The 143,438-nt window shown below is 49.2% G+C and overlaps 5 protein-coding genes across 24 annotated transcripts; 3 read left to right on the forward strand and 2 right to left on the reverse strand.

Annotated features, from left to right (window-relative positions):
- Window positions 1–13,120: 13,120 nt before the first annotated feature.
- LOC122393003 (tubulin beta chain-like) lies at window positions 13,121–43,748 on the forward strand. Of its 2 annotated transcripts, none has more exons than XM_043388462.1 (4): window positions 13,121–13,171; window positions 16,375–16,449; window positions 29,239–29,458; window positions 42,094–43,748. In XM_043388462.1, the coding sequence occupies exons 2-4, from the start codon at window positions 16,393–16,395 to the stop codon at window positions 43,167–43,169; spliced, it is 1,353 nt and encodes a 450-aa protein (XP_043244397.1). In that variant the 5' UTR covers window positions 13,121–13,171; window positions 16,375–16,392; the 3' UTR covers window positions 43,170–43,748. The 2 variants fall into 2 exon arrangements, with proteins under 2 accessions (XP_043244397.1, XP_043244399.1); XM_043388464.1 differs by having other exon boundaries at window positions 13,140–13,185.
- A 14,282-nt stretch (window positions 43,749–58,030) lies between these two features.
- Window positions 58,031–68,967, forward strand: LOC122393004 (tubulin beta chain-like). Its single transcript, XM_043388465.1, has 3 exons — window positions 58,031–58,234; window positions 63,298–63,406; window positions 67,296–68,967. Exons 1-3 carry the CDS (start codon window positions 58,178–58,180, stop codon window positions 68,474–68,476), a joined length of 1,347 nt encoding a protein of 448 aa, XP_043244400.1. The 5' UTR covers window positions 58,031–58,177; the 3' UTR covers window positions 68,477–68,967.
- A 3,419-nt stretch (window positions 68,968–72,386) lies between these two features.
- On the reverse strand, window positions 72,387–113,769 carry LOC122393007 (valacyclovir hydrolase-like). 3 transcript variants are annotated; one of them, XM_043388475.1, is made up of 8 exons: window positions 113,584–113,769; window positions 86,570–86,675; window positions 86,097–86,191; window positions 82,877–83,043; window positions 77,643–77,796; window positions 76,904–77,030; window positions 76,428–76,553; window positions 72,500–72,961 (listed from the first exon to the last, which is right to left on the reverse strand). In XM_043388475.1, the coding sequence occupies exons 2-8, from the start codon at window positions 86,653–86,655 to the stop codon at window positions 72,868–72,870; spliced, it is 849 nt and encodes a 282-aa protein (XP_043244410.1). In that variant the 5' UTR covers window positions 86,656–86,675; window positions 113,584–113,769; the 3' UTR covers window positions 72,500–72,867. The 3 variants fall into 3 exon arrangements, with proteins under 3 accessions (XP_043244412.1, XP_043244410.1, XP_043244411.1); XM_043388476.1 differs by lacking the exons at window positions 72,500–72,961; window positions 76,428–76,553; window positions 76,904–77,030; window positions 77,643–77,796 and adding exons at window positions 80,202–80,766; window positions 81,429–81,554; window positions 81,891–82,017; window positions 82,243–82,396; XM_043388477.1 differs by lacking the exons at window positions 82,877–83,043; window positions 86,097–86,191; window positions 86,570–86,675 and adding exons at window positions 78,064–78,230; window positions 78,551–78,648 and having other exon boundaries at window positions 72,387–72,961.
- On the reverse strand, window positions 101,357–114,445 carry LOC122393005 (transcription initiation factor TFIID subunit 5-like). 9 transcript variants are annotated; one of them, XM_043388471.1, is made up of 2 exons: window positions 114,424–114,445; window positions 101,357–103,515 (listed from the first exon to the last, which is right to left on the reverse strand). In XM_043388471.1, the coding sequence occupies exon 2, from the start codon at window positions 103,505–103,507 to the stop codon at window positions 101,498–101,500; it is 2,010 nt and encodes a 669-aa protein (XP_043244406.1). In that variant the 5' UTR covers window positions 103,508–103,515; window positions 114,424–114,445; the 3' UTR covers window positions 101,357–101,497. The 9 variants fall into 9 exon arrangements, with proteins under 9 accessions (XP_043244406.1, XP_043244409.1, XP_043244408.1 ...); XM_043388474.1 differs by lacking the exon at window positions 114,424–114,445 and adding an exon at window positions 113,539–113,572; XM_043388473.1 differs by lacking the exon at window positions 114,424–114,445 and adding an exon at window positions 113,529–113,557.
- Window positions 114,325–118,972, forward strand: LOC122393008 (transmembrane protein 170A-like). Of its 9 annotated transcripts, none has more exons than XM_043388484.1 (4): window positions 114,325–114,346; window positions 117,272–117,412; window positions 117,607–117,712; window positions 118,384–118,972. In XM_043388484.1, exons 2-4 carry the CDS (start codon window positions 117,325–117,327, stop codon window positions 118,577–118,579), a joined length of 390 nt encoding a protein of 129 aa, XP_043244419.1. In that variant the 5' UTR covers window positions 114,325–114,346; window positions 117,272–117,324; the 3' UTR covers window positions 118,580–118,972. The 9 variants fall into 9 exon arrangements, with proteins under 9 accessions (XP_043244419.1, XP_043244414.1, XP_043244421.1 ...); XM_043388479.1 differs by having other exon boundaries at window positions 114,335–114,355; XM_043388486.1 differs by lacking the exon at window positions 114,325–114,346 and adding an exon at window positions 114,368–114,419.
- Window positions 118,973–143,438: the final 24,466 nt, after the last annotated feature.

Here is a 143,438-nt window from a genome sequence, read left to right on the forward strand (position 1 = left end):
TTGATGGACTTTTTTTTTTGCTATTTTGGTGAATAGTAAAAATTCAAGGGAATACATGCCAGGGAACGAGGACAGAATCAACCAACCCAAAAGAATCAAGTAGTGAGTGAAGTCCAAGTGATTCTCGCAGGTTAATGGTATTACTGGTTAATTCTTGTGTGTGCATGTGCATCACTTTTAGTTGTTTCAGACCGCTGAACCCCAAAGGTTGGAGCTATTGTGCCTCTATAAAAAAGGGAGGAATGTGAGAAAATCACGGTCGCAGTGAGGCGCGACCCGCGCTGCAGAGCCGCACGATCGAGCTGAAAGCGCCCTGCGTCGCCGCCTGGGTGGCGCAAAACGCAGCGGCGGCGCGAGGACCGAGACTAGAAGGCCTTGACCGAGGCCGGTGGCGTGATGAAACCACCCCTCCAGCGCGCACCAGCGAGGCGGCACGGTGTGGTAGTCTACGCACTGGCACAGCCCGACCCGTCGGGACAGAGCGGCGGCGAAACCGGGTCAGCGTGGGACGACACAGCGCGCCGCACCTAAAGCTGCGCCACGCGGCGCGCGCGTGCTCTCTTCCACATTTACATTATGCAGTTGATTGTATTAATTGCACGGCCTTGGATCGGAACAGGTATACTTCGTTGTAGCACTGTATAACATATGATTGTGCGACTTGACGCGCGCGTTTCGTCGACGGTTAGAATATATAGATTATTGTATTTAAGCAGTAAGCACTGCAATGGAGTGTAACAGTTCTTATTCTCTCAAAGTAGCCCTGCATAAGCTAAGACAGAAAATAGGTGCAAACCTGGAACACGGATCGTATTATAATGTTCGATATACCGACTGCAAGATCTATTGCACACATAGGGTGAGATATGCAAGAGACAAAACTGACGTGTGTCACGGAATGTTCGGTACTTTACATGGGTTACTGGTTTCCCAAAGGAAAAGCATATTGCGAGTTACATTATTAGTAATGGTATTAAATGCGTTTCAAAGAAGGCAATGTACCATTATGATAAACAATACGGGCCTTCTGGTACAATAAACAATAATGAGGTACCGGGTCGCATTGTTTATTGTAATGATATTAACTGTTAACAAAAGGTGCGCTCGTCCATCCAGTGTGACATTATTGATATCTGGTATTCTATATGTACCTAAACCTGTCGCGGCTTTAGGATTTTGTGCGTTAGCTCTTCAAATGTCGTTCCAATCGCGGATAAGGAAGGGTTCTTACAACCACCCATGTAGTATATGTATCACATATGTTGGTGCATTATTTGTATATGTTTTACCGCGGTCCTTCGGATTGTGTGAAAGTGCGCGGGTCACATATGTTGGTGCATTATTTGTATATGTTTTACCGCGGTCCTTCGGATTGTGTGAAAGTGCGCGGGTGCTGACGTCACACTGCGTGTGACGGTATAAAAACTCGCGCGCGGCTCAGGGTCGGGGGCTCGCTCACTCTGGGGGACTCTCGCTGGCACTCGCCCGACTCGACTCGGCCGGGGCAGTGCTTTTGCTCGACCTCGCCACGCTGCGATGTGAGTACCGGTGGGACACCGGTCCAGTCAGGACCTGTTGTGCCCGAGTGACGCGAAAGTGTTTTCGTCACTGCGCGTGTAGCGGGTAACATTGCGCCTGTCTGCCTATTGCCTAGTAGCTGTACTTTTGCCGTACGTGAATCTTATCTCATGTCTATAATAGCCTGTAATGTTGAACACCCCCCCCCCCCCCCCCCCCAGCAGGGCGCGGGTTAAGAAACGACAACTGTATTCAGCAGTTAACAGTACACTGCACTGCAACGCAACACTGCACTCGCTGCAACACAACAGCACGGCGCCAACAGAGCAGCAAACTAACACAACCGTAAACACAGCAAGCAAACTAATACAGCCGTAAACACAGCAACCCGAAACGTTGAGCTTTAACGACAGAAGTCGCAAACAAAATCGCGTGGAGTCATTCCGGACACGTGTCCGGTATTACCCCGAGGTCAGCTTTATTTTAAGAAAGCAGGCAGCAGTCAAAGGCATTGCGCCGCAAACGCCTCACATCCAGCAGTCGCCTAAGAAAGGCTTAATTGAAGGTCATTGCAAAGCAGCACTTCTGAAAATGCGTTAACACATTTCACAGTCAGCAAATAGATGCAACAAAAATTAAAAATCAGATACGAAAAACACATTTAACGCTATAAAAATGAAAATAATGGAGCTACCGTGACAAACTTGCACCACGTGCTAGAATGGCGCTCAACTGAAATGTAAACAACATCAGCTGATTAGTGATGGACAAAGGACTCACTAGAGATGGATGGCCGGCATTACCCACCGTCCGCCATTGCCCCACTCTCCCCTATAGGCCGCCAAACATAGGGCTGCAGCGCGAACTCCAGGAATTGCCCGAGGCTATATCTCGGAAACCGTTGTTCGAAGAAAAAAAATCCTTGCCACAGCTGGCTTCCCCGACCATCACAACCCCTTACACCAGTTTTCAACGAATAATAAAATATGAGGGTGCAAATTTAATTTTTTATTTGTCGATTTGTCGTGGAACGCCCCAGCTGTAGATGCGGTCACGTGACGCCCTGGGGCGTCCTGGCGGTCAGTGCAGCGCGGTCGGCTAGCGGGCTCACCACACTTGCGTTCGGAGCGGCCTGGGCCGGCGGGCGAGCCGTGCGAACGTGCGTCAAATCTTGGGCCGAGCGGTCTGTCGCTGTTGGGCCGAATCTCCTTGGGCAGTTCGTTTCTTTTCTTCTCTTTGCATTGGCAGGGAATACGTCCTTGATCACGTGGTGATGTCTTGCACCACTTTCAGGTAATGTGGGAATTAATGCGTGCTAATTCTGAAAAGGGCCACTGTGCAGTGGCGTAGCTAGGGGTCTAAGGGGACACGTACCCCCCCCCCCATCGGGTTCAAAAGGACCCTCGGGTCCGAGGGGCCCTGCGGCGCCATTTGACCGCTGAGGGTGCCATATTTCTACTCAGAAGGGCCCCATGGGGCTCGTTAGAGCACCTCATGGACGCTTAATACAGCCACACTACCACACTAAATGTAGCCACACTACGATCTCCATAAGGGCCCCACGCCGGCTTCTGAGGCCCTCTTGCGGCTTTTAATGACACCTCGGTGGTCTCCAAAGGCCCGTTACTGGCCTCTGAGAGGTTTTACCGACCTAGGGCTAGTTCTAGGGGCATTTCCCGTCTGTGATGGTTCCACACTTATTTTTCTGAGGGCCCCATAACGGCAACTGTGGGGCCCTCGTCGGCGCCTGTGAGGGCCCACACCGGTGTCTCTGAGGGTTTCACACCCCCAACTCTGAGTGCCTACACCAGTGCCTATTAAAGCCCTATATCGGCGGCTCTGAGGACCCAACCAATACGCCCACTGCACTGGTGACTTTTGAGGGCCACACACCGGTGACTCTGAGGGCCCCACCAGCGTCTGACAGTACCATGCCGATCTCTAAGGACCCCACAGGACTTCTTCTGTCGGCCTAAGGACCCCTTGCCGGTCACTGAGACCCCCTGCCGGCTTGTAGAGAGTTCGCGTCAGCAGCTCTAAAGGCCCCACACCCGTCTGTAACGGCTCCACACCAGCGTCTATGAGGGCCCACAGCAACGCCTGTAAGGACCCTCATCGGCGCCTCTGAGAGAATCACACTAGCCCTCTGAGCGCCCACACCGGCACCTGCATGGCGGCCCCACACAGGTGCCTCTAAAGGCCCCTTACCGGCGGCTCTGAGCGCCTTACGCCGGTGATTCTGAGGGTGCTTCCGATAACCGAAGGCACCACACAAGCCCTTAAAGGAAAAGGGCCACCTTCGTGAAATATGAAGATATCGTTGTTTTTCATTTTGACATTATTATTTTTCATTTTCTTTTTAAAACTGGTGCCAGAAGTGCACAATTCGCGAAAAAGTATTTAAAACTATTTAACATATTGGTACTATGTTGATACTCTCTACGGCACCTACTGTATGATGGCATAGCGATGACGTCACACTCAAGCCAATCAGCGTTCAGAAGACAGACTCGTCGGATTGTGTCAGTCGTCAGATAAGCTGATTGGTTAAAGCTGAGCTGATTGGAGCTGATTGGTAAAAAACCAAAGCCTCGCCGCGGGTGGCTGTATTACAGGGTAAGGACGCATTCCTGAGATAAGGACGCATTCCTCTTTTAAAATTGCCGATACCTACGAATGGAAGCCGAAATCGGCCGTAAGGAGATAGACTGGAGGGTTTTCGGACACGGGCTACAAGATGGTTATCTCAGTTTCAATCCCCATGTTAAAGGTGGCCCTTTTCCTTTAATGTCGTTGAGCTTTAATCCCATACCGACCCTCCGAGGGTGCCACGTCAGTGCACTCATTGCCCCACACCCCTCCCTCACACCCGGAGCGGGTAAACTGTGTTACACCTATAGCAACGATTTCACCACCGTTGTTCGTTATATATTTCTCAAAGTTGACTCAAAATGGTCCAGTATAAAATCTGGCCTGCCAAACTTATGGCCAAGGTCAGGCCCAAATCAAAGCGGGATGACAATAGCAGATGTTGTCAAATCGATACTGTATCAGCAGAAACCATTCAGATGGCAAGGAAAATGCCGTGTGTTGATGTTTAGATGTACAAAGGAAACAAGAAGGAAAAAAGTCCGGAAAGGGGAGGAAAGATCTTTTCTCGCTGCCTCAATGTTGAGGGGGCGCCGCCCCCTCGGCTCCCAAGTTGGGGGGGGGCAAGCGCCCCCGCTGCCCCCCCCCCTGTTCCCGGGTCTATGGATTCCCTTGGCCGAAATCGTTCTTCAGCGGCAGGCCATGTAAATGTATCAACTAGTTAACCCTCGCCCTGGCAGGGCATTTTTCATAACACGGCCTGGCAGGGGGGGGGGTCGATGCGACCCCCCCCCTCGCGATTGGCTCCTATGGCACCTAGAAACACCAAATTTGGTAGGTAGGTGGGCCCCCGGGAGTTCTCGCCTCTGTGCAAATTTGGTTGCTCTAGGTCAATATTTAGGGGGGTTTTGGGGGGTATAAATGTAAAAAATTCGCTAAAAACAGGTCAAAAGTTTTTCGCTTATAACTTTCGATCTAATTAAGATAGAGCAAAAATAAAAGCACCAGTGAACTCAGCACGTCAAGGCGCGTCGAATGATATACTTTTTAGCTTGCTTAGATGTACTTAAAGTTTTTTCTTAAATTTTAAGTAAACTTAAATTTATAAATTAAGTTCAAGTTAACCAAATTGCATCATATCGCATATCATTCGATTCGGCTGATCACCAGGAATACAATGATACCATTTTTAAGCTCTAGCGTCATTATGTGCCAAGTTATTGGCTAAAACGTCATTTGACCTCAGTTGACCTCATTTGACCTGACCCATGGATAAGTACACCAAACAAAGAAGCACCAAGTGACCTGCTGTTAAGTACTGTGGTTTCAAAGCACAAAAGTGATAGAACGAAGCGGATATCTCCAGTACTCTCCGAATTTAGTATTTTCCCGTAGGCTTAACATTACGACGTAATGACCTCTAACTGACCTCAGGTCAGTGACCTCAAAAAACCCGAACTATATGTTATACAACTCGGTGAACTTAGCACATCCTGAAAGTTTGAAGGAAATCAGTCCAAAACTGTGAGTTGGACAGGTGCAAAAAGAAAATTGAAATTTGACCATGACCTTGTACCGGTTTTCCTGACCTGGTGACCTGACCCAAGGTCACCCGGACCTGAAATTGTGAGGTCATATGTAAAAAGGTTGCCCCATAGGCTGTGCCAAATTTGGCGGCGCTGCGCGCCGCCGTTTTTACGCTAGCTTCGAAAAACCTTAGGGGGGTCGCATCGACCCCCCCCCCTGCCAGGGCGAGGGTTAAATGGGATTTTCAAGAATTATGAAATTTCTTAATCACACACTATCTTCTTTATTGTAAAGGAAATGTTCACTTGTAGTCTGAATCGCTAGTTACAGTAGGTGCCTTACGCTTACCGAAGGTATGTGTTGATACTTACATATCCATCGCAAAATAAGTACACACCACAGTAATCGACGTTTCAATTCTGATGGGTTGACCGTTTCGGTCTAGCGAGGCGATTATGTAGAAAGCCGGAAGGATCATAGAAATAAGGGAGAGACCGGGACCCTGTTTCACCGGTGATAGCAGCATGCTGCTATCAAATTGCGCGAGCTGACGTAATGTGATGAGGTCACATGACGTTTCGTGTAATTCGTGAGCTTTTTCATAGCTACGTTTGGAACAGATTTGCTGTCTCGTTGAATGCGTTCTGATACATTTGTTTGATCGCACGGCCGTGAAGATGTTAGCAGCAATATTTGATAACATCACGCAGTTTGACGACGCCATGGTTTGTTGATGTTTCCATGGAAACCCAATTTGACACGTGTAATAGCAGCGTGCTGCTATTGCCGGTGAAACAGGGCCCGGGAGACATTGGTCTGTGGTCTCTGCACGGTTATGATGCACCTCCGATGTTGGGCCCATCCAGATGGACTGGCTAGTGGCTATCCAGTTTCGCTATAACAGTCACTCCACCGCACAGATACACAACAAGTATGAGATACACAACATACATACATATACACAAGTATGAGCAGAAGCGTGCTCCGATGGGGGCTACTCAAGTCGGATGGAGGGTGATCGACGACCGTCCAGCCCGCAACACAGGATTCAAGGCATGGTTGGTTTGTGAGTCCTGAGTATAAAGAAGGGGCATAAACTTCTCTGAGGATGAAACAGAGAGATCGGAGGCTAACCTGATCAGTGATAAACCCAGGTCCGTATAGTTATAGCGTGATAACTAGCCACAAGGTGCTGTGCGCCTTGTGCACGTACACTGTGCACTGTGCAGCTATTGCGTCACGGTGACGTTTTCCACATCCAGGGTGTCGCTGTTGCTGCCTGCGCCGGTGCCGGCCAGCCGGAACTGGGCGCCGACGATGATGTAGGTGACGATGGTGGCGCAGATGGTGAGCAGGGTGGCGCGCCGCAGTCGGAACAGGCCCAGGTCGCCGGCCGTGGCCAGGTCCCTGGCCACCAGCCGGCGCAGCAGGCCGGCCTGGGTGGCGCGCGGCCAGCTGCGCCGCTCCAGCCGCAGCAGCAGGTCCCGGGCGCCGCCCAGCCGGCGCAGCAGCCGCTCGCTCTGCTCGCACGGCACCACCAGGGTGACCACGGCGCCGGACATGTACAACAGCAGCGAGACGATGCTGGCCGGACGGGCGCCGCGCTGCACCGTGTCCACCAGCAGCAGCATCAGCTCCAGCAGCACCAGCACCCCGTACAGCGTGGTCAGCGTCAGCTCTGTGGCCATGGTCTCCGTCAGCTCCGACAGACCCTCGGAGACCGCCTCCTGGAGCTGCACCATACTCCGCATGTCGGCATCGACTCCGTCCTCTCCGGTCTGCGCAGACGCGGCAGCGAAACCGGCATGGAGCGTCTCCAAACAGGACTCCAACAGCTGGGACGCGAGTAAAAACTTCACCACCAGCATGTACAGAAGCAGAGACCAGGCAAAGAAGCCAAGCCCCTGCAGAAAAAGATTACCAGAGGCCGGCGTCAGCGTTCCGCAGCAATCCAACGGCAAATGGGTGACGATATGGGAGATCATTGAGCCGGCGGGCAGCAGGCCGACAATCAGCCAGGCCGTGAGGACGGAGGGGGCGGGCGTCTCCCGGCCGCCCCGCCAGCGCCTGGCCAGCGGCCGCTGGTCGGTCGTCAGACGCAGCAGGCGGCCCAGCAGCGCCGTGTAGCGCCGGCGACTCAGCAGCAGCGCGGCCGCCACCGCCAGCCACGGCACCAGCGCGGTCACGCCAAAGAAGCCCGTTCCGACGACCGCCGTCAGCAGGTCCCCGTGCGGAAGTGTCGTCGTGCCGTTATCGATAGCCGTCTTGATGAAATAGACCGAGCAGAAGGTGCAGGCGCTCCAGATGATGACGGCGATGAGCAGCGGGCCATATCCCGCTCCTGAGGTGTAGCCGCAGAAGCTCAGGAGACGGACCAGCCAGGCGATCGGCCGGCCGACTGCCTCCGCCTGCTGGCGCTCCAAGCCCCGCGAACGGTCGGCTGGGCCGGGCTGAACGATGGACGAACGGCTCACCAACGGCATCCCGGCTCTAGACGATCCGAGAGTCTGAAAAACGGCAGGCGGGAATTTCCCAACGAGCGAAACGCGGATATGAAGACCTGGTGGCTCTTGTCAGTGAATATACTCCAGAAGCAGGTACCTGGTAGTAAAGCAGGTTTCACGCCATCCACCTTCGGTAGAAGTTGAAACCTCTTGGACAGACCTTAGCACGGATTTCTGAACGCTTCTTCAGACGAGAGTGAAGCTGCTGCAAATAACCGGACTGTCCTTATGGAGACGAGCCTAAATAAAAGTTCAGTGTTTGAATTGTGCATGGGGCAGGGCACTTGCCACTAACGCCGGCGCACACCTCCAGGGTCCGGCAGCGAGTGTGTCGACCGGGCCACAGTCGCTGCCGCAGCTTCTGCCCGCGCCCCATTCGTCACACTGTTTACAGTACGCGCCTGCGGAACGCTACTGCTTTCAATGAGGCGCGACGCTATTCAATGGACGCCAACTACGTCTGCCACCGTGGTGTAATAATAGAAAGCCGTTATCAACATTCCAAGCACCTTGCGATTATTTATTCGCTTTCCTCTTCAGAGCTGTTAGTATGCCTAATGAGAGCTAGTGGTTCCAATGCCGCCAATCGTGGCTGGCCTTCACGTTCATTACGGGTTGCTATGATGAGCTTGCCTTTGTGATATACGCTACTTGCAGTTCAATAGGTAGTTATGGAATATGGGCCCTTTCATAATGTTTTGCCTCTATATTCATTTGCTGATGGATGGATATTTAATGGGCGCTGTAGTGAGTGCTGCTAATGCGTAAACGTACCTATTGCATACTCGCACATGGTGAGTCATAATATGCAGAAGCACAAAAAGACGCATTATGGAAAAATACAGGGGCGGAGAATTGTCATAATCCCAGGGGGTGCTTTTAGTTTTCCAGCACCTGGCGAATGAAAGCGTCGCATTCAATTGTGTAGAAAAGCACATACCTATAGGTACAGCACATATGTAGGTACGCTTTCCCAACAGCATCCATCACTGTCCTTGCAACTAACGTAAAGCAGTTTGTGTCTCAGACGTAGTTTAAGCAACCACTGGAGCACTATTTATATATGGTGACCTTTGAATTTTAGGGGATGCTCGAGCACCCCAAAACCCCTAATTATCTACCCCTGGAATAGAAATACACCTTACGAGAAGCCGAGACTTAACCCTCGCCCGCACATGCCATTTTCCCATCCTAGAACGCGCATGGAGGGGGGGTTGCCACCCCCCGCGCGCCATTTCGTTCTTGCAGGAGATAGAGCTTCGCTGTAAAGACTTACAGATTCTTTGGAAAGAGGCAAATCCAATGTTACTCAATTTTACCTCATTAGGTTAATCATTGACATTTCAGGTCAGGTCAAACTAAAAATGTTCCTGTTTGGGGTCACCGTTGGAACAACACGTGCTGTGCCTATCATATGTATGTAAACCATACTTCTTAACCCTCGCCCCTGTAGGGGGGGGGGGTGCAACCCCCCCCCCCTGAGGTTTTTCTTAGCTACACGCCGAACCGTTTCAGATAGCCTGCTCAAATTTTTAGTACCCTTTGGGGCATCCTTTGCGCAACTTTTGGTAATTTTTTTTTGTCAAGGTCATGTCAGGTCACGGAGTTATGACGTCATAAAGGGAACAACCTCCGGCCAGATTTACGCTAAATTGGAGATTGCTTCACATTGGTATAAATGCCGACTGACCTGACGCACTGATGGATTGTTTTAGAATCACAACTGGCTGATTTGACATTGGCACAATGTCCGTTGACATTTTGAAGGTCACTAAAGGTCAAGGTAAGGTCAGTGACCTCGGTTGACCTGTAATGACTTCTTGTATGTATGTATGTATGTATTGACGATCAAGAGCAATCCACAATCGGCGTGGCGATTACCACTTGTATGCCTTTTCGGGGTATTTTGATGCCCTGAATTCGAATTTGCTATCCATTTCAGGCATCGTCGGTTGTTTCTTGTAGTTCATTTTGGGTCAGGGTCAGGTCAGTGACGTCACACGCCTGACGTGACCCAATGCACAAATGACCTTGCAGACTTCCGATGCTCCCAACGCATCATTTTTAGAGTTATGACATCGAAATACACACCAAACGATAGAGAATTGATCAAGGATCACGATAGTGAAGGTTTCAAGTCGATATCTCTTACCGTTTTGCCGCAATCGGCGCGGAAATCTGAAACAGTTAGATTTTTTCCGAAAATTTAACCTTTGACCGGTCATAAGTAGGTCAAATGTTGACCTAGGACCAAAAAATATACCACCAATCGCGAGATCTCGTTGAGAGCAATCCGTTGGTCTTTTCCGCTAAGCTCTACGACGCTTCGTTTTCAAACACCAGGGGGGGTCGCACCAACCCCCCCTGCATGGGCGAAGGTGGCAAAACACCGTTTACGGGCGAGGGTTAAAGGGACACTCCCACCTTAACATTAGTTTTGAGTTGAGATAGCCAAATTGGTGGCCATGGCCTGCAAATACCGGTTTGGGCACTCACAACATCGAAAAATGCTTTAATTCGAAGATATGGAATTTCAAACTTGCAGTTTTCGGATTCTAAGGGGCTAATGCATTGAAATGCCCCCTTAGAATTTGTGACGTCAGCGGAGATCTAACGATTTTTAAATCTTAGACTAAAACCAGCGTTAACACGTGGTGGTATACGCTGCTTTGCGCGCAACGTCTGCCGCACTTTAAGGCTGCCAAATTATTGCTTCCAAATAAAGTCGCTAGTAACAGGGGAGATCCCAAAAAGTAAACAAAAGTAAAAGCCTAATATCTTGAAAACCAGTGAATATTTTTCGGTGAAATTCGGTAGATATTCGTTTTCCCTTTTTCTGAACCAAGGGACATCACTTTCATGCCAATTCATTAACTTTTTTGAAGGTGGGAGTGTCCCTTTAAATGCTACGGTGTCACTGTTTTGAGTGTTTACCATTTCTTGCATTTTGACGTAGGCTGGCCGACGTCTTGCATCATTTCACAGTCAATTGACATCAACGGCCTTTTTAATGACGTTCAATCAAGCAAAATGCAGTCACTAGCCCTGAACTTAGTACCTATTAACCCTCGCCGGACCTATTGGTTTTCTACATACGCGCCGGCCGGGGGGGGGGTACGACCCCCCTCGCCGTTTCGCCCATGGTGGGCTAGCGCGTCGAGGGAAAAACGAGCGTGTGCGCCGTTACGAGACGCAGAGATTGGTACCCGATTTTAAGGTCTTAGGTCAACCGGTGACCTCTGAGGTCAGGTCAAGTGCCCCAAGGTACGGTTCAGTTTTTGGTGAATAATTTCGCAACAAATGGCCGCAGAGCCGCGATTTTGGTAGCATCGTATTCGCCTCGCTCAGGCGCGTCGAATGATATACTTTTTGTTCGGGTCAGGTCAACTTAGGGTGATGACCTCAGGTCAAGGTCAGGTCAGCACCTCCAGGTCACGAAGTTCGTCGAAAGAGGTCATGTTGCATATCCTTCGATTCGGCAGGTCTTCCTGAGTCCATTGGTGGCTTTCCCGACTCGCTAGCTCAATTTGATCAAGAGTTATTGACGAAAAACGAATATGACCTTGATGACGTCATAAATGACGTCACGCAAGGTCAACATTGCAAAAGTGACGCATCTAACCTTGCGAGCAGTGCATCAAATCACGATTCTGTGTGCTTGAGATAGTTGGAGATCGTTCCCGGCGCCAGAATAGCAGTTTTCATTTTTCCCCATTGACTGATAATGGTGAGGTCACGAAAATGACCTGACCTCATCTGACCTTTAGGAAAAATCCAAGATATACAAAATGTGAGACTCATAATTGCTACTAGATCCTGCAAGTTTCATTTCCCTGTGACATCTCCTCTGGCAGTGAGGGCGTTGCGAAGTTGCGACATCTGAAGACCGTGCGGAGGTTTACTTATGACGTCATATGTCAGTGACCTGACCTGACCCGAAAATACGGTTGGTGTCAGAAGATCTGGCTTGAATCAAAGGTCAGGTATGCCATGTTTCAGCTCTCTATCTGTAGCATGTTCGGAGCTATCGCGAAAAAAACCTATGGGGGGCGGCACCCCCGCTCGGCCGGCGAGGGTTAAAGTAGGAATATCTTTATTGATTGACAAGGTGTAGGTTAATTTGAAAAAAAAATTGCAATAACGAAGGCTAGTGCGCTAATAACGAGCGCTAGTTTCTGCTGTATCGTTATTACTGCAACGGCAACCGCAAGGCAGCCACGTCCAGTGCGAGCCGCCCCGGTCCGGCATACGGCCATGGGTGCGGCGGCTACTGCCCCGTCGGCTCCACGCATCCGACTGACCGGCCAAGGTCACCGCTCCGTCCGCCGGGAGGGCGGGGTCACGTGCCTGTGATGTCAGGCCTACGTACGGATAGCCTCTACTCCACTGACGGATTTACGGAGCTGATTTTAACATTACGAGGCAACGACAAGTACTCTAACAATTGATATTTTGTTAAGAGACCACATATTAGCGAAAATTGGCGCTTGAACTGAAATGTTTTGTGCGAAAATTTGAAGCCAATTGAATAGATATTCAATAAATTATCGCCGAAAAACAGGGTCTCATGGGGTCTGAAATGCATAGTAGTTCATAAAAATGAATACTTTGTTATAATGTTTGAATTCGAATTTCCTTTCCTTCATGTAGTGCCAAATTGAGAGCAAGTATGGGCCAGTACCTACGTGATACGTCACAAAGAAGACAATGACGCCAACGCGTGACCTATGGTCAGAGTCTGGGTCTGGGGTGACTTTTCTCCGAATAATTTTGCCCTTTTCACGGTGACGTCACGGACAGGGTTTGCGGAATTGGGTGGCGGGGCCGTGTCTCCGTCGTCGCCGACGCGCCGCCCCCTCCCAGACCATGTCGTTCCGTTCAGCAATAATAGAGGAGTCGGCGGCGATTGGTGCGCACTGCTTTGTTGGTGGCCGGTTGCCGTGCCGACAGGCCTGGAGAGGGGTCGAGCGGGCTGGGTGACCGCTGACCAGTGACCGGCGGACGGCTGGCTGACCACCGCGGAGCGACCACAGGTCAGGACACACAGGTCAGGACACAGGACACCTGTCAGAACACAGTGCAGGGCACACAGGTCAGAACACACAGGCTAGGACACACAAGCCATGACACACAGGTCAGGCCCCATAGGTCAGAACGTACAGGTCTCGCGGGTTTTAGAGGTAGGTTTTGTCCCTATGAAATTTAGTAAATTCCCGGGTATATCTTCTTCGTCTTAAGCTTTTAAGGGTTGAATGTGCGATCGATTTATTCATACACATGCCTGCCATGATCCTCTAAAATGGCTTCGTCGTATATCGATTAGTTTCTGAGATATAGCCGAAAATATAAAAAGGCAAAACCTACCGCTTCAACCCGCGAGAGCCGTACATACAGATCAGGACATTAAAGTCAGGACACACAGATCAGTCAACTTACATACAGCACATACATTACATACAGAACATTCAAGTCAGGACACGCAGGTCCCGACACAAACCGAGCGGGACACACGTCAGACGCATAGGTCAGGACACACAGATCAGCGCACACATGTCAGAACACACAGGTCCACACAAGTACCGAGCGATACACAGATCAGACACACAGGTCAGGACACACATGTCAGGACACACATGTCAGGACACACGAGGACACCAAGACAGTTGGCGAACATAGCGGCATCGACTGGCTGCTCTGCGAGCTTTCGGCTGCAACTTCTTTTTTTATACTTTTTTTGCTTTGGAGAGTAGCGACAAATGAAGTCAACCGTCAAAAGTTCAATGTGCTTAACCCTATTCCTGGCGGGCTCCGCCGGGACAAGAAACTGGCGGGGGGGGGGCCGATTCGGCCCCCCCCCCTGAGATCTCGAGAACGAAGCAAGATAGCGACAAGCGGTAAACGGCATCGGATACGCACGGCCAAGATCTACAATTTTTACTAAGGTCATTTTCAGGTCAGGTCAAAGATGACGTCACAGGGGTCGAAAAAGTCAAAATGGCGGCACTAGATATGGAGAGAGTTTTTCTCGAATAACTTTCGAATTAGTCAAGATAGGAACAAACTAAGGGCATCATCGTGATCCTCTCGTCAATCCGCATCGAATGATATATATGTTGACCTCGAAAGGTCAAGGTCAAAGGTTGACCTCAGGTCACGTGACCTCGAGGTCATCATGTATACCATTCGATGCGTCTTGACGAGCTGAACACAATGAGACCATCCACGCGTCTGTATCTTGTTCCTGTACGGAGTTATTGGCCAAAAACCTTTGGTGACCTTTGATGACGTCACATGACCTCACAGCTGCCCAACAGCAAAACAGACCTCAAGGTAGTGAAGGTTGATCGTATATGAAGTCATGTATGGTATATGGGGCCATTCCGACCCGTTTTAGTGGTAAAAACAGGGAGTTGATTTTTCCCCCATTGACTTATAATGGGGAGGTCGCGAAATTGACCTGACCTTAGGTCACCGATATCAAAATTCCGAGATACACAAATTGCACATACTGGTACCCTAACTAAACCCTGAAGAGAAGAAATTGATCGGTCAAAAACTCTAGCTCTGGCGTGATTGCAAACTTTTCTGAGGTAGCGTCACCAAACCGCCTCTGGTGACCTGACCTGAGGTCAGATCAGCTCAAAATTTTCAGACATGTTGCGTAGAAGCCTTTTAGGAAAAGTCAGAAAATTTGAGCTTCCTAGCTCAACGCGTTTGGGAGATATAACCAAAAAACCTCAGGGGGGGGGGCTCCTGAGGCCCCCCCCCGCCAGGAATAGGGTTAAGTCGGCAGCAAAGTCCAATTAGCAATCCGAACTTTAACCCGCGCCCCGCTGGGCTATTCAGCCATACGCGCCCTGCTGGGGGGGGGGCAGATTCTGCCCCCCCCCCCGTCTAACTTCCGAACCGATGGTCGTAGAAAGACGGGGAAAACGGCAATCGAAAGCTCTCAACGAGGCGAATCTTAAGAGCTCATTTTTTTGCTTAAGTAGGTCAGAGGTCAGGTCAAGGTCAGGTCAAGGGTACAAAATGCAAGTTTCTACAGTATCGGCCTTGCACCGTAATTGCCGAAGAATGGACTGAGACTGATTGCCCAGAACGTGTTCTTAGGCTACCAAGACAATATTCGTTGCATACAATATCATTCAAAGGTCAAGGTCAAGGTCAGGTCAGGTAAGGTCAGGTCACCAAAAACAAAATATAGAAAAGGGCATGTGCGACACATGTTTTATGGGTCATTTTATTCATAGAATTCAATAGGCACACTCAATTAGTGATATGGACCACCTCTGGATGAATTTCAGGTCGAGGTCAGGTCAAGGTCAGGTCAAGTGAGGTCAAATTTTGAAGTTGGTTGTTAAGGCCTAAAAAGGTGTCTATCTGATGCAGTTTTTCACGGCCAGTCGAATGGTGCTATTTTTGTTTCCGTAAGAGGTCTAGAAGTTCCAAAAAATTCATTTTTCAAAAATTTTGTGTGTCGTGACGTCATAAAATTTTGAATAACTCCCACATTTTTGAACGGATTCTTCTCAAAATTGGTATGTAGGTGCACATAGACCACTTCTCTGACATATATTCCGGTTTTTCGATACACTCAAAATTTTGGATTTTATAATTATTTTCCGAAAAAAGTCGGTTTTTAGAAAAAAAAAATTGGGACAAAATCCAAAATTTTCAAAAAACCGAGATAGTCATTTGATAGACAAAGTAGAATCACGTATAACCTTTTTTGTTACGTCTTGATTCCTTTAAAAATGAAGATGTTAGCGGCATTTGAAAGTTTGCGATTTTTGAGGCGAAAATGGCGAACATGACGTCACTAAAACGTCATTTTCTCAAAAAAATTTCCGACGGATTTCGCTCACATTTTCAGGAAACGTGTCAAATTGATGCATGATAAGGTACTGAAAGTTTGACGTCGCTGGCGTAACGCGTTTAGAAGTTATTGGCGAAAAACGGGAGGGGGCAGATTCTGCGCCCCCCCCCCCGCCCCCAACGGGGCGCGGGTTAAAAGTGTTCTTGTTAGACTTGGTCATGCACCAATTTTCATTCATGTATCGTTTTGTGATCCCTTTAGCAGAACACTTTGTAACCAGTTTGCTTTGATTTAAACGATATTAGAACTGCATTATCGGCTGATCACCTCTTAGGTGCGACTTCTCATCATTTTTTGGTTCTGTGGATTCATGTTCGCCTTGAGCCAGAAGGTGTTTCTCACAGACATATTTCTACGCAGGTATCTGCAGGCGCCAAGATGCGTGAAATTGTGCACATCCAGGCGGGCCAGTGTGGGAACCAGATCGGCTCAAAGGTACAGCCTGCGGCACCTGCACCGTTTCACCCACTGTCACCCCAGCCGGCGCACAGACCGCATGCTGCATACCGTAAAGTGGGGCTATTTGAAAGGGATTTTACAGTTTTTGGCCTCTCCCTTCAAAGCTGTTGATATTTCCTATAGCATGTAAATTGTAAAAACGTAGTTCTCTGTAACCGCTTTCAGATAGGTCCATTTTTGTTCAGCTAGTAACCATAAATAAACTCATTTTTCTACTTGAAGCCTGTCTCAAATAGCCCCATAGTGTGGGGCTATTTGAGACAGTTTTAGTTGCAAGGAAGTTGAAGAAAATCGGTCAAGCTAAGGATAATTCTTTTAATGCCATGCGATTGGAAATTAAATTTTGATACTTGTGCCAAAAAGTATTTCTTTCAAATACAGTTATGTAACCCTCATATTCAAACTTATCGTTTTTCGTTGGACATAGCATGTCGGTCTGTCAAAAAATTGCATTACTTTATGCTTAGGCTGTCATAATATGATGCGACCCTAAGCTTTAAAAATCACAGGATGATTATATAGGACTATTATTAAGTCAACGACAGTGAAATTTTCAAAATAAGTTGTTGTGTTTGTCTCGGGCGGCGTAAAACATATAGGCCGAAAGTTGGTGGGGCTATTTGAGACAGGCTCGCTAATGCATTTAACACACCGCAATGCATTAAAAAAGGGAAAACAGTTTTCAATATGGTTGAATGAATAGGATGCATGATCGGTTGTTCCATTGCACATCAACCTGTGAAGAAATAACAGAAAAAGGTCAAGCGGTTTTGATTTTATACCGATTTTCCTAGATCACTGCATGTTGTATCGAATGGCCGGTTACCGCACTGCATACGGTACGTATACTGAAGGCTCACCTAACAGTACGTATGTATGATAAATGACCTTCAATGGTGCCTTCTGGTCAACCAGAGTAGATATGGGTCCATTACCGACCACGTCAGTGACTAATGAAGCACATTTTATGCACATATTCACAGAGGTAAGGAATATCGTCACAAACTGGAAGGTCACATTGAGCTACGATGTGTAAACATTGCTTGCTACTAAAAGTATCATGAACCCATGGCCGATTCACCGGTGTTCCTTAGCTCGAACGTTTGATACACTTTAGGCAGATGGCGGTAAGTCTTTTCGGTTGCATCATATCACCTGTTTTGAGGGCCTTGGCATCACAAACATCAGCTGTATTCGGCATACGTTGAGGTTTGACGAGGTGGTTATCATCGGGATTCTGAGACATTGGGTTACACAATCGTCACTACCGTTAACAACATATAATGTCTCCATGAAAAATGTGCTTAGCCCATAAGTAAAACGATAGTTACGATAGATTCGGTTGCAAAGGTTTCAAAACTTCAACCATGTTAAGGTGCAGGTAGGGGTGCTTTTCGTATAACTTAAATTGTGTTTTTTCTGTATTTCTCGTTTAATGCCAAAGCTCTTTCAAAACTTTTCAAAATTTTCAAAAAATCCTATTAATGGAATTCACCGTTAAATTCTATATCACCCTGAGCAAAAATTGATGAAAAATAGCACACGGTTTTAATTTTACAGCAATTTTACCAAGCCAATACCGTACTGTCTCAAATAGCCCCACTGTCTCAAATAGCCCCACTTTACGGTAGTTATCTTTCCAACAATACTGTTACGCGCCCAGCCTACTCACGCACCAGTTTGGGTCGTTACCCGCACTTCCGGTGTGGCACCGGTACGGCAGCGTTTCTGCGAGCCGTTACCGGCTAGGTGGCCGCGCTAGTCGTGGGCTGGCCAGTGGCCGCCCGGCGGCCACTGGCCGCCGTGTCTTCAGTGGCCAGTCTTTGTCCCCAATGTCTGCGCAGAAAGCAACGCACTTGCCCGCGCGGCCACGCACTATGGTTGGAAACGGCCTCACGGATGGCCGGGGGTCAACGCGAAAAAATGTTTTGCCCATAACTTGTTAATGCGTAGACCGACTGCGATGAAACTTTGCATAGGTATACCAGTGACTTTCGTGCATCATACAGTAACTCAGAAATGACGAGGTCACGTCACGTCACGCGATTGTGACGTCATCATTGCAAGTATGTTATAAGTCGCCTATGTCTTTCGTAATGTTATCAATATCGCGAGGCATTTTGAACATGTTTTGAATACTGCTATTACTGAATGGATATTGTTGTTATGCTTTAGGGCGAGAAATATCAACGTAGTGACGCACAGTGTCTTACTTTTGGTCATAAAGGGTCAAAATTTGGAGAAAAGTATTAATGATTTCTTTAGATTGGGCAAAAAAGTAAGAAATAAAATGACGATCAAATGACAAAAAAAGCGTCAGATTAACCCGGCAGTTGCTGGGGTATTTCCCCACCCGCCGTTTCCGGGTGGGGGTGGGGGGGCGTTCAACGCCCCCAGCCGATATCTCGCGAACAAATAGGCGCAGCGAAACGCACGAGGCGGCAAATGAAAGAAGAACGCGACGAGACTATTCACATGAATACTTAAAAGTTGAATTTCGAGGTCACAGGTCGGGTCAAGGTCAGGTCAAACACTTGAAATCGGGCTTTCAGTAGCATGGACTTTAGAACCTCGCAATCGGTGCCTCTTGTCATAAACTCTGTCACAACTGTCACAACCCTTCATATAAGTGCTAAAAGAGTGTCAGATCCATGTAGGGGTCAGTCAAACATAGGCCACTGGCCAGGGTCAAAGTCAGGTCAATCAGGTAAGCACACAACCCCGAAAATTAAAACTGGTACCTATTCGCAGCCCATGACACATGTTTTATGGGTACTTTTGAGCGTAGAACACCATGGTGACATTCATTTTATCATACGAGTACGTGGTTGGTTGAAAAAAGATCAATTTCAGAAATGCATGCATCATGGTCGTGAAGTAGTCACGAGATATTGCCAACATTCAGTTCAAGATTTTGGAAAATGTAGAACGATGATCAAAAACCATAGATAGCCATTGGATTTGCCATGGTATTGGCAGTGTAATGGCGTTTACAGCATGTCTGTATGTCTCTTCTGTCAGTGGATATCCAACTCCATACTCCATACACGTTTACACGATATCCATACTCAAGGTGCAGGGGCGAGCAGTTACTTCTTACGAGGGGTGCGGAGTCGAAGTCAGAGTCGGAGTCAGAGTCGGAGTCGGATTTAGAGTCGCCCAGAGTCGTGGCAACGAGCCAGGAGTCGGAGTCGGAGTCGGGGTCGGTCAGGAGCCCGCAGTGGAAGTCGGAGTCGGTCCGAATCGGAACACCTCCATCACGACTCCGAAACACTGGCAGGGGTCCGGAGTCGGAGACAGAGTCACCCGGAGTCATGGCAACGAGTCAGGAGTCGGAGTCGTAGTCGGAGTCGGATTTGGCGCCACCACGACTCCGCAACCCTGCTTCTTACCATCATTTATTAGGATAAGCGATTGCACGACTGACGAGCCGACCCGGTGCTAACGAAGCGACGGGTAGGTACGCCTCGGGAGATAAAGCTTCACAGAAGATTTTGCGCACAAGTGCGCAGTTTGCTTTTAGGTTCCCCTTACGCAGAATTGAACAGAGATTTATTCTGCCAAAAAGCTCAATGGAGGTCGATGGAGAACTTTTTGTAAGTCCAATGAAACATAAACGTAATTTTGCAAATGTTGCTGTGGTGACACTGCAAACAGAATGCAATGCCGTTCCTGATTTTGAACACGCATGGGAAAAAGAGTCACTCCACTCGATAGCCAACATAACAAGGATTATTTTGATATATGATAATCCAGTTTTACAACGTCATTGAGGTACTCCACATGCTATCACCAGCGCGGTTGTTTAAACCTTTGACGGCGCACCAAAAAAGCCACTATCAGAAACTCCCGATTCCACGTACGATAATGAAGACTAAATGCGCAACTAAATATTTTTTTCTGCCCAATTCAAAACATTTCATCAATTTCAAACCGAATGACACCCCAAATACACATATATTCCGAAATTGCCCATGGCCATCCGTGAGCCCGTTTCCAACCATAGTGCCACGGTGCGATTGGCTTGCTTGGCATGCGTGGCATGCGTCCAAGTAAAACTGATTGTAGGTTAGGTACCGTCACGCTAAATCTGCAGAGTAGACTTCTTTGTATTTGTTAACCCTCGCCGGCACAGGCCATTTTGAGTCCTTCGACGGCACAAGGGGGGGGGGGGTTGGTACGACCCCCCCTCGCGTTTGGCCCCTGATCGAGCTAGAGCTTCGCGGAAAAAACGAGCGTGCTGCCCGTCACGAGACGAAGCCGATGATACCCAATTTTAAGGTCCTAGGTCATCGGGTGACCTTCCAGGTCAGGTCAATGACCCGAAAACCAGGAAAATCGGGACCTGTTAGAAAGTCGTAAATTGTGGCTGCTATGTGGTTTTCCAGGGTGCTGATCACGAATATCGTGTTAGTTTTGATCAGAGATAATGTCTTTAAGCATTTAGACCAGGTCGGGTCAGGTCAGGTCAGGTCAACCGGTAGGGGTTGTGACGGGTATTCGTAATACGTGTCAACCGCCTCTGACAGCTTCGTAACATGTTACGAAGGCACCAAAACTACTTCGTAAATGTTCAAATGGCTGCCAAATTCGAATTCAGCTCCAAAAACTAGCCTAGAAACATGTAAAACTCGAAAAAGTGAACCGAGGTCACCCGAGGTCACCAAAGGTCAATGACCTGACCTGACCTTCAGGTGACCTTGACACCCACCCTTATGCATGGGAGCAACATCAAATCACATGTTTGAACGTTTGAAACCACGAAAAGCTTGCAAACGCGCGGCTAATGCGAGCCGACATGCGCCGAACCGCGATTTCGGCCAAACATGGTCACAGAAAAAGAGGTCACAGGTCAAAGGTCATTGGGGTCAGGGTCATGAAATTTTCAGGGTAGGTGTAAAATTGATCAATGCGAGGGTACTGAAAGTTTCGTCGCGATCGGCCGCTTTTTACGCGAGTTATTCGCGAAAAACCTTAGGGGGGGTGCATCACCCCCCCCCCCTGTGCCGGCGAGGGTTAATTTCAAATAGTAGGTGCAAAGATCATATGGTTTTATAAGGGATTCTTATATTGCCCACTTTCTGTGGTTTACTACTCATTTGTCAGTCTATAACTCAAGGGTCAAATATTTCTTTGCAAATGGTGCGTTGCGTTGATATCGTGACGTTCAACTTCGAGGCCGCTTGTTTCTTTCGTCGCCCTTCGAAGTGCTGCCAATTCGGATGTAAAGGCAGACTGGCCGTGTTTGTTGCGTGAGACCGTTTTTCTTTGTTCCTAAAAGGGCGACCACGCACGACAGAATCTAATTTGTCACACGGAACTCGGCCATTATTGCGTTTAGCCCCCATCACTGAAAGGGTAACAGCTGATGCTCTAGTATTAAAGCAGCGAAGCGAAATTAGGGAGCATTTAGATGTTCAGTGTTCTACTTTCAGACAAGCTTTCAAAAATTATTTATCGGAAACCGTTAACTTTTGCTGCATACAGTGACGCTCCCAAGGGGGGGGGGCACGGGGGCCATGGCCCCCCACCCCTGAGCGCCGAAGGCGCTCAGGGAGCCCCTCAGGCTCCAGGATATTTTTTTTAACACTGGATAAAACGTCTTTTACTCGGAAGCAAAATTGATATAAAAGTTTCATTTATGTGCCATGGTTACCCGAGGGGCCCCTGCAGTCATTCAAGGGCCCCCAGTTTCCTGGGCCCCTGGTCGCCTAGGGGGCCTCTGGTAGCCGGGGGCCTGGTCTCATGGGGGCCCCTGATCGACTGGGGGCCCCTAGTCGCCTAGGGGGCCCTGATAGCCGGGGGCCTGGTCGTATGGGCCCCTGATAGTCTGTGGCCCCTAGTCGCCTAGGGGGCCCTAGTCGCATGAGGGCCTCTGGTCGCATGAGGCCCCTGATCGCCTGGGGTCCCTAGTCGCCCAGGGGGCCCCTGGTAGCCGGGGGCCTGGTCGAATGAGGGCCCCTGGTTGCCTGGGGCCCCGGTCGCCCCTAGTCGCCTAGGGGACCCTGGTCGCCTTGGGCCCCTGGTCGCCTGGGATCCCCTGGTCGCCTGGGGGCCCCTGATCGCCTGAGGGCCGCTGGTCACCTAGAGGGCCCCTGGTAGCCGGGGGCCTGGTCGCATGGGCCCCCTGGTCGCATGGGGGGCCCCTGGTCGCATGGGGGCCCCTGGTCGCCTGGGGGCCCCTGATCGCTTTGGGGGCCTGATCGCATTGGCCCTTGGTCGCCTGGAGGGCCCTGGTCGCCTGGGCCCCTAGTCATCTGGGGGACCTGATCGCCTGGGAGCCCCTGGTCGACTGGGGGGCCCCTGGTCTCCCGGGCCCCCTGGTCGCCTAGGGGGCATGGTCGTCCGGGCTCCCCTGGTCGCCTGGGGCCCCTGGTCGTCTGAAAGAACGCTTATCACCTGATTGATCCCAAATCATCTGAGTGGCTACTGGCTACTGGATATAAGTAGAGACTGGAGTAGGCACTCATCTGAAGGAGCCAATATCTTTCACGGTGCCGGAGATATCACAGAAAAACAAAGAGGCTAAACTAAATATCCCCCAACCTTGGCCCCAAATGCGTCATTGGCTAACACAGGGATGTTGGTCGATTTGCAATCGGATTTCCTCCTAAGTCCTATTCCTCCAATTAATACACGCTGTCCCAGAATTACCCAAGCATTTATTTTCTGGCTAAAAGTACAATTGCGCTCGATTCCTAATGAAACATATAATAGTCGCGTTTACATAGGGCTAGTTGCCAGATAGTGGAATTCCGATCACGAGACATTTATTCCACACTATTATATTATATACCTGTTATCCGGAATTGGAATTTGGAGGATGTTCGGTAATTGAGGCGCTCACTCATAAAATGCTGTGCGTTTCATGCACACTCCTCAAGCAAAAATATTTTTACTTTCCAATTTTCCACATTTTCCCAAGGCTTAGACCGTTACAGAGACCGTTTTAATTGACTTTGATGAAGTTGAACGCGAGAAATCACAACCAAATGCTACATTAGGTTGTAAAGAACTGAATTGCGTTTTCCCACACATGTGGCGTTTTCTCACCCACGTCTGCAGGAGAGACCGGACCCACTATGCCCCCCCCCCCACCATCGAAAGGTTTGTATGACTCCCGGGGGCCCCCGGGTGACCTGGGGGGCCCCTTCGAAAACAGGTGGCCCCCTCCTGGGCGAAATCCTGGGTACGTGCCTGGCTGCATATGTGCACATACGGCAGAAATTGCGTCCATTATTCAATTATGTAAATAAGTTGATTGATTAGCTTACCGATTAGCTTATCGATTGAAATCAATAATATCGCAATTGTATTTATTGAACGGTGTTCCCACACCAGGTACCTGCAGCGATTCGACTATTTTCAAATGGTTTTGTTTGAGTCAATGAATGAAATATAAAGCAAATGGATGACATCTGGACAACAAAAGTAACTTACTGCATTATTAATCGTCTTACCATTAACTTGCTGTACCAGCTTGTCGATACCTCATGACTGCATGGTTCAACTTATTCAACGCAAGCCACATGGCGGTCATCTCAAATGCATTCCAACTCCAACTTCTCTTCGCACTTTTAGCTTCTCACAAAGTGGCAGCATTGCATATATCAACTGATCTGTGAACAAATTCGGAAAGCTATCATGAAAATGGTCACTTTGAACAAGCCCAGCTGTACGGCACAAACTACAATGACAATTAAAAATGACTTAGCCACTGAGGCGAACGAAGCGATATTATTTGTCAACGATGTAGCCCTTCATTGTGACTATGCTCACTTCGCGGAGTGCCTACCTATTGGCTGCGTGGAATGACTATCGGCTATATGGAATGTCGCCGTGAACCTGCGCCTGGCCGCGCTGGGTAGGTCTTTACCATTATGTAGGTCACAATGTAGTGGGTGGCTTATCGCCTCCATTCTCGAAGCTATCAATCATACCTCATCACTGCCTTTACAGCTGACATCGTCAACTGTCAGCAATAGTCTGAGTCAGTTACCATAACCCACAGCACAGCTCAGTCACCTCAGTTCTGTCACTGGCTGGCCACTGGTCACCTTACTCTGCAAACAGCTCAGACTCCCCCCCGCCCCCTCCCCCTCCGCCGCTCTGACCTGGCACGGCACGCGCCGGCGGCAATCATCGATAACGACGTGCCGTGAGTCGCCCGGTGGCCGGCACGGGCGGGACGGGGGGCATCGAGCCGTGGCACGCGGTCAGCGGCGCTGTCACCGCCGCCAGCCGGCCGCCGAGGGGCTGACCAGTGACCACTGACCAGGCAGCAGCTCGGTGGCGCTGACCAGAGCCGACCGGAACTGAACGGCGACCAGTGGCGACTGTTACTCGCCGCCCCAGCAGCATACAATCACCTAATAGCCGCGTAATGTGTGTACAGTGCGTGCGTAAAGGAACTGCCTCCAGTTATACACTGGTTATGTTTTGTGTTCCTTTTAGACATGTCTCGTATAAGCCCTGGGCGGTGTTCTGAGTGCGCCTACGCTGGAATTCGTGTCATGACGTCTGCACCGTTTGGTCTGAGGCCAGGTCAACAGGGTCGTCACGAAACTGCCCGATTCCGGGGAATGGCCGCGTGACGCGCTAGCTGGTTTGGGGTCGATCACATAGTTGCAGGAAATATAGACATACGCTTGCGAGCTTGCCCCTGTTAATTAGTTATCGGTGACATAGACCTCTGTATACATGGGTCATGTCGGTGGCAAAAGGGTTTCCCAGGATGTGAGGATTTCTGAAGTTTGCTTTCTTATAGACACGAAAAATTGGTTCAATGTCGATATACCACCTGCTATGTTTTTAAACATCAGAATATTAGGCCTTTAAACCAGTAAGAGGCCTGTGAAATTTGTTAGAAAACCTCAAAATTGTCGCCTAACACCAGATATTTTATTCCCTCGCGATTGCATTTATACATGTGTCTACGAACTTTCACGAAAACGACTATTTTTAACCCTCTATATCTTTTTATCTGGTAAATATAGAACAAAAATAAAAGCACCAGTGAATTCAGGATGTCCGTGCACATCGAATGATGTACTTTGTTACCAATTTAAGTGAACTTCAAATTTTCTTTTAAAATTAAGTAAACTTAAAGTAATTAACCAAGTTGAACTTAATCAAAATGCATCATGTTGCATATCATTCGAACCGCCTGATCACAAGGAACACAACGACACCATTTTTGAAGCTCTAGCCTCATTGTGTGCCAAGTTATCAGCAAAAAAGTAGTTTGACCTTAGTTGACCTCAGTTGACCCGACTCAAGCGTTCTTGTAGCTTGCAAACACCAAGTAGATGTAAATCAAGGAAGTAAAACACAAAAATGTTAAAAGAAAGCACAACTCTCTTATCTTTACACGTTCGGGCAAATTTCCTTAAAAACTGTCATGACCTCTAGATGACCTCAGGTCAACCGAATTTGAAAATATGAGATGCATATGATGGCACTTGGTGACCTCAGCATATCCTGCAAGTTTGAATCAAAGCGATGAAGAACTCTATAGTTTCCAGGAACGAAATAGTGCATTTTCAGTGCCATTTTGACAATTTACAGGTTTTTGTGACTTTGTGACCCGACCTCAGGTCACTGGAACCTAAAACTCCCTGGTCAAGTGACAAATAGATGCCCCAAGTCGTGCCTGAAATTCGGTAGCGTTACGTGCCATAGCACCCACGCTATCAACGAATAACGCTGTCATTCAGTTGCCGCTAAACTAGTTCAATTTTCCCCTGACCTTGTACCGGTTTTTTTGTGACCTAGTGACCTGACCTGAAAAGAATGGGACTTAAAATTTTCAGGATAGGTGAAAAAAGGCTGCCCCAGAGCCTATGCCAAATTTGGCTGCGCTACACGCCGCCGTTTTTATGTTATTTGCGAAAAATCTTAAATCTTAGGAGGGGGTGTTGCATCAACACCCCCCCCCCCCTCACCGGGCGAGGGTTAAACAGTCATTAACGGATCAAAACAGCCGGAATAGGACAATCCGTTGACATACATTACATAGGTACGTACTTCACAAAAAAACGCATAATACGTCACAAATACATAACGTTCAAATGACCAATTGCTGCACAGTAGTCCCAGCAGGAAAGCTAGTTCCCCTTTCTACACCTCTTACAGGCCAATCGAAACTCCCTGTACCTCATCCATATGAGGTCAGTTAATACATGATCTTATATTTCTAACAGACGTGTATGTTTATTGCTATACAGCGCCCAATCATCATATCATGCTAGTTACCATAGAATTCGAAAGACCTCGACTATTCTGAAGCTGGGCACTGTGCAATGTGCGCAACGTCAGATAAGCTGGTACATTACTAGTATAGCTAGCATTAATATTAGATAGCAAAACAATTATGTGTAATGTAACTGCACATCATTTATATGGCTAGCATTGATATTAAATAGTAAAACAATGATGTGTAATGTAACTGCACATCATTTACTTCAGCCCATTGTACTCGGCTACCATTTGGTGTGCAGGTTGTTTCTTCACTTGGAAGGCCAGGCCGCGGACGGCCATCAGCAGACAGAGGACAGCCGTGGCGCCGGCCAGCCACGAGGTCACCACTGGGAAGCCGAGGTGGTCGGTCACCAGCCCGCCGCCCACCGGACCTAGCAGATTCCCCAGGGAGTAGGCCGTTCCGGAAACCGCCGACACCAGCGCCTGACCTCCCACGTCGCTCTGCAGACCGCGCGCGGCGGACAGCCGCACCATCAGCGGCAGCAGCGGCAGGTAGGCGCCCACCTGGAACACGTCGCGCAGCACCATACCGGCAGCGAGCAGCAGGCGGGACGGCCGCACACCGAGCGGGGCCGGCGGCGCCACCAGCAGCACGCCGAGAGCGGTGGGCGCCAGGCAGCCAGACACCAGCAGGAATGTGTTGTCGACGTAGTCCGAGAGTCGGCCCCACAGCGGACTCGAGAGCGCGTAGCCGGCGAACGAGCCCAGGAAGAAGAGGCTCAGCTCGGCCGGCTGGATGCCAAGGACTTGGTTCACGTACGGTTCGAGGTTGGCGTCCGGGGCGTTCCAGTTGGCACCGATTAGTACCAGCGTGATGAGGATAAGCCAGTTGTCTGCGGAGGAGATCACCGGAACCATCATTGCGCGGTACTTTTGGCGTCGACAGCCACCCTCAGTCTTGTCTGCTGGTCGGTCCGCCAAGGGCGGCATCAGGGCCAGGCTGACGGCGGCTGTGGAGGCCAGTAGGACACCGAGCGTGTAGAACGGCAGCCCATAGCCGCCCAGAGTGTACAGAGCGCCGCCGAGCGCCGGGCCCAGGCACAAACCTCCTCCGTACATGCTCTGCACGACGCTGATGGCCGAGTTCACCCGGCTCGGGAACTGGTGGATGGTGATGGTGCGCTCGGCTGTCTGAGCGGCGGCAGTGCCTATGGCCTCTGCAGCGCGCACCGTCAGACACCAGGCCAGGAACGGCGCCGGCCGATCGAGGTAGGTGAGCAGGCCGAACGCCACCGTGCTTCCCCCGGCCAGCAGCAGGCCGAGCCGGTAGAGCCGCGTCACGCCGAGCCGCGGCGCCAGCCAGCCGGCCGCAGGGAACGCCAGCATCTGCACCAGAGCGAAGCAGCTGTAGACGGAGCCGGAGGAGGCCGTGCTCAGGCCGTGGGAGCGCGCCTCGTGCGTGAAGAACGGCTCCTGCAGGCCGATGCAGCAGCCGATCAGCAGACTGCTGGTGGAGAGACACGCCAGCATTCCCAGCTCGCCTCTACTCAGGGACGGCGGAGCGGCGGCCGAGGGAGGGGAATCACTCAACGAGGAATATGACGTTTTGCAGTGAGTGTTTCGGTGGGGCGAGCCTGCGAGCAGGTTCTGTTGCTCAAAACCTGTCCGCCCGTCGTCGCTCGATGATCCAGGGTCAGCCATGGCCTCTCACTGTAGCGACACGGGTTCACGGATCACAAGGATCGAGGGCAGTGGCGATCGAAGATCCGTCTGGAGAGACTGGGGATATTCTCATACCGCCACGGACTTTGGAGGTCCGGAACAAGTGGCTCGGGCAGCTGTGGAGTGGCATCTATGCAGACATTCACACAAATGTCGTAGAGTTTAAGTAGGTGGAACTGATCGCCACATGTGGTGGACTTTCTACTAATCTTTAATTAACTTGCAACTTCTGAAACTTCGGAGCTCCACAAGCGGCCAGCGGATGCGACACGTTGCAACAATAGGAGTCGAGCATTGCGCAACGCATAACTACAAGCTAAATGAATATGCGTGCACTATAAACTTTAAATCGCAAACGTTTCAAACAAATGGCTTTGAATAACCTTGAATATATTCCAACGCTATTTTGAGACACGTTGTTAAAAAGGAGAACAGTAACCTTACGTAAGTTTTTTACCCTGCGGTACCCAGCATCAGCTCTCTGTTGAGCTGACGATGGCGGTATGCCAGGTCCATCAACTTTTCAAAAAGTTGCTTTGTTTTTATTTTGAATCCTTGTTTAGGAAATACGAGATTTGGGTTATTATTCTTACTGTTTTTGATTTTGAAGAGGCATGAAATGACCAAACAAGTGAATGCCAATTACCAATGCCTCAGATCAACCGACAAGTGTGGTCTAGTTGGAAACATTTTCAAGCTATTACCTAGCAACAGATTCATTTATCAACGAGACCTCGTAGGTATTATTACCTACGAGTATAAACGTATATCAAATTCCGTTTGTGAATTGAACTGTTCTGTAAGTATGGAAGAATACCTGATTACATTTATCTTCTGTTTTAGTTCTGGGAGATCATTTCAAACGAGCACGGCCTGAGCAACGTCGGCCTGTACGAGGGCGACTCGGACCTGCAAATCGAGCGCATCAACGTCTACTTCAACGAGGGCAGCGATGCCAAGTACGTGCCGCGCGCCGTGTTGGTGGACCTGGAGCCGGGCACCATGGACGCCGTCCGAGCCGGGCCCATCGGCAAACTCTTCCGACCAGACAACTTCCTGTTCGGTGAGCACATCTCGTGCACCCGCATGTTACGAGTGAGTGGTGTAATTGTCATAGCGAGATGTGGGCAAGTGCTGGCAATCAGTGTAGTGCAAAGACCTGGCTACACTATGCGTTTTCTGCGTGCGAATTCTTTGCGGGTTTGCGGGTTTAGCGTAATATAGTTCTAGGAAAAAGAACAATATTACGCTTTTGTGATGTTTTTTTTTTACCTTAATTTTAGTTAATATAAGGGTTATATTGGCTTTTGTATATAATTAATGGAAAAGTTATATTATTTTTAACATTTTTCTAGAAAGATGTTACGCAAAAACGCAAACCTGCAAAAACGCACGCAGAAAACGCATAGTGTAGCCACAGCCAGGCCTAATTTAAATCAGGAAATCATTGTAAATCAGGTTATTAAAGTGTATTGATGTCAATTACCCCTCGCACTTAGGTAGGGGGTCCAACGTACCCCATCGGATTTTCGCGAATAACTCGCGAATGTCATCTTAGATATTTGGAGTTTTCAACCACCTCAGCAGTCAGTATGGTATGGTATTTCATGGTATGGGTGATTCGAGTGGGATGGGGATTAGCTGGCACGAATAGTGTTAGGTATGTAAGTACATACCTACGCCAGGCCCGTTGGAACATTTGACAACGATGGGCCGCTCTGCTTACACATGGTGGCCAATGACGTGATAGGCCACGAGTTTGTGGAAGAGGTTTCAGTCGGAGATCAGTCATCACAGACGTCTATCGCCATCCTGTCCAACAAGTCAGGATGTTCATCTCCCTCTCTTTCTCTCTCTCTCTCTCTCTCTCTCTCTCTCTCTCTCTCTCTCTCTCTCTCTCTCTCTCTCTCTCTCTCTCTCTCTCTCTCTCTCTCTCTCTCTCTCTCTCTCTCTCCTCTCCCTCTCCCTCTCCCTCTCCCTCTCCCTCTCCCTCTCCCTCTCCCTCTCCCTCTCCCTCTCCCTCCCTCTCTCTCTCTCTCTCTCTCTCTCTCTCTCTCTCTCTCTCTCTCTCTCTCTCTCTCTCTCTCTCTCTCTCTCTCTCTACAATGGCCTTCATAGTTGCCAGGGGCGGATCCAGGAATTTTCGGGAGGGGGGGGGGGGGCGGCAAGTTGAAATAGGGGCGACCTGGCAATCCGGGGGCGCCAAACCGTCGTCAAAATCGAGAGTTTAAAACCCACGCCGTGCGTTGTCGCCTGTCACGTCCCCCTAGGTTTTTCGCAAATATCTTTAAGACGGCTGCGCGCAGCGCCGCCGTTTTAAAGATATTTGCGCCCAACCTCTGCTTGGATCGCCCAATCCGTCATGGGGAGGCTCACTTTGCTGAAGTCGCCTCATTTCTTCTAAGAACGACCAATTTGCTGTAGGCGTCCCACTTATCTGGGACGCCCATTTTTTTGCTGCAAGTGCCCCTCTTCTTCTTGATGCGTCCCGCTTCTACTGGGAGTGCACCTTTTCTGTCAGGGCACGCCTTTGCTGCTGGGGAGTCCCTTTTTCTACTGTGAATGGAGCGGCCCTTTCCTGTTCGGCGACCCCAAATTCTGCTGGGGGCGCCACATTTCTGCCCAACTTTTGCTGGGGTGCCCCTCTCCTGCAGGGGCACTTATCTTTTGCTAGAGACGCCTCTTCTGGGGGCGCCCTTCCACTGCGGGGGACGTCTCTCTCCTGACAGAGGCATCCCTTTTCTTCTTATGGGGCTCCTCTTTTTGCTTGGGCGGCCCTCTTCTGCTCGGAGCGGGGCACCACTCTCCTTTTACTGGGGCACAGCCCCTCTGCTGGGGTTGCCCTTCCGCTGCCTCAGGGGCGCCCCTCTTGTGCAGAATATACTCCTTTTCTTCTTGTAATGAGGCGCCCCTCTTCTACCGGGGGCGCCCATCTGCTGCTGGGGCGTCTGTCTTCTGCCGGATATTGTCAATGGGGCGCCCCTATCCTGCTTGGCGAGCCCAACCTCTGCTGAAGGCTCCCCATCTCTGATCAACTTTTGCTGTGGCGCCTCTCTTCTGCTGGGGCGCCCCTCTTCTGCTGAGGGCGCCCCTCTCCTGCAGGGGGCTCCTCTCTTCTGCTGGGGCGCCCCCCTTCGCTGGGGCGCCCGTCTCGTGCTGGAGGCTCCTTTCTCCTGCTGGGCCCCCTCCGCTGCCGGGGGCGCCCCTTTTCTGCCAGTGGCACCCATTTTTTATTATGGGGCTTCTCTTTTTCTTTGTTGGGGCGCCTATCTGCGGTTAGGGCGCCCCTCTTCTTCTTGGAATGGGGGCGCCTCTCTACTTTTGCTGGGGCGTCGCTCCTCTTCAGGGGGACACCTCTCCTGCCAGGAGTGCCCCTCTTGAACAGAAGGCATCTTTTTATTCTTGTAATAAGACGCCCCTCTTCTGCTGGGGGCGCCCATCTGCTTCTGGGGCGACTCTGATCTGCTGAGAATGGGCAATTGGGCGTCGCTCTCCTGCTTGGTGAGCCCAACTTCTGCTGGAGGCGCCCTATTTCTGCTCAACCTTTGCTGCGTCGCCTCTGTTTTGCTCGGGGCGCCCTCTCTGCCGCGGGCTATGGGCACCTTTTTCGGATGTCGGGGGGGGGGGGGCGGCCGCCCCCGTCGCCCCCCCTGGATCCGCGCCTGATAGTTGCATATATTACATGGCAGCTATTCTGACTTAGAGGCTAGTCTGAGCACCGGGCTCGCTGTACATTCAGACAAAGTTCGGTAGAGTGTTCATAAACCGCTGCACAATTCCGTCACTCCCAGTATGGTATTGTAGCAAGGTAAATTAGGTGAGAAGAAGAATAGAAAGAGCTGTATCATCGCGGTTGATCAAAACCGCAGTCCTCTGTTGTTCGGCTAGTTTAGCAGAAGAGAGAGATTCGCTGCTGTAATGCTGTCGGTAGTAGAGCTGGTGATACAGGGGAACCTGAGAGTCGTTGAAGAGATCCTGAGATAGCTTTAGGGAGGGATCCAGATAGTGATGAGATCCTGATAGATGAGATCCACCTGACAGAGATGTATGGATCCAGATAGAGATGTAGATTTAGATCCACCTTGCATACAAATACATCTGATGGAAGATGCTTTTTAATTTAGAGGCTTGATGATTCTGTTCATTGTATAGACCATGATGCACGAGATGCTTCTTCACTGCTCGGATTAGGGATAGAGGGGTCCGATCAGCTGGGTTTGCGGCACAGTTGGGTAGGTGAAGGACAGGGCATTCGAAGTCCCGATGACCACTGCCAAACTTATGGGTGGTAATTACATTGATTAATTGAATGTGATCATTCGTTCAGTCACCCATTCCTATATCACTGGCCTCCCCATTACGAAAATTGCCCACTTAATTCGTATTAGCGTTGCTATAGTTTAGTTGCCCTCGAGGGTTGCTAGCTCGACTGCCGTAACCGAATTCTACGCAATTCCTATCGGCCTTATTCTAAGATTCATCCTTCAACATTCTCACACCCTTGCTCGCGTTACATTCACCTTTCATGTATTCACCCAAATTTAATTCGTAGCCCTCGAAATTCCCTCCGATAGTGTTAGGCGTCGGATCAACAACGATCTCCCCGGCGAGATAAATGTCTCTTTCCGAAATCCATATGCATGCTCCGCTAACCGGCGACAAAGATACTTATCGCAGGGCCGTCCAGAATAATTGCACAAATATCCACCCTACTATTATGGGATTCACTACACGTCCGATAGACTTATGGTACACACATACACGATTTATATCCGACTTATCTCTCTACCGGGAGAGATTACCTATGCCCTCTTCCGGTCCGCGTGTAACATTCCCGTTCACGACCCAGGGACCACAGTTCATATCCTGGAACTATCCTTAAACCATGGGATTTACTCTTCAAGGCCTTACGTGTCCTGGAGTACATTCTTCCCTCCCCTGAGGCTGTCCAGTACCGATTAGAGTACTTTTACGAAATAAGTATGAGGACTTATTCGGGACACTACGGCTCGCTTTATCCGCCCTTTGGGTGACTCACCCCTGACCTTCGGCTTCTTACCTTTGGCATAACTTACTCTCCACTGCATACTGTGCCAATCTTCCCCCTCTCCCCTGCCGTAGAAACCTCTCACTGCCTTCTCACCCAGTGTTACCTAAGCGGGAAAATTAACAGTGGCCGGTACCACTGGCGGAAAACGTGCATATGCCCTGCGTACGTGACGGCGTGTCCCTCTTATTATTCCGGTCTGGACGTGGGTTTAGAGAAGTGCATCTGTGTCTCATACGGTCATGCTGGTAAACGTTACGCCATAGGAGACGGGCAAACAAGCCGTCTGTGCCTCACAATGCCCTGTGCCAATATTGGTGGAGTAATTATTGGCGCTAACTCGCAAGAACGCGAAGAACAAAAAACGCATTATTTATCCCAACCAAATCGTAATCTCAAGTCTTAATTGCTGCTGCACGCGTGAACCTAATCATCAGTTCTCGTATACAATCCTAGCAAACCTTGAACCGTTCTTGATTTAATCAGATGATCTAGAACCAATGAGTTCGCACCGATCTGTCGTCTGGTTGTGATCCACCGTATCATAGTGAATTACTGAATGCTCAAACGGAAATGCCTCCTTGAAACTCGTTCGATAACTTCTGATGGGCTACTAGTTACCTAAACAAATTATCTTTATAGAGTGCCAGAATATTGTCATAGGGTCCCTAGCCTTTCATAGGGAATCTAATTTAAATCATCCTATTAGCGGTAAACAATGCGTATCAAACGAAGTGCAGTCCTAAATATCATATAGCATGTCATATTTAACTGTCTACGTTCTTATCCCGTTGCAACTTTCCGCAACTAACCAGGCTCCTATACGTGACCTTCACCTACCGCCCGCGCCCCAATTACGGCTAACCCACTGCCCCTGTTGTGGTTGCTTTTCGCGCCCTCTGGCGGCTCAACGCCCGCGTCGGGAACGACGATTACCACGGCCGCCGGCCGGCGCCGCGTCGACACCGTCAGGCTGGGGGGATCCGTGCTATCGTAAGTTATATCGGACGTGGCTGCAAAACTTCTCTCGGTACGAAACTTCTCTTGATCGGAAGAAAATCGGAGGGATGAAAAAGAAAGAGCGGCAAATCGGAGCTACGTTGTACGTAAGTTGTTTCGCAGCGTTTAAATGCCCGTTTTACTACGATTTAAATGCCAAGCAGATCAGCTGACCTCGTAGTACCATGTCGATAAGGTCGAATTCCCCATACGTCTATAGTGTAAAAGTGACCCCTATTGCAAATGGGCTGTCAGGGACATCTCCTCCTCTGTAAATTTGGAGGGGTGATGTGTCGGCATTCCCACGTTCGTTTCGGAGTCCATCTGTTCCATTTGGAGCCCGTCAGTTGGCGTCAAGAGTTGGCGCAGCGAGCGCCCCGAAGACTGCGTCTGCGCACGAGGCTTCGCGATGTAGGAGTATTTTGACGAAATCGCCCTCGCTGCAGAAGAAATAGAGGGACTTGTTGAGAAAGAGGAGGCCGCAGTGTGCCGACGACTTTAAATTGTACGCCAACGCCAAGACCAAGGCAATCAGGGGGCGCTCAGATGATCGGGAGGTTTCAATTGATCAGGGACCCACCAGGTGACCAGGGAACCCTCTGATAACCAGGGGTCCTTCCAGTAACCAGGGACTCCTTCAATAACCAGGGGCCCCTCAGTAAACGTGGGCCACTCAGGTTACTGCAAGAGACAGGAGTCCCTTATAACCAGGGACCGGCAAGGTCTCTCAGGTCCGTTTTTGACAAAGCTGTTATTGATGTCATATGCGAGCCCTTTGCCACCAGCAGAGGGCCCTTTCAAGCCTTTTTTAGGGCCGTTTAACGTCTCTTGAGTTTCCTTTGAGGCTAAGGGCCTCTTCAGCAGCCGAGGGGTCTTTGAGGCCTTTTTGAGGGCCTCTTAACGTCAGCTGAGGACCGTTGGACGCCATCTGAGGACCGTTTGGGGCCTTCTGATGGCCAGTAGATGCCAACTGAGGGCTCTCTGACACCAGCTGAGGGCACGCTGACACCAACTGGGGGCCTCCTGACACCAGCTAAGGGCGCTTTTATATTTGACACGAGCTCAGGGCCCTTTGACGCCCTTTGAGACCTTCTGAGGTCCGTTTGACGCCAGCAGAGGATCCTTTGGGGTCATATTAGGGCCCTTTGCTGCCTTTTAAGCGGCCTTTGAGGCTTTTTGAGGGCCGCTTGACGCCACCTGAGGACCGTTGCGGTTTGACTCCAGTTACGGACCGTTTGAGGCCTTCTGATGGCCATTTTGCGCCAACTGAGGGCCGGGGGGCCCTCTGACACTAGCTGGGGGCCCTCTGACACCAGATAAGGGCCCTTTAAGGCCTTCTGAAGTCCGGTTAACGCTAGCGGAGGGCCTTTTGAGGCCAAATGAGGGCCCTTTGAGACCTTATAAGGGCTCCTTGAGGCTTTTGAGGGCCGCGTGACGGCATCTGAGGACCGTTGTACTCCAGCTGACGACCGTTTGAGGCCTTCAGATGGACTTTTGGCGCCAGCTGAGGAGGGCTCACTGACACCAGCTGGGGGCCCTCTGACACAAGCTAAGGACTCTTTAAGGCCTTCGGAGGGTCGTTTGACGCGAGCTCAGGGCCCTCTGACGCAGGTTTAGGGCCCTTTGACGCCCTTTAAGGTCTTCTGAGGTAGGTTTAACGTTGGCTGAGAGCCCTTTGAACCCATCTGAGGGCCCTTTGAGGCCATCTTGTGGCCCTTCATTTGGCCATCTGAGGGCCCTTTGACACCAGATGAGGGCCATTTGACGCTAACCGAGGGCCCTTCGAGACCATCTGAGGACCCGGTGACCCCATCTGTGGGCCCTTTGAGGTCTTTTGAGGGCCATTGAAATTTCACCACAATACCCCTGGCTGCGCTACTGGGCATTTATGGACTCGTATGGGCCTGCTGGGGAACGAGATGGGCCCTCCCGGTCTTTTTAATCATCATTTCAGTTCATTTTACATGGTCTTCGGCGGTCTAAAGATTAGGGACCCCAACTCGAATGGGGGGAGGCCCGTGTGCCCTCTCCTGTGTGCGGCCTTGCCGACACTACACCGCTTCCCCTCCCTCCGCCATAAACGCACCGCTGCACTGCTAGGCGCCGACAAATACGGACCGGCGCCGCAACCGGCTCCCCCGCGGCCTGCCTGGCGTTGACATAGCCCTTCCCGAACACCAGTGTAACCCCCACGCGGCCTAGGTATCGCCGCGCCCACCTGTCCGCGGCGCGGCCTCTGATGGCGTATCGGAACATTGATGGTGCGATACATGTTTTGGTCAGATTTTCGCAATTAACGCGAAAAATTGCTTAAAACACTTTTTAAATTTCAAAATTAAAAAAATAATACAAAAAGGACGTGAAAGTGACCGTTTTCAACGTGTAAATTTAAAACGCTCTAGCGCAGCCATTTTTGAAGAAATCGACTTCAAATTTTGCACACGTGTTCATCAACCATATTTGTTTAACATATATTTCGGTTTTGTGAAAATTTTGAAAATTTCTTATATTTTTCTCTTGAGAAAGAGGTAAAGCTTCGCTACGATCGGCCTTCCGATCGACCGAGAAGATTCGTAAAGTTAGTTCGTATCTTCACCATTTGCGATACAACTTGCGTATCTACTTAGCCTACGATGTGATGGATCCCTCCAATATCTGTTCCGATTCAACTTACGTTTGATCGCAACTGCGAGGTGCCTTGCGATTACATGGATCCCCCCAGCTCAGTCAGTCACGCCGCTATGGGCGCGTCACCACTCGCGGTACAGTGCTCGTGCGTGTTGTCTCTTCTGGCCGGGTAGCTTTACCGGATGTGTCAGTGAGTGTGAATCTGGTAAAATATCGCTGCAATATCTCCCCGTTCGACATCTCATCAGCTCCATTTCACGTAAGTTTTTTTTTTTAATTTAATTCCTGTCCCATTTAATCGTTCCCCAACAAAGATGGTCCTTTCTAGTATTTATTCTACAAAAGCACAACGATCGGTACCTATGTTAGTCGCATATTAGTTCTAACCACAAACAATTCTACATCTACCTATTACTCGACATTTCGCAATTTCGATGACGCAAAGTACAAGGACCATCTAAAGTCGCAAAGTGTCAAAACGTCGACCTCAAACCACTACTCTCAACTCTGCACCTAAGTAACAGAAGAAATTCTGCAGTAAGCTCAAGCATTCGTATCTGTCGAAAATCATAACTCATAGCCATATTCATAGATCGATTGCATGAATCAGTCGCCACCTTAAAACATTACATTCCCTTTCAACCGCATTTACCTGTTCAATAATTGATTTCGACTTCGCAATTAATTCCTACAGCAATATTACCAATGATTTCGCAATGCAACTTTTAGTGAGTACAGCATGAATCTACACCCTTAATTTCAAAAACTTCCCAACCTCAAAACGCACCCGCCGGTAATAAATCGAATGAACCAGTTTGACCAAGGACAAAGACATTTCAACGCTGTCACGCATCCTGTCAACAATTTCAGCGTTCGTGACACTGAGCTGCTTATTCAAATTTTAGCATCCCGTTCTCGACCTAATCGTGAACTCGCAACTGACAATAACGGTTTGCTGGCGACTCTGACATGAGTTCGAAATTCAGCTCCTAATATGCTACTAGGGTGTCTGGACCAATAAGTTCAAAGTAATTTAAGTTTTCCAATTCCAATTGAGAGTGCATTTTATGGCAACCGAAAATGTTTGGCAGTCGTCACGGCACGGCAGGCTGGGCAAAAGGGGGGGGGGTCAAGGATTGGGATTGAGCAGACTTTTCAACAACACTCACATTCTGGAGTTCTCTGCGCTTCCGCTTTTCAGTGTGGTCTCAAGCGTCGGCGGTTGTCCTCCGGCTCTGGTCGGTCGAACTGAAGAGGCTTCTCGCGGGTGACCCCGGACCGACGGCGGCCTCCAGATGGCGTCTCCGGCTCCGGCTGCAGACTGTGTCTCCGGGGTGAATCGTGCACCTTTTATAGCTCGAGGGGCTGCCACGCCCTGAGCCGACCTCGGAGTCATTGCACCCAGGGTGTCTTTGTTACTCCCGTGCGTTTTCACTTGGCCGCTCACCATCTTCATATTGGGAGTTTTACCAGTCGGTTCATCGATGTGTAGGATATAAGAACCTTGATAAAAGTGTGAATTAGCTCTGTCGTGCCGTTTCTTTATCCTCAACCACTTTCATTCTTATATCGACTGCGTATCTGCCCGCAGCAGCCTTCTTTTCCTCTGGTTATCCAAATACCTCGTAGCTAAACATCTTATCACATTCCATATAGCTCGTCGTTGTTTGTTTGAATTGGGTTGAATTCCATAACAGCTTTAGTTAGCTTCAACAGCGTTTCTTGTTCCAGCCACTTACAATGTACTTAGGAGACGACACTTCGTATTTTAGCCTTCATCTTAGATTTTGGCGAATCGGTGTATTCCGTATTGCTGTTTCCGATACGACCATTGCGCTGAGCTGGTATAACTGTTTTCCCGACGTCCTCTTGCTTAGTCTCCAGGCTTGGGATTTGCAGACATTGTTCATGGCCGGCTGCTCCATTTTCTTGGTTGTATTTTGCTATTAACCTGACGGTGACTCTAGCCCTTGGAATTCAAGCCTGCATTTGCCACAAGCCCCATATTTGTCAGTCATTTCTCCCGCGGCTACTGTATGGGCTGATTACTTTAGGAGCCGTCCGATCTTCCATCAAAATGGTTTTATCTCCCAGAATCATACATCCTTTGTTGTCAACCTTTCTCGCGTCTGGATAGTGCTGCCCCCTTCGGTTGGCGGTAGCTCTGGCAACTAGTACCTTGGGCGTGTCCCCATCGTCAGCTGGCTAACACCCCCCGCTTCGCTGCTGACCTTTGCCCGCCAGGCCTTGTGGTTGCGGGGTGTGGCCGTAGCGTGCTGCCTCTTCTATTCAGTGGCGAAATCTGGAACTACAGGTCATTGCTTGCTGCTGCTGTGCAGGTCACCTTCAAGGCGTTCTGCCGGGTCACTCACCCTGGGTTGTTGTACCCCGACAAAGGAGGCTGTGTGCTCCAGCCGGCATCCATCCTTTACAGTGCTCCATGATCTGTTGACATATCTTGCTGATCCAGCGTTCCCAGCCGGTATCTGTTCTCGGCATGGGTCCACGAGCTGTTGACAATCTTACTGATCCAGCGTTCCCAGCCGGTATCTGTTCTCGGCATGGGTCCATGAGCTGTTGACAATCTTACTGATCCAGCTGTTACTTGTTTGAGTTCGAATCGTTCATCCTGCGGTAGCTGTCTCCAAAAGCGCGCGTCTTAATGGGAGTTTTACGGCTGCCCATTCTGTGCGGACAGTGATAGATTAGGGAAAAGGGGGGGGATTGGGTGTGGGAAAGCGAGGCTAGGCGTGTGGCCGGTCGGTGAGGGGAACTGCCGAGCCGAGTCGACCCGTGACGGTCTGGCCCGGTGTGTTAAGTCTGAGGTGGAATTTGGAAAAGATGTAGCCTGCTACAGTATGCCGGTACTGACCCATCCAACCGGTAGGGATTGGTGACTGAACCTATACAAGCACACCCACAATATGCATACATGTGCCTGTTCATTAGCCGTGGGTATGGAGCGGCGGCGAAAGGTCACCTGCCGCCGATCTGTACCGCTCCCCCGTGCCGTGTCTGCCGATCTGCTAAATTATGGAGACAGGAAAAGTCCGGTATTGACCCCTTGTACCGCCTGGTCTGTGGACACATGGATAAAGAATGGTGCCACATGGTGCATGATATATGATTTCTGGCTTCTGTCTTGGTTACTGATACTTCTGTCTTGATACTGATCGAAACAGTAGGTATCATGACCACACTGCGAGCAGCTGCCTCATAAGTATGGGTTTTCACATTCGTCAATTCTGTCAACAATAACATGTCTCCTATCATTGACGAGCTGGACAGGTATAACCAGCGATTTCCAATTACGTTAAGCTATGAGCGCGTCGAGTCATATGTCGATAGATAAACCGATATAAAGGTTTATGGTCGAGCATGAAAGATCAAGCCCCTGCTGCCTTGAATAAAAAGTGTATCCTTCTTATGTACAAGATAAAAGTATCATCATTTGAGTAGGCACGAATGGCCAAGAAGTCGAAGTGACTGTTGTGGTTTCACTCGTGGATCTGACGCAAATGATTCTCGGTACACCTTGAGTCGGACGGATACAAAAGCCCTTCTTAATGTCAAAAGCAGCAGAACGTGTTTCTATTGTCGCTCCGTTCCTTACTTTAACAACCCTACTGTTAGCTATCGACAGTCTTAGGCACATGACGAAGACACATGAGTTAATGACTGCGGTTCGCCATCTGTCCCTTCAAGTTAAAAGCAGATGAAATCTTTCTTTTCCGTGGCCTTGGGCAAGGCTATTGTTTAACCCGCGCCCTGCTGGGGGTCCTGGATTTCCACGCCCTGCTGGGGGGGTGTTTGAACACCCCCCCCCCTTCTAACTCGGCTCCTGGGCCACGTAGCGATACGCGGAAGGCGGCGTTCGAAAGAGCGTAAAAAATAATGACGAAATCACTTCGGTCAATTTTTTGGTCAGGTCAAAGGTCAGGTCACCAGAGGTCATTGAAGGCAAAATTTCGCCGATTTCCGGGTCGAATGTCGAAAATTTCCAAGAAGCCAACGCATAACTCGGGAACCAATAGAGCTACAGCGCCGCGGAAAAGTGCATTCGATAGCCCTATTAACGCCCTTTCTGAGTAATTCTCTCAGATTTGACCTAACGTCAACGGTTTTGCCTGCAAGGGGCAAAAACTGCAAAAATAGCCGATTTTTTCGGAAACAGTTTTTCTGCAATAACTTTTGACCCAAGCCTTGTACGAGCTTACTTTCACCGGCATCGTGTTCCTCTCGTCAAGACGCATCGAATGAACTATAACTTGACCTTGAAAGGTCAACTTGAAAATTTGACCTCAGGTCAAGGTCATGACCTGACCGGAAAGGGTCATGTTGCATATCAGTCGATCCGTATCGTCGAGCTGAACACATATAAGGCATTTTCATCGCTCTAGGATGCCTCTATCAAAAGTTATTTGCGAAAAACTGTTAGATACCATTCGTGACCTTAGATGACCTCAGGGCATAAACAAGGGTCACGGACACCATTTTCATGTTCAGTTTGTCTAAACCACTTGAAATTCGGTGTTTGGGAGTGTTTATAATGTCTTTCGTCCAAAAGAGACGCATTTCATTTTTCTCCCATTGACTTATAATGGGGAGGTCGCAAAATTGACCTGACCTTAGGTCATTGATATCAAAATTCTGAGATATACATTTTGTACATGCTATTGCTCTTAGCAATCGCTGAAAGTTTCAAAGCGATCGGTCACTCGGTGTAGCTATGACAGACATTGAAACTTTTTATGAGGTGAGGTCACTTCAAGTGACCTGGTGACCTGACCTTGAATGACCTTGGTCTGAAATTTTTACAACATGTGTAGAATTGATGTATGATAAGGTGTACCAAAAACGGCGGCGCTCCGCGCCGCCGTTTTTGAGATATTCGCGAAAAACCACAAGGGGGGTGTTCAAACACCCCCCCCCCCCAGCAGGGCGCGGGCTAACGTACTGACGTACTGACGTTATTGACGTGGTACGTTATTGACGTACTGACACTTACCTGATCTTTTCCGCAGGTCAGTCCGGCGCCGGCAACAACTGGGCGAAGGGCCACTACACAGAAGGCGCCGAGCTGGTAGACAGCGTCCTCGACGTGGTCCGACGAGAGGCAGAGAACTGCGACTGCCTGCAGGGCTTCCAGCTTGCGCACAGTCTGGGCGGCGGCACCGGCTCCGGCATGGGCACCCTGCTCATCTCCAAGGTGCGCGAGGAGTACCCGGACCGGATCATGACCACTTTCTCGGTCACACCGTCTCCCAAAGTCTCCGACACGGTCGTCGAGCCGTACAACGCCACACTGTCCACGCACCAATTGGTCGAGAACACGGACCAGACCTTCGGCATCGACAACGAGGCGCTCTACGACATTTGCAACAACCAGCTGAAGCTGATGAATCCTACGTACGGTGACCTAAACCACCTGATATGTCTCTGCATGTCGGGTGTCACCACTTGTCTGCGCTTCCCCGGCCAGCTGAACGCCGACCTCAGGAAACTGGCCGTCAACATGGTGCCCTTCCCGCGTCTGCACTTCTTCGTGCCCGGCTTTGTGCCGCTAGTGGCGAGGCCCAGCGAGTCGTACCGAGCACTCACCGTGCCGGAGCTCACCCAGCAGATGTTTGACGGTCGAAACATGATGGCCGCCTGCGACCCCCGGCACGGTCGCTACCTCACTGCGGCCGCCATCTTCAGAGGACGCATGTCCATGAAGGAGGTCGACGAGCAGATGCTCAACATCCAGAAGAAAAACTCCAGCTACTTCGTGGAGTGGATTCCGCACAACGTCAAAACCGCTGTATGCGACATCCCGCCGCGAGGTCTGAAAATGTCAGCCACATTCATCGGTAACACAACTGCCATCCAGGACCTTTTCAAGCGCATCTCTGAACAGTTCACTGCCATGTTCCGGCGCAAGGCTTTCCTCCACTGGTACACCGGCGAGGGCATGGACGAGATGGAGTTCACCGAGGCCGAGAGCAACATGAACGACCTCATCTCCGAGTACCAGCAGTACCAGGAGGCCACTGCCGATGACGTAGAGTATGATGAAGAGGAGGATCTCGAAGGGGAAGGCATGGACATTGGACAATGACCAATACGATGATCAGGAGTAGCTGAGGCACCGTCACGTTCAGACTTTGAAACAACGATCCTGTGGAAGGCGATGAAACCTTTTCCGGCGGGTGCCGGGACGTTCGCACAGCTGTATTCTGAAGGTCACCTTCTTTCGGAAACTTGTCTATCTGCTTACACTTGCCTGTGATTATCTCTGTTATTGTAACAGCATGAAGTTGTATCAGTAATCATGATTTATAAAGGAAAAACAAATGTTTTGGCATTCTTTAAAAGCAATATGTTAAAATATACTCTAGTCACTTTTACTAAAGTTGATTCAGGACATTACGTACATAGGTATTCCTCATTATTGCTTACCTTTTTACATTCATTGTAGGTATGTGTAAACCTTGTTTTGCCTTTTGCAATTCAATATTAAACATCTAATCATTTTACAACGAAAACATCACAATGTCATCGATGCAAACATCAAATGGATGGCTCATTTGTTATACCTAAATGTAAGATATATTCATCATTAGCATACAGCACACCAGTCGTAGCTCATAAACGAAATGGATGCAATGAATACGGCGAGTAAATACATCAAATACGCACACGTTTGTACTGTTTTCCGCCTTTATTTGTAGAGGGTACATTAATTAACCCTCGCCGTTTCGCCCCTGGTGGAGCTAGCGCGTCGCGAAAACAAAACGAGCGTGTGCGCCATTACGAGACATAGAGATTGATAACCGATTTTAAGGTCCTAGGTCAACCGGTGACCTCTGAGGTCAGGTCAAGTGCCCAAATGTACGGTTCAGTTTTTGGTGAATAACTTCGCAAAAAAGGCCGCAGAGCCGCGATGTTGGCAGCATCGTGTTTGCCTCGCTAAGGCACGTCGAATGATATGCTTTTTGTTTGGGTCAGGTCAACTTAGGGTGTTGACCTCAGGTCACGGTCAGGTCAGCGCCCCCAGGTCACGAAGCTGGTCGGAGGAGGTCATTTCGCATATCATTCTATTTGACAGGTCTTCCTGAGTCCACTGGTGGTTTTCCCGACTCGCTAGCTCAATTTGATCGGGAGTTATTGACGAAAAGCGAATATGACCTTGATGACATCACAAATAACGTCACGCAAGGTCAACATTGCAAAAGGGACGCATCTAACTTTACAAGGAGTGCATCAAATCACGATTATGTGTGCTTGAGATAGTTGGAGATCGTTCCCGGCGCCAGAATAGCAGTTTTCATTTTTCCCCATTGACTTATAATGGTGAGGTCACGAAAATGACCTGACCTCATATGACCTTTAGGAAAAATCCGAGATATACAAGTTGTGGGACTCATAATGGATATTAGATCCTGCAAATTTCATTTCCCTATGACATCTCCTCTGGCAGTGAGGGCGTTGCGAAGTTGCGACATCTGAAGACGGTGCAGAGGTTCACTTATGACGTCATAGGTCAGTGACCTGACCTGACCCGAAAATGCGGTTGGTGTCAAAAGATCTAGCTTGAATCAAAGGTCAGGTATGCCAAATTTCTGCTCTCTATCGCCAGCCGCGTGTTCGGAGCTATCGCGAAAAAACCGTGTGGGGGGGGGGGGCGGCACCCCCCTCGGCCGGCGAGGGTTAGATTAAAGTGTTTATTTCAAGTAGCTTGGCGGGCACAATGAATTTGTGTTGTGAGCAAGTCTGTTATTGTGCAAAGGCCACAGCATTGATTTGCTATGGGATGGGATGACTGATAGAGTAAAGAAACTGGACTGAGCACGCACACCACTAAAGGTGGCAAAGAGCGTTCCGGTGAGACGGGAGTGTCCCGTTGGGCAGCCCGTTCTACCATCAAACTGGACACCCCGGCGAGGGTATAGTCTAGCTAAGGACTTCGTTCTTTCATTCCTTTTTGCATTGTTAGGTTAGGCCATTTCAGCCCAGCTAAACAATATGAAACTTGGAAGAATCAAGAATAAGAGTGAAGGGCGGGGGGAGGGGTGGTTATTGGTCTGGCCGACTTATGCTATGCTGCCATGCTATGCCTCCAAGGAGGACCCCATGCCAATCGACCTTGGACAGACCAGCCCGCCAGCACACAGTCATCCCACAGCGCACAGGAACGTGCTCCGAAGGGAGTCAATCAGGACGGTCACGGTTGACTGTGGCCGCTCAGTCCGGAACAAGGTGTTTAACCCTATTAGTGGCAGGCTCCTGGTATACCCCTATTAGTGGCAGGGGGGGCTGTTTACGACCCCCCTTGATATCTCGAGATCTAACGGGCCGATTTTCAAAATTCAAACGGCATTCGATTTCGCTCAACGTGATCTACATTTCTGAAAAATAAAAATTAAAATATGTCAACAGGGGGGGGGGGTAGAGGGGGGTAAAAACGGGCAAATTGCAGATACATTTTAGACTGTTTATCACGGCCAGGTTTCTGAACCAATCCTAACGCAACTTTTGCCGATCGATAGAGAATGAACCAGGAATTCACATGGATCCTAAAAATATGCATTTTCAAAAATCATAGGCGGATACAGATCATTGAGATTGGGGGTACACAAAAAGTATAGTAAATAAGGTTTTTGTTGGTACTGTTTTTAAAAAGGGTGGTAATGGTCTTGTTATGTTACAATTTTCTTATGAGAGAACGACTACTATTGTATTGGTCATACATAGGCGGTGTCAGGGCACCTATGTTGGGAGGTAAAACATAACCCCCCTTTTTGGACGCCTGGATCCGCCTATTATAGCAAAAACGTGTCAAAAGAGGATGCACAATAACTGTATATGTTATCACATGTATACCTTTCATTCACTGTTCGTAAAACTGGTGCAGCATCGTGATCTTCGCCCAAATGACTCGCTTCACGAATAGGACCCCCAATTCCCAGTGCTCTGGAGCCGCCTCTGGTAAAGTTATGAACTTGAAATTTTCAGGGAATAAGCCCAATTTAGTTTTAGGAAAAGTCAGAAAATTTCAGCATCGTAGCTTCAGCGGTTTCGGAGATATTCCCGAAAAACCTGAGGGGTGGATAAAAACAACCCCCCCTGCCACTAATAGGGTTAAAGGATTGATAACTAAGGATTTCTGTGCCCTAGACTTCTTAGTTTAGATCGAAGGGATCGGAAGGGAATTGCCCACATCATCGGTTGTCTAATGGGTGTGAGTGACCGTCAGCCCTGACATTTGATAGGCCTGACAGTGACAGAGCCTGGGGCATTCCACGATAGATCGTACCAGGCCCGTCACCCTCATCTCTCAGATTTTAATGAAAATCCGTCCTAGGGGTAATCATAGGCCCCAAAGACGCCTGACAAAATATCAGACTTCTCAGATCAAAACTTTTTGAGTTATATTGCATTACATTTTTTTAACTTCGGTTTGTAACGGTGAGTTTGATGGCCTATAACTCAAGAACGGGTTAAGCTACCAGCAAACAGTAAGCAACACTAAGCTTGCGATGAATCAAAAATTAATATTACCATTTAAAAATTCCAAAGAAAAAATTTCATTGTTGAGCAAAAACCTTAATCTTTTTTCATTTGCCTCTAATGACCTTTGGGACCAAAACTTTTCACATTTTCATTTTTTCAAAATAAACTTCATGTCATTGCAAATCGGCATGCAAAAAATTAGAAAGGTGTTCTTTCTATAAAATCCTCATTTTCCCGCAAACAAAATGGGTTTCGGAGGGGTTGATACGACCCCAGCACGCCGTTTCGCTTCTAATAGAGCTAGAGCCTCGCGGAAAAAACGAGCGTGTGTGCCGTAACAAGTCGCAGCGATTGGTACCCGATTTTAAGGTCTCAGGTTAACCGGTAGCGTCTGAGGTTAGGTCAAGTGACTGAAGTTCGGGTTCGGTTTTTAGTAAATAACTTCGCAAAAAATGGCCGCAGAGCCGCGATTTTGGCATCATTGTGTTCGCCTAGCTCAGGTGCATCGAATGGTATACTTTTTGCTAGGGTGAGGTCAACTTAAGTAGTTGACCTCGGGTTAAGGTCAGGTCAGAGCCCCTCCGGTCACGAAGCTAGGCAAAGGGTATCATATGGCATATCATTCGATTCGGAAGGTCTTCCCGAGTCCATTGGTGGCTTTCCCGACCCTCTAGCTCCATTTTATCGGGAGTTATTGACGAAAAACTCGTACGACCCTAGTGACGTCATAAATGACGTCACGCAAGGTTACCAAAGCCGAAGAAAAGCATTGGACTTTGCAAGAAGTGCATGAAATCACGATACCATGTACGTGGGATAGTTTTAGATCATTCTCGGCGCCAAAATAACAGTTTTTATATTTCCCCATTGACCCATTGACAGTGATGTCACGTGACCGACCTGACCTCATGTACCTAACCTTAAAAATTCCCAGATATACAAGTTGAGAGACCTCTGGAGGACACCATGTATGCGTCCTGTAACTTTCATCTCGGACAGCTATGGTCGTTGGCGTCCAAAACAATGTCAGAACCAAACAGCCTTTTTCACCCTCGCGCTTATAGGAAAGAGGGTTGGATGAACCCTCTTTTCACTTTTTTTCAGATGACTCAGACTTCAATTGAAATTTCAGTAACACGTGATGTCACTAGGCAGCTTTATCACGCCATTTGTAAGCTCCCCTCCCGAAATCACTATTCGAAACCGTTATCGTGACGTAAAATAAATACATTTATAGAAAGAACACCTTCCCAATTTTTTGCATATTTGTTAACAATGGGCCAAATATTTTTTTTTAAAGAAATAAAAACTCAAAAAAATTTGGTCCCAAAGTCCAAAAAATACAAATGAAAGAAAACTCGATATGTCATATATCAAAAATAGCGTATTTTTCGAAATTTCAAAAATACATATTAATCTCTGTTTCATTGCAAGTTTAATGTTATATAACATTTGGCATTTGAATAATCCGTCTTAGAGTTACAGCCCGCCAAACTTTGCGCTGCAAAGCAAGATCCAAAAAATGCTATACACCATAACTAAAAAAAAATACTTATCTGATAAGCCTGAAATTGTTACAGGTAGATTCAGAGCCCCTGATTACCCCTGAGACCAATTCTCGTCAAATTCCGAGAGATGAGGGTGTCAAATTGGAAAAAAGTGGTACGATCTATCGTGGAATGCCCCAGCTCTGACAGTTTGCGAGAGGGAGGGGATGCGGAGAGAGGGGATGCACCGGTCCTGAGGTAAGTTGGATGACGCATTGGAATAAGCAAAGTAAAAGAAAAGACTGGGTAAAAAAGTTACATAGATGCCAAAGCCAGTGGAATAAAACCGGATGTTTGTGTTTTTTTTGGGGGGGGGGGGTTAGGCTCTTTCGGTCTGACAAGACCATTGCAGAGCCGGAAGGATGATAGGAATTAGGGGGAGACATTGGTCTGGGCAGGCACCCTAGTGAGTCGCCGGGGCTGAGCCCGTCCAGAGGACAGGCCACCCAGCCCCAAGGCACTCACTGCACCCGGCTACGGGGTGCGCTCCCCCCGCCGCAACCCTCCGGAGGGGGGTTGCGGCGTGGAGGAGAAGGATTTCAGTATCCTGAGGATAGAAGCACGGAACGGTGTAAAACCGGATCAGCCACAGCATGTTAAAAGCACTATTACCGACACCGTGGTGCCAGTTCTGCAATCTGCCGAGACAACCAATGCTAACAGCCAACAGTAACTATATTTAGGTCGTTTTGTATGTAACTAAGCAGGTATCTGTGTCCGGAACTCGGAACCGTTCCCGTCGTCCTCCGCTGCTCCTCAGTCCTCAATCCCAGCGCCACGGCTCCTGCCGTCCTCAGCTGCTCCTCAGTCCCAGCGCCACGGCTCCCGTCGTCCTCAGCTGCCCCTCAGACCCAGTGCCCCGGCTCCCCCCCCCCGTCCTCAGCAGCTCCTCAGTCCCAGCGCCACGGCTCCTGCCGTCCTCAGCTGCTCCTCAGTCCCAGCGCCACGGCTCCCGTCGTCCTCAGCTGCCCCTCAGACCCAGTGCCCCGGCTCCCCCCCCCGTCCTCAGCAGCTCCTCAATCCCAGCGCCACGGCTCCTGCCGTCCTCAGCTGCTCCTCAGTCCCAGCGCCACGGCTCCCGTCGTCCTCAGCTGCCCCTCAGACCCAGTGCCCCGGCTCCCCCCCCGTCCTCAGCAGCTCCTCAGTCCCAGCGCCCCGGCTCCCGTCGTCCTCCGGTGCTCCTCAATCCCAGCGCCCCGGCTCATGTCGTCCTCAGCAGCTCCTCAGTCCCAGCGCCCCGGCTCCTGCCGTCCTCAGCAGCTCCTCAATCCCAGCGCCCCGGCTCCTGCCGTCCTCCGCTGCCCCTCCGCCCCGGCTCCCCCCCCCCCGTCCTCAGCTGCTCCTCAGACCCAGCGCCACGGCTCCCCCCCCGTCCTCAGCAGCTCCTCAATCCCAGCGCCCCGGCTCCCCCGTCCTCAGCAGCTCCTCAATCCCAGCGCCCCGGCTCCCGTCGTCCTCAGCTGCCCCTCAGTCCCAGCGCCCCGGCTCCTGCCGTCCTCAGCTGCTCCTCAATCCCAGCGCCCCGGCTCCCGTCGTCCTCAGCTGCTCCTCAGTCCCAGCGCCCCGGCTCCTGCCGTCCTCAGCTGCTCCTCAATCCCAGCGCCCCGGCTCCCGTCGTCCTCAGCTGCTCCTCAGTCCCAGCGCCCCGGCTCCTGCCGTCCTCAGCTGCTCCTCAATCCCAGCGCCCCGGCTCCCGTCGTCCTCAGCTGCCCCTCAGACCCAGCGCCCCGGCTCCCCCCCCCGTCCTCAGCAGCTCCTCAATCCCAGCGCCCCGGCTCCTGCCGTCCTCCGCTGCCCCTCAGTCCCAGCGCCCCGGCTCCTGCCGTCCTCCGCTGCCCCTCAGTCCCAGCGCCCCGGCTCCCCCGTCCTCAACTGCTCCTCAGTCCCAGCGCCCCGGCTCCTGTCGTCCTCAGCAGCTCCTCAGTCCCAGCGCCCCGGCTCCCGTCGTCCTCCGCTGCTCCTCAGTCCCAGCGCCCCGGCTCCCCCCGTCCTCAGCAGCTCCTCAGTCCCAGCGCCCCGGCTCCCCTGTCCTCAGCAGCTCCTCAGTCCCACTCCCAGCGCCCCGGCTCCTGTCGTCCTCAACTGCTCCTCAGTCCCAGCGCCCCCTGGGCCCAGCGTCAGCACAGGACATTGCCACCAGGTGGCGGCTGGCGCAGAGACATCCGGCGGTACCGTCCACGGAGTATCAAGGGTACCGCGGTCTGTCATAGCGGCATAGCGGCCGGTACCGTCTGACACAGGGACACAGCGGCCGGTACCGTCTGACACAGGGACACAGCGGCCAGTACCGTCTGACACAGGGACACAGCGGCCGGTACCGTCTGACACAGGGACACAGCGGCCGGTACCGTCTGTCATAGCGGCCGGTACCGGCTGACAGACACAGCGGCCAGTACCGTCTGACACAGGGACACAGCGGCCGGTACCGTCTGATACGGGGACACAGCGGCCAGTACCACCCCCTGACCGTCGCTCGGGCACTCCGCCTCTCTCGGTCCAATATCAAACGTATTGGGGACCGCAGGAACTGCTTCAGAGCAGATTTATAAGCTTATTGCTCTACTGCACTTTTCTTCATAACAAACCGAGTTGAGTCACAGCGTCAAAGTCCAGCAGAGCTCGTTGCGAACTGGAGCGATGTGGTAGATAAAGCTCTTTCAACACTTGCTCTGTTCTTTTTAACACCATAAACAGTTCCTTCGGTGCCCGTCAGAGCGCTTGCATCAGAGAACGGCGGGAGTTGCTTAGCCGCGCCACCTGTCAGAGGATCTGGGAGCTGTCAGCTGCCCGTCAGAGGACGTCGGGAGCTGTCAGCCGCCTGTCATGGGACGGCCAGAGCTGTCAGGTATCTGTCGAGGACTTTGGAAGCTACCAGATGCCTGTAAAAGTACGTCGGGAGCTGTTACTTCTCTGCCAGAAGAGAAGGCACCAGACTACCTGTCAGAGGACGCCAGGAGCTGTCATGTGTCTGTCACAGGACGCTGGTATCTACCAGCTGCCGTCAGCCACTGTCATGGTGACGAAACGTCTCGGCAAAGCTAACGATTACGTCACCTGGCCCCACCGATGACGTCAGATGGGCGGCTCGCCACCGGTCCCTGCCCGTAGAGATGGTACTGCCCACATTTTCCGCCTACGAGCTGGCCCTGGGACTGGCAGCAGGGCGTGGGTGGCCTCCCCCCCCCCCTACCAAATAAGGCACAGAGAATACAGTGCTTCACCCACGCGGCGCTGAGGACCGCGGCGGCGGCGGCGGCGGCGGTGGCGGTGCGGGTAACCCTGTGGCGGTGGGCGGTGGCGTGGGACGGTCCCGTTGGTCGCCCGGTGTCCTGTACCGTCATGGTGTTATGGTGGCCTGCGAATTACAAATGTGTTTTGGCCATTCAGTCGGAATGATAGCATTTTATACACAACCTTAGGAGAAGAACCGTGCCTTGGCGTTTGGAGCAGAAGACTGCCCAGCTACTTCCCGATTACTCCCCTCTCGTCCCTCCTAAACGCCCCTCTAAATATGTCGACTCTCTGTTTTGTCAAGCATTCTCAAAGACAGCAAAACTGATGACACAGAACACGTCCTCGGGAGCGCGAATCAGCGCTTTAGTTAGTCCGAGAGGGCCGGTAAAGCTCCGTGACGGAGGCCGGGGCCGGTGACTCAGCCTGGACCTTGTGCTGCCGCCTCGCTCCCTCCCTCTCTCCCGAGCGCCGGGGCGCGCCGGTGGGAAGGAGCCGTGTCTCACAGCGGCACGGGGCGGCCGTTCCTGGAACTCGGAGCCCGTCTGCTGACGGGTGTGCCGCGAAGGTGACTCAGACGGCAGCTCACAACAAACACACTGGCCGAGAGCGGTGTTGCAACTCACCAGACAGCATCACAGGGAAGAGACAAGTCCATACAACATAAACGAGCGTCCATCCATGCATCGAAGTCCTCCCGGGCTACCCCAGAGAAGACCACTGAGCACTGCAAGTGTATGTATATCAAAGTACGTACATCCTGTCCTCCTATTCGTTATCCGACGCCCTGGTTTCAAACAAATTGTATGACGAATATAGTGCGTGAAATTTTGAGTTCCAACCGGCACGACAGGCATACGACAGGTGTAGCTGACGGCGCTAAATTAGTACCCGGTGCCGGCAAATCACTCCTCACATGGCTCGAGTGAGCCTACTGCTGTTCGCGGACCGACAGACAAATGCAGTGACGGTAACGTATAAGGGAGGGTGTGGCTCGCTTCTCCTTCACCTAACTTATCACGGATCACAATACAAAGGCAATACAAGGCACGTAGGTATTGAGCAAATAAGATATTTTACGAAGAGCGGCTAGTGCCAAAAGCTTCCTGCACTGTCCGAAGAAGCCATCAAAAGAAATCGGCTACCGTGCAGGAGACGGTCTGATACGCCGGCTACTTATCCGTCACCGGACCGGTCCACCAGCGGCGGGGGAGGCCGGACGGGCGGGTCCACCGGTGTTGGAGGGGAGGTCACATGCCCCACATGACCCCCTGGTCGGAGGTTACCACTGCCGGCGCCAATTCGACCCCGCCGGAGACGATGGCGCCGTCGGCGATACTGCAGGCTGACCTGCTGAGCGGCTACGGACTCCGGCGGCGACAGCTGGCTCCCCGCTCCGGCCGGCGGCGGACCGGACCGGTCTGCACGCCCTCCCCGGCGCGGCGGCCCGCCCGACCGCCCCTGCAGCCGCCGCGGCCCGGCCCGCGGCTCCCCGCCGCCGCGGGACTCCTTTGCATGTGCAGCGGCGCGCAAGCCGGAGCCAGCGCCCTGTCTGACAGGTGCCGTCTGGTTACCGACCGGCGTCCCGAGCGGCCTGGGTACCGGGGCAGCGCCAGCGTAACGCTCTAACGCTGCTCACACACAGAGACAGACAGGTTGATGTCGACTTTTAGTCCCACATATCAAAGAAACTTTGTACAAAAGGCATGTAACCAGTCGTATTTTTACTCACCAGTCACCGCCCCACTAAAAAAGACACTTTGCAAAGCATCACAAGTCACAACTGCCCTAAAAGTAAAAATCACAGCAAGGACGTGTGTCATGTATGCTCTCAGCACTCCAGCCATGTAACTATGGCGGCGTGGATGATGGCCACCTGACCAGCTTTGACCTGACGGCTGACCTTGACCTAAGGTCGACATATAAGTCAATCAATCATCAATCGTCTGAACAGGGACATGGTGGCATGCACCTACTAAAATCGTACCTTTAATATTTTGGAGAGCTATTTACAAAAAAAGAGCCGGACCTTAGGAGCTTGGATCTTGACCTCCATAGGCGTAGGAACAGGGGGGGCCGGGGGGGCCATGGCCCCCCCACTTTCGGAGGTGGGGGGGCCAGCAATGTTAACTGGCCCCCCCCACTTTTTGCTGACTTAAGTGTCTGTCTGTACCTAGGTACCAGTGCTACCACCCGGTAACTTGACAACAATTCAGCTTGCCCTTTAATGAAGATTCCCTTTTGTTTCTACAGCGTTATTGACCGCAATTTCCTTCACTCAATGAAGGAAACCATATCAGAGACAAGACTGTGGGTCCTGGTGACAGCATTTTGTTGAATACGAGGCACGGGACAGCGAGCACTGAAAAGGTATAAGACAATACTAGCACGGTGCAGGAGAATGCGTATACAAACGACCAACGCGTGACCGGATCTGCTTGGGGTCGGCATAGTTTGTCAAAGGCGTACTAGCTGGGGGCCAGGGTGACCATGCCCCCGCCTCGGCTCAAACAGGCTGGGGGCCAGCAATGTCTGTATCTGCCCCTTCCCTTCCACTTTCAGTGCAGTGGCGGTCGCAGAGGGGGGATCAGGGCCATGCCCTTCCCCCCTCCAAAGGCTAATCAGGGGGCCATCATATCATTTGCCCCCCCCCCCCAAACAACCAATGGGCCCCCATGGGCGTATGGGGCTCTGGCCCTTATTCGATTGTCACGAGGCTCAAGAATCCCACGCTAGCTATTAACAGCTCCCAAGCCAGTCTTTGAGGGTCCTACAATGATCTTGCAGGGCACTTCAGTGGCGGTCAAGCGCCGACATTGACCGCTGAGAACCCACATTGACCTCAGTTGAGGGCCCCTAAACCGGCCTCAAGGGCCCAGTCGGCGTCTGAGGGCCTCACACCGGCCTCTGGTGGCCTCATTTCTGTCTCTGGGGTCCCAAGACTAACCTTTAGGTGCCTCTGAGGGTCCTGCACTGAATTCTGATTTCTGAAGACCCGATGCCGGCCTCTAATTGTATTGTATTGTATTGTATTGTATTACCTTCATGGACAATCCACGCGGGGCGTGGCGATTACAGTCCAGAGTCTGAGTCGGGCACAAACAAAAACATGCGGGGACAAGAAACACAGGCATACAGATTCAATCGCTGGACATTCGCTCTCTCTATACCTATACAAACGGACGATTCAAGACAGCACACCGCACACGGATGTCGCACCTCCTTCCTCTGACACGGGTCATCGTCGGGCGGTCGCCATCGCCGGACAGACTGCAGCCTTGGCCGCACGGGCGAATGGGGCGGGGCGCTGTTCGATGACACCGGGAGGCAGACTGTTTAGTAGCGCCGCGGCCCGGTAGCCGAATCGTCGCTTGCCAGTCTCGAGCCGCGAGCGTGGAAGGTGGAAAAGGTGGTCCTGTCGAGTGGACCTCTCTCGCGCGTCACTGTTATTCATGAAGATGGCAGCTAGTGCTTCGGGCTCGCCGTTGCTTATTATTTTCTGCGCAGTTACCATGGTTTTAACATCGGCCATAGCTTTCGGAGGCATCCATCCGAGTGAATCGCGGAGGCCAGAGACGTGATCGAATTTTCGGCGGCCGAATATGACCCGTGCTGCAAAGTTTAGAATTTTTTGAAGTCGGTCGAAGTTTTTCTGGGAGCCATTTCCATATACAGTGAGGCAGTACTGGACGCGCGAGATGACGAGTGCAGTCACGATCGTTTTGAGGATACCGTCTGGGAGGCAGTGTCGTGCGTGGGAGAGGCCGATCAGTACGCCCATGCAGCGACGGCTCAGCTCGGCCACGTGTGCTTCCCAGGTGAGTGCGCCGTCGAATACAACACCCATAGGTCCGCATCATACAACACTCTAAGGTCCGCATCGGCCCCTGAGGGTCCATCTTGGCCTTAGAGGTCCAACGCCGGCCCATGCCGGTCTTTTAGGGCTCCACACTGACCTCTAAGGGCCCATGCTGGCCTGTAAGGACCCGTCATTAGCCTATGAGGGCATTGTACGGGATTCTGAAGACCTGATGCCGGCCTCTGAGGCCCATCTTTGTTTTTGAGGGTCTTCTGCTGGTCTCTGGGGTCCAACACCGGCCCATGCTGGTATTTTAGGGTCCCACATTGACCTCTAAGGGCCCCGCACTGGATTCTGAAGATCCTATGCCGGTCTCTAAGGGTCCGCATCGGCCTCTGAGGGCCCACCTTGGCCTATGAGGGCCTTCCGCTGGTCTCTAGGTTCCAGGTCCCTCCCATGCCGGTCTGTTACGGCCCAACACTGACCTCTAAGGGCCCATGCTGGCCTGTAAGGACCCGCATTAGCCTCTGAGGGCCTTGCACTGGATTCTGAAGACCCGATGCTGGCCTCTGAGGCCCATCTTGGTTTTTGAGGGCCTTCTGCTGGCCTCTGGGGTCCAACACCGGCCCATGCCGGCATTTTAGGGTCCCACACTGACCTCTGAGGGCCCATGCTGGCCTGTAAGGGCCCACATTAGCCTCTGATGGCCCAAGTCGGCATCTAAATGTCTCATCCTGCCCTTTGCAGGCCCTGTACTGGTCTCTGAGGGCCTCAACCCTCACCGGCCGATGGGGGGGGGCGGGTGCCGCCCCTCCGTAGTTTTTTTCGCGATAGCTCCGAACACGCCGGTGATAGAGAGCTGAAGCTTTGCATACCTGACCTTTGAATCAAGCCGGATCTTTTGACACCAACCGCATTTTCGGGTCAGATCAGGTCACTGACCCATGAGGTCATAAGTGAACCTCTGCACGGTCTTCAGATGTCGCAACTTCGCAATGCCCTCACTGTCAGAGGAGATTTCACAGGGAAATGAACCATGGAGGACCGGGAGGACCTAGTATCCATTAGGAGTCTCACAACTTGTACATCTCGGATTTTTCCTAAGGTCATTTTCGTAACCTCACCATTAGGTATAAATCAATGGGGATAAACTGAAAACTTTTTCTGGCGCCGTAAACGATCTTCGACTATCTCAAGCACACTGAATCTTTCATGCACTCCTTGCAAGGTTCGATGCGTCACTTTTGCAATGTTGACCTTGCGCGACGTCATTTATGAAGTTATAAGGGTCATATAAGTTTGTCGTCAATAACTACCGATCAAATTGAGCTAGCGAGTCGGGGAAGCCATCAATGGACTCAGGAAGACCTGCCAAATCGAATGATATGCGACATGACCTCCTTCGACCAATTTCGTGACCTGGGGGCGCTGACCTGACCGTGACCCGTGGTCAACACCCTCAGTTTACCTCACCCAAACAAAAAGTACATCATTCGACGCGCCTGAGAGAGGCGAACACGATGCTGGCAAAATCGCGGCTCTTCGGCCGTTTTTTTTTTTGCGAAGTTATTCACCAAAAACGGAACCGTGCCTTGAGGCACTTGACCTGACCTCAGAGGTCACCGGTTGACCTAGAACCTTAAAATCGGGTATCGATCTCTGCGTCTTGTAACGGCGCACGCGCTCGTTTTTCCGCGACGCGCTAGCTCAACCTGGGGCGCAACGGCGAGGGGGGTCGTACCCGCCCCCCGCCCCCTCGGCCGGCGCGTATGTAGAAAACCTATAGGTCCGGTCCGGCGAGGGTTAAACTGGCCTCTGATGGCCCAGACCGACCTCTAAAAGTCCCACACCGGCCTCTGATAGCCAATCAGCCCAGTTGCAGTGGTCGCTGATATAAAACCTCTTAAAAACGTTATAGGTCTGGCTGAGCCTAGCTGGGCCGTTCATGCTGATTTTTATAGGTATATTGAAAAGACTCGCTTTGCACGTTTCACGCTTGCTCGTAATGAAAAAGTTGCTGGATGCCTCTGGAATTTGCATGGGTGCCAACGGCTGCGGAGGACAGGGGAACGCGTCCATCAGTTTGAGTTTATGGACGGGAGTCTCCCTGAAATTTTAACCAATTTTGTTTTTGTCTCGATCGCAAACATGATCTCTGATCATGTTTGCGAAAACAAAGTGGCCGAAATCCGAGGAGAAATCGGATTTTGGGGGTAGGTTAGGTTTTGGACCTCTGGGACCTTGGCCCCCCCCACTTTCGAAAACGTTCCTACGCCTATGTTGACCTCCGAGGTCACCAGTTGACGTGAGGTCTTGAATTGGATACCAGTCGCTGCATAACCGCGCACACGCTCGTTTTGCACAAAGCTCTAGCTCAATTTTACTGAGGCGAAACAGCGAGGGGAGGGGTCGTATAGGGGCCAAGGGGCGCATTTTTTCCTTCCTTTCTTTTAGAAAACAGGTAGGGCTGGAGAGGATGTAAGCCAAGTAGGTATACCTAAAATTACACTTGCGTGATAAAGTCACTGAAACTCAAGGTGGCCATGAAAATGACCAAAAGAGGCTCAGGTACTAACGCATGATAGGTATTTGGGAGAGACCGCAGATTTGTTGAAGAACTTCCGCCAGTAGCATGTTTTCGGGGAAAACGAAAATATATTCTCTGTCGAAACTTATGGGCCTTATCACGCACAGGTGCGGCTGATGTGTTGGAGCTACCCCCCCCCCTCCCTCCCCACCAGCTGACCGGTTGCACTCTCCCAAGTCCCGCTGACAGGCACGGGAAAGGGTCGCCCGCCAGCTCAGCCCAGCTCGGTGGGCGATCGGCCGCCCGCGCTCCAAGCACCGCTCTCCATATATGGCATACCGCCTGTCCCGACCAATGGCAGCGTGCTCCGGCCAGTGACGTCACCGGCCGGCACCGACCGGCCGGTGTAGTGGTGGCCGGTCGGTCGGCAGCCCCTCCAGACAGCAGGAAGGAGTGCACAGAGACGCTGCACGTTCCCGATTTTGACGCCACACCCCTACTCAGACAATATGCGGGAGATTCTGCACCTCCAGGCCGGCCAGTGCGGTAACCAGATCGGATCAAAGGTACGTTCCCGGCGACATCAAAGGATTTCAGCCGCCTTTTAAATGTCCGATTCATAAACGTCACGTTTGTCTCGATCTTCTTGTTTGCATGCCTCAAATATGCATAAAAAATAAGTTGATTCAAGTAGTGTATGCCTCTTAAATCACGTTTAACGTTTTCATATTCATTTATCATATTCCAGTTTTCTTTTTATATTCGCTAATACTCAGAGCCTTCCCCTGATTGCTAACTAAAAACAAAATGTCAACGGTGATCATAAAGACCATGGATAAGACCCCTTCTCGAGGCCTTGTGAAGTGTGATCTTAAAATGTCAATCGTGTCCGACGGATTGCATAAACATTCAACAAATGTAAAGCATACTATAACTCCAAGGTAATAATTCCTTTTGTGCGGGGTATTTTATCAAATTTCGGTCTTGCTATTCACCGAGTCTGGCGGCCTTTTTAATTTTGGCTGTGCTTGGATTACGTTGGAACTCCTCGGCTGTTGTCGGCTCGCTGGTGCGGCAGTTGCCGGTGCGGACCCCACCGGTTCCAGCGGCCTGCCGCTCTGGCTCCCCGGCGCGTGACTACCGCCGTCTAGACGGCTCTGCTGGAGCGGGTCCCCGCCGCCGCCGCCGCCGCCGCCGCCGCCGCCGCCGCCGCCGCCCCTCGGCCCGCGATGGCCGCTCTTCCAATGGCGGCGCCGCATGCGGTCCACCGTGGCGCAATCACTGCTGCGGCGCCGACCGCGTGGCGTGCACCCCCGACTTCCTGTGCAGTTGGCAGCGGCCCGCTCCCCCTCTGAATCAGGTGGGGGGGGGGGGGGGCGGAGAAACGGGTGTGACTGATCAGCACCTCCCCTCCCCCCGAGACTATAGGCGGACGGGCTCAAAGGACGCCGCCACCCGTCTCACCAGGTGGGGTAAGCTGGCTCTAATCGCTCTGACGGGGCGCCACCCGTGACCTTTTGACCTGAGCCGGATATCACCCTGGGGCGTGGTGACACCGGCCGCCGCGCTGTGTCGATTTTCCACGGCAGTGTCTGCGCCTGGCCGGCGCGGCGGTGCCACCATGGGCGACCGGCCGGCCGGGCGGGAGCGGCTCGGCCGTGAGCGGCGTTCAAGGTCAGCCGTTCAGCGACCCGCCTGGCTACACTGTCTCCTCCCTCCTCCCTCGGTCCGCGACCAGCTCAGCGCAGCTGTCAGCCGGAATCGGTCCTCGCGCCGGCAGAGCCGACAGCCCAGACGCCACACTGAGCGGCCGAAAATACCGCCGTGTCGGCTGAAGGGCGGCGCCCGCTTTCTAATCGGAAAGACCCGTCAGCCGTCAGCAGTTGTGTCGGTGCCGCCCCTCAGTGCAGCGCTGGGTGCCACGCCCCGTCTCCCCCCCCCCCCCGCCAGCCCGCCCCTCCCGTGGCCGCCGGCCGTCTGCACTTCTGCAGCTGTTATAAATTCCAATCGCATGTCGCGGCTGGTCGTCGGTCGGCGCTCCCTTTGTTGGCTCGTGCCTGGTAGACCCCGTCATGGACCACTCGGCGGGTGGGGACGGCTGGTGAGACTGTATGACGAGCTGGGGACGACCACTGAGACTGTATGACGAGCTGGGGTCGACCACTGGGACTGTATGACTAGCTGGGGACGACCACTGGGACTGTATGACGAGTTGGGGACGACCACTGAGACTGTATGACTAGCTGGGGACGACCGCGACTCTTCGCGCTCGGCAGGTTGCCTCAGAAGCTCCCCTCTCGGCCGGTTGCCGCTGCGGTTCTCCGTTCGACTCCCGCTGCGGTTCCCCGTTCGGCTGGTTCCCGGTGCGGTTATCCGTTCGGCGGTTCCCTCTGCGGTTCCCCGTTCCCCAGTTCCCGCTGCGGTTCCCCGCCGGTTCCCGCCGCGGTTCCCCGTTCGGCTCCCGGCGCTCAGCGGAGCGCAGCAGCTGTGATAACATTCCGCTCCGGTAATGGTGCGAGCAGACGGCAGGGGCCGGTGTCAGCCGGTTTGCGCCGGTTCAGCGCCTTCCCTAGCGCACGGCCCCGCCGGCCGCCGGCCGCCAGCCCACTCAGGTGCTCCCACGGGGCGGGCGGGCAGTGGGCAGGGGCGCTCCGCCGCTGTTTTGGGCCGCTGACAGGCCGGGTGGGCCGTCCGCCACTGATGCCTGTATCGTGAGCGGCGCTCATCAGAATTCTTAGATAGCCGGCTTAGAGTTCCGGTTGAGCGCAGCGCTGCAAAATTCATCGTGATTGTATCAATGCTATCGGCCAAATTCGGGGAAGCCAACGATCGTTCACTGTCATGATGCTGCGCGCTCAGCATAGGAATATAGGCATCTCGGGCTTATCGCTGCTGAAGCGTGCCTGAACCGCCAGCATCTGCGCACAATTCTGTGGCCGACCGAGCTAGCTGTGCCCGGCTGTCAGTATTTGAGAGCCGTCCCGCCGGCCACTTCCGCTCCCACGCTGCCGGCTGTTCGGCGCGGCGCCAGCCGACCTCACACTGGCACCTCACCCCTGGCCCGCTACGGGCACTGGCCTCTCGTAAATTGGTTCGGGCCGAGAGTTGACAGCTTAACTGGTGGAGGAAGTCCGATATACAGTTACCGACAGGAACAACCCAGTGGGAGCGGTCACCGGCAGACGGCGAAGCGTGCGACGAACCCATCGAGCCTATTTAGATCCTAGTTCACAGTAACTGCAGGAAGCTGTGGTGCTCTCGCACCCTCATTAGCAGCCCGCTCTGATCCAGCGCCGTCTCTGGCTGGCGTCAGCCGCCGGTGCCGGTCGAACCGGCGTCATTGACCGCCAATCGCTCGATCAGAGGCGCTCGATTATGCTGATGACACCCGGATATTTCCTCATTGTAATAGCAAATTCTGAGAATCCGTCTGATTACCCACTACCTCGTCAATTCTGACGCAAACGGATGATTTGGAGCAGTTAGCTGTGGTAGAACTTCCATTAGCCATCGCTTATCAACCGACGTCAGGCTCACATCAGGTGGTTTAGCAGGTTTCCTAATTCACTGCATTTTATATTTTCCAAGAAGCTCTCTGTGATTTTTGTCCCACTTTTGAAACGTAAGGTTCATCGGCATCCGATCCAATATGCTGTTTGATGTGTCCGATCATATTCGTGAAGTGGACCTGTCGGAAAAAACGCGAAAGAGAGATGTAATGCGTGAGGTAAATGCAACCATAAAACACGCTGTCACAAAAGGGCTTCACACTTCACAGTGTACCAATATTTACGTTGCTACCCGAAGCTGGTGCAGTCCTCGCCGTTTTTACACCTCGGGCTTCAGACGGCGGCAGGTGGCTGCTGACCACCCGACCCGACCGGTCGGCTCCCGACCCTCAGCCGCTGGCGTCTTCCTGGAACCTTCCCTCGCTGCGGAATCCAGTTGGACCGGTCAGCGGGCCGCCGTGCCGCCCCGCACGGACTGCCGTGCCGTGCCGCCCTGCACGGACCGCCGTGCCGCCCCGCTCATTGCACAGCCGAGACAAGCAGATAGCGACAGCGAGAGAGTCGCCTGCGTCTCTCATTCTACCAACGCACATCAGTGTGTGTGCAGAGCTCAGTCTGCTCCGCTGGTGGCCTGGTGGATTGGCGGTACTTTCAGGACGGCCCGCCGCCGGGCGTCGAGCTCGAGACGGCTCCACCGACGCCGCGCGCTGACGTCACTATAGCGGCATTCAAACGGGTCGGAACCGCGCGCCGCTGACGCCGCCGGCGCGGCGCAGAAGGTGCAGCCAGACGCACACGGCGCGACAGCCGTCACGCATCTCATTAGTCGTCCTTGGAAAGGGCTGTATATGACGAGCTCACCGGCTGTGAAGCACCAGGCGGCGAGTCACCGCGGTCCCGTGGCGCTCGGCTACCGCGAATCTGTTAGCTGGGGGGTGCGTGCGTCACCTTGGCCAAGTCACAGCTGAGAGCCGCCGGGTGACGCCAGGTGTGACTCATCACGTCACGCTCGTCACGTGACGGTGCCGTGAGCGGCGGCAGGGCGGTTTTATGTCTGTTCGGGCCGCCGAGCTCACCGGGGCGAACAAGGCACTTATTGTCGCCACTGGGAACGTTGGGGAAGGGTGGGCATTCAATTAAAACACTGAGGTGCCTGTGTGCGGACGCCGAAGGACCGAGTTATCGCCATCTAACCTTGATGGATGTCTCAGTCTGCCGTCATTCCTCAATGGAGGAAATACTCTTGACTTCATTTCCTTCATGATGCTTCACACTTCGCGTCAAGCGTTTGACTGCAAGAATGCATTCGCTGACCTCGACTGTTAACTAAATTATCCAACAGTTTGTGTCAACGCCACTTCCCTAGTTGCGGACCATTGGTCACGGGCGGGGTGCACAGGGCTGGCTCGGCCTGTCTGCCTTGGTATGGTTGTCTGCCTTGGTCTGACCTGTTGCTGTCTGGTCTGCCCTGATGTGGACGGGCGCGGTGGTGCCCAAGGTCACTCAGCCGGCACCCCACCGCCCTGACCTAGATTTAGACCCTTTTTAGCGGTGAGGTGACCCCCACGCGGCGCAGCTGGTAGCAGCAGGGTAGGCACCTGCTCCATTTATGGCTACAGACGGCGCCCGGGTGGGATAAAAAATGGACCGGTTCCACCACAGAATCTTCCGTGCCTGCTCGGGCGGGCTTCTTCTGTATCCTATTTCGGGATTCTGCCGTCATATCTGAAAAGGCCGTAAGAAAAGGCACGCTCAGGGTCTCAACGGCTCGCCTTTCCCCGATTCGTCCATCCTTATCATCTCGTCGATTCTCTAATGCGCTTCAAGACACTGTGTTCAACACCCGGGCACATCGTGGTCCCCGGTGGGCCTCGACAGCGGCCCGGGTGCACCGGAAACTGGCCTTGCTGCCTGTACAGTACCAGTTGGCTTGGATGGCCGCCGCTGTCGCCGCCGTGATTCCTTGTCTGTAAGGATGTTTCCCTGAATGGGTCATCGTGTGAACGCTCACTATTATTCAGGAGTTCAAACGCCTTTCCCCAGCATATTGCGCGCTTTGCTTGTTTCACATTTGTTCATTTTGTGCCTTGTGTTGACTGTGGAACTGCTCTGTTTTTCAGTTCTGGGAGGTGATCTCGGACGAGCATGGCATTGACCCGAACGGCAACTACGTAGGCTCTTCGGAGCTCCAGCTGGAGCGCATCAACGTATACTACAACGAGGCCAGCTGTGAGTACCGCGCGGGACTAGTGATGGGTGATGAATACCGCACACGGCCAGATTATAGTACCGCAACGCTTAAGAGTACCTATCCCAAAGGACCAGCTGTAGGTACCGTATCCCTACGTTCCCTCAGGCGGGTAACCTGGCTGGCGGTGCGCGCCCTCCTCCCCGCAGCGGGAGAAGACTAGCAAAGGCTACATGCCTAATGCCCAAGAGGGACGGCCAATCCTGTGGTGGCCCACCAGGCACATTCAGCTCAGCTGTTTCTGTTTGTTTTTCTAGTTCATTTAGCGCACTGCCGGTTTCAGATGGGTGTATCGATAGCGTCTGCTGATGTAGCTTGATTAGTACGAGGCTGCTGGGCTTTGTGGCCACCGGTACGTGCTTCCTGCCAGTCTGATGTCTTCCGAGTGGCACGCGCCGTCCGCAGTAGCCGGTCGGGCGTTGCAACACCAGTGCTCGCGCGGTCACAAGTCCAACAACAACACCATCCAGCTGTTTCTGGCCAGCCGGGCGCCGGGCGCGCTCAGAAAAAGGTGTTTACTCGGCCGATTGCGTCACTTGGAGCCCGTTTGCTGGATATTGACCCCGCGCTGAGCACGTGAGCCGGCCGGGACTTGTCTCTTGGAAGGCGGCAGAAAGCTGACAGCAGTGGTCCGGAGCGGAAAGGGAGGGGGCGTGAGGAAGCTTCCGGTGGCCAACTTTGGCCTCAACCTCCCGCATCCGGCGCCGGGGGCCCCACTGGCCTTGGGTCTCGGTTTCCACTGTGCTGGGGACAAGCAGAGCTTCTTGTTTTCATCCACAATTATGCACGAGACTCAGCAGGGTACATGATTCTCCGAAGGCTATGAGATAAGTTGCCGTGATGTTTCCCTGCAACGAAGCCGTACCGAATTATCATTACCCAGAAGTTGAGGTAATTTGTCTCCAGAAAACGTGATTTGGATAACCTTGATTGATGTTTTTTATCAGAACGTTGCCAGCTGTCTGTCTTGTTATAGTGTTTTGCATGTCATCGATAGGGTGCTGTCACCTCTCGTAACGAATGTGCAGATATAATTTTTAACCTATCGACGGGCTATGCATTATCATCGTTGTCCAAAGATATCACTTGAACCACTGACGTCTGGATGCTTCGCATTCTTCTGCAATGCATTGATGATACTTTAGAATAATGAGGACACACCGATCCAAAGATGGCCGCTCTGGCCCGCCGACCGACTGGTGTTGCCCGTCACCCACTGCGGGGGTTCGGTCGCCCCGGATGTCGCAATTTAGCACGGGTAGTGTGAAATGATGGTGCTGGAGCGGCCGAACGCCGTGCCGATTTACCCCGCTGTAGCGAAACCGCCCGCCCGGCGACCGTCCGAAGGCGATGACCGGACGCACCTCCGACCTCATCGGTCACGCGGGCGGGCTGTCCGCGACGGTGCCGCCTCCGACGGCGACGAGCCGAACCTCGGCGCCGACCAGTGACGTCCGCTGTGCGGATCGCCGCCGCGCCCGAGCAGGGGCAGCGGTGCTGCTGATGCGGACAGCCGAACACTCAGTCTGCTGACGTCAGCTTCTGCTGAAATATCGGCGCGCCGCTGATGCCGCAGGCGGCCTGCGCTGCGTCGCGATTGTCATGTCATGGAACGGGCGGGGGCGGTGAGAGTTCTCAGTCATTGGATGGTCATGGCCGGTCAGACGCAGGGCCAGAGACGCCTGACGGCTAGCGAGGCCGGCGGACTGACCTCCGACTGATCTCCGACAGCCTCCGAGACAGGCCGAACCGTGCTGACAGAGACGAGTGGCCGGCCGCCCTCCCTGTCACGGTTCTTGGACCGGCCAGGGGCGTGTTTATGCAGCCCGGGACCGTTGCAGTCTGACCGTTGTACCGGAGTCACCTCTGGGGGCGGCGAGGGACCTGGCCGCCGGCGGACAGACAGGCGCCGGCTGGTCCACAGGCGGCCTGTGATGTGCCATAAAACGTGCTCTCCACTTCTGAGGATGGCGCCGTGTGCAGTAAGGGGTGGATGCACCACACAGATTTCGACCTGATTGCAGAACAGCCGCCCCACAACAGCTAGAACAGCCGCTCAGTGAACCGAGTGATGGGCTGTGGTTAAAACCGGCCAGATTGCAAGAACAGCAGGGTCGCCGGTCGGCCCTTTCCAGACCCTGTCTCTTTCCTCGATTCACCACTTCTTGCCCCACTGTGGTCGGTCTGTCCCATTTGGGATTCAGACAGGGTTGAGAAGCTGACAAGAGAAAGGTGTCGGTCGCCCCACTGCCCGGCACCGGGAGCGTGTCTGGCCGTCTGGGGCGGCTGACGTGGCCGCTGGGGCTGGCACGTTCTCTTCCAAACCGTTCCCTCACGCCCGCCGCCCCGGGTCAGCACGTCCCTGACCCGCGGCCGCCGTCAGAGCGCGGCCACGACGCGCTGTTCGCGCTAATCGACTTCATCTCTGTGGCAAATCAAACGCCGATGTCCACATTTGGTCATGGCTTTTACCTGCAGCCTTTGCGGGATACAGGATGGGCAATTTACGACGCAGTGCTAGCGTAACATGATGGAAACCTTCGATGCATCTGGAATATTCAGATTTTGATGGTGTCCGAGCCAAAATCATATGGAGATTGGGAACGGGCCATCTGTAACTTCACTTAGTGGTTGGATCATCAAATACGCGCATTGCGGGCAAGGGCTGATGTCACTCCCTGTGGCAGGACTCGCAGGTCGCCTGGCGCCGAGACAGGTGGCACAGTTGGTGACCTCTGGCCTCGCTGTAGGTTTTACAGCAAGCTCCCCGGTCACTCTCTCTGCCTTTCGAGTTTCGACTTTCCCCTGCTCAGCTGTCTCCCCTTGCCGTCTCCCCGGACGGACTCGTCTGTCCGTTCCTCTTCACTCCCGCTCCGCTCTTCCGTCCGCCGCTACGGCCCACTTTTGCACGCGTTGCTAGTGCCGTTGGTTGGCGGCGGCGACCCGTTAGGTCGTCTGGGACGGCCGGCGGCGCCCGGTCAGCGCCCAGACCGACACCGCTGACCCGCTGTCGGCCGGCCGCAGCCGCGTCGCCCGACGAGCCGCGGAGGCGTTAGCCGGCTATCAACTATGAAGCAGCGTTCTAGGGCAAGTGCAAACGACGTCGTATAGCCGTCCAGAGCGCCGCTGAGCCGACAGCTGGCTGCAACTACCGCTGCACCGGCGGCCGCAGCGGCGACCGGTCACGTGACCTGCTGGCCACGACACGGCCCGGCCGGTCACTCTCTCTCTCTCCTTATATGGCAGTCGGTGTCTCGCCGCCGGCCGGCCGGCCGAATATGGTCCGTTTAAATGCCGGCCTGGTCGCGCAGGCGTCTCGCCGTGTTGGGCCGGCCGGCCGGCTGATCAAGATCTGACTCAGCGCCGGCGAAGAGGGCGACTGGAGGTGACTGGCGGCGCGGCGCGGTAGGCGCGGCACGTGCACAGCCGGCGCAGCGGGGGAGGCCGCTCAGCTGCGGGCGCACGCCACAAAAAGTGGCCCATTTCGGTCGGTGCATAGATGTGACGTGCCGAGGTTGCCAGGTCTTCGGACGACCGGCCGAACGACCGTCGCGCCCCTGGTGGCGTGGGCGACCGTCGCCGCGCCTTTGTGCCGCCAGTGGTCTCGTGAACCAGAACAGCTGGCGTCAGACGCTATCTCCGATCAGTCGACAGCTTAATGCCTGCTGGCCCAGTTGTTTACCCTCTGACCAACTAGCTCAAGCCTTAAAATGGCCAATGGATGAAGCCTATAGTTTTGCGGAAAGCCGTTTGAAGAAGGTTGTCATATGCTGTCACAGTTTCGTATAACATTATTTATTAATGGATCTTCTATGTCACGCCGGTAACGAATGGACTGTGTGGCTAACGCTGTCTCCTTCTCTCTTCCAGCGGGCAACTACGTGCCACGATGCATCCTGGTCGACCTGGAGCCGGGCACCATGGATTCGGTGCGCTCCGGGCCCTTCGGCAAGCTCTTCCGGCCAGACAACTTCGTCTTCGGCCAGTCCGGCGCTGGCAACAACTGGGCCAAGGGCCACTACACAGAGGGCGCCGAGCTGGTGGACAGCGTCCTCGACGTGGTCCGCAAGGAGGCCGAGGGCTGCGACTGCCTGCAGGGCTTCCAGCTCACACACTCGCTTGGAGGCGGCACCGGCTCCGGCATGGGAACTCTCCTGATCTCAAAGATCCGGGAAGAGTACCCGGACAGAATCATGAACACATACTCGGTCATGCCGTCGCCCAAGGTGTCGGACACGGTTGTGGAGCCGTACAATGCCACCCTTTCCGTCCACCAACTGGTGGAGAACACGGACGAGTCTTTCTGTATTGATAACGAGGCGTTGTACGACATCTGTTTCCGCACATTGAAACTGGGTAACCCCACCTACGGTGATCTCAACCATCTCGTCTCCCTCACCATGTCTGGTGTCACCACCTGCCTCCGGTTCCCCGGTCAGCTGAACGCTGACCTCAGGAAACTGGCCGTCAACATGGTGCCGTTCCCCCGTCTTCACTTCTTCATGCCCGGCTTCGCGCCTCTGACGGCGCGTGGTGCCCAGCAGTACAGGGCGCTCACCGTGCCCGAGCTCACCCAGCAGATGTTCGACGCCAAGAACATGATGGCCGCCTGTGATCCCCGGCACGGCCGCTACCTGACGGTGGCCGCCATCTTCCGAGGACGCATGTCCATGAAGGAAGTCGACGAGCAGATGCTGAACGTACAGAACAAGAACAGCAGCTACTTCGTCGAATGGATCCCGAACAACGTCAAGACCGCGGTGTGCGACATCCCGCCCCGTGGCCTGAAGATGGCCGCCACCTTCATTGGTAACAGCACCGCCATCCAGGAGCTGTTCAAGCGTATCTCTGAGCAGTTCACTGCTATGTTCCGGCGCAAGGCTTTCCTCCACTGGTACACCGGCGAGGGCATGGACGAGATGGAGTTCACCGAGGCCGAGAGCAACATGAACGACCTGGTGTCCGAGTACCAGCAGTACCAGGAGGCCACCGCCGACGACGAGGGAGAGTTCGAGGAAGATTACGATGATGACCAGGCTGAGGTAGCCTAAGATGCCCGTCCTTCATAACTCCAGGGGTCCAGAGGTCATTCCGCCATGCCGTACTGGCGCGTCCGAAGGCTGACGCACCATCGTGCGCGCGCGACACTCCTGCCTCGCTGTCTCCAGTGACCCCGCCCCTCCCCCATTCCTCTCCAATCGCCCCGTTCCTTTCTTCCGCCCGGCCACGGCTTCTTCGCACGGAGGCGGCAGGACTGTCCCATCATTCCAGCAAATTGTCCACCTTTCAGCCGGACCAAGTGGCCTTGATGAGGGCTTGTGAGTACTGTTGTTCTGAATATGCCGTTTGCACTCGTGAAATGCTTTACCGCTTGTTACAAACGTTGTGATCAGCCGATTTTTATATTTTTTACTTCAAGGAGTAATTTGTGAGGAATCAAAAGATCTGCGTCGATGAGATGCGTTTGTTTTCGTGTCACTCACGTTGCAGGGAGAGCATGATACTTGGAAAGACAACGTGGAATAAAACAAATCTAACGACATCGCTGTGTGTTGCCCATGGCATAGTACTCCGAAGTGACACCGACTCAGACCAATATTGTGACGCGGTTGTCTTAGCAACGTATAATACTTATAATACTTCGACGTTACTGTAACGTAGAACTGGATTGAAACGCCCTATCCTGCTAAGTGCGAGACGAGCAGTCACTCTAAGAGTCTAGAACTTATTAATTTATCGTTTATTTTTTCATGAACCCCTTTTTGAAGAAATAATTAAAGCAACGACACAGTTATTTGGCTGCCAGGGAACTATTATCTACCGTTGGAATTACCCGATAAGATAAAGCAAGTAATCAGACTTCCAGAAGGCAGCTGGGCTTTATTTATTTATTAGTAGGGTAGACCGGGGCAAGTCGCCCCGCCGAGGTAAAACGCCTCACCGATGTTTCTCGGAACTGGCAAGGTTCTGGGGAAATATCCGCTCTTCTATAAAACGTGCACTATATGATCATTATATGAGCAGACTGGAAAGAAATTGTGATAACTCTTTTTGGAGGTATAGCCAAAAATGTGTTTTTGGAGTGATTTTTATGTTTTGTTGTCAGTTTATGCATCATGGCGTTCTTTTATGGTCCACATCAGGTTACCGACTTTTATGTATTTTGAACAACTATTGTCTAGCGCTTATAATGCCGGGTTGGTTCCTGTTAAATTAAGTCTTGCTGGAGTGCAAGGCGTTGTTCTCTGACCGAAGTACGCGATGGGGTAAAACGCCCCAGTAGGTCGCGGGGCAAAAGCCCCATGGGGCGTTTTACCTCATGTGTTGTTCGGACTACCCACTTCCTAATGTTCGGTAGCTGGCGAACAGCAAGTTTCTATGCATTTATATGTACTTTTCTCAGGAACGTAATGGCAAAGGAAGTATTTTGTTAACATTTGCATTGCAATAATTTATTATTTGGCCTTAGGAGGCAGGTGAAAAACCTGCTCATACAATAGTGTCATAGCTGAACACCTGACAGGATGGAAGGTGCTAACTTCAGTGCCGTGCATCCCAAGGTCTAACGGACCTCTCATAAAAGATTTAGTCAGCTAGCATGTTTAATTTTTAATCTAGAGTATGGGGCTTCTTGCCCCAGGCCGTGGGACGTTTTGCCCTGGGGTTGGGGCAAAATGCCCCATTTGCAGTTGCTTCACAAATCACTTCCTAGCTGGGAGTCCGATCATAAGTGAATGAGTTTGAGGGGTGGAATTTAAAGTAAAATGTCCAAAGAACGCATTGAGCACAAGTTTTGTCCCACATCACCTTCCAGGTGATGTGGGACAAAAGTTATGTAGCAAAATAAATTATCTGGGGCGTCTTGCCCCAGGCTACCCTATTTGTTAACCCTATTAGTGGCAGGCTCCTGGCTACCCCTATTAGTGGCAGGGGGGGCTGTTTACGACCCCCCCCCCCTGATATCTCGAGATCTAACGGGCCGAGTTTCAAAATTCAAACGGCACTCGATTTCTTTCAACGTGATCTACATTTCTAAAAAATAAAAATTAAAAAATGTCAATGGGGGGTAGAGGGGGGTAAAAACGGGCAAATTGCAGATACATTTTAGACTGTTTATCACGGCCAGGTTTCTGAACCAATCTTAACGCAACTTTTGCCGATCGATAGAGAATGAACCAGGAATTCACATGGATCCTAAAAATATGCATTTTCAAAAATCATAGGCGGATACAGATCATTGAGATTGTGGGTACACAAAAAGTATAGTAAATAAGGTTTTTGTTGGTACTGTTTCTAAAAAGGGTGGCAATGGTCTTGTTAAGTGTTACAATTTTCTTATGAGAGAACGACTACAATTGTATTGGTCATGCATAGGCGGTGTCAGGGCACCTATGTTGGGAGGTAAAACATAACCCCCCCCCCCCCTTTTGGACGCCTGGATCCGCCTATTATAGCAAAAACGTGTCAAAAGAGGATGCACAATAACTTTGTATATGTTATCACATGATACCTTTCATTCACTGTTCGTAAAACTGGTGCATACAGTTATAATACATCAGCATCGTGATCTTCGCCCAAATGACTCGCTTCACGAATAGGACCCCCCAATTCCCAGTGCTCTGGAGCCGCCCCTGGTAAAGTTATGAACTTGAAATCTTCAGGGAATGTGCCCAATTTAGTTTTAGGAAAAGTCAGAAAATTTCAGCATCGTGGCTTCAGCGGTTTCGGAGATATTCCCGAAAAACCTGAGGGGTGGATGAAAACACCCCCCCCCCCCCCCGCCACTAATAGGGTTAACCCGCGCCCGGCTGGGGGTCCTGGATTTCCACGCCCTGCTGGGGGGGGGGGGGTGTTTGAACACCCCCCCCCCTTGTAACTCGGCTCCTGGGCTACGTAGCGATACGCGGAAGGCGGCGTTCGAAAGAGCGTCAAAAATAATGACGAATGCACTTCGGTCAATTTTTTGGTCAGGTCAAAGGTCAGGTCACCAGAGGTCATTGAAGGCAAAATTTCGACGATTTCTAGGTCGAATGTCGAAAATTTCCAAGAAGCCAACGCATAACTCGGGAGCCAATAGAGCTACAGCGCTGCGGAAAAGCGCATTCGATAGCCCTATTAACGCCCTTTCTGGATAATTCTCTCAGATTTGACCTGACGTCAACGGTTTTGCCTGCAGGGGGCAAAAACTGCAAAAATAGCCGATTTTTTTTAGAACAGTTTTTCTGCAATAACTTTTGACCCAAGCCTTGTACGAGCTTACTTTAACCGGCATCGTGTTCCTCTCGTCAAGACGCATCGAATGAACTATAACTTGACCTTGAAAGGTCAACTTGAAAATTTGACCTCAGGTCAAGGTCATGACCTGACCGGAAAGGGTCATGTTGCATATCAGTCGATCCGTATCGTCAAGCTGAACACATCTAAGGCGTTTTCATCGCTCTAGCATGCCTCTATCAAAAGTTATTTGCGAAAAACTGTTAGATACCATTCGTGACCTAAGATGACCTCAGGGCATAAACAAGGGTCACGGACACCATTTTCATGTTCAGTGTGTCTAAACTACTTGTAATTCGGTGGTTTAGAGTGTTTATAATGTCTTTCATCCAAAAGACGCGCATTTCAATTTTCTCCCATTGACTTATAATGGGGAGGTCGCAAAATTGACCTGACCTTAGGTCATCGATATCAAAATTCTGAGATAAACATTTTGTACATGCTATTGCTCTTAGCAATCGCTGAAAGTTTCAAAGCGATCGATCACTCGGTGTAGCTATGACAGACATTGAAAGTTTTTATGAGGTGAGGTCACTTCAAGTGACCTGGTGACCTGACCTTGAATGACCTTGGTCTGAAATTTTCACAACATGTGTAGAATTGATTATGATAAGGTGTACCTATTCGCGAAAAACCACAAGGGGGGTGTTCAAACACACACACCCCCCCCCCCCCAGCAGGGCGCGGGTTAAGGAGAGACGTGCATTGAGGTAATTAAGATGCAGGCAAGAGGCTAAATGATGAAAATGAGAACACACTGGTAAGCAATAAAACACAGTACACATACGTCAATGTTTGTTTGCTTTTATTCCAAATACATATGCAAGCGATACAAAAACAAGCAGCATCTCCCTTCTCCATTTCTTTTTTCTTTAGAAAATAGCGGAAAAAGCAGTCACCGTAATCTACCGAAAACCGTCGTCCAGATAATGCTTGGTTTGCCATCGGTTTGACCCACGCTAAGCCCCCGGGTGTTTTTGTACACATACTTGAATGATCCCCAGATCAGTGCAGCTTTCCACTGGCCGAAACTAAGAGGCACGCAGCACGGATGCCTACCATATCGATTGAGGTCGGGCTCGGATCGATAGGGCGGCCAGAGTGGCCCCAGTTCGTCAGACGACCGGCCAGGGGCCCGGAGGACGGCCGGACGAGAGGTGCGGCCAGCTCACCGGCCCGCCAGGAACTCCGACACCACCGCGTTGAACTCGTCAGCGCACTCGATGTGCAGGTTGTGCTTGGCTTCCGGGAACACGTGCAATCTGCGGGCAGAAAGGCGAATCAGTTCGGGAATCATATCCATACAATTAGACACGCAGCACCGAGCGCCGTCAACTCAAAATCAATATTGAGACAATTTTGCTACCAAATAGTTACTGAGCAAATCATCGTTTCTGTCTGAAACTCACGGAATGCATAAGCAACTTTTTAGGAGATAAGGAATTGCATTTTCTACTGGGATATATCTACTAGGAAAAGCACTTACAGGCGGGTTGTGTTGAAAAAGTAAAACAATTTGTAATGCATGTAACATTACCCAACTTCTGCAGCTTTCCGTCATCGAAGTTTTTGATGCTCGTGAATAAAGCATTTAAAATCAAATTATTGGATCCAAGAAATAAAAAACAATGAAAAATGCGAATAATGCGCTTCGCACAGAAAACACTCATACTACCACCTCGTAAGGAACATCACATTAGAGATGTCAATCGGATACCGACTTTTTGGAATACCGATACCAAACCGATACCAACTTGGTATTTGGTATTTCAATCGTAATTTGTTTGGTATTTTGTTGGTATCACGAACTCTCACTAATGTATATATAAGAGGCTAAGAAATCGGTAAAAAGTTGGTATTTCCCTCATGTTCCCAAGTTGGTTTGGTTTCGGTATTTCCTCACGGTTTTGTTTGGTATTTGGTTTGGTATCGGTATTCCGATTTTCCGTAATTGACACCACTACATCACCTTGTGTTTGCATCAGAATATGTTCGGGCGGCTGACACCGCAAAGCAAGCCCGAATGAAAACCAGCATGTCACAACACATTAGCTACCTACCATAAGCATTCCGAGGCAGCTTAATGCTCGTATGCTCATGAAAGGGCGTCAACGATGCTGACAATGCCACTTGTACTGTCTATGCCAGCGGGAACCGTTCATGAAGGACGGCGGCCGCCACCACCACCACCTCTGGGGGCGCGGCTCGAGCCAGCAGCGGTGGCGTGTCCCGGAGCGATCCGGGGCGCCTACCAGACACTGCACCTATATCGGGCTCAGGGGCCGCTATTTGATGTCGCATTTGGCCGTATTTGAGGATCGCTAACGAAGGATTCCGACCGCCCTTCGACTCACGAACGGTGGCCGCGGTCCTGGCGGGCACCGTGCGACGGCCCTGTCCCCCGCCGGGCCCCGCCCCTCTCAGGAGTCGATTGAGCTGCGCTGTTTCATACTGTGTTAGATCGCTGTTCAGGAATCATGTTTGGTGCCTAAAGAAACGAATGCCACCCTTTCATGCATGAAAATAAAGAACCATTATTGGACATTAGCATTTTTGCATTGTTAAATTCGCTTATCTATTTTCTATATTATTTCGCTCGTTATTGATGTAATAAGAACCGTTTAACACTGCTTTAATAGTAGGTCATACCCAAAGCTGACATAACCTGCGTAACTGCATATCGCCGTTCACAGAAGGTAGCGTGCATAGGAAGAAGAAACAAAAAAGTAGTCTACAAACAAACAAATGAATATTATTATCAGTGCAATTGATGAAAAAAACGTCACATTGAAATACGCATTTACGGCTCTTGATTTCAGAACCTGCTTCATGCTTGGCAGTTGGCACGAAGGCCGAAACTGTGGTGCAAGTTCACGTTTGTAGACGATGACGAGCGCTCGAATAGGTCGAGGTTCATACTATGGTCCATAGATGGCACTAGTAGTAGTCCGCCTGAAAATAGACTGACCCGCAAGGCACATGGCAGGCTAGCGGGCGGCGGTGGACGGAGGGACACCGGACAAGGAAAGATTTTCGCCCGCAAACCGGGGGCTGGGTTGATGTTAGCATGGGGCTACTTTGGGAATACACTAAGTGATTGTAATCGAAAACATAACACTTTATCTTGTTACTATTTAATGGATTTGTTACCGCTAACTAAACGTTCCATATTTTGCTAAAACGCAGAGACGCAGTGTGCGTGATGCGAGCTTCGTATTAGCTCGCTTTCCTCCGCGGATCATTTCCAAATGGGGAACGAAACGCAAGGCTACTAACGATTTAGTGCGAGGTTTCTGGAAGAAAGAACTCAATTCACTCTTCCCTGGGATATGATTCTAGGCTCTTAACCCGGACGGGCCCGGGGGGTAATCCCAACCACCGCAGCCCGGGGGGGGCGTTTTTCGCCCCCCCCCCCCCTGTCTAACTCCGTAAATAAGGGAGCAACGGAAACAAAAGCGATACCAAACGAAAGGTCCTTAAGAGACGATTCTAATGCACCTAAAATTTTTTACCTCAGGTCAATTTTCAAGGTCAGAGGTCAAGGTCAAAGGCCAAAACCGGCACTTGTGTAGTGATCTCAAAGTAAGCCTTCTAGAGGACGGCAGGCTGCATCAAACCGGCAAAATTGGGTGTCAAACGAAAGAAGAGAATCTGAGGATTCTGAAAATGTGCTCCAAATCAAAGGTCAAGGTCAAGGTCACGCTCAAAATTGACCTCAAACTTGGCACTTTTTCGCAAATCTTGCGTGCTAGTTTCCAAGATGTTTTGAAATGTTTTGAGGCTTATCAGTTCCCTATTTGTGGTTCATCTTACGATACAAGGCTGCTCAAAGGTCAAGGTCACAGAAGAGTATCCCTGCTAGAGGCTATTTCACTGATTCAAGTTAGTAATAATAAATAAGACAATTTTGCCATCCGGAAGCTCTAAATGAAGGCTTAGAGGAAAATAGCTGTCAGATTCGTGATCAGCGGGTACAAATCCATCATAAACGACCTTCAATGTGTCAAGGTCAACCAGAGGTCATTCGAGGTCACATGAGGTCAACATGAAACTTGACCTTTTCCGAACAAAATATACATCATTCGACGCGGCTTGACAAGGCGAATGCGATGGTACCACTGCCGTAGCTCTAGGACCATTTTTGTCGAAGTTATTTGCGAAAAACTAAAACCACATTTCGGGGTCGTTGACCTGACCTCTGACCTCAGGTCACCAAAACTATTTTTCCATTTTTCTCTAGCTCAAACGCTACACAGCCGTGCTCGTAATTTGTCTTTATCTCTAAAACTCTATTTTTAGCAGCTATTTGAAGTTTGCGTCTGTGACGCCGAAGTTTGCCGTGCAGGGGTCTAGAAAAATGGACCTTGTGACGTCATCAAGGGGGCTAGGTCCAAATTTTTTACTTCAGAAGATGTCAAATTGATGGGAGAAAAGGTACTGAAAGTTTCGCCTTCCTATCCCTAAGCGTTCGGGAGTTATCGCAAATATTCGCCAGGGGGGGGCGAAAAACGCCCCCCCCGGGCCCGCGAGGGTTAAGGACACTAAATGATGACCCGCGTTACAGTTTAACTCGGGAGACTGTATTCCGTGCTACCGTCGATCCCCGTGAGCTTTCCCTTGCCATTGGCCTGTGGCCGATGTGACTTGCCTACAGTAAATAAATACAGGAATTGAAAAGGTCCACAATCACACGTCACCTCATCAGGAGAACGAATTGATAGTACTCACTTGGCGTTGGGGATGTTTTTCACAAAGTACTCCGGATCTTCCATCTCAAAGTATTCGTCCTTTGCACCGTGTACCACTAGCGTGGGACACTGCACTTCACGAGTTTCACGCATGCAGGTTCCATTGCTGCCAGAAGAAGAAAAATGCTTGTAAGAGAAATCGATAGCGTGAAACAATGTATAATCGAATCGTTTCGCGAAAAGAAAAAAAAAAGAAAAAAAAGAGAGCCTGAAATGAACGGTAAGATCAATTTTACATGTCATATTACTATACTTATAGATCGAACAACTGGGTACACAACATCGAAGCTGAGGATGTATGCCGAGAAATGTTTTCTCGGTATAATAGAAATTAAATGGACAGAACCATAGACTTCTGTATTGCATAGAAGTCTATGCTAGAAAGTAATACAAGACAAAACATCAACACATCGTGCAAAATAAGATGTAAGGATGTCAATGCAGTGTCGGTCTCACCTGACGTCTTTGAAGGCGAGCGTCACGTCGACCCACTCGGTCCACATAGAGCGGAAGTAATCCTCTCCGTACAGCTCCAGCATGGGCGCTCGGTCCGCCTCCGACCAGTCCTCAATGTTCCTCATAGCTGCCGGTAACGGAAGAGACAGAACTGTCACCCGACTTTAAGATCCTAGGTCAACCGGTGACCTCTGAGGTCAGGTCAAGCGCCCCAAGGTACGGTTCAGTTTTTGGTGAATAACTTCGCAAAAAACGACCGCAGAGCCGCGATTTTGGCAGCATAGTGTTCGCCTCGCTCAGGCGCGTCGGATGATATACTTTTCGTTTGGGTCAGGTCAACTTAGCTAGCACGTCACAGGTCAGGCGCAGCAGAACACAGAGAAGAGAACACACACTGGGTGTGAGGAGCACACAGGGTTGGCTGTAGTACTGAAAGGAGCGTTTTTAGATTGGTAATGCACGGAAAATGATACACGATACGAATGGCGACCATGCATGAATAAACGGGAAGAGTAGGCATGAATGAATGAATGAATGAATGAATGAATGAAGGAAGGAAGGAAGGAAGGAAGGAAGGAAGGAACGAAGGAAGGAAGGAAGGAAGGAAGGAAGGAAGGAAGGAAGGAAGGAAGGAAGGAAGGAAGGAAGGAAGGAAGGAATGAATGCATGAATGAATGACTGAATGAATGAATGAGCGAAACAAACGAACACGAATGAGCGGGATGACTTTGTTCGCTACCTTTGACGACGTTGCCGAGTTTGTCGGTGTAGTAGGCGTTGGCCCCCCAGATGACGAGTTTGCTGACGCTCTGCGGCCGGAGGGCGGCCAGGATGACGGCCGAGTTGCCGCCGTCACTCCAGCCCAGCACGTGGTAACGCTCGTAGCCCAGCGTCTGAGACACACAATGGGCCATGATAGAGTCGCACAAGCATCTGGTGAAACCCTCCCGAAACCAGTAAATACATAGTGGTATGCTAAGGAACGTACGTACACAACGGTTGACTATAATTGAAGTTTTTGTTATCTTCGTGACTAGAATTACTGCTATGTTGCATTGGAATCATTTAGATCCAGTTGCTGCAACCAGTCACACTCGTGCTGAATATCGAGAGACCCCCGGCTGACTGCGACGGCGGCACCTGTCCGCGGCGACACGCACCTCCATCAGGTCACCGGCCACTCGCGCGTCGTCCGTGTAGAAGTCGGGCCCGAACCGGCGCGGCGGCGGACGGCTCAGGCCGTAGCCGGGCAGGTCAATGGCGACCAGGGTCAGCTCCGGACCGGCCAGAGACTTGAGCTGGTGGCTAAAGTCGCTCAACGCCGAGCCTGAGAGTAAAGTGCGTGAGGTCTTGTGGCACTCAGGCTACACAGTATAACACAGTGCACTTATTGAAGGGGTGCACCAGCTGCAGGCAAGGGAGCGCGTGTAACTCACGATATGAGAAGTTTGCTATAACATACGCTACTTGCTCCCAACCAGCGCAAACATGCTCTTAGCGGGCCACCACCCATACACGAGTAAATGTTAACGGCTACTGTCTCTCAGCATTGACGTCGGCCTTACCGCGCAGCGAATTTCCCCACGTTTTACTGCACACAGACACAAATTAAACGGAAACTACAAAAAGTGACAGCGAAGGGCTTACCAAGGGCTCCAGGTATGCAGAGAGCTACTGTGGAACCACTCCCAGCCTTCTCATAGTTGATAAGTGTATCATTTACCTTGACTTTAGGCATTTTCAATCTGAAAAGAAATAAATGCGTTGTAGAATAATGGCAATATGAGTGAGCAAAACGATTAGATATCGAGTAAAAGCAGTGGTGGATTGCAATGGGCAAAACCGAATGACAGTACATGTAGCATTGTAGATGTAGATGTTACACGCGTAAGATTTGCCATGCTGACTCTTGTAGCCTCAATTTTCGTAATCGTTCGAAGTCAATGCACCAGTTCAAGTACCCAACCAAATGGGATAAACGTCTGCAACATTATTGAGTCTTCATGTCTCAAAATAACTCATTTAATCATTTTTTGTGATTCTTTTTACTTAAGCAAACGAAAAAACTAATCAGTTGCTTACAGTAAACTGTAATACATTTTCAAATCTACCCTTTCAGAGATAACACGCCTTTTCGATATCCCTATTTCCTACATCATAAAAATAACACTCAAAGTATTCTAACTTTGATTGTCCTGTGTTGCAGCTAAACGATCACTAGTGTCAAATGAACACTGGACTTTTGAAGACGACCATTGAGCACAAGTCAAACCGAGTCCCTGGCGCCCAATGATGCACTTACAGAGCGTTGATCGGGCCAATGGCCAGCGATGCTGAGAAAGCGTGAGGTAAGAGCGTCGAGGTAAAGTGGTGATACTAATTTAGTAAGTGTCCAATCGCTGTTCATAATCCAGAGTAAGGGGGCATCGAAAAGGCCGCCGGTCCAAGAGGGAATCGGACAGACGAACTTACATCGGACTCACCTCCGAGCGCTTCTCAGCTACTACCGATCACCCCGCTCCTTTGTGGGGCTACCCAGGCACCGAAAACGATCCATTGATTAAAATCACCCTATCTTGAAGTGAAACCAACGGAGACGTAACAATGGTTTCGGAGCTACTAAAGATCGCCTAGAGCACATGAAACACCAAGGTATAGACTTCTATGGAAGTGGAGAGAAATTCTTACGTCACAACTATGAGTCTCGTATCTCGGAGTCTGGCTGGCATACCTATTCTACCCATGTATCAAATATGACAGCTTTATTGCTTTCATATTGAGCGAGACAGCTTTTTAGCGCTAAATAAATATGATTTTGAGCTGAGGTTCATGGCATAACGTGAGTGTTGAACATCTCGTTGCAGTTGCACATAGCTGACATTCATACGCAGAGAAGCAGTGTCAAATCAGTAAATTGTTTTTTCGCGGTATTTAGGCACGTAAATACCAAGCAAATTAGCGAGTTTTCAGTTAATTAGCAAGTTTTCAGTACATTACCAAGTAACAGGTGATACAGCAAGCTGGCAGGTATTTCGGCAAGTTCAACAAGTTTTTCGCGAATATCTAAGCTTATAGACGTCCGATCAACACGGGAAGAACACCAATCGGTCCCAAATTTCATCTCCTTCATTTTATGGCCAACGCAACGCGAAGAGAGCCAAGATTTATTGTACGTACCTACAAGTATACCTACTGTATATCTACTGCATACCTTCGCATTCCAAAACGTTTAGGCACTTGTCAAGCCTTTTTGGGATTATGAGTACCTTACACACATCCACATCTCATAAAAAACAAGGTTAGCAATGATGATGTATTTGAGTCTTAGTATAATAGCCCATGAACAACTACTACAAAATACGCTAATAGGTATCGTCATCACAGCACATGCAGATCGTGAATCCGCCGGTAAATCCCAAAAACATATCGCGTTAACTAAGCGAGGCAATTCAGACAGCCAAAACGAATAATATAAGCCCTGGTGCAAGCCAGCCGGTCACATACGGCTTATGCATACTGCATACCAGTAGTCTTCTCAGCCTATGCTATTGCTTATATATGTAGGCACGAACACAGAGCTAATAGATACAGCAGTCCCCGGGATTGCCGCAACATAACATAACTACATTTTCTTCAACAAAAACCTCAACTGACCCAGCCTTTCTCCGCAGACTAACTTTTTATAACACCCAAAGTGCATCTCCGTCAACACTCACGATGTACGACTTGTCTTCGGGTGACATTTCATTAAATGATGGTCCCCTCAGGGTGATCACTCTGCCAAAAACACCCTCACGAGTTTGTTGAACTCGTCGGCATACTTCATGTGCAGGTTGTGTTTGCCATCTGGAAACACGTGCAACCTGGAACAAAACAGAAATTACAGATAATTCAAAATCAACTTTGTGATTAATTTATAGATAATATCAATAGTTGGAAGAAAAAGACTACAGAAGATTTTTTAGAATGGTATGTGCATTGCCCATGAACGGAAATGCATAGGCACCAGATTGTTTGAGGCGTTACGCTTGGATGTGGAAAACATAATACTATTGCGGTGAAACCTATGACGTATTTAGGTCTCATGTTTCTAAGACATTATGTACACAGTCAGCAAGATACTAAATACATTTCCACAATAAGGTTATTTCAAATACCGAACTACGATAAAAAAAAGTTTAATTGCTTAGTGAGGGGGTGGCTGTGGTATGTACCACAGCCATGCTGATATTCCGTTAATATTTGTGATTGTCAGGAGGTCACAAATACGGGACATATGGCGAAATACGGGATTCTGAGCGTGTTGGCCAAGCAAACGACTTCATAACGACCAGCACGCCCTTAGCTGCCAATGAACTCGGATCATCCCCGTTTAGCTGTCCAGGCGGAAGCTCGAAACGCGCTTCGCCTCGAACCTCGCTACTGCGACATAAGGGCAGGTGATTCGCCTAGCATATCAAAGCTAAGCTACTAAGCTGCTGTACAAGATGGCTCCAGCTGGCCTGTTGCACAGGACAGCTCTGACCTGGCGTCGGGGATGTGCTGCTTGAAGTACTCCGGGTGCTCGGGAGGCACCATGGCGTCCTTCGCTCCGTGCACCACCAGCGTCGGACAGCGAACCTCGCGAGTCTCCTTTCTGCAGACGCCGTTTCTGAGGGAGATCGATATAACGATCAAGAAATGACGACAGCAATGCTTGCATACGAAAGCATAAGCCCGGGGTACAGTTACTGTACCCCAGTTACGGTGCAGTACTGTACTGCGCGGTAATTATCACCAAGATTGATGCATTTTTAATTGTTAGTGAGCTCGGCAACTCTTGACGGAGTGTAAAGTCTTGCTGACAATCGGCTTAATCCCATCTTAGCTTAAAAAAAACCTTGCCGTCCTCTTTGCATGGGGCATGATTATGACATACAAATGTTAGTATGATGCAAAAAATGTTAACTAGCTACAGCGCTGCCCGACAGTCCCATCATGTTCTTACTCGATTTCTTTGAAAGCTGATATTCCGTCAATCCAGGCGTTCCACGTGGTGCGAAAATACTCTTCTCCGTACATTTCGATCATGGGAGCCTTCATTCTGGCCGACCACTTATCGATGTCCCTCAAGGCTGCCGTGCAGGAGGCGGGAAAATCAGGCCATCAGTGGTGGAACGGGCAAACATACTGCAAAGAAATTAAGAAAGCACTAACTATTTGAAGATTACTTATAGACTGATTAATGTGACCAATGATAAAAATGCTATTGTTTCATAAATGTTACAACAAGAATAATCATTTTAAGGAAAACAGGAACATTCCCACGTACAAATGCACTAACGATGCACGGGACGTACCCTCGTATAGCTCCTGATCTTTATCACCGACGTAGGCGTTGGCTCCCCAGATGACGAGTTTGGTGACGCTCTGCGGCCGGAGGGCGGCCAGGATGACGGCCGAGTTGCCGCCGTCACTCCAGCCCAGCACGTGGTAACGCTCGTAACCCAGCGTCTGGGACACACACAGTCGGCACCCATCAAAACATATCGCTACTGTACGTGGCTCACGAGTCACGTTTGGTTTCACGAAATTTGGTTGGTGTATGTGGTTGAGTTTGTATAAGGTTCTAGTACATATGATGATTTCGGATGGCAGAACCACCCCAAGCAGAGCTTGCTGCGAACGTCCTGTCCTCTACCGACCGATCGAGAAATCACAGACACATGACACAATACAAACTACAAAGCCAAACGTTTATGTGTCTAAGGGCCAGACTCACTCACAGACATAACAATCTAGCCTAAAATCGCAAGCTATGTCGCAGACCGCAAGCTACCCTTGGGCAGTAACAAGCTCCGAAACGGCCTGAGCTGGAGTAAAATCAGGTTCCTGATCATCTAACAGTCGGTACCACAACTAAACGAGGTGCTGTCACATATACCTATTTCGTACATATCTGCCCGTAATACACCGCTGACAGTCCCTTGTTACCTTCATGACCTCGGCTGCCGCTAGCGCGTCATCTTTGAAGAATGTCGGCGGGAACTGCCTTGCCGGTGGCCGACTCTGGCCGTAGCCGGGCGGGTCCCAGGCCACCAGAGTGAGCTCCGGACCGGCCAACGACTTCAGCTGGGCGCCGAAATCCGTCAGCGCCGAGCCTGCAGTCGCCAGCACACCGGAAGGTCAGAGGTGAGTACTGGATGTACCGGGTGTTCCGAAAAAAGTGTCACGATTTTAGTCACGTGCGATTTCCGTAAAAATTGTCCGAAATAGTTTGGCTTAAGATATGTTGCTCACAACCCTTGTCGATTTTGGTGGACAAAACGGTTCACCAAAATCTACGATGGTTTTCTCGCCAGAACAAAAAATCAAAATCGTCCGATTATGGTTCGAGACGAAATCGTACGTCACCGTCCGCCGCCGACTTCGACGCGAGTGTGACATGGAAACTCGAGATCTGCCCTGCAACAAACTCATTGCAAGGTTTGTTAACCATTTTGAGACAACAGGTTCAGTCCTGAATACTCACAGGGGCAGCAGCGGCAGGCCAGCATCGGTTTCAAAGTCCCCAGAGACCATCGCGGCCGTGCGAAATTCCGTCATTGCCAGTCCCAAGAAGTCGCTCCGTCGACGCTCTCAACAGCTCGGACTTGCTAAAACCAGCGTAAGACGAATCCTATGCGACGAGCTAAAACTGTCATCGTACATAATATCCACCAGACATAAGATGACGGATCGGGACAGGCAAAAGCGGCAAGTCATGTGTCAATGGATCTCCAACAAGATGGAGAGGAACGCGCGGTGGGTGAACCGAGTCTGGTTCTCAGACGAGGCTCACTTCCACCTGAACGGTGCGGTGAACAACCACAACAACACTTTCTGGGGTAACTCACCACCGGAAGAAGTAACGGAGAAGCAGCTGAAGGGCCCGAAGGTCACTGCCTTCGTGGCCTACAACGCCACTCACGGCCTCCTCGGTCCCTACTGGTTCGAAGAAGATGGCCGGACCGTCACCATCAATGGCGAGCGCTACCGCGAGGTCATCCGGGAATTCTACGCGGATCTGACCGATATGCTCACCGATAACCAACTGCAACAGGCATGGTTCATGCAAGACGGAGCTCCGCCTCACACTGCGCGTGAGAGTATCGAATGCCTTAAGGAGCTGTTCAACGCTCGCCTCATGTCTCTCGGCACCGCCCATGAGTGGGCTCCCCACAGCCCTGATCTCAACCCGCTAGACTTTTGGCTGTGGGGGGCTGCCAAGGACACTGTGTACGCAGGCAAGCCCAAGACACTGGTCCAGCTTAAGCAGAACGTCGAAAGATACCTGCATCAAGTCGGTCCCGAGACTCTGACGAAAGTCGCTGAGAGTTTCCAGGCCAGAATCAAGGCGTGTCTCAACCGCGGTGGTGCCCATATCGAGAACGTGAACTACAAGAAGTTCGCGTAAACTTGTGATCGCAGGAACTCCTCTGCCCTCTGGCAAGGAGTTATAGCACTGATACGAGAGTAACCTTGTTGAAAAACGACAAACGTGAGCTTTCATATCCCGCGCCCTGCTGGGGGGGGTGTTTGAACACCCCCCCTTGTGGTTTTTCGCGAATATCTCAAAAACGGCGGCGCGGAGCGCCGCCGTTTTTGGTACACCTTATCATACATCAATTCTACACATGTTGTGAAAATTTCAGACCAAGGTCATTCAAGGTCAGGTCACCAGGTCACTTGAAGTGACCTCACCTCATGAAAACTTTCAATGTCTGTCATAGCTACACCGAGTGACCGATCGCTTTGAAACTTTCAGCGATTGCTAAGAGCAATAGCATGTACAAAATGTATATCTCAGAATTTTGATATCGATAACCTAAGGTCAGGTCAATTTTGCGACCTCCCCATTATAAGTCAATGGGAGAAAATTGAAATGCGCGTCTTTTGGATGAAAGACATTATAAACACTCCCAACCACCGAATTACAAGTGGTTTAGACACACTGAACATGAAAATGGTGTCCGTGACCCTTGTTTATGCCCTGAGGTCATCTTAGGTCACGAATGGTATCTAACAGTTTTTCGCAAATAACTTTTGATAGAGGCATGCTAGAGCGATGAAAACGCCTTAGATGTGTTCAGCTCGACGATACGGATCGACTGATATGCAACATGACCCTTTCCGGTCAGGTCATGACCTTGACCTGAGGTCAAATTTTCAAGTTGACCTTTCAAGGTCAAGTTATAGTTCATTCGATGCGTCTTGACGAGAGGAACACGATGCCGGTTAAAGTAAGCTCGTACAAGGCTTGGGTCAAAAGTTATTGCAGAAAAACTGTTTTAAAAAAAATCGGCTATTTTTGCAGTTTTTGCCCCCTGCAGGAAAAACCGTTGACGTTAGGTCAAATCTGAGGGAATTAATCAGAAAGGGCGTTAATAGGGCTATCGAATGCGCTTTTCCGCGGCGCTGTAGCTCTATTGGTTCCCGAGTTATGCGTTGGCTTCTTGGAAATTTTCGACATTCGACCTAGAAATCGGCGAAATTTTGCCTTCAATGACCTCTGGTGACCTGACCTTTGACCTGACCAAAAAATTGACCGAAACGATTTCGTCATTATTTTTGACGCTCTTTCGAACGCCGCCTTCCGCGTATCGCTACGTAGCCCAGGAGCCGAGTTACAAGGGGGGGTGTTCAAACACCCCCCCCCCAGCAGGGCGTGGAAATCCAGGACCCCCAGCCGGGCGCGGGATATGGTGTATGTTTTAATGCGTTAATACTTGTCAAGCGTTTATAATACACGTTTGAAACTGTGACACTTTTTTCGGAACACCCTGTACATATATCGACACCTTTTAATCACAACTTAATCGATTTTTTCATTTAATCACCACTAAATCGATTTAGCGAAATTTCACGCGCGTTTTTCTCGGAAACTATTTACCTTATGCAAAAAATGAACGTATATACTATACATGGTTTTAGCTATCACCTAATCCTATGTTTACATTTTTTAATTGTGCCTAAATGCTATGATAGAGCAAATCCATTTTTCAAAATCGGCTTAGCTTGAGCCATGGAAACGTAGCTAAGTAAGATACTTAGTATGGGTACAACTGTCAGGACGTCACAAAGTTTATTCCATTCGGAAATAGATAGCATTTGACGAAACTAGATAGCATTGATATTGAATATAAAATATTGGTGCATTCAGCGCAACACCTACCCATGGCTCCGGGCATGCACAAAGCGACTGAGGAGCCGCTGCCGGCCTTCTCGTAGTTGATGTTCATGCCATTGACAGCGACATTTGCCATGTTCCTGTAAAAAAAATGTCAAGTTAGTGAGCTGAAATATTGCCGAATTAAAGCGTGTACCTAGGCACAGGATGGTTATTATGCCTCATATGATTACTGAATAACCTTAAGTTCGGGCTATTTGAGTTTTACGGTTTTCTGCCTCCCTAAAAAACGCACATACCTATTTCTTATAACAAGCAAATTGCAAAATGTGGTTTTTTGTGACCTTTCTCAGCTTGGCCTGTTTTTGTACAGACTTGACACAATGATTATCAAAACGGTTACAAAATATTGTTTTTTTCAGCAAAAACAAATGAGAGAGATCAGTCTCCGGTTCCTACACAGTACACATAATCAAATATTTTACCGTTGAATAACCTCTTACCGCGCAGCATCTTACCTAGTGTTGCGAGTAGAATCTTGCAAGACGGACTTCAGAAGGTTTCGACCGCATCTCGGTAACTGCTTCGCCAAATGCTGAAACATGTTTCTTGGTGCAGAATAATCTACAAAGAAAAGGTTTTTGTCAGACGACAGACGCAGTACAAAACAATCAAATTAAGAAAAATGAATAATAGATACACAACACAAATTCGGGAGTGAAGTTTCGAATCCAATCAATCATGCCGAAGGACTTTCAAGCAACGCATAAGTTGTACACATACATACCTACTTAAAGGGGTGGAGGCAGATGGACTCCCTTATTTTTCTTTTACGAACAACCGGCGTAAAAAGCGGCGGATGGCGACGAAACTTGCCGTACCATCGCGTTAACCCTCGCCGGCACAGGGGGGCTGATGCAGCCCCCCCCCCCAAAGGTCTTTCGCAAATAACTCGCGTAAAAAGCGGCCCACGCGACGAAACAATCAGTACCCTCGTGTTGATAAATTTTACACCTACCCCGAAAATTCATGACCCTGACCCAAACGACCTTTGACTCGTGACCTATTTCCCGAGACCATGCTTGGCCGTAATTGCGATTCGGCGTATGTTAGCTCACATTATAAGCGTTTCCAATCTTTTTGTGGTTGTAAACGGTCGAATGGAATGATGACTAGGGTGGGTGTTTTGGTCATTGATTTTAGGTGACCTTGCTTCACTTTTTTGAGTTATAGGACAGGTACAGCCCTCTGCAAACTGCGTGGTATGCATTCTTTCTTCGACAAAAACGATAATAACGCGGATACTATGCTATCGGTCACTCAGAAATCTTAACAGCAAAACGCGCGAGACTGCGCACCATACATTGGCATTACCATCGTATTTATTTTCCATCCAGTTAGGCAACAAAACCCAAAAGTTTATAATTGCCTCCAAAACAAACTTTTGCATTTTGTTGCAACACAAGGCATATAATTTGTTCAGTGATAGACCCAATAAGGATTGGAGCATGGCACCTCTATTTGCCGTGAGTTCCGACCGACTGATAACATCTGTCTTTGAGTTATTGCCGGTTTTGTCGAAAAAAAAGAATACCTACAACGCAGTCTGCTGAGGGCTGTACATGTTTCTAAGGCAGTTTTTTTTTTAGCTGATTTCGAATTTAGCACCCACTTGAACATTTACCAAGCAGTTCTAATTTCTACGTAACATGTTACGAAGCTGTCAGTAGTGGTCGACACCTCATATGGATAAGCCGACGGACGCCTCCCGGTTGACCTGACCTGACCTGACCCGACCTGGTCTAAATGCATGCAGACATAATCTATGATAAAATAACTAAAATGAAATTTTTGATCGGCATCCCTCCCCCCAAAAAATCATAACCTCACTTTACGGAGTTCTAGCAGACCCCAACTTCCCTGACTTTTGGGTCATCGACCTGACCCAGAAGGTCAACCAATGACCGTACCGTAAAATTGGGTATCATTAGCTTCCTCTCGACACGGGCAACATGCTCGTTTTTCATCCGCAAAGCTCTAGCTCGATCAGGGGCCGAAGAGTAGGAGGAGTCCAAGACTACGCCCCCCCCAAGATTACTCTACTAGCCCCCCCCCCCCCTACGCTAGATGCTGTAAAAAGGCCAATACGGGCGAGGTTTAATAATCAATTGCATACCTATCGGCTAAAAAATCACGGACCTGATCAAGTGACCTGTTACAGGTCATCTGCACGTTTCAAACTTAACCCTATTCCTGGCGGGGGGGCCTCAGGAGCCCCCCCCTGAGGTTTTTTGGTTATTTCTCCCAAACGCTTTGAGCTAGGAAGCTCAAATTTTCTGACTTTTCCTAAAAGGCTTTTACGCAACATTTCTGAAAATTTTGAGTTGATCTGACCTCAGGTCAGGTCACCAGAGGCGGTTTGGTGACCCTACCTCAGAAAAGTTTGCAATCACGCCAGAGCTAGAGTTTTTGACCGATCAATTTCTTCTCTTCAGGCTTTAGTAAGGGTACCAGTATGTGCAATTTGTATATCTCAGAATTTTCATATCTGTGACCTGAGGTCAGGCCAGACTCGTGACCTTTACATTGCAAGCCTATGGGAAAATATTGAAACGCCTCCTGTTTCGTGTAAACGAGTCAAAACCACCCAGTTCTTTCAGTATTATGGAAGATTATCTCATCGGTGATAATCCTGGTGCCGCTACACTGAAAGAAAAGTACACCCAAAATTGGAATAATTTTACGGTGCCTAAATCTCCAACCCTAAGTGATCATTCTACTCCCCCGTGTAAACTGCTTTAACATGGGCGATTAGCGACTATTTTTACCACCGGGTGTTGTCAAATAACTCCCATGAGCTTAAAAATACACCCACTCTGGAGTAAAAGTACGGTGCCTAAAAGTCCAACCCTAAGGAATTATTTTACACCCCCGGTGTAGGGGAGTAAAGGCGAATAAAGCATGCGATTTACGAGAGTAATATTGCACTCCCAGTGTAATAATATCAAATCGGATTTCACCCCCTGCTTCTGAGTGTAAAAAAAGTAAATAGCATAAATACACCAGAGTAAAAAAAAGTTGAAGGAGTAAAAATAAATCACATTATAATTCACGTTGAAACAAAAACTCAAAAAGATAATTCTATGACTGAAAAGGCTTGGAGTAAAATTACCCCGAGTTAAATATACGCTACTGTTTCAGTTTACCCTCTGGTGTATTTCTATGTCTAGGCTGCAATGTAATGGTATATCGTCTGCTTATACATACTTTGAACCAAAATTCATGATGAAGTCAAACGGATGGCATGCGATGACCATTTCGGATAGTATCGTGTAACCATGAGATGTCAGATACGCTATGGGCAGGATACGCATTGTGAACGCGCGGTACGAGGGATCCGAAATTATGTACAATAAATAAAACAGTGATGTCTGCCAGTCGGTGCAATAAAACGTGACTGCTAATAATGCAAATAGTAATTAAGAAATATCATGTTTAACACATATCATGTATTGATCATAGTTCAATCACAGTACAATCACTGGCTTCGATCTCGATGAGTTTGATTACGTTATATCACAGACACTTTGATCACAAACAAACCACCCAATCACTTTGTTCTATATGTACATGGGGTTGCGCAGTGCGCACGTAAAATACCCGATTTGAAACTTGAATTGGCTAAGGGATAGTTAGCCCAGTTAGCTTCCAGCATAGTTAGCCAAATTGAATATTTTCATACAATGTGATACACGTTTGGGAAGACATTCTTCCAAGTTTTAGATAAATCCATTCACGTTCAGCTCAGTTGTGCTGTGCACCTCGACGTGACTCCTATCGTTTTTCAGTACTTTCTCGAGGCGCTCGCGGTACGCCAGCGCTGCTTTCTAGCGCATCTCGACGGTGATCTCTGCGAAGGCGGCTCTGAGCCGACCGTGTAACTTCGGAATGTTCGCCGTCTGCGTCAAGTATGCATACGACTTCACAGACCCCCACATGAAAAAATTCACGCGCGGGGTGAGGTTGGGCTTCGCCCAAACTGCCCTGGCCACCGCACTCGCCCAATTTGCCCTGGCCACTGCGCTAGCCCGACCTCACCCCGCGTGTGATTTTTTCATGTGGGGGTTTGTGAAGTCGTAGGCATACTTGACGCAGACAGCGAACATTCCGGAGTTACACGGTCGGCTCAGAGCCGCCTTCGCAGAGATCACCGTCGAGATGCGCTAGAAAGCAGCGCTGGCGTACCGCGAGCGCCTCGAGAAAGTACTGAAAAACGATAGTGGTCACGTTAAGGTGCACAACTCAGCTGAGCGTGAATGCATTTGTCTAAAACTTGGATGAATATCATCCCAAACGTGTATCTACGTATGTACATTGTGTGAAAATATCATCAAATTTGGTTAATAATCATGGAAGGTATTAAAGTTTCAATTCGGGGGTTTTCCGTGCGCCACCCTGTACTTTGTACTCTTGGCGCTTAAACATGAAAAACTTTGAAACATGAAACGCACGCAGACCACGCAGTATACAGTATACACTCTTCGTCTGTGGGTCTGTGCTAGATCTGAGCTGCCGACATGACAAGAGTGGCGTACCGCAATTGCCAGTACTCTCGCACGCGCATCTTGCACTCTACTCAGCCAGGGAGCACACTATCTTCTACGATGCTTTACTTAGTGAAATAGATGTTTAGGGCCTTCTTGTAGAGCACCTCGAAGAGGCACTTGCATGGTCAACAGAACGGAAGATAAAACACGGCATGAGTTGCAAGGATTGTGGCAACTTCACCGGCCTTCGACTGTGGCAGCTCGAACTCGCTCTCTGAACGTTGAGGCGGGACGACTGAACACTCACGGAGCTCTGCTCGTTCTTCAGATCGTCCAGCGTCGCCCCGCGCCCGTAGGCGGGTAGCGCCACCAGTTCGTCACCTGTGAAGAGGAAAATAAATTAACAATGATTTCCCGACACAGCGGAGCCAGGAGAATAAACATTATTGTATGGTTACTCCCGTTGAAGCCTCAGCCCTTCGGGACCCGTCAGGAGCGCGGCTCGCTGCCCTTCCGTGGTGCAACTGAGTGAGATATAAATTGTCTGCATGTATTCACCGGTTCAGGATGCAATACGTAACATTACTTTTACTATTGAGTAAAGATACATCTCAGATATTTGTATACGGATAGAATCAAAATGATAAATCACATAAAGTTTTAATTATAATTACGCATCTTCAAGTCATGAATGAACATAGTGTACTAATTTCGCCGGGACCAGAGAAAGGCCACAATGCCAACGCTGGTAACTTGTCTGTAAAGAGGGACATAAAGTAACCAATGACCCCGCATTCCGCAACCACCGTTGACCGTTCCCCCATGTGCGTTATACGTAGGTAGGATGAGAAAGTAGGGGAGAGTGGGGCACATTCGTGCAAAAAATAGATAAATCCATATATCTTTTCTTTGGTTAGTGCAATGGCAAAATTGTTGATTATAGTATGGAAAGGAACTATTGCATGATATTTTTCCTCTTTAAAAGTTATCCTCTAAAATTATTGCTTCTATTAGAAAAAAATGACTTTTAGCTGAACGTTTGCACGAAACTGCCCCACCTATGGGGCACATTCGTGCAAGGGATGGGGCACTTCCGTGCATCCTGCAAGTGCAAAGTTCGAGAAATTACCGGGCATTACCAGAAATTTACCAAAGGAAATTGGCAGGGGGTCATTTCACTTGATTCCTTTCGACAAGAATGCATTGCACAACATATGTAGACAGAATGGGGTGGCCAACAAGAATGTGCCGGCCTCCGTGACCTCGCCAAGTTCGCGTGAACTACTCGTCACGACGTCGCAAGCAGCCGAGACTGAGTCAGGCGAGCGTCATTATAGTGAAACCTATTACAGATAAAGTCATAAATCGCAAAAACTAAAAAAATATGCACGAATGTGCCCCCAGGCAGTGCGTACACTAACCTGCCCCACAACGTTATTTGTAATATATTTCAAAACTTCTTGTTGAAAAAATGACACTTTTTCAACAAACAAGTTTGCAGCAGTTCCGTGAATAGAGTGAGCTTCTTCGCCCCCAATTTTGAAAAGCTGAACCCATTTCCGAGTCTGGATCACGAAAATGGATGATATGAGAAAAGTTTGGAAAGCTCACGAACATTACAAATTTTCCAGTTCCAGTTTGGTAAATTTTGACATTTTTCGATATGAAGGACGAGTGCGTTCGATCTATTGTGGTTCCGGACATCGCGTTTGTGTTCCTTCAATCGTGTGTCGAGTCACATTTTTCGATATGAAGGACGAGTGCGTTCGATCTATTGTGGTTCCGGACATCGCGTTTGTGTTCCTTCAGTCGTGTGTCGAGTCACAAACGCGATGTTCGGAACCACAATAGATCGAACGCACTCGTCCTTCATATCGAAAAATGTCAAAATTTACCAAACTGGAATAGTGCTCATGTCATTGAAAAAGGCATGTCAAAATCGGTGAGAAAAGCTCTGGAAGCAGCTCACATCTGTTTCCAAGATACAGTGAACGAAAAACCTGGATTCTTCACCTGGGCAAAAGCGGCTGCAATGTTGGCACTAGGAAAAAAATCTTAAACGATTTCTAAACGAAAGGTGATTGGCGAACTTTGAAAGACTCTGAGAAAAGGCGAGCGAATTAAACGTTCCGACATTGACATTGTGACCTGTAGGTACATTCATTATATAATTTAATTTTCAGCATATCAAAAGAACGCGACAAGAACAATAGCGTGATGAATGCCGTTCTCGGTTGAATCAAAGAATGCATTTCGAAACCTGTGCCCGATGTGTCGACTTCAAACGATTTATACCGATTGTTTTTGATACTGTGTTTTTAATTTAACCCTCGCCCGCACATGCCATTTTCCCATCCTAGAACGCACATGGGGGGTGGTTGCCACCCCCCCCCCCCGCGCCATTTCGTTCCTGTTGGAGATAGAGCTTAGCGGTAAAGACCAAAAAGATTCTTTGGGAAGAGACGAATCCAACGATACCCAGTTTTACCTTCTCAGGTCAGTCATTGACCTTCCAGGTCAGGTCAAACTAAAAAATGTTGCTGTTTTGGGTCACCGTTGGATATCAAGTGCGCTGCTTATCAAATGCCGATGACGATGGTGTTTTCTGGTGCCAAGCCAGCTAAAACCTCTTTGTCACACTACCCGACCAGAATTTTGCTGCTGAGGTCATTTCAGGTCAAGTTAGGTCAAGGTCAATTATATGTGTTTGTATGTCTGTGTGTGTCTGTGTGTATACTGATGTGTGCACCGATTGTTTTTGGGTCCATATTACATGAAATCATGATCTGAGAAGCTTTTACCAAAAATGCAGTCAAAAAAATTCACAAAAAGTAAATTCCGCTTGCCTAAAACGCAATTATCTTAGATGACCTAGGTTGACCTTGACCCTGACCTTGACCCCTGTACATCGTCGAACAACATGTTCCATGATAGGTGGGAGGTAATACTGGCAAAAAAGGCCGAAATCAGGGTGTCAAAAGCTCACAAGGCCCATGGCAAACGCAAGATGTTGAGAATTAGCCATTTGGGTCATGACATGACCTGAAAAACAAGGTCATATCTCCGAAACCAAAAGTCACAGAAACTTCAAATTTTCAGTGGACATCAAGAAAGGATAGAGGAGCAGCCATACGAAAAATCAGCCCTCTACCTCTAAAAATGTTGAGTGCAGAGCAGAAAGACTACCTGGGGGGGGGTGGCAACCACCCCCCCCCCCATGTGCGGGCGAGGGTTAATTAATCACTAGTATCCACTGACGAAGGCACCCTGTGGCCGAAACGTCTGGTTTTAGGAATTTGACTTGTGTTGCCATCGATCGTGAATAAAACTCAATGATTATTTACAATAGACCTTATAGCTGTGGCTACCAGAAATCAAAGCCCACAGTTGTATAAACAGTCAACAGATATTCGTCGGTCCTCGGACATTCTGAGAAAAATCATCGATCAGATTGGCGCATGCCTTGCGGTCCGAGGAGCTATCAGCACAGATTACAAATTGGACGGGGGGGGCGCGTAGATTGGCCTGCTACATCTGAAAATGTAAAAAAAATAGCGCCCTCTCACGATCACAATACCATAACCCGCGCACCGACGGGGGTCTGCGCCAACTTCGTACCGACGGGGGGGGCGGATGACTGCCCCCCCCCTGAGATCTCGAGAACGAAGCAAGATAGCGACAAGAGGTAAGCGGCAAGGGATACGCACGGACAAGGTCTACAATTTTTACTAAGGTCATTTTCAGGTCAGGTCAAAGATGACGTCACAGGGGTCAAAAAAGTCAAAATAGCGGCGCTAGGTATAGAGAGAGTTTTTCTCGAATAACTTTCGAACTAGTCAATATAGGAACAAACTAAGGGCAGCATCGTGATCCTCTCGTCAATCCGCATCGAATGATATATATGTTGACCTCAAAAGGTCAAGGTCAAAGGTTGACCTCAGGTCACGTGATCTCGAGGTCATCATGCATATCATTCGATGCGCCTTGACGAGCTGAGCACAATGAGACCATCCGCGCGGCTGTATCTTGTTCCTGTACGGAGTTATTGTCAAAAAACCGCTGGTGACCTTTGATGACGTCACATGACCTTACAGCTGCCCAACTGCAAAACAGACCTCAAGGTAGTGAAGGTTGATCGTATATGAGGTCATGTATGGTTTATGGGGCCATTCCGACCCGTTTTAGTGGTAAAAACAGGGAGTTGATTTTTCCCCCATTGACTAATAATGGGGAGGTCGAGAAATTGACCTGACCTTAGGTCATCGATATCAAAATTATGAGATAAAAAAAATGTAGCTACTAATGACCTTATAACATCCTGCGACTTTCAAAGGCCTCCGACATCTACTGTAGCTCTGGCACGGTGACAAAATTGCAAAAAAGTGACTTGAGGCTGGGTCATTCAAAGTGACCTGGTGACCTGACCTTAAAAAAAGTTAGGAGGTTCAAACTTGCACACCATGTGTAAAATTGATGAGAGAATAGTCGTACCAAATTTCGCGTTCCCGCTATTTGCGAAAAACCTCAGGGGGGGGGGGCAGAATCCGCCCCCCGTCGGTGCGCGTGATAAGTGATCGAAACTCACCGTCGGTGATTGGCGTATCAGGGAGGACGTTGGCCGCATACTGCTCACACACTTGCTGGATGTTCGTAACTTTTTCCTTTAGCTCTTCTGGCTCCTCACGAGTCCCCATAATCAGGGTCAGATCGTGCCACAACTGAAATGGAAGGAAAACAAATATTAGGCAAATATAGAGCGTGCAATCACCAGTAGCGTCGCTAAAATGGGATCTTATAGGAGCCGGGAAACTCTGGTGTCGCATCGAACGAGCTCAGGTGACCACCTGCTGAGCATGATTTTAACTTAATTCCTGTGTGGCTGGCTCCTACCTACAAAAGGCCTCCGATCTAGAGGGCATCATCTCTTTTGAGGAGTCAGAGGGCCGAGGGGCCCTAGTGGTCACTGGTCAGACACAGATACCATCGGCTATTCACAGGAGGCCCCAGGTGGTAAGAAAGACCCCAGCTGTCAGCGAAAAATAGAAGGAAAACTATTTATATCACATTTTTTGGCTGTAAATTGATAATGGTCAGTCTGACCAGCAAGTCACTTTCACTGTGACCAAAAATGGGTTAAAGGGACTATCCCACCTTCTAAAATGTTGTTAAAACCAGTTAAATTGTGCCCGACTTTATAGATTGGATGACCAGGAACACGGTTCTGGCATTTATTTTTCATTAAACATCTTAGGCTTCCCATATTCCAAACACAAACTTTCAAATATGTGACGTCACAGCCCAAAATTACCTCCTTCCCCAGGCCACATTACTGTCATAAATCTGATTACTTTTTACTCTGTAGGCACCACAACAAAGTTCAGACCAAGTTTTAAGCGATTTTTCAACGAACAAACCCATTTAAATCAGAATGACTAAACGAGGTGACGTCACACTAACGGTCGCTCTATGTTGAAGATAGGGCCTTGTACAAGCCCATTTTCAAATGAAGGGAACGAATTTCTTCAACACCAAGAGGCCGCGGGGGTTGCAACCTTAGATACCTAGATAGTGGTTTCTGAACCTCGCCGCAAACTTGGCTATCTCAACTCAAACCCCATGTTAAAGGTGGAATAGTCCCTTTAATATAAGGCAATATCCTGGCCAAAAGATACATTTTAAGTCTTACCTTTGTTGTTCACTGCTTGCCGCGGTCTTGGTCGTCCAGTAGACACTGCACGCTTCACCTGCACGCCACCCCACGCTTCACCATGTATCCATCCTGCATCCAGTTCAAAGTTTCGACACAAACGGTAAAATGGCGGTACAAAATGGCGGTATAAATTGGCCACGTGGAACACCATAGTAAAATAACGCCCCGAGCTGTAAAAATACAACACTGAAGACTGAAATAACCATGTAGCATAAAACCACACCTAAAAATCCCTCGCTTATCAAGTCCACAGTGTAAATTTACTCCATTTAGGTTTTGCGATAATCAGCTGAACCACGCAAGTGTAAATTTATGCTACCAACTAGCCATTTATTATCCGCATGGGATTAAAAATGCACTTGGGTAATAATTTTACTACCAATAAGCTGAGGTGTAAAAAAACATAAGAACTTGAAATTACACCATAGTTGCAAGAAAACCCTAAAGTACTGGATGGATTACACCTAAGTTGAGTAAAAAATGCACCTAGTCATCTTTTAACTCTGAATTTTCGGCTAAGGGTGGTACAAATAGTCTGGAAAGTGGTGTTAAGTGGTTACAAATATCACCCAAAAATACCACCAAGGTGTACTTTTCTTTCAGTGTAATTGACAGGGGCACCGGCAAAGGTCATCTGAGGTCATGTGACGTCATAAATCGTATTTCTGTCAATAAATCACGACATGATGGTGCTTAAGACTTGTAAGTGGTACCAAACTGCTCGCCTGGTCAAGGCGCGTCGTTTGGTATGCAGCATGACCATACCCCACAACCTCATTGATGAATGACCTGACCTTGACCTCAGATCAAATTTCAAATTGACCTGTGAAGGTCATCACATACTTATTTCGCATCGCCTCGGCCAGAGCAACAAAAATTGTATTGGTTTTATGTCTCTATGTTTCTTAGTTTAAAAGTAATATAGGTAACTAATTCCAAAACATTTTATCGTTGATGACCTCTGGTGACCTCAATATTGACCTGACCTGAAAATATTTAATGTAAAAGTTGTAGATCTTTAAACGACCTATCAAACGCCGTTCGCCGTTTGTCGCTGCGATGAGTAGTTTTTGAGATCTGAAGGGGGGGCCGAATCGCCCCCCCCCCCGCCAGTTTCTTGTCCCGGCGGAGCCCGCCAGGAATAGGGTTAAGAGATGAGAAACGTGTCAAGAAGCAAAATTACAGCGTGTCCCAGAATTGACCGAACACTGTTAATCAGTGCATAAGATAAGGGAAAACATTTTTTTCTTTTTAACGTCCAATATAGCCAGTAAGGGTAGCTTCGAAATGGCACTTGCAATAGACACGCAAGCTACAACATTAGCCGACAATTGTAGCTATAAATGCCAGACGATGCTGGCTTCAGCCGTTTTACGGATCTCCCGAAACTGGTTACGGAGCGAGCAAAGCGAGCGGAGTCTTTCCTTAGATTAACGGAAATTTCTGAGTATGAGCGGCCGGCCGGCCGGCCGGCCGTGCGGACGCTTTTGCGAGGCTTATATCTCAGCAACCACTTGACCAATTTACATGCGGTAATTTTTGTAGGGTAGCTTCATTCCTTCTACCAAGTAGGTATTGGACTATTCCCGATGCATGTGGGTGACCCCTTATGCACGTGCCACGTGCAAAACGAAGAGGTGTCAGTTTTGTAATTGTTGCAATATCTCGGTAACTACTTGGCCGATTGCGCTCAAAGTTGGCATGTAGGTAGGCACCCACTAGGCACTGCACATCCATGTGCCAGAGTTGGGGTGCTGCTGCACGTGCGCACGTGCAGGGGTCGTTTCCAGATCTCGAGAACGGCTCGACCGATTGCGCTCAAATTTGGTACACAGTTAGGAATCGGTTAGTAGGGTGCCGTGCACAAGTCAGTTGGGACCCATTTTGCACGTGCGCACGTGCAGGGTGCCGCTTCCAGATCTCGAGAACGGCTGGCCCGGTTGTGCCCAAATTTGGCACATCACTAGAGACCGGTTAGTAAGGTGCCGTTCACAAGTCAGTTGGAGGTACCCCCTCGAAATTTCGCACGTGCAAGGCCCACCCTCTCGCTCGCTCCGTTAGTCGCCCCAAAAGGCGTTATACTGGTTGTAAGACGGTTTCCATTGACCTCTTGCCGGTGGATAACTACTATGAATATTTTCGATTAACTTTGCATCCAAACTGTTCCCAGGCCATAAGGCCTTCTCTCCCAAAACCAAAAATTCTGCCTACACCACTGTTGCTCTGTTTTTTTTGTTTTTTTTTTTTGACATCTGAAGTGGAGTGGAGAGCATCCATGCCTGAACATGGCGTGACCTTTGGCTTGCAACAGATTTCGTTTCCAAAACAAACCCGCTTATGGCCATTCAGTTCACGACAACCAGTTTTTGTAATGCTTGAATACTACCGCAGTAGCAATCATAATTCGATTCCGCATGTCTTCCTGAGTCCATTGGTGGATTTCTTGACTCGCTACTCGCTAGCTCAATTTAATCGGGAGTTATTGTCGAAAACTAATATAACCCTAATGACGTCATAAATGACGTCACGCAAGGTCAACATTGCAAAAGTGACGCATCTAACCTTGCAAGGAGTGCACCAAATCACGATTCTGTGTGCTTGAGATAGTTGGAAATCGTTTCCGGCGCCAGAATAGCAGTTTTCATTTTTGCCCATTGACTTATAATGGTGAGGTCACGAAAATGACCTAACCTCATATGACCTTCAGGAAAAATCCGAGATATAAAAGTTGTGAGACTAGTAATGGATATTAGATCCTGCAAGTTTCATTTCCCTGTGAAAGCTACTCTGGCAGTGGGGGCGTTGCGAGGTTGCGACATCTGAAGACCGTGCAGAGGTTCACTTATGACGTCATAGGTCAGTGACCTGACCTGACCCGAAAATGCGGTTGGTGTCAAAAGATCCGGCTTGAATCACAGGTCAGGTATGCCAAATTTCAGCTCTCTATCGCCAGCATGTTCGGAGCTATCGCGAAAAACCCCCATGGGGGGGGGCGGTATCCGCTCCCCCCCCCCTCGGCCAGCGAGGGTTATGGCGAAAAGACTTCAAAATTGATGACGTCAAGTTGTCAAACCTGATTTTTAGCCGTTCTAGGCGATGCAGCGCAAAACAAAGACCACCACTAGATTCCCCGTGACGAGCTGCATCGAATCGATGTCTTCTTCATGCAATAACCCGCGCCCTGCTGGGGGGTGTTTGAACACCCCCCCCCCCTTGTGGTTTTTCGCGAATGCGCCGCCGTTTTTGGTACACCTTATCATACATCAATTCTACACATGTTGTGAAAATTTCAGACCAAGGTCATTCAAGGTCAGGTCACCAGGTCACTTGAAGTGACCTCACCTCATAAAAAGTTTCAATGTCTGTCATAGCTACACCGAGTGACCGATCACTTTGAAACTTTCAGCGATTGCTGAGAGCAATAGCATGTACAAAATGTTTATCTCAGAATTTTGATATCGATGACCTAAGGTCAGGTCAATTTTGCGACCTCCCCATTATAAGTCAATGGGAGAAAATTGAAATGCGCCTCTTTTGGACGAAAGAAATTATAAACACTCCCAAACACCGAATTACAAGTTGTTTAGACACACTGAACATGAAAATGGTGTCCGTGACCCTTGTTTATGCCCTGAGGTCATCTTAGGTCACGAATGGTATCTAACAGTTTTTCGCAAATAACTTTTGATAGAGGCATGCTAGAGCGATGAAAACGCCTTAGATGTGTTCAGCTCGACGATACGGATCGACTGATATGCAACATGACCCTTTCCGGTCAGGTCATGACCTTGACCTGAGGTCAAATTTTCAAGTTGACCTTTCAAGGTCAAGTTATAGTTCATTCGATGCGTCTTGACGAGAGGAACACGATGCCGGTAAAAGTAAGCTCGTACAGGGCTTGGGTCAAAAGTTATTCCAGAAAAACTGTTTCCGAAAAAATCGGCTATTTTTGCAGTTTTTGCCCCCTGCAGGCAAAACCGTTGACGTTAGGTCAAATCTGAGAGAATTACTCAGAAAGGGCGTTAATAGGGCTATCGAATGCGCTTTTCCGCGGCGCTGTAGCTCTATTGGTTCCCGAGTTATGCGTTGGCTTCTTGGAAATTGTCGACATTCGACCTGGAAATCGGCGAAATTTTGCCTTCAATGACCTCTGGTGACCTGACCTTTGACCTGACCGAAAAATTGACCGAAGTGATTTCGTCATTATTTTTTACGCTCTTTCGAACGCCGCCTTCCGCGTATCGCTACGTGGCCCAGCAGCCGAGTTACAAGGGGGGGGGGGTGTTCAAACACCCCCCCCCCCCCAGCAGGGCGTGGAAATCCAGGACCCCCAGCCCGGGCGCGGGATAATATCAATTTTGCAATTTGACCTTATTTGACTCCACCCTTGACCCGACCTTCACTAGCACGTAACCTTAACTCCCACGGTCGCCTAAACCGCATTGTAATCATCGCCTAATACCACCGCATCACCTACTCGCATTTGCCATGTAAAATGGACCATAAAACAAGTATCCCACTACCCTATTGTGACCCTTACTGACCAGACGTCTGTGACCTGAACTGGTATCAGTGACCTCATTTAGCAAAATATGTGTTAGATTAAAAATTATGCGTCGACGATCTTCAATATCATGTCTTTTCCCTGATTTTATAACACATATCTGAGAATGCCTGTTAACAGTGAAAATGCGACCTTAGACCTGACCTGTGACGTCATTGGTTTGACCCAGGTCAATGAAATCGGATCACATGGTAGCTCCCGGGCGGAACTATCGAGCGCCGTTTGAATTTTGAAAATCGGTCGGTAACTTTCCAAGACCTTAGGGGGACCGAAACGCCCCTTACCCCCCCCCCCCCCCACCCCCACTCTACGGATGGTAATTGGTATGGTCCACGGATAGCCTTACGGGGCACGGGCTAAGCTGACCTGGTGATCTGACCTTCAAGGACCTGAAATTGAAAATTTAAAACACGATGCGAACTTGGGATATCATAAGCTACAGGGTGTTCCAGAATTGACCGATTCGTAAGACGATAACAAACCCTTTTTCAAACAAATTTCATGTATTCACATGCACTATGCAAAGAAAATGGTCTGGCCAGCGGGCAGTGTTGGCCCGGGCGAGGACATGCCAGCGGGCAGCGGCGTATCAGGTGAGTGGCGCGCGCGTGCGAGGGCGCGCCGCCTACGTCTGCAGCGGGCCGGCGGCCAGCAGTAGGTTGCGCCGCGTGAAGTGCAGCACCAGAACGGGCGTGTGCTTGGTGGCGAAGGAGGCCAGCGCCAGCTCGGCGCCGACCTTGGCGTCGGCCGGCTGCGCGGCGCCCACCTCCTCAGCCAGCGAGTCCTCGGTGGCCTTCTGGAAGTCCCACAGCTTGATGCAGTCGTCCATTCCGCCGGAGGCGAGCACAGCGCCGTCGCGGCTGAACTGGACGCAGCAGACGGTGTCCGTGTGCTGACACAGCGCCGCCGTCAGGTGGCCGCTGGCCAGGTCCCAGCAGAGCACGGCGCCGTCGGCACCGCCCGACACCAGGAACCGGCCGTCCGGCGAGAACGCCGCCGCGTACACCACACCCTTGTGCCCGGTGAGGACGCGGACACAGCTGCCGGTGCTGACGTCCCACACGCGCACCGACCGGTCGCTGCTGCCCGAGGCGACATAGTTCGAGTTGGGGTGAAACTCCACCACATCGACGTCGGCGAGGTGGCCGGCGAAGATGCGGAGCGGCTGGTGGTGGTCGGTGGCCCACAGGCGCGCCGTCCGATCGTGGCCGCCGGAGGCGAAGTAGTGTCCGTGCGGCGAGAATCGCACGTCCCACACAGGGAACACGTGGCCCTTGTAGCAGACCAGGCAGCTCCAGGTCTGCAGTGACCACAGCCGGATGGTGCCGTCCTCGGAGCACGTGAGCAGCAGCGTCCGGTCCGGCGAGAAGCTGACGCCGTGCACGGGCCCCGAGTGGCCCGCCAAAGTGCGGCTCTGCTCCGCCGAGCGCTCGTCCATCATCCGCACCAGGACGTCGTCCGCATCCTTGTCAATGTCGGCCAGCTCATCAGCAGACTTCATGGCTCTGAGCTTCTGCGGGATCAGACTCCACACTCGGACAGTGCTGCTGCTGAACCCGACGGCCATCATGCTGCTGTCCTCACAGAGGGTCACACAGGAGACGTTGTCGGCAGCGTTGAGGAATGTGTAGAAGCACATGGAGGGCAAAGAGTCGGGCCCAAGAGTGGCGCGCTTCATCGCCTCGCGCAGACTCTTGGCCTTTTCGCGCTTATCCATGTCGCGGAGCTCTGGCAGCGGGATTCGGCTGGGGTTCGGCGCGTTCGGGTCGTTCTTGCTCTTCTTGGAGACGAGCGCGTCCTTTTTTGCCTTCTTCTTCTTCGGCTTGTCGTCACCTTCCGGTTCGTCGTCTTCTTCCACGGGCACAGTGAGCTGGATGTCTGGCTCCCTCAGAAGGCCGAACAACATCTTAATCTTGTTCACCTGTCTGCCGGGATCGCCCTCGAGCGCGCCGGCCGTGAGGTGGATGAGCTGCTTGGAGCGAGGCACGCCCTCAAACACGTCAAGCACCACATGGTCCTGCACCAGGCCTAGCAGAAGACTGTGTTGCTTCTCCGAGAGGTGCCGCTTCAGCAGCACGTGGCTGTCGCGACACATGCGCACCGTGTAGGCGCTAGAGCGGAACTGCTGTATCAGCTCATTTTCCTGCATGTGCTCCGGACACGTAACGTGGCTCAGTTTCTGGACATCCTGCTGAAAGAAGTCCTCCTGGTCCGGCCCGAAGCGCGCCAGAAAAGCCTCGGCGTCGGCAGGGTGGTTGTTGAACACTAGCTCCAGGTACATGTGCACGAACACCGGAAACAGCAGCTGGCCCAGCTCATACTTGTAGGCGTCCAGCGACTTCTCCACAAACGCCTTGAGACTGACATAGTTGCTGACGTATGCATCCGGGTCTCCCTCGCTCTTGTAAACAGAGAGAACGGTGCCGACGTCTGACGAAGCCTGACCGCCGGATCCGGCGGCTGACACAGCATCAAAGAAGCCCGTCTCCTTCCTGAGCGCTTGCTCAGCTCCCTGCAGGTTGTTCTTGTTCAGAAATTGTAGAACTGCCACCAAAGTATTCTTGTCCATGCCTTTTGCGTCGCCGCCAGAGGCCACGGCGGCCGCCGCGGCCGCAGCTGTGCTGGCCGCCTCCATCACTCCATCTAGCCAGAAATGGAAATGCCATCAGCAACAGTCCCAGTAACAAAAAGCAGGGAGCAAACATTGCAAGCGCCGACAAAACTGAGGGGAGAGCATAACTGCGTCTTGATGAATGTGCAGAGCATCGGGTCTAAATTCTCATAACTAGAAAGTGTTACATTTTAGAAATACGGGACATTATTTACTCACCGCTACATGGGTCAGGGAACACTTTGACAGAGGTAAAGTTCAATGCAAAGTTTGATGTAAAAACAGTTTTTTTTTTGTCGGTAGCAGAATAAAGCTAAGTTTTCAAAACAATGAAGTATTTATGAAGCATTACAAAATGACAAGTATTTACCACACTGGCATACTAACATCAAAATAGCATAATCCTAGACTGAACCAACTCGGGTGCTATAAGTTAGCTTAAACGCCTCGCAGTTTTAGGGGGAGTCGAACGGACCCTTTCGGTTATTCGCGAAAAACTCGCACAAGTGACCAACCACGACAAAAATTTCAGTACAGTCTAGTTGCTCAAGTTTACACGTACCCTGAAAGCAATGCATGACCCTGACCTACATGACCATTGACTTTTGACCTGTTTCCCAAGACCATATTTGGCCAAAATCGGAGTAGGGGAGAGTGGGGTAAGATGCCCAGGGTGGGAAAGACGCCCCACCCCCTCTAGCGGGGAAACAAAGAATCGGACCTGGAAATTAATGTTCTTAGCGTAAAGCGGAAGCCTGCCTTGTTAACTGCACAAAAATTTGCGAAGCTCAGTTGGGCAACGGCTGGCTGGTGATTGCATGTTTTTTATTTGCTGCTTTCAAAAAATATTTTGGCGTCAAAACATTGTAAATATCAAAGAAGGTAGATAATTTTTGCGTCCCTTGCTATAGTCGTGATACATTAACATGCGTGTACTGTGTCCCAAACAGTTTGTTTCAGGGTGTAGTTTTATGGCTAACCAATTGTGCTGATTTAATGTTACTTCGGTACCTTGGGGTAAGATGCCCCCTGTCCTGATGGGGAAAGACGCCCCCCTAAATCCGTAGGCTGTCCCTCAAGCAGCCCGTCAAATCATTTATTACATACTTGTGATGAGAGACAAAAGCCGATCTGGGACTACTTGAGAGTCCGGTACGGTCGAGTGCTCCCCATGCCGGTCTCTCGGCCCACACAGCGACTTTTTGGGCGGCATCTGACTCTGAGAGCCCTCACGACGGCCTCTGTGGGCCCCATTATTGGTTCCAGGGCCCCTCACGACATCCTTTGAGGGCTCCCACGTTGGCTCCACGGGCCGCGCTGGCATCTGAGGTCCCCACGATGGGCTCGAGGGCCCTCAAGCATCATGAAGACCTATAAGGGCCCCACAGTGGTCTCCGAACGCCACCACGGAAGCTTGTTTGGCCACGCTGGACTATGATGGCCCTAACGATGACCTCTGAAGCCCCTTACGACTACTTTTGAGAGCCCTTACGATGACGTTTGGTGTCTACTGCAGGCTGGAAGGGACTACTGATTCGTTCAGGCGATTCACGTGCCTATTTATGTCACTTATAGTGCAGGGGGGCATCTTACCCAACGCCAGGGGGCGTCTTTTCCACCCTGCGGGGTAAGATGCCCCCTTTCACTTCTTCAGGAAAATGCCTAATAGCAAAAAAAGTTATCATATTTCAGGCACGAAATTGTGATATTTTAGGAGAAAAATGATGTCGGCTTCCGTTGAAACTCCAAGTTTTGGCTTTCCGATCGTCATTTTCGAATAATATGTGATATAGTCAAACCCTGGGCATCTTTCCCCACTCTCCCCTATGTCATCGCACATAACCCGCACGTTTCTAGTCTTTTTTTGTAGTTGTAAATGTTCAAACTTCAAACACGTGAAATTATGTTTGCCCCATGCATTTTGGGGTGTCAAGGTTACATAAATGTCAGGTGAAGATCATTGACTTTTGATGACCTTTTTTTCATTTTTTTCATTTTTTCGAGTTTAACATATTTATATGGTAGTATTTAGAGCTGATTGCGAATTTAGCGCCCAGTTTAACATTTACATTGTACGAAGTAGTTTTAGTGCCTATTAGCATATTACGTAGCATATTACGAAGCTTTCAGTGGTGGTTGACACCTACTATGCCCACGGGAGGCCTACCTACTGGTTGACTTGACCCGACCGAGCCGAAATGCATGAACACATCATCTTTGATCCAAACTTACATGAAATTCGTAATCAGCACCTTGAAACAACAACAAAAACCATAACTTTATGAAGTTCTCAAAGGTCCCGATTTTACCCACTTTTGGGTCATTAACCCGCGCCCCGTAGGGTTATCGGCGGACCCTACCACCCGTAGGGGGGGGGGCGTTTCGGCCCCCCTAAGACTCATCTGTACTCATAGACTGTCTGTCATCTGTAAGACTAAGTACTCATCTGAAGCGTCTCGTTGCGTTCTTTCGTTTGCCGCCTCGTGCGTTTCGCTGCGCCTATTGGTTCTCGAGTTATCGGCTGGGGGCGTTTAACGCACCCCCCCCCCCCCCCAGCAAACGGTGGGTGGCGAAATACCCCAGCAACTGCCGGGTTAAGTCACATCGTTTTCTAAAAAAGCGGCCAAATTACCCCAACCTCCCCTATATGTCATTAGACGCTATTTGACAAGATGAATGCGTTGGTACCACTGCCGTAGCTCTAGGACCATTTTTGTAGGAGTTATTCGCGAAAAACTAAAACCACAGCTCGGGTTGTTGACCTGACCTCTGACCTCAGGTTTTCAAAAAACTTTTTTTTTTATATTTTTCCTTACGTCAAACGTTACACAGCCGTGCTCGTAATTTATTATTATCTCTAAAACTCTATTTTTGGCAGCTAGTTATTTGAAGCTCACATCTCTGGCGCTAAAATTTGCTGTGCAGGGGTCTAGAAAACTCGACCCTGTGACGACACCAAGGGGGCTAGTTCAAAAATGTTATTCCAGAAGATGTCAAATTGATAAGGGAAAATGAACTGAAAGTTTCGCTTTCCTATCCCGAAGCGTTCGCGGCTATCGCCAATATTCACCAGGGGGGGGGATCGCCAATATTCGCCAGGGGGGGGGGGGCGTTAGCACTAAACGCCCCCCCCCCCCCCCCGGGCCCGCGAAGTTTAATGCTCTCGCAGTCAAAATCGTCACTGACTAATAAGTGGACAAGCCAAAAAGCGTATGGCTCGTGTTGATTGATAACTATGATTTTTGTTTATAATGTTCATGGTCACTGACAGTGCTAGTGCAAGTGAGTACTCACTTTTCATAAAGTTGAAAGGCTGCAGGTTGGAGAACACCCCCTGCCTGCTACCAAAATATAAACCATGAAAAGTATGAATGCTACATTTGTCAGTAAAAGTAAAACAAATAAATAAATAAACAAATAAATAAATAAATGAATAAATAGATAAATAAATTATTAAATAAAAGGTAAGAACAACATCTCTTGACCCGGGCACCGACTGGGGGCGGTTATCCGCCCCCCCCCCCCCCCCGAGGTTTTTCGTGAATAGCGGGAAAACCGCGGCGCCGCGAAATTTGGCGTGACTATTCTCTCATCAATTTTACACATGGTGTGCAAGTTCCTCCTAACTTTTAAGATCAGGTCACCAGGTCACTTTGAATGACCCAACCTTAAGTCACTTTTTTGCAACTTTGCCACCGTGTCAGAGCTACAATGGATGACGGAGGCCTTTGAAAGTCGCAGGATGTTATTTGGTCGTTGGTAGCTACAATTTGCATATCTCGGAATTTCGATATCGATGATCTAAACTCTCAATCTCCCCGTTATAAGTCAATGGGGAAAAAATCAACTCCCTGTTTTTTTTTTCACTAATACGCATCGGAATAGCCCCATATGTAGGGGAGAGTGGGGTAATTTGGCCACTTTTTTTAGAAAACGATGCAACTTAAAATTGACGACACATTTCTGCATTTTCTCAACGCTGGCAGGTGTCGCATTCATTTTACTTTACTGGACAGTGAACTTGAAATGATAGAGTAATTACTTATATTGAAATTGTGACGTATTACAAAGGTCTGCAAGGCGGCCAAATTGCCCCACTAGCAGGGTTATTTGGCCGGGGGTGTGGGGTAATTTGGCCGGTGTTAGTTTGCGGTCGAGATTTTCTGTTATATTGCGAGTCAGCTTCAGATTCAGCAATGACGTGTGTCCTATGACGCATTTGCCACATTTTGGATGTTGACTCATGGGGTCACAGGGGTCAAAATAGCCAAATTAGCGGCTCTAGATGCGAAGACAGTTTTTAACGAATAACTTTTGAAGTAATCAAGCTAGACCAAAACTAAAAACACCATCGTAATTCTCTCGTCATTCCGCATCGAAACATCTATGTGTTGACCTCGAGAGGTCAAGGTCAAGGTCAAGGTCAAGGTTGGCTTCAGGTCACGTTACCTCAGGTCGCTTGACCTCAAGGTTACGTGAGGTCAAGGTCATCATGCATATCATTCGATGCGCCTTGGCGAGCTGAACAGAATGAGACCATTTGTGCGGCTGTATCATTTTTATGTAAGGATTTATTAGCAAAAAACGTTTGGTAACCTTTGATGACGTCACATGCTCTTACAGTTGACCAATCGGAAGCAAGGCATCAAAGTAGTCAAAGTTGGTCATGGATCATGCCATTTATGGTACAATTGACCATGAAACCTCGGCCGTCCCAGCATAGTGACCTTGAGCGCACCGGCCAAGTTACCCCGCTAGTCCCGGCCAAATTACCCCTCATTGCCAATCTGAAAATGTTTGTGTATAAAGTCATCACGGCTATACGGAATTAGATGAAATTGCTCTTGGAACCGCTGAACACCCCCAAGAATGGCGCTATAATGTCTGAATTCGTTTTTAGCCCAAATACTACATGTTATACAACTTTGTAAACAGAAGTAAAAGTTACCATTTTCTAATGAAATTAACGTTTTATTAATTTTGAATAAAACTACGGGGGGCAAAGTTTTGACATTTGTCCTCCAGTTATTTCTACCCATGACAAATGAATAGAGACTAGAGTTATTTCACTCACTTTTATTAGACCTCGTACAGGTGGGGGCGGCCAATTTATACCACCGGCCAAATTACCCCACTCTCCCCTATACCACACATGACTTCATATACGATCAACCTTCACTACCTTGAGGTCTGTTTTGCTGTTGGGCAGCTGTAAGGTCATGTGACGTCATCAAAGGTCACCAAAGGTTTTTGGCCAATAACTCCGTACAGGAACAAGCTACAGCCACGCGGATTCTCTCATTGTGTTCAGCTCGTCAAGACGCATCGAATGATGTACATGATGACCTCGAGGTCACGTGACCTGAGGTCAAAATTTGACCTTGACCTTTCCAGGTCAACATATACGTATATGATTCGATGCGCATTGACGAGAGGATCACGATGATGCCCTTAGCTTGTTCCTACCTTGACTAATTCTAACGTTATTTGAGAAAAACTTCATATCCAGCGCCGCCATTTTGGCTTTTTTTTACCCCTGCGACGTTATCTTTGACCTGACCTGAAATGACCTTTGTAAAAATGGTAGACCTTGTCCGTGCGTACCCTACGCCGTTTACCGCCTGTCGCTATCTTGCTTCGTTCTCGAGATCTCAGGCCCCCCCCCCCCGTCGGTTGTAAGCTGGCGCAGACCCCCGTCGGTACGCGGGTTAAGTATCAGTTACCTACCTGACAAAAGGACTCCTAATTGGGTGTCACAAGCCTTATCCCACCCTCAGAACTGTGTGAATTCACAAAATAAAAAATGAAAAAACACACTATCTTAGCCTCCAAGGCGACACATGAACTGAAAACTATATTTCATGCTAAATCATAAGACACTAACCACAAGACATGAATACTTATGATATCTGTTTTGCACTAAGTCAAAAGACACTGGCGATTGCACTGCCAACAAGCTCAGTGCATTGCATATTGTTAGGGTTAAGCTAGGTTATGTGTATGCACATTCATGTATGGCTAGTTAAGGATAGGCTAGGTTAGGTTGGGGCGGGTTTGGTAGAATTAATCAGAATCATACACCATGCCACTTGTTTTGCAACCCTGGCAATCTGTGCCACAAGGTTCTCCTGTTTGCAGAATTTGGTGGCAGTTTTGTACTTTTGGAGGTCAGTGACTGTTTTGACAATATTCTAGGTACCATTAAACGGGGTGTTATCCTTCACCCTTATTGGTGCTTTGCCAGCCTCGAACGTATGTACGGGGGTCCGTTGGACCCTCCCCCCCCTTGCAGTTTCGCCCCTGATCGAGCTAGAGCTTCGCGGAAAAAAACGAGCATGTTGCCTTGCCCGTGACGAGAAAAAGCCGAAGATACCCAATTTTCAGGTTCTAGGTCATTGGTTGACCAATGGTCAGGTCAATGACCTAAAAATCGGGAAAATCGGGACTGTTTAATACGTCACACTCACAAAGCGTGGCTGCTGTGAGGTTTTGAGGGGCGCTGATCACGAATATCATGTTAGTTTTGATCACAGATGATGTCTTCATGCATTTGGGCCAAGTCTGGTCAAGTCAAGTCAGGTCGACCCGTAGGGTCAGTAGGTCCTGCCGGTTGCTAAATTCGATTCAGCTGCAAAAACTAGCCTAGAAACATGTACAACTCGAAAAAAATGAACCGAGGTCATCAAACCTGAACTTCAGGTGACCTTGAAACCCACCCTTGTGCACGGGAGCAACATCATATCACATGTTTGAACGCTTGGAAACACGAAAAGACTGCAAACGCGCGGCTAATGCGAGCCGACATACGCAGAATCCCGATTCCGGTCAAACATGACCTAAAGAAATAGGCCACACTTCACAGGTCAAAGGCCATTTGGGTCAGGGTCATGAAATTTTCAGGGTAGGTGTAAAATTTATCAACTCGAGGGTACTGAAAATTTTGTCGCGATCGGCCGCTTTTTTGCGAGTTATTTGCGAAAACCGAGGAGAGGGGGGTCCGTTCGACCCCCCGTGCCGCACATGCCATTTTCCCATCCTAGAACGCACACGGGGGGTTGCCACCCCCCCCCCCCGCGCCATTTCGTTCCTGTTGGAGATAGAGCTTCGCGGTAAAGACCAAAAAGATTCCTTGTGAAGAGACAAATCCAATGATACCCAGTTTCACCTTCTCAGGTCAGTCATTGACCTTCAACGTCAGGTAAAACTAAAAAAAATGTTGCTGTTTTGGGTCACCGTTGGTCGTTGGATATCAAGTGCGCAGCTAATCATATACCGATGACGATGCCGTTTTTTTTTTGTGCCAAGCCAACTACATAGAAAACTAGAACCTCTTTGTCACACTATCCGACCAGGTTTTTGCTGCTGAGGTCCTTTCAGGTCAAGTAAGGTCAAGGTCAATGACGTGTGTTTGTATGTCTGTGTGTGTATGTGCGTGTACTGATGTGTGCACCGATTGTTTATGTGTCCACATTACATGAGATCATGAACTGAGAAGCTTTTACCAAAAATACAGTCAAAGAAACTTACGAAAAGTTAATTCAGCTTGCCTAAAACGCAATGTTTTAGATGACCTAGGTTGACCTTGACCCACACCTTCAAATCTGTACATCGTCGAACATGTTCCATGATAGGTAAAACTGGCAAAAAAGGCCGAAATCAAGATGTTAAAAGCTCACAAGACCATTGCCAACGCAAGGTATTGGGTATTTGTCATTTGGGTCATGACATGACCTGAAGAACAAGGTCATATCTACGAAACCAAACACTACAGAAACTTAAAATTGTCAGTGGACATCAAGAAAGGATAGAGGAGCAGCTATACGAAAAATCAGGCTTCTAGCTTTAAAAATGTTGAGTGCAGAGCAGAAAAATTACCAGGGGTGGGGATGGCACCCCCCCCCCCCCCATGTGCGGGCGAGGGTTAAGGGACAGTTTTGAGGTGTTTTGTTATATAACTCAAGAAGTGTTGGAGATGGAAGCATCAAGTTATCAGCATGTTATCTGGAATTTGGTGCTTTACATGCCTGCTACATTGAAATTTTAAAAATATATACCCTGCATATTTTTTTTCTTATTACTTCTCTTCACTGTCCCGTAGCACCCTGATGTGGGGTATTAAGGGACTTCTATATAATTCCAAGAAATGGTCATCAAATGCCCACAATTGGGGTGTGAAAGGGCACGCAATTAATTTATTGAAGTGTTCTGCATATTCTGTCACCAAACAAGTCAGTTTCATTCGCCACTAATGGGCTTTTCGGCCAATTACATGTAATGCACCTTAGCTATAAGGTAAACAGAACCAAAAAGTACCTACCCTTCTGTCATCAACAAAAACCCACTTTGAAGCTAGTCACTTGTCATTATGTTGCCCTCTTTGTTTTGACCTTTTTATGATGACAGATCACATTTACCTACATCAGTCTTCATTGGCCCATCATTGTAGAACAGGGAGTTTTGAAGTGCTTTGTTATATACCTAACATGTGATGTGTTAGAGATATGATCATGGACTTGCCAGCATTTCATGTGGAATTAGGTGGTTTCCATGCCTACTGAAAGAAAACTTTATTTAATTATATTTAGATCTTATTTTTTATTTTTTTCTTCCCTGTCCCTTAGCAGTTAGCACCCCACTTTCACCTCCAACTATGCATGCATCTAGAAAAGAGGAAGAGGAATGATGAATGAATGGGTGGATTGGTATAAGGCTTTCAGGAACATGTATAATATATGTGAAAATACAGCTATGCATTCATTTTCCCTGTACACCTACTAGTTTCTGTGGTACAGGTACACACAGAGTTTTGGAGATGTTTCAATTTTATGAAAATGCAGCATGATTTTCAAAACCATTTTTGGACCAAATCATTTGCATGTAAACCATGCCATTTGTCCTATAGTCAAGAACAAAACAGTGTCAGATGTCAACTACCACACTTAAGATTTTATTTAACTGTCTCAAATTAGGAAGCACCCTGCAGCCCACTGTCCCTTAACACCCTGTGTTACAGTAACTTTATTGTTCTTGAGGCCTGAGCATGTGGCTCAGTTTTTTCCAATTGTGAGTCTGGTGTACTATAATTGATTTTAACTGCTCATTGTACACAGTAAGCACATTCAAAATTTGTTTTGCAATTTCATTTGATATCTTACTCAAATCTTGCAGGTCCCAAATGTTTGGAATATAACAACATTCCTAGAAATAGAATTTATGTACATGATAATCACAAAAATATATCCATTATATTTAAGAGTGTGTACGAGTTGTATGTTTCGAATGGATGTGTTGCTTGTGTGTGACATGTGAGTGTTTTGCCTCTTGACTTTGCGTCCTGATTCATTTGCTTTTATCCTTTTTGACTATAGGCTCATAATAGCCACAGCTATTTATGTGGAGAGCCTGCAGACGTAAAATACAAATACAAATACAACAAAAATCAGATTATCATGTTTCTGATAGAGGAAGTCAGCTCAGGGTGCTTTATCCCATCTGGAATGGCTGGTGGTATGAATATGGACCATTACAAAACATGCATCATTAGACATTAACCCCAGTATCTTTATCTTGAAGGAAATATAACGCTTCCTCAAATCAGTGTTTTATCATTTTTGCTCAAAATGAATAAAAAATAATAATATATTTGTGCAAAAATACATACATTCATACAGGCAGAGCTATCTTTCATCTTAGGTAGAGGCTAAATTGTGTTTTGATCAGTGATCTGCAGCGGAAGCTTATAACAGGCTGACCAATCATATTGCATAGGTACCTAGCCACCTAGCTCAATACCAAATGAATGTCAATCTGCAAGAGGTGCTGCATTATTCGCATTTTTCCATAAGGCCCTTCGTAAGTAATTAGGAAATGATTTTGAAACTAAATTTAATTTATTCATTATCATTGCCTTATTGTTGGCTAGGATGCATGTTGGTGGTGTAAAAAACTTCAGAATTATGCTAATGTACTAGTCTCCACTCAAGCCACAAAACTGCCAATAATTTTACAATTCAAAATCCCTGATCCCACGTTATGGATCACAAACGAATGGATACGAGCAAGGCGATACGAGAGAAAACATCAACATTCATAATTCTGACCTTCCCAGAATCCTCGGACCTGGAACACTTGTTCTTGTTGGATTTGGTTGGATTATGGCAAGATATAGGGCCTGTTCCAGCGCCTCCAGTAGAAATTCTTGACTGGAGGCTCTACCAGAGGTTTCACTGGAGGCGCTGGAACGCAATCTGGAGATTTTTGGAGATTGGCATCACATATACCAAAAGAATGACGATTGTTCTCTCTTGAAACGAAAAATTTATTTTCAATTTTATTAAGAAAGATTTACAAAATTATAGCAATGTTATTTTCCTTACATTCAAGTTGTAAAATAATCAGTCAAACGTCCTTTGTTTACATTCGTGATTGTCACATGTGCGCCATAATTGTAGACCAGAGCCTCCAGAGAAATTTGGACCTCTCAACTCTCTGGAGGCTACTGGAGGTTTCTGGAGCTTTGGCGAGAGCTTTCTGGAGCTTTCTGGAGGCGCTGGAACGCTCTCTGGAGGATTCTAGAGCTTTCTGGAGCTTTCTGGAGGTTTCTGGAGGCGCTGGAACAGGCCCAAAGGCGCGTAATTGCAGCGTAATTCCTCGAACTACCATCCAATACAAATGAATCCTATTGCATGTCCTGCGCCAGTATTGTATCACATCAAAAATCTTGGGCAGCGTTCGATATCTCCCGCAGATTCTTTGCCGTCCGGCCAATCACATCCAAGGTCAGTGGGGGCTCGGCTGCGATTATGAAACGTGATTGGTCGGACGGCGTAGAATCTTCGCCGTCCGAAAGACATCGAACGCCGGGTTGGCATCGTACGGCACACAGCTGCCACAGCATTGAGCATTATTAAACTGTTTTTTTTTTATAGGCCTTTAGGTACCTTTTATCCTTTTATACCTTGCGCGTAAGATTCTGAGTTTGTGAGTAAATATTGAATTGACGGACGTGGCCAGGATTGGTAACAAGAGTAACAACAAGTTTTTTTCCATTACTGTTTCGGCCATAGCAATGCAATTTTGATTTGTAAAAATGGCAAAGTTGAGAGTTCTGCAAGTTTTGTAGCCATTGGCTGCTTTTAGGTGAACTATTTACAAAAATCTGATAGGGGCTGGTTTGAGCCCTCATGGGTGTAAGGGTGTAACTGTGAATATGCTTAGTAAAAAAACATGTTCTGAGACCAGTTAAACCAACAGAAAAATAGCCGCCTGCTGGAATTTTTTGCCTAAAGACTGCCTCACATAAGAAGCGTAAACAGTAAACCCTATCTGTTTCATACCCATTGCATCAACGCCCAGTATGTGAAGAGGTCTTTCCGGCAGGCAGCTTTTGAACTGTGGTATTAACTGGATTATTTGCCAGCTTGCACTGTACGATGGCACTAGCAAAGCTTGTTATACATCAATGCTAGGTACAACAGTGTGCCAAAATTTGCAGATGTGGGTGGGAAACGACATCCAAATGAAAATCATTTTCCACTCTCACCTCCAGTTTTCAAGCCCAATTTTCCACTCCCAATTCCACCGAGAGAGGAGCGATTGCGCGAATGTTTGTTTTGCATCTGTCACAATAATGTAGATAGATGGATGTTTTTGATCATTTTCCCACTCTTTTTGGGTCTTACCTGACCGACAATTTTTCACTCTCATCCTTTTCTGGTCAGCATTTTTGCCCTCTGACACCCAAACAAAAATATAATTTTGGGACACTGAGGTACAAAAGACTTAATATCAATCTATTAATTTCTCTTAAGTGCCATTTTCACATGTATGTCCATCTACTACCATGCTTATATTTATAAGCATGGTAGCTATCTTACATCACTAGCTGGCCAGCTAGCTGACTGAATCCAGTTGTTACCAAGGCCCCTGCTTTTCGTGCTTCATACTTCATATGCCCATTCAAAGCAGCAGTATTCGCTTCAATAAAATCGGTTTTGGCAATAAATACAATATTTTATGCTAACAGGTGTACCTAGAGTATTGCAATCTCTATTCAATCTCTATTCCAACTCAGGAGTCCATAAGACTTTGGCGGCCCTGACTCCCACCGACTCCAACTGAATTGGAATTTCAACTCCCAGCTCAGGAGCCAGGGAATTGTTATCATAGGAGTTGCCTAATAGGCTTTTCACCTCTAGCTTTGACAAAGCCAAATTTCAATCAAATTTTTCAACCAAATTTCAAACCAAATTCAATCACATTTAACTTTAAAAAAGTGAAATGGGTTAACTGCCTGTGAGAGCCCACTGACCACCAGTCACCAATGTCCTAAATGAGTTGGTCATAAAGGCTTGAAGCTGACTACAATTATAGTGCTTAACCATGCTTTTTAAATGTGTCCTTTATCATCATGCTTATCATAGCATTAGCTTTGCATGTTTCAGTAGGACCTATTGGTTTGAGTGCCTACCTAGCCATAAAGCCCTAGGCTCAATTTGTTTCAGAAATGTAAAGGCTGTGTGAGGATTAAATCTGAAACACAAACAAAAGAAGTTGATGGGCTACAAGAGTATGGAGGATGGCAGTGGCTGTAAGCAGTAAATGTAGGTTGGCTAGGCCAAAAAGTAGTTAATCCTTTTTATTGCATGCCTGCATAGGGGAAGCCGGGGGAAGCCCGGGCGCGGGGGAAGCCCGGCCACCCCGTTCCCGGCTAAATTATTCACAATAAGATGCTCAACTGTTTGCCCTTTCAGCGTGGCAGCTAAGGTAACGCCAGCAAAAAAGTTAAGGCTGACAAAAAATGCATATTGTTAAAGTTATAGCGCAAAAATGATATTTTAAGGGTTTTTTAGCTAAAAAGTGAGATATGTTGCACTGTTAATGTTATACCATACAGTACTAATATTTATACGAATGTTATGTAAGGACCGTTTAAGTGTTTGTAGTGAGGGGTGACGAGGCAGGCTGGCTTAAGTATGACATTTTTTTCGAATATCGCTGTTCTAAAATAAAAATTAGCACATTGGGGTAACCCCGGGCGAGTGGCCAAGCTTACCCCCAGCCGAGAGCAATGCCACTAAACCACTGTTTTCCATGAGATAATAAGTACTGAGCAGGTTTGGTTTACACCTAGATCAAAGATAAATTTCGAAAATAAACATGTTATCATAGACAAACCCAGTCATGTCACTTAAGGTCAACTAGGGTCAAACTACGTTTTTGCAGATAACGCGACAGACAATGAAGCTAGAGCTTCAAAAATGGTGTCGTTGTGTTCTTCTTCATCAGCCGAGTCGAATGATATGCAATATGATGCATTAAGGTAAAAAGAAAAAGAAATTTTAAGGAATTTTGAAACACACATTTTTTGCCAATTTTGCATCACGATTTTCATCGACCTGTACTGTATATGTAGTAGACGCTAGCTAAAATACCAGTGTGACATAAACTCTAAGATGTCCAGAGCTAATCAGTACCTTAATATTTCACTTTCCGTTAATATTTGGAAAACACACAATAGTTTCATCAACTCGTTGTAAAGCGCTGAGGAGGTGGCCGGCGTTACCCCTATGCCGGGCTTACCCCAGAAAAATCAACACTTTTTTAAAACTCGATTTTCTCAACCTTATACTTATTCCACGAAACCGAATTTTTGGGAAAACACGGCCAATGAACTTAGCTAGCTAGCAGGATATCAACATTTTATACAGCACGTATGGTATGTAATAAAAATGAAAAAGAGCTTACTATGCCGGGCTTCCCCCGGCTTCCCCTACTCTTGTTTTCCAGATGGTCATGCATTGAACAAAGTGAGTCTGGTTTCTGGCACTTGTGAGCTAGTCATGTCCACGGACTTTCTCAGCTCAGAGTTGGACACTCTGAGCGATGTTATTGGACTCACACCATCAGATCCTCTGGATACGTTTGCAGGTACGTTGGCACATAGGTATAGCTAGCTGATAATTCACCAATTGCTATTTCCTGGCATTATACGAACGAGACCTCCGTACTACTCGTACTATTTCTAGTGTTTTTACTTTTAATTAAGGTATCGTCCAGAAGCATTTTAAAATGGTAATACTCTCACTTCCTCTAACCTAACACGCATTGTTGGTTTCTTTCAGAAATGTGGTATCAAGTGTTCCTTTGGGCTCTGTTTTCATCCATGTTTATCCACATTATCGCAGCAGCGATCGCCTTCTTCACGCTGCGGAAACATAAAATCGGAAAGTGAGTGTTGGCAATTTTATTGGGAGTTCCTTCGTTTTTTTTAACAAATGGCTAATCGTCACAGCTAACTATATCACTTAGAGTGCTTTACGGATCAGCCATAGGTAGATAATTTTACTATACTGCGAGTTTTCCAGCTCTCACAATTCAACGCCGGTCGGCTAAGGGGCCGCAACTGACGGCATTGGTCACGGTCACCGCCTCAGGGGCGGCGGATTTGTGGTGCCCGAGCACCCGCAGTTCCATGCTTTTCGCCATCTATGCTATTACCGCATAGTCATTGTCACCCACGAGACACTCAAAAGTCAGTACCTACGTGTTACCCGTAGGTGTCTAAAACTCTAGGAGTTCAGACCCGGTGATCTGAGTTGCGGGGAACCTTCTGCGTCAGACGGTGTTTTGTGCTGATGGCTGGTCTGCCGGTGGTGGTCGCTGATGGACGGCCCCTGGCGGCTCGTCTAAAGCCGGGCGTGTGACTGGGCCGCCGACCCCGGGAGGTGTTTCACCGACGCTGCCAGCGCATCTCGCGAGCTGACGTCACACTTGTGGTAGTGTTGGAGCAATGGGCTTCGTGTATGACGTCAGCTCGCTAGATGCGCTAGTAGCGTCGGTGTAACACCGCCCCGGTGTGGTGGAGACTGGTGCCGCCCCTGACTGCCTCCGTGTTTCAGACTGGTGCCGCCTCTGATGCTGGTGGTGGGCGTGGCCGGGCCGCTGACCGCCGGCGTCATCACCAGTGCCACCATCGCGTTCGTGTACCGCGCCTCGGCGTTCACGATGCCGCCGTTCTACGCGCTGCTGTGGGGCTGCGGCCAGACGGTGGCCGGACTGTGCCTCTCCTTCAGCCGCATTCTGGCCACCCTGTGAACGGCGGCTGACCGGCGCACACAGACTGAGAGCCACCCGTGGGCGGCACCCGATTCTCATAACTGGGTGCGTGGTGATTTAGACATTGATGCGCTGTAACTCTAGCAAACCACTGATTGGCTGTGAAGTGCTAACCACGGCTGAGATGGAGAGTGTTGCTTGGTGGCAGTCGAGACACTGATCTGACCGGATACTGACGTTTCATGAATGTGTGGAAGTAATATGCTTCCAAGTGCATACAGACTGCGGCATGCTGTCTGCTGACGTGGGTCATTGTGTGGTGCTAGTCCATTGTCATCGTTATTCGATCGATGTTATTTGTTAATGCGTTGATGTGAAACAATGAGATCTCTTGCAATTAGCTAGAGGTCATAAATATTGCGGTACTTTGAAGTTGTGGGAAGCAGGGCTGAGGGCTGTGGGAAGAAAACCGATGCTACTGGAAAACGATTTGACGGAATGAAATCGGTGTGGTGCCATTTTGTAGTTAAATGTACAGTCACCAGCACTTGCTACTAATCACCTCGTTTTTGGTCAGTAGTTTCAAGACCGATCAATTCTCAGTTGCGCAAGATACTTTATATGATCCGTTTGGGCGTCCGATTTTCGAATATCTAACTTGTTTTTGTATATTCGCAACATTTTGGGATGGGGAGCCAAAAAACCTCTTTTCTGCCCTAAAGTGTGCCCCAAGAAGTCGTAGAACCTAGCCCCGCCTCTGATCCATAGACCACTAGTGCCATCTCTTGTCAGCCGAACAAACCGCAGAGGTAAATAATGTCACGTGACCTTTGCACACGCTACAATTACTACGCAGCTGTAGTAGGGGAAGCGGGGCGAAGGCGTGGAGAGGGATACGATCGGTCGCCTGGGGTCAAGTCGCCGAGGTCAGAGGTCATCCGCTGGAGGGTGTTTGGGCGGTTGGGCCGTGTGGGCTGGGGCCTGCAGAGTGGGGAGCGCATGGACCTGTCTGGAAGCAAGTCCTACAACGCTGCGGCAGTTGAGAATATTGGGAGGGGAGAGAGAGAGAGAGAGAGAGAGAGAGAGAGAGAGAGAGAGAGAGAGAGAGAGAGAGAGAGAGAGAGAGAGAGGAGGGAAAGGAGAGAGAGAGAGAGAGAGAGAGAGAGAGACCGCTAAGAAAGGCTGGAGGGAAGGGATAAGGACCAGAGGAGAGAAAACAGAGATGGAAAAGGAAAAAGGGAAACAAGAGAGGATAGGCTGAGAAAGAGGGAAATAGGTAAAGCAGTAAAAGGGAGCGAGAGACGAAATGATATATACCTACCTACCTTCCTAGTAGGTGTGTCTTAGACCATGCGAAAATCATCTCTATTTGATAGAATTTAAGAAAAAAGGGCATACAATTTCTTTAAAAAAAAAAACGTTGTCCTAGCAATTTTGCCTTTGGCATAGGTCAGTCCCACGCACAAGGGGGAAAAGCTCAAATTATTGAGCGCTCAAAATATTGAGCGTGTGACGTCAGAGGCTCCCATAGGCGTAATGCTGAGGGCTCAAAAAATTGAGCCGTTTCAGGAACACGTTTTGCAAAAGCAACTCGCAACACCTATGGAGAAATGGCAACACCCTAGGAGAATCACTAATGATGCAAAACAGATTAGGCTTTCATATTTTTCACTGCTCAAGCTTCAATGATTGGGGGAACACCAATTGCTAGGTCGAAATCTTACGGCATACCAGGATGCCTTAAAAACAGGCCAATATTTATGTCGAAATAAAAGTTATTTTTTGTCCGTTCACGTTTTTTACTAGGGTTCTGTTGGAAAGAGCATTTTTCATACTACCCTGAGGTGTTGAAATACCTACTGCTGAGGCTAAAAGGCTGGACCATGACTGCATTTGAAATTGGCCTAGTAGTTGTTTGGCTAAGTGAAATTAAACTCGCCAAATGCGACGCATGACTTATGTCCCATAAATCATAAATGACTAGAATACAGGTTTGCGACTTACGCATACGTTTAAAGGGACCCTCCCACCTTCAAAAAATTAATGAATTTACATGAAAGTGATGTCGCTCGGTTCAGAAAGAGCGAAAACGAAACACACTATACCTACTCCTATATACACTGCCACTACTTTATCCCTGCCCCAACCCCTGCCACTACTTAACCTCAATCCCTACCCTACCCTACCTTACCTTACCCTAACTACCTTACACTACCCTACTTTATCATATCCTACATATATCCCAGTAAACATGCCGACGTCGGCCCGACGTCGGCCGACGTCGGGATGACGTCGGCAACTCGGCATCGGCATGCCGACGTCGGCCCGACGTCGGTCCAACCTCGGCACGACGTCGGCTGGATGTCGGATATGCCCGCATGTACCGACGTCCAGCCGAGGTCGGGCCGACGTCGGACCGAGATCAATAGCTGAGGTCCAGCCGACGTCGGGGCGACGTTGGACCGACATCGGCCGCTGTTTTGACCGTTAAAATAATATAAAATACATGTTTCATGTTTCATAAAGAGCTTCTGTATTCAAAATATCCTCAGGAAACTCAAATCTTCCTCCACGCCGCAACCCCCTGATCCGGACTGGACGGGAAACTTTATCCCATTTGGGATTGCCCGTAAGCCGAGCTCGCCCGTAGCCCATAGACCCGGGAACAGGGGGGGCAGCGGGGGCGCTTGCCCCCCCAACTTGAGAGCCGAGGGGGCGGCGCCCCCTCAACATTGAGGCGGCGAGAAAATATCTTTCCTCCCTTTTCCATACTTCTTTCCTTCTTGTTTCCTTTATATATCTAAACATCAACACACGGCATTTTCCTTGCCATCTGAGTTGTTTCTGTTGATACAGTATCGATTTGACAACATCTGCTATTGTCATCCCGCTTTGGTTTGGGCCTGACCTTTGCCATGAGTTTGGCAGACCATATTTTATGCTGGACCATTTTGAGTCAACTTTAAGAAATATGCACATAACGTACAACGGTGGTAAAATCGTTGCTATAGGCATAACACAGTTTACACGCTCCGGGTGTGAGGGAGGGGTGTGGGGCAATGAGTGCACTTAGGTGGCGCCCTCGGAAGGCCGGTATGGGATAAAAGCTCAGCGACACTAAGTACTGGTGTGGTGCCTTCGGTTATCGGTAGCACCCTCAGAATCACCGGCGTAGGGCCCTCAGAGCCGCCGGTAAGGGGCCTTTAGAGGCACTGGGCCGTCATGCAGGTGCCAGTGTGGGCGCTCAGAGGTGCTATTGTGATTCTCTCAGAGGCGCCGGTGAGGGTCCTTACAGGTGTTGCTGTGGGCCCTCATAGACGCTGGTGTGGAGCCGTTACAGACGGGAGTGGGGCCTTTAGAGCCGCTGACGCGAACCCTCTGCAAGCCGGCAGGGGGTTCTCAGTGACCGGCAAGGGGCCCTTAGGCCGGCAGAAGAAGTTTTGTGGGGACCTTACTTAGAGACCGGCATGGTACTGTCAGACGCCGGTGGGGCCCTCAAAGGTCACCAATGGGGGGCCTTTAGATGCGCAGGTGTTGGCCGTTGGGTCCTCAGAAGGCAGAGCCACCGATATAGGACTTTAATAAGCACTGGTGTAGGCACTCAGAGTTGGGCGTGTGTGAAACCCTTAGAGACACCGGCACCGCTGTGGGCCCTCACAGGCGCCGATGAGTTACCGTTATTCCCCAAAGTTACCGTTATTCGGCCCTCAGAAAAATAAGTGTGGGACCATCACATGTGGGAAATGCCCCTAGAACTGGCCCCTCATAGGCCGATAAGAACTCTCAGAGGCCAGTAACGGCCTTTGGAGTCCACCGAGGCACCCTTAAAGCCGTAAGAGGTCCTCAGAAGCCCGGAGCGGGGCCCTTATGGAGATCTTAGTGTGGCTATTTAGGGCCCATGAGGTGTTCTAACGAGCCGGCCCTTCTGAGTCGAAATATGGTCATCGTTAACCTTCAGCGGTCAGATGGCGCCGCAGGGACCGTCGGACCCGAGGGTCCCTTTGAACCCAATGGGGGGGGGGGGTACGTGTCCCCTAAGAGTCCCAGCTACGCCACTGTTTCATATGCATCATGTCAGGTATTTTAGGCTCGCCCCCCCAACTTGAAAATCGTTCCCGGGCCCCTGCCGTAGCCGGGTGGCGTATTCGCCAATTGTATTACACGAATCGGCCAACCAATAGCTTGCCTCCTGAGTGACGTCAGCGTGGCGTCATACTTTCGGTCCTCGCCCTGGTGGCGTCTATTGAAGCTAGGTTTTAACTTATTGACATTTAAGCTATAGGGGGTACATTATCGCCGTGGCGAAGTGGTTAGAGTATGGGACTGGTGATTCAGAGGTAGGTGGTTCGAATCCACTCGGCGACTTCGATTTTCGTGTCATCTGTCATTGTGCGTTTTTTATACATTTGTAACGGCGTGCACCTAAGAAATCAGACGTAGGCATTCTTCTAATGAATATGTTGCATAAGATAGATATTTGCAGTCCAACCGATTGGTTCGGTTTCGGTATTTTCCAATGGTCTTTGTTTGTATTTGGTTTGGTAGCGGTGTTCTGATTTTCTGTGATTGACATCACTATTCACTAATGCATAGTGCATACTATGCGAACGTAGCCAATGGAAAGACAAATGGTGCTGGGCGATGGCCATTCATTGATCAATATTTCTCACTACCAATGGGTGATAGCACGCAGCATTGACAGGGGCGGCGCTGACCTTTTGAAAGTAGGTGGGCACTTGGCAAGGTAAAGTACCTAAAAGTAGCGAAACCTAAGATAAAAAGTAAAAATCGCACGCTGGTAAGCAGGCTATTAGATAGCTTTTCATGTAAGAATCACCATGCACAAAAAAGTTCGGCATAGCTGTTAGCGTAATCACGGGACGAGATAATCAGTTTCCAGCCATCAGAGCGTCATCTATAGGAGCTATGCCCTAACTTTAACTTTTACATTTCAGCCGCCAGGGGGATACCTAAGTCCTCTTACTTGGAATCTAGTTAAAGTCAAAAGATTTATATTAGACGTTTATGAAGATAACTTGGGACTGGTTGTTAAGTTGCATGCTCACGGCGGGCTGTCATCAATTTATCTCTATACATGTCTTATCTGATCGATGAAATAATACAGGAATCCGTTGTCATTCGAGTGTGTTTCATAATAGCTCTTCCGACTTTGACGAATATCGACAGTGCCGTAACAAAATTGGTAGTTCAGGTATAGACTGCAACTGCAGTTCTTTTGCAACTTATTCCTTAATCAGATGAACACTTGTCAGAGATTTATTGGGCATACGATATTGGCGTGCGAACGTAGGGGCCAAAAATGCGCGTCTACGACCGACTTCTTTTTAAGAGAAAAGAACCGCTGAAGCAAGAATCGATCCACCGACCTGTCGCCCATCACACCGAGACTCTAACCACTCGGCTACGGCGACACATACATGTCTGATAGCCATATACAATTGCAAAAAAAGTCTCAACTCAAATCTAGCCTCAATGCATGCATTGTCGCGGCGGATGGCTATGACGTCGCACTAGAGATGTCGCTAGTTGATGGGCCGATTCGTGTAATACAATTGGCGAATACGCAGCCGGGTGCGGTGAGTGCTTGGGGGCTGCTCGGCCTATCGACTCTTTTATCCTTTGGTCAGGCTCAGCCCCGGCAACTCACCAGGGCCGGGCCCAGTTCATATAGAAAGGCCAGTCGGCAAGTGTCACTTTGCCAAAGTGCCACTTATCAAAGGGACACTTTGGGAAACGTTGGTGCAGGTGTGTAAGAGTGGCTATATGAATCCATTGTGGGGTCGCCCTTTCCAATAAGTGTCACGTAACAGCAATGGGACCAGGGACTCTATATGAACTGGACCCAGGGTGCTCGCCAAGAAGACCAATGTCTCCGACTCTCCATCCTATCATCCTTCCGGCTCTGAAATGGTCTTGTCAGACCGAAAGGGCATAACCCAACAAAAGAAACTAAATTCGCTATCTGGCTGCGTGGTGTAGTGGTTAGCGCACTAACCTCGCGTTCAAATGACACGGGGTTCGAATCCCATTGCCGGCTGATGCTTTTGGCGTGTTGTCCCAGTAAATATGCCGACGTCGGCGACTGGGGGGCTCGAATCCCGCCGCCGGTTGATATTGTTGACGCGTTGTCCCAATAAACATGCCGACGTCGGCCCCGTCGGTCCAACGACAAACGATCTCGTCAACCTCGGCAAACGACCTCGGCCCGACGTCGGCTCGACGTCGGCTGGACTTCGGCTGGACGTCGGAACATGCGGGCATATCCGACGTCCAGCCGATGTCGGGCCGAGGTTGAACCGACGTTGGGCCGACGTCGGCATGTTTACTGGGATACTATCCCATATCCATCCCATACCATGTAGGATGCGTGTAGTCGGCCAAGGCCGACTACACGCACCTCAGGAATGCTGTGAAAAGTCGTCTCATCAGCGCCAGACGGGACTTTCTGTCGGACGAGCTGGTGCTCAGCAGCCGCCGCGAGTTCTGGCAGAAGTTCAAGAGGATGATCGCCGCCGGACGAGCTCCACCTGCTAATGCCAGACTGGAGAGCCCGACCGAGAGGGAAGCAGCGGCGGACGCGCTAAACCACCATTTCGCTTCTGTTGGGTCTCTGATAGCTAACGAGCTCAGAGACGCAGTCGCTACCGGCCGGGAGAATCCGCGACCTCCGACCGTCTGTGCCGCGGAGTTCCGACTGCAGCCCGCCACCCTGCCCGAACTGTCGCGGTGCATTGGACAGATGAGTGCGTCTCGGGCGGTGGGACTGGATGGAGTGCCGTTATTTGCTGTCAAAAGGTGTTTTTCTGTAATTGCACCACACCTTCTCCGCATTATCAATTTGTCGATGTCAACCAAAGTCTTTCCGTGCCAATGGAAGACTGCTTGTATTTTACCCATACCGAAATCAGGTGACCCTACTATTCCGTCAAACGATCGTCCTATCTCGTTGCTAAGTGTTTTATCTAAGATTTTAGAAAAGGTCGTTTGCACTCAACTCACTGATTATCTAGAGACCAACTGCATTTTAAACCCCCGCCAGTACGCGTACCGTTCTAACCACTCGACGGAGGACGCCGTGCTCGGTGTTGTCGATCGCCTTGTCTCAAACACCGATAGTGGCCTGATGTCATCGGTAATGACTCTGGATTTGTCTAAGGCGTTCGACAGCATCGACCACGGCCTCCTCCTCAACAAGTTGTCGTGGTATGGTGTGAATGACGAGTGGTTTCGTAGCTATTTGACGGACCGTCAGCAGAATGTAAGAGGGGGCAAACGGACGCTGCCCGTGACGTGCGGCGTGCCGCAGGGCTCAATAATTGGACCGATACTATTTATTTTATTTACCACTGATCTGGCAACACATTTGACTCACGGCATCCTCACTTCATACGCTGACGACACAGTCCATGTCGACTCTGGGTCCCCGGACGGGGCGGGTCTCGCCGATCTAAAAGCTAGATTAGCCCGCGCGGGGCTGGGGGGCTCGCGAATTTTTGCAATATCTCAAAAACGGCAGCGCGCAGCGGCGCCAAACTTTCAGTACCTTTTCTTACATCAAGTTGACACGTTTCCTGAAAATTTGAGCGAAATCTGTCGGAAAATTTTTGAGAAATTGACGTTTTAGTGACGTCATGTTCGCCATTTTCGCCTCAAAAACGGCAAAACTTTAAACGCCGCTAACATCTTCATTTTTAAAGGAATCAAGACGTAACAAAAAAGGTTATACGTGATTCTACTTTGTCTATGAAATGGCTATCTCGGTTTTTTGAAAATTTTGGATTTTGACCCATTTTTTTCAAAAAACTGACTTTTTTGGGAAAATAGTTATAAAATCCAAAAATTTTGAGTGTATCGAAAAAACCGGAATATATGTCAGAGAAGTAGTCTATGTGCACCTACATACCAATTTTTAGAAGAATCGGTTCAAAAACGTGGGAGTTATTCAAAATTTTATGACGTCACGACACACAAAAATTTTGAAAAATGATTTTTTGGAAGTTCTAGACCTCGTACGGAAACACAAATAGCACCATTCGATTCGCCGTGAAAAACTGCATCAGATAGACACCTTTTTAGGCCTTAAGAACAAACTTCAAAATTTGACCTCACTTGACCTGACCTTGACCTGACCTCGACCTGAAATTCATCCAGAGGTGGTCCATATCACTTATTGAGTGTGCCTATAGAATTCTATGAGTGAAATGACCCATAAAACATGTGTCGCACATGCCCTTTTCTATATTTTGTTTTTTGGTGACCTGACCTGACCTGACCTGACCTTGACCTTGACCTCTGAATGATATTGTATGCAACGCATATTGTCTTGGTAGCCTAAGAACACGTTTTGGGCAATCAGTCTCAGTCGATGACTCCATTCTTCGGCAACTACGGTGCAAGACCGATACAGTAGAAACTTGCAATTTGTACCCTTGACCTGACCTTGACCTTGACCTCAAACTTTAAATTAAGTACATGTTTTTAGTTGTTCGTGATGAGATCTTTCGATTGGCGTTTGAATTTTCCAAATCGGACCATTAGTTCGGGAGATAACAGGGGGGGGGGGGTAAAATTTACCCCCCCCCCCCCCCCCAGCCCCGCGCGTTCGGCTGGAGACCCCAGCCCCGCGCGGGTTAGAGCTGACAATGCGCGAACTGAACGCTTGGTTTAGTTCAAAAATCAAATTCCTTGAAATTGAATGAAAAGAAAACCAACTTCATCATGGTCGGGTCAAAATGCAACCTGGCTAAGTCCGCTGATTTTTGCTTTGATGTAAATCGTACCACCATAATCCGCTCTGATAAGATAAAAATTCTTGGCATTTTTCTCCACTCCGAGCTGACCTGGCACGCTCACATTGCAAGCGTGGTTCAGAGATGTAACAGAGTCCTGGTGTCTCTGTACAAGTTCCGACACTATTTCAGTAAATCTACCTTGAAAATCATCGTTGAAGCCTATGTGTTTCCGCATATTACATATGGACTGTGCGTATGGGGCGGGGCCACCAAGAGCCAGATAAACAAAATTCAAAAAATTATAAATTTCGCGGCAAGAGTAGTCACAGGCTGCAAAAAGTATGAACACATCACACCAGCTTTGGCTCATCTGGACTGGTCAAGGATTGAGACCCTGGTGGCGCTCCGTGACGTCACTAAGGTGTACAAGGCGCTACAGATGGACGGGGCTCCCCCTGAGATCAGTGGCCTTTTCACCGCTCGCGCTGCAGTCTCCGCGAGAAACACGCGCTCCGCGGAACGCGGCTGTCTACACCTTCGTAGGTAGGTATCGCCTGGCTTCAAGCCAACGTACTTTCGCGTACAGGGCTGCTGCCGGCTGGAACCGTCTCAGCGATTCCATACGCGGCTCCGCGACCCTGAGAGGCTTCAAAACTGCTGTCCGCGAGCTGCGGTGACGATGCCGGCTCTCTGCTCCTCGGATACATTTTAATGCACTTTTATAGGTACATTTTTATTTCAATAGCATGTATCAGTATAGTTTGCGATAAAATATTGCTGGCATTTGTGGCGATGTGCCCATGTAGTGTTATATTTGTCATTGACGCGACACCTGAAAACCCACCATGTGGACGGTCTCAATACACTTACTACTACTACTACTACTACTACCATACTCTTTTCTTTTCATACCCGACCGAAGCGGTGTACCAAAGTTGAGTGCAATCGGCTAATCAGTTCTTGAGACATAAAAGCGGCCCCTGCACGTGCGCACACGCTAACTGAGACTCCAGATGACTTGCGCCAGCAACCTGTCTAAATGGTCCCAAACAGTCGACACCCAAGTTACAAGTATTGGTCAGCGGTCCTGCCCAGGAACCTTGGAGTTCTCATCTCGCGCATGGATGTTTCGCTCGCGTCACTCAACGAATGGTTCTGCGCTAACGCCGTGAAGGTCAACGCCAGTAAAACACAGCTCATTGTCTTCGGCAGTCGTCAAAATTTGCACAAATTGCCAGATTTCAGGGTATCGTTCCGTGACGCAGCGTTGCAGCCGTGCGCGCAGGTGGGGAACCTGAGCGTCACTTTAAACAGTACTCTATCCTAGGACGCTCACGTCTCCGAACTCAGCCGCCGGTGTACGGGACTGTTGATCGGTCTCTCCCATGCGCGCCACAGTCTCCCGGAGGGCATCATTAGAACGCTCGTGACAGCACTCGTTATCTCACGCATCCAGTACTGCCTCTCAGTTTATGGCAATGGGTCCCAAAAAAATTTCGATCGTCTCCAAAAAAATTTGAACTTCGCTGCTAGAGTCATTTTCGGTCGCCGTAAACTTGCCCATGTCTCTGACCTGCGAAAAAAACTCGGGTGGTTGTCCAGGGGCGTCGCCATGGGTTTTTGAGTGGGGGGGGGGGGACGAAGCTCGACGGATCCTGCAGGATTTTTTTTTCTATGCTAGAACCCCGCAACCCCGTTTTCAGCCTTCTCTCTGGATTTGATGCACTTTATTTTCGATGTAGCCGGTTTTTATTATTTTTATTGCGCACTTCTTTTCATTGTGTTCATTCAGGCATAATTTTTAAGCCCAGGGCATCGTGTGACACAAAGAATAAACGACACACTTTGCTTTGATTTTATTTTTTAATGTCAGAATGCATGGGTGTCACTAAGATATTTTGATTTTTCAGAAGAACGCCTTTGACTAGTACGAATGGTAAATGTAAATGGGGAAGGTTTGGACTTGCTTATTTCCGGTTTCTTTACTTAAATTATAAATACATAGAACAATCAATCAATCAATCAATGTATTCAAAGGTACATCCACCATACAATGGCTCTTCCGCACCCGAGTCACACTGCGTCAATACGAATAAAAACAGATGAAAAGAGCGGGTAAAAGAACGGGTAAAAGAGACGGTGCTGACCATACACACAGAAAAATATTGACACCGTTAGCGGTGTAATTGCACAGTACATATCTGAGCACTTGAGGAAAGTTAATTTAGTCCCTTCCCCGCTTAAATTACTCGCGCTCCTAAATGAACACCAGGAAGAAGGTAATAGAACACTGTTAGGAGGGTTGGGTGTTTTACTACGTGTAGCAAAACACCCAACCCTCCTAACAGTGTTCTATTACCTTCTTCCTGGTGTTCATTCAGAAGCGCGAGTAATTTAAGCGGGGAAGGGACTAAATTAACTTTCCTCAAGTGCTCAGATATGTACTGTGCAATTACACCGCTAACGGTGTTAATATTTTTCTGTGTGTACGACATAACACAACACAAGCACACAAGCTCAGCTTTACCCGGCCCCGGCCTCACGCAACAGCAGCAGTAGAGGTGGCAAAATGTGGACCCGAGGACCCGGTCCAAAGAACCAGTCTGGACCCATATGGGTCCAGACCGGTTCCTGGATATTTTCTGACGGGTCCAACCGGGTCCTACCATAAACTGTACATCTTGCACACTACACATTATTGCAAAATATGAAGTGAATTAAGTGAATGTTTCTTTGCACACAGTAGCTCATGAGTATGTATTCCCAGTGGGAAATAGGCTGTTTTACATGATGCATTGGATGCAACTAATGATTCCTTCAAGTAGTTTGTATTAATTGACTTTTGGGGAACGGGTCCAACTGGTTCCGGTTCCAACTAAGACCGGGTCCGACTGGTTCTAGAAATGTCCAGCCGGGTCTGGTTCGAGTCTGGTTCCCAAAATTGTCATCTTTTGCCACCTCTAAGCAGCAGCCTCAGTCGCCGCTTGAACGCAGCACTGCAGTGAACCAGTCGTCTATCACCAGAACATGTCTTAGCTCGAGAGCAGTAAAGCAGGCCATTCTGACGGGTTTCATAGGAAGTGTCAACGAACGAAAACATTGCAGCTATATCGGCAGGCAAACGAGTACCTAAGGCGGTTTTGACTAGACAGAGTCTGTGGTAGCTCACAAGCTGCTCGGCACGCAGCCACCCAAGCTGACGGAGTACATCGGAAATATGATCGTACTTACGACGCCCACTGATGACTGCACACACAAAAATATTAACACCGAGCTGGTTTATTTTACACCAAAGTATTTCAATTTTCATGAATATTGTACAGAGACTACAATTACGCCAAATGCACTATTTAACGTCAGTGGTATTTTCAAAAGAATGATCGTACACTTCCATAACACATCCCTTCTTTTTTATCGAAGTAGAAATGAAGGTGGTTAGTTTCTCAAACACCGTTGAGGTACAAAAAGTATATCTAGAGTATAAAAAGATGGGATCAGTTTATGTACACCGAAGAAGGTATTAAAACGACAGCAAAGCGGTACGTTTACACCTTGAGGCCTATAATTACCTTGTAAATACTTTTAAAAGACGCCCGTTACTTCTTAAAGGTGTATTTTTTTTTGTCCTCCCGGCAAGCCAAGTGGCTATAGCCGGGGGAAGGGGAAAGTTTTTTTTTCTCTCTTTTTCTTTTTTTTAATTTTAATACATTTATTACATTATCACCTAGAACAGATACGAACATAACGATAGTATGTACATGTCACTTGCGGGTTACGATACGATCTGGGCGCGGCGGTCTCGTGTGGGACCGGCGTCTGGTCCCACACGACCGGCGCCGCACATCCCACACGCCTGTCCCTGTAACTAGCTTCGTTACCACGCAGAAACATTAAGCAGGGGAAACAAAACTCGACCATTTCACGTCCCCGACGCGATCGTTGCTCATGATTCCTGTGAGAGGATGTTAATCATTTTTGAGGTTGCCTCCCAAAGAGTATTAAATTCCTCAACTCTGCCGTTGATTTTATAAACACATTCTTGCACGTTTTGATATTGTCGTAAATGAGTCAGGTATGAACGCATCGTAAGCATGCTCTCGTTCCTACTTTGTTTCCAAATAAACCATTTGGCCAGGAGCAAGAACAGATTAAAGTCTTGGGCTTTATCTTTACATGAGCCAAACATTATTTTTCGAGGTAATAGTTCAACATTCCGATATGATATGTTACCGCGCTTGAAACCCATCCATATTTTGTTCCAGAAGACTTCAACTACTGGACACCGTACTAATAAATGTGTTGCCGTTTCCTGGGCTTGTTTGCAAAAAACGCACTGGTCGTTGTCCGTTAATTTGAACATCTTCAACATTTTACGTGTTGGGAGTATTTTATGCACAAGTCGAAACTGAAACCATCTCAAATCGATATTTTTAGTACTTTCCGTCAAGATTTTAAACCATTTCTTCCATTGAGGTGTAATGCCTAGTTCCACATTCCATTTGTTTTCGCATTGACATGTCTCTAATAGTTTAGGCTTAACCAATTTTTTGTAAGCCCATTTTGTGACGCTTCCTACTGTCATCATTGTCTCCAGATGTTTATCTGAGCTTAATCTAGGTTCCGTGTTCATTTGAACTTGCCGCCATGATGACGGCACAACGCTCACAAGAGTGTTGCACGTCATGATATCTAAATTGTTCCATTTTCTTTTCAGTTCTAAAGCAGTATGCCATCTTTTAGCAGAGAAGTTGTATAGATCCTTAACGCGAACAACGTTAAGTTCTTTCATATTCCGAATCTGCCTAGCCGATAGCGACTGTTCGATGTTTAAATTCTGGTTTAAATAAAGCACCTGCATCATTATCTTGTCTGGCTCCTCTTCTCTATCCCGCATTTGTGCCCACGCTGTTAAAGCCTGATCCCAAAAACTCGGCAGGTGCCTTTCACGTATTTGCGAATTGCTAATCTCACATTGGAAAATGTTCGTACCACGACATATTTCGAATTGGCCCTTTACGAGCTCCTTCCAGCTGGGCTCGTTTGGGTCTAGCCAACGTTTAATCCAAGATATCTTTATCGCATTGGCAAACGCTTCGACATCAGGCGCTCCTATACCACCATCTAAGAATTGTCTTTTTGCAATGCCTCTTTTTATTTTGTCCTTCTTTCCCCATATAAACTTGAATATCAGTGACTCTAATCTTTTAAGATAATCCTTGTTAGGACTTTCGATAGATGCAAATAAATGTACAAATTTCGCCAAAAACAGGGACTTTACAAGAATTACTCTTCCCAACGGTGTTAAACTCCTTTGTATCCAGGGAGACATAGCTTTCTCCATTTCTTCAAGTTTATGTCGATAATTTTCAGACTTGGTCCGTTCTGGGTCAAGAAACAGCTTGATGCCAAGAAGATCCAAGGCTTCGTCGTCCCGTAGCCATTTTAGGTGCAGCTCCTGGCAAATTGGTTCTAAATCGCATCCTCTGTTACCTATCCATAAGCAGGCAGTCTTACTAACATTCAGGTGTAGTCCTGTAACTAAACTAAATTCTTTTAATAGGTTTACTGCATTCTGTAATGAAAGTTCAGATCCGTCCAGGATCAGTGTAAGATCATCTGCGTATGCTGATAACTTTATTTCTCTCCCTAAAATTTGGAATCCTCGAACTGAGTTCGTTGCACGTATTTTTCTCAGAAGCGGTTCCATACAGATTAACCATATCAAACAGCTCAGAGGGCAACCTTGTCTTATCCCACGCTCAATTCGAAAACTCGGCGATAAGAAATTATTCACGTTTACCCTGGTGGTACTATGTGACCCAGATGGGTAGAACACATACATCCATCTCTTAAACTGATGTCCAAACCCATACGCTTTAATAACATCGTTCAGATAGGGCCAACTAATTGAGTCGTACGCCTTTTTAAAATCGCATTGCATAAGCATTGCTCTCGTCTTATTTTTATTTGTTAAGTCAATCAAATCCATTATTAATCTAACATTTTCTCCAATAAAGCGCCCTTTTAGAAATCCTGTCTGATCAGGGTGGACTATGTCATTAATCACTTTCTTTAGCCTTAAAGCTATTGCTTTTGCTATGATTTTGTACGCCACTGGCAGAAGGGTAATTGGTCTTAAATTTTCCACAACCCCACGACTGGTGGTAGGCGTTGAAATCTCCCATCACAATGAATGGAGGGGAGATTTGGGAAAGCAATTCTGACATTTGAGAAGGATTGAAAGGAAATGAACGGGAAAGGTAAATAGAGAGGATAGTCAGGTCACGTTGTGCAATTTTGACTTTGACTCCGACAACGTTAAGCGCTGTGCGGAGTGAGATTTGGTGATGCAAAAGATTATTGGAAATATAAAGCGCCGAGCCGCCTTGGCGCGGGTGAACGTTTACGTTATTGGTATATAGAGAGTAGTCCCGGATATTGTAATTATAGTTTATAGAGTCTGAATCCAAAAATCTGGTTTCCTGGATTGCGGCTACCAACGGTTTGTTATGCAAGATATAGTTTTTGAATTCAGCCCAGTGGTGTATTAGCGAGCAAGTGTTCCATTGAAGGAAGAATTCAGGACGGTTGTGACTCATGTTTAAAGATTAAGGCTGCGCACCGCCGAGCGAGTCAGACGGCGGTCTGTCGAAGAAGATCGCGACTGGGAGCGATTGTGAGACGCAGGACTCGTTTTCCACCATTCCGGCGCAGACTCTGGCCACTCGTCAGTGTCGCCTGTACCTGAAGCCGCTGACGGGTGCGGCGCGCCTGACTGGGGCCTGGGGAGCGGCGGTCCCACCGGGTGCCTAACGTTAGGGCTGGCCGGGCTTGAGGTCGCGGTCGAGAGGTCTGACTCGCTGTAGTGCTCAGTCTCTGGGGTGGAGGGAACGATAGTCCGGTCAAGCACCGGGGAGGCTTCCGTTGAGGCCTCGGAAAGGGAGTCGTTCTCCTCGCGATCCGGGGTCTCACCCGCTTTAGCAACCCGGGGCGCTGGGGTCGGTGGGAGTCCTGTGTGCGCGCTGGGGTCGGCCGCGGGGGACAGGGGCGTCTCGCTGGCTGTGGGCGCGCTGAGGGCCGACGCGGGCGTCTCGCAGTCGCTCGGGACCGCCGCAGGGGACGCAGGCGAGTCGGTAGTCAGTGGCGCGCTGAGGGCCGCCGCGAGGGGCGCTGGCGTCTCGCTGACCCAGCTCGGGAGGGCGAGCTCCATGCCCGGTCGCGCTCCGGTTCCGTTGTCTCGTTCGGGTGTGCGTGGATCGCGCTTCCCTGTCGAGCGGGACTCTGCTGCCCTGGGAAGGGCTTCAGAGGGGAGTGGCCACTCGGCGGGGTTCAACGGCCATTGAACGGGAGGGGCTTGGCGACTCGCGGCGCGGTGGGCATCACGACGCTCTTTTTGAACGGCCCGGTGCCAGTCCCTAGCATCGACACGTACTGGACAGTTAGAGTCCCACGCCGGATGGGCCTGTCGGCAGGAGGGGCAGGAGGGGGTCTCTGCCTGACAGTCGCCCGCCACATGGTTCGACCGGCCACAGCGGCCACACTTAGGTGAGCGGCGACGACATGAGCGCGCGGTGTGAGAGCCGACCTCCCAGCAATGGCTGCAAAGGGTCGGCGCCGGGATCCACGGGTTGACTGGGACCCTCAGGTAGCCGCAGGTGATGTGGTAAGGGAGAGCATCCCCGTAAAACCCCAGCTTTACGGTAGGGTTGGGGCCCCACTCCGCCGCGTTCCGGGAGCGCAGGCGTTCGACACGGCAGACCCCTTGGGACTGCAGCTCCTGGAGGAGTCCCTCGTTGGTCAGTGATGTAAGTGCGTCGCTGCGGACACAGCCCATGGTGATCCGCATGCGGCTGGCGAGAGATACTGTGATCGGGAGGCCACCTAGAGTTTTGGAGCGGAGAATGTTGATGGATTGGGTTTTGTCGGTGGTTTCGACGAGTAGAGTGCCTGTGTTGGTGGTTTTGGCTGAGTTGAGAGGGCCGCAGAAAGTATCGAGAGCCCGTTTTAGCGCGAATGGATTGGACTTCGTAAAATCGCCGTTGTCCTTTTTTATCAGGAGAAAGCAGGGGCCGTCGGGCGGCTCCTTGGGGGTGGGGAGCACAGCTGGTGGCTCCCGCTCGCCGGGGTCGGTGGTCGGAGCCATGAGAACGTGAACGTGAGAAAAAGCGAAACTTGGTGCGGAGATGTGATAAGTAACAATTAAAAACCAGTAGCGGGCAGAACCGCAGATAGCAAAATTAATCCGATCCGGATAAAAAAAAATTGGGCGAAGAGGGCCGGCGCTGCCGGAAACCTCGGAGGCCCCCAAACAACAACGAAAGATCAGAGAAAGAGGTGGGGGGGGACAGGACGTCCCTAGAAGAGAGGGAATGAAAGAAAACGAAAACGATCCTAAATTACCTGCCTACTACGGCACTTCTATGCGGGGCTTTAGCGCCGCCGGTGTGTCACCCGTCTTAATAAAGACGGGCGCACACAGCCGGGGATCTAAAAGCTGAAAGCAGCCGCCGAAATGCCGTAGCCTACCACCTAGTTGCTGCAGTGGCACGCCTGTGTTAAAGGTGTAAAATATCCGTGGAGGTGTTCTCGAAGTAGCTTACGGGGGTTTCCTTTCGCGCATGCGCAAAAGGACGAATGTGCGCCCGCGTTCGCCGCCATTTTTTTCTCAGTCTGGTCGGCTGAGGCGTGGAGCGCATTGGCAGTGCTCAGACCATGAAGAATCAGTGGTGTTTATCGAATTGTGCGGTACATATTGTGGAAATGAAGTGGAGAACAGAAGTGGAATGGTGGCTGCAGACTGCAGATACAGCAGTAACAGGATGACTGAGGCGGAAACGTGGAGGAGGCTAGACTGTTTCGAAGCGTCCGGTTGCGGGAGCTTTTCCTGCGTGCGCTTGTCGCGAAGGTAAGTTATAACCCTACTCCGGACGGGCTCTGGAAGGTTCGGAATCGGGCGGGGGCCTTTTCGACCCCCTTCAGATCTCGAAAACCACTAATCGGAGTGACAAATGGTAAACGGCGTTTCGCGGCGGTGGCCGGCGGGTGGTCCACCGCACACTGGGCCGATCGCCAGGTCTAGCACGACATGGGTAAAAAAATCGAACTTTGTGGATGTGCAATGAAACCTATACCAATTTGTTCAAAAATGATCATACTACATTGCTGTGGTCTTTGTTTTCCAACACAATTGCCATTTCATGGCGAAAACTCAGCTTAAACACGAACTTCGGAATCGTTTGGACCGAACTCGTCCCCCGCACTCTTCGACAACGTATCTTTGATCCACGAAAACAATCACAATTTGAGGAGGAATTCCACATTTATATACATCAAACGATAGCTCCGGGTCTGCAGAACACACATAACCACATGAAAATGGCAAACTCTTACTTGGTTATGATGTATTGACATCGCAAAGATTTAAAGACGAAAATATAATTTCACATAATTGATGTCACACACAAATAGGGGAAGCGGGGGTAACACCGCCCCCCTAAGCTTTTCGCCAAAATGAGAGAATATGTGTGTAGCCTCTTGGTAGTTATTGTCTTGGTTACAATATTTAAACATTTTCTCACGTGTTTTAGGTACTAATTTTGCATGCTCCTAAAAGGTTTTCATGTATCACGACTTTTAAAAATACCTTGCATATTTGCCACCTACAAATTGTGTGGGTAACCCCGCCACCGGTGTTGATGTTAACCCAACCCATCCCTACGAAAGCTTTTCATTGTTCAGAGATCGCGTGCGATGAGTTTCCTGTCGGTAAGTGGTAATTTTCGCAAATAATCGGTAATGGACACAAATAGGTATAGGTTCATCAGCTGTTTGCCAGTTTTATACAGCTGGCAAGTGCTTGGTCGGGATGCATGAAAAATATAAAGTAAAAAAATCAAATAAGCTGCTTATTCCCGACTTAGGAACATCTACGAACATAAATAAAGCATGTCTTTGGAGTTTCATCACTTATCACGCTGCGAACAGGAAACACCACAACCTCAATTGGGGGAACACCGCCACGGGGTGGCGGTGTTCCCCAATAAGTGATCACAAGCAAATATCGCCAGCGGCAAGAATGTACTACACGGTTCAAGCAAACCTATCTTACTGGACAAAGCCGAACAGTTATTTTTCGACGTAACCAAGTAAATCAAAATGAGTCTCTACTTAAAGACATTAACCCTATTAGTGGCAGGGGGGGGGGTTGTTTTTATCCACCCCTCAGGTTTTTCGGGAATATCTTCAAAACCGCTGAAGCTACGATGCTGAAATTTTCTGACTTTTCCTAAAACTAAATTGGGCACATTCCCTGAAAATTTCAAGTTCATAACTTTACCAGGGGCGGCTCCAGAGCACTGGGAATTGGGGGGTCCTATTCGTGAAGCGTCATTTGGGCGAAGATCACGATGCTGCACCAGTTTTACGAACAGTGAATGAAAGGTATCATGTGATAACATATACAAAGTTATTGTGCATCCTCTTTTGACACGTTTTTGCTATAATAGGCGGATCCAGGCGTCCAAAAAGGGGGGTTATTTTTTACCTCCCAACATAGGTGCCCTGACACCGCCTATGCATGACCAATACAATTTTAGTCGTTCTCTCATGAGAAAATTGTAACATAACAAGACCAGATAAGAATTTACATAACATAACCATAACATAACAAGACCAGATAAGAATTGAATACAGATAAGAATTTGATATTGTTTTTCATTAAAGTAAACATAACAAGACCATTGCCACCCTTTTTAGAAACAGTACCAACAAAAACCTTATTTACTATACTTTTTGTGTACCCCCAATCTCAATGATCTGTATCCGCCTATGATTTTTGAAAATGCATATTATTAGGATCCATGTGAATTCCTGGTTCATTCTCTATCGATCGGCAAAAGTTGCGTTAAGATTGGTTCAGAAACCTGGCCGTGATAAACAGTCTAAAATGTATCTGCAATTTGCCCGTTTTTACCCCCCTCTACCCCCCTATTGACATTTTTTAATTTTATTTTTTTTAGAAATGTAGATCTCGTTGAGCGAAATCGAATGCCGTTTGAATTTTGAAAATCGGCCCATTAGATCTCGAGATATCAAGGGGGGGTCGTAAACAGCCCCCCCCCCCCTGCCACTAATATGGGGTAGCCAGGAGCCTGCCACTAATAGGGTTAAAAAGTGCTCCCAACTCATCGAATTTTTATAAGAGAATGTGCATTTTTCTTTAAATGCCCACATTGAGCCTCGATTACACTGAAACACCGGAACAAAAATCATAAGACGCTTACCTTCGTGCGGTTAATAGGAAATAACGGATTTTCACACTTTATAGTTCATACTTTCGCCGCCAGATGGGGTGGCGGTGTTTCCCACAGTGGCGGTGTTCCCCCCGCTTCCCCTAGACTTTAAAAAAAGTACCGCAGAGTACCGCTTCGAAAATCTCGCTACATGTCAATGATTCATTGCACTACAAGATCCAACAGTCATTTTTTGCGACTTTTTGCGACTTTGGATGTAGCAGCCAAACATCAACCCGCGCCGGACCGGTGCTCGACGTCAAACGCGCCGGGCCGGGAGGTGTTGATTGAACACTCCCCTTCTAACTCGGCTCTTGGGCCACATAGCGACACGTAGTAAGTGGCATTCGAAAGAGCGCCCGAAATTCCAGATGGAGTAATTAGTCATTTCTAGGCCAGGTCAAAGGTCACGTCACCAGAGGTCATCAAAGGTAAAATGTTGCATATATCAACATTTCTCGAAAACCGGCCCTTACCTCGGGGACCAATAGAGCTACATCGTCGCGGAAAAGTGCATTCAATTGCTCTTTTAGCGGTCTTTCTGAAATAAGCCCTCAGATTTGGCTTAACCCTCGCCCCTAGTGGTCTTTTTCCAGCCGCGAACGTATAGAAGGGGTCCGTTGGACCCCCCCCCCCCAGCCGTTTAGCCCCTGATCGAACTAGAGCTTCGCGGAAAAGACGAGCGTGTTGCCCGTGACAAGAGGAAGCTGATGATACCCAATTGTAAGGTCCTAGGTCATCGGTTGACCTTCCAGGTCAGGTCAATGACCCAAAAGTCGGGAAAATCGGGCCTGTTAGAACGTCGTGAAGGGTGGCTGCTATGGGTTTTTTGGGTGCTGATCACGAATATAATGTTATTTACGATCATAGATGATGTCTTCATACATTTGGGCCAGGTCGGGTCAGGTCAGGTCAGGTCAACCAGTAAGGGTTTTGTCGGGTATTTGCAGTAGGTGGCAACCGCCTCTGACAGCTTTGTAACATGTTACGAAGGCACCAAAGCTGCATAGTAAATGTTCAAATGGTTGCTAGATTCGAATTCAGCTCCAAAAACTAGCCTAGAAACATGTAAAACTCGAAAAAGTGAGCCAAGGTCATCAAAGGTCAATGACCTTACCTGACCTTCTGGTGACCTTGACACCCACCCTAATGCATGGGAGCAGCATAATATCCCATATTTGAACGCTTTAAACCAAGAAAAGACTGCAAACCCGCGGCTAATGCGAGCCGACATACGCTGAATCGCGATTCCGGCCAAACATGGTCTCGAAAGAAGGTCCCAGGTCAAAGATCATTAAGGTCAGGGTCATGAAATTTTCAGGTTAGCTGTAAAAGTAGTTATCGCGAGGGTACTGAAAGTTTCGTTGCGATCGGCCGCTTTTTACGCGAATTACTCGCGAAAAACCAAGGGTTCCGTTCGAAGATTCAGGCCCTGTCGCGCTAGAATGGCATATCGGCCCACTGTGCACCGGCCGGCCGACCGGTGAGCGGCCACCGCCTGAGGCCGCCCACTGGTCACGTGACCGGGCGGTCGGGCGGACGGGGTGCGCCGCGCGGCGGCGAATTATAGAATGAGCGGGAGCGCGGAGTCGGACGAACGTGGTCTGCGGCTGGCTCGCTGTGTTAGGGCCCTTGGTTTTCTGTTTAGGGACTGTCTATTTGCTTTCGCTAAATCTCATTCTCGTTATTGTACATATATCTTGGTCTAGGTTCTTGCTTTCTTTCCCGGTGAGCACACGCTACACTTGCATGACCTTAATAGGTCAACTTTAAAATTTGTCCGAAGAAGGTCACGTTGATCGCTGGATACCAATCAACGCGTCATAACTAGGCAAACAGTTTGGTACATTTACAAGTCTTTAGCACCATTCATATCGTGATTTATTAGCTAAAAACAATTGATGACGTCACATGACCTCGGATGACCCTTCCCAGTACCCTTGTCAGTAAATGGCATCTGAGTCATTACAGATCAGATAATCTGTCATAATCCTGAAAGAATCGGATGGTTTTGACTCGTTTACTCAAAGCAGGACGCATTTCAATATTTTCACATGGACTTGTAATGTAAAGATCACGACTCTGACCTTACCTCAGGTCACAGATATGCAATTTCTTATATATAAATTACACATACTGGTACTGTGATGATGACCTGAAAAGGGGAAATCGCTCCGTGAAAAACTCTAGCTCTGACGTGATTGCAAACGTTTCTGAGGTGGGGTAAAAAAAAAAACGCTCTGGTGACCTGACCTGACCTGAAACGGCATTTTTTGCTGAAATTTGCGTAATGAATATTTAGGAAAAGTCACCAAGTATGAGCTGAATACCCACGCCCGGAATAGGCTTAATACCTGTCAAGACCGTGTTTTTATTTTCGGAGGGTATGAAAGTAAATTGCGAATCAAGTATCGAATAACCGATCAAAGTACCTAAATAGGCATTACATGAAGGATCGTTAAATGAGCGCGGGTCTTCTGGCTTGTTTCAGAGTCAGCCAAGGATGTGGGACAGCTTCGTGGACTTAGGGCTGTTGTGATCACGGCCAGCCAAACAGTGGCGAACTCCAACGAGACGGCGTCGAAGTGATTGATGCAGGGCAATAATCCCATAAGGGACAATAATACGGACGCACTTGGTTAGAGTTGTGTGTGTGTGTGTTTTTTTTTTGTTTTTTTTTTTGCTGTTGAAAAAGCAAACCTGAATTTTCTGGAAACTTTCAAAAGATGTGCCGCACTTCTTAACCCGCGCCCGGCTGGGGGTCCTGGATTTCCACGCCCTGCTGGGGGGGTGTTTGAACACCCCCCTTGTAACTCGGCTCCTGGGCCACGTAGCGATACGCGGAAGGCTTCGTTCGAAAGAGCGTCAAAAATAATGACGAAATCACTTCGGTCAATTTTTTGGTCAGGTCAAAGGTCAGGTCACCAGAGGTCATTGAAGGCAAAATTTCGCCGATTTCCAGGTCGAATGTCGAAAATTTCCAAGAAGCCAACGCATAACTCGAGAACCAATAGAGCTACAGCGCCGCGGAAAAGCGCATTCGATAGCCCTATTAAAGCCCTTTCTGAACAATTCTCTCAGATTTGACCTAACGTCAACGGTTTTGCCTGCAGAGGGCAAAAACTGCAAAAATAGCCGATTTTTTCGGAAACAGTTTTTCTGCAATAACTTTTGACCCAAGCCTTGTACGAGGTTACTTTTACCGGCATTGTGTTCCTCTTGTCAAGACGCATCGAATGAACTATAAGTTGACCTTGAAAGGTCAACTTGAAAATTTGACCTCAGGTCAAGGTCATGACCTGACCGGAAAGGGTCATGTTGCATATCAGTCGATCCGTATCGTCGAGCTGAACACATCTAAGGCGTTTTCATCGCTCTAGCATGCCTCTATCAAAAGTTATTTGCGAAAAACTGTTAGATACCATTCGTGACCTAAGATGACCTCAGGGCATAAACAAGGGTCACGGACACCATTTTCATGTTCAGTGTGTCTAAACCACTTGTAATTCGGTGTTTGGGAGTGTTTATAATGTCTTTGTCCAAAAGAGGCGCATTTCAATTTTCTCCCATTGACTTATAATGGTGAGGTCGCAAAATTGACCTGACCTTAGGTCATCGATATCAAAATTCTGAGATATACATTTTGTACATGCTATTGCTCTTAGCAATCGCTGAAAGTTTCAAAGCGATCGGTCACTCGGTGTAGCTATGACAGACATTGGAACTTTTTATGAGGTGAGGTCACTGGAGCGCCGCCGTTTTTGAGATATTCGCGAAAAACCACAAGGGGGGGTTCAAACACCCCCCCCCCCCCAGCAGGGCGCGGGTTAAAGGCCTTTGTCATGATACCAAAATCGTTGTTTACGGTGGCACCATGGTGATTTCCTGTTTCGCATAGGTTGACTACACCAGTGCCGCAGTGCTATGCGTCATTGCTATGACGCAAAGATGTGCCGCAGTGCTATGAGTCATTATTGTCACTTGCACGGGCCGATCACTAGGCGATTACCGTCATTTAGGAGGGCGGCTCAAACTCTGTATTGCCCTCAAAATAAAAGCTGTCGGGCCAATAATGGTCATTATCCGCCCGACAGGTCATTAGCGCCCGACAGCTCAAATATGTTCAAATATTTATTTTTTTATTATTTTTATTTTATTTTATATTTTTATTTTTATTATTTTTTTATATAATTTTATTTATATTTTATTTACAATACTTGTCATAGACCGATGCACGACCGATTGCACATTTGATGCGTTTTCGCTATGTAATCGTACGGCGTACCTATCCTTACGCGTGAAAGTTCACATTGATAACGCAAGACCCGTTGAACGTTGCATTCGGGAGCAGTGACGACAGAGCTGTTCTCGCCGTTACCAGTTGCTGGCTTTGACGGACTTCCGATGGGTCAGGCACCCGATGTTCCTGTTCGTTCATGTTCAACCAGTCATCCACTTCCATCCCACCGATGGTCAGATTAACCCGCGCGGGGCTGGGGTCTCCGGGTGCGTATTATTTAGGCCAGGGCTCATAATGTCCAGGGCACAATGTGTCCAGTGCTCGAATTGGCCAGTGCCTTGAATTGGCCAGTGTTCACATTGTCCAGGGATTACATGGTCCAAAAGTGGCCAACTGGCTGCAGATAGGGTAAATTCAAAGGGGCCAGGGTTCATAATGTCCAGGGCACGATGTGTCCAGTGTTCAAAATGGCCAGGGTTCATAATGTCCAGGGCACGATGTGTCCAGTGTTCGAAATGGCCAGGGTTCATAATGTCCAGGGCACGATGTGTCCAGTGTTCAAAATGGCCAGTGCCTTGAATGGGCCAGAGTTCATAGTGTCCAGGGATTACATA

This window comes from Amphibalanus amphitrite, unplaced genomic scaffold (assembly GCF_019059575.1).
Source record: "Amphibalanus amphitrite isolate SeventyFive unplaced genomic scaffold, NRLGWU_Aamphi_draft 000511F_arrow, whole genome shotgun sequence".
NCBI lineage: Eukaryota > Metazoa > Arthropoda > Thecostraca > Balanomorpha > Balanidae > Amphibalanus > Amphibalanus amphitrite.

Coding starts and splice junctions, on each gene's coding strand:
- LOC122393007 (XM_043388475.1), bottom strand. CDS start 86,655: ATGTTTCAGCATTTGGCGAAGCAGTTACCGAGATGCGGTCGAAACCTT. Junction 83,044..86,096: donor GTGCATGCCCGGAGCCATGG/GTAGGTGTTGCG, acceptor TGGCGACTGCAG/GCTCGGCGCTGACGGATTTC. Junction 77,031..77,642: donor ACTCGGCAACGTCGTCAAAG/GTAGCGAACAAA, acceptor CGTTACCGGCAG/CTATGAGGAACATTGAGGAC.
- LOC122393003 (XM_043388462.1), top strand. CDS start 16,393: ATGCGTGAAATTGTGCACATCCAGGCGGGCCAGTGTGGGAACCAGATC. Junction 16,450..29,238: donor GGAACCAGATCGGCTCAAAG/GTACAGCCTGCG, acceptor CTTCTGTTTTAG/TTCTGGGAGATCATTTCAAA. Junction 29,459..42,093: donor ACCAGACAACTTCCTGTTCG/GTGAGCACATCT, acceptor TCTTTTCCGCAG/GTCAGTCCGGCGCCGGCAAC.
- LOC122393008 (XM_043388484.1), top strand. CDS start 117,325: ATGTCCACGGACTTTCTCAGCTCAGAGTTGGACACTCTGAGCGATGTT. Junction 117,413..117,606: donor TCCTCTGGATACGTTTGCAG/GTACGTTGGCAC, acceptor GGTTTCTTTCAG/AAATGTGGTATCAAGTGTTC. Junction 117,713..118,383: donor CGGAAACATAAAATCGGAAA/GTGAGTGTTGGC, acceptor TCCGTGTTTCAG/ACTGGTGCCGCCTCTGATGC.
- LOC122393004 (XM_043388465.1), top strand. CDS start 58,178: ATGCGGGAGATTCTGCACCTCCAGGCCGGCCAGTGCGGTAACCAGATC. Junction 58,235..63,297: donor GTAACCAGATCGGATCAAAG/GTACGTTCCCGG, acceptor TCTGTTTTTCAG/TTCTGGGAGGTGATCTCGGA. Junction 63,407..67,295: donor ATACTACAACGAGGCCAGCT/GTGAGTACCGCG, acceptor TCTCTCTTCCAG/CGGGCAACTACGTGCCACGA.